At 39.9% G+C, this 144,179-nt stretch overlaps 3 protein-coding genes, 1 long non-coding RNA gene and 2 other non-coding genes across 12 annotated transcripts; 1 reads left to right on the top strand and 5 right to left on the bottom strand.

Moving 5' to 3' along the window:
* Window positions 1-5,044: 5,044 nt before the first annotated feature.
* LOC122708182 (dimethylaniline monooxygenase [N-oxide-forming] 1-like) lies at window positions 5,045-43,598 on the bottom strand. 3 transcript variants are annotated; one of them, XR_006345036.1, is made up of 10 exons: window positions 43,439-43,597; window positions 36,601-36,738; window positions 23,183-23,371; window positions 19,780-19,942; window positions 16,014-16,156; window positions 12,764-12,963; window positions 10,659-11,014; window positions 9,914-9,986; window positions 7,423-7,526; window positions 6,621-6,654 (listed from the first exon to the last, which is right to left on the bottom strand). XR_006345036.1 is itself a non-coding variant. In XM_043924359.1 (9 exons), the coding sequence occupies exons 2-9, from the start codon at window positions 36,730-36,732 to the stop codon at window positions 5,182-5,184; spliced, it is 1,293 nt and encodes a 430-aa protein (XP_043780294.1). In that variant the 5' UTR covers window positions 36,733-36,738; window positions 43,439-43,598; the 3' UTR covers window positions 5,045-5,181. The 3 variants fall into 3 exon arrangements, 2 of the variants coding, with proteins under 2 accessions (XP_043780294.1, XP_043780293.1); XM_043924359.1 differs by lacking the exons at window positions 6,621-6,654; window positions 7,423-7,526 and adding an exon at window positions 5,045-5,218 and having other exon boundaries at window positions 43,439-43,598; XM_043924358.1 differs by lacking the exon at window positions 7,423-7,526 and having other exon boundaries at window positions 6,066-6,806; window positions 43,439-43,596.
* Window positions 18,314-18,418, bottom strand: LOC122708403. Its single transcript, XR_006345183.1, has one exon. It is a non-coding gene; the product is annotated as a small nucleolar RNA U13 (small nucleolar RNA).
* Window positions 43,599-46,494: 2,896 nt separating the features above from the next.
* Window positions 46,495-48,932, top strand: LOC122707770. Its single transcript, XR_006344910.1, has 2 exons — window positions 46,495-46,561; window positions 48,635-48,932. It is a non-coding gene; the product is annotated as an uncharacterized LOC122707770 (long non-coding RNA).
* A 7,204-nt stretch (window positions 48,933-56,136) lies between these two features.
* On the bottom strand, window positions 56,137-90,716 carry LOC122708013 (dimethylaniline monooxygenase [N-oxide-forming] 2-like). 4 transcript variants are annotated; one of them, XM_043924093.1, is made up of 9 exons: window positions 90,380-90,716; window positions 86,757-86,896; window positions 71,846-72,034; window positions 69,209-69,371; window positions 65,964-66,106; window positions 61,938-62,137; window positions 60,318-60,670; window positions 57,668-57,740; window positions 56,137-56,651 (listed from the first exon to the last, which is right to left on the bottom strand). In XM_043924093.1, exons 2-9 carry the CDS (start codon window positions 86,886-86,888, stop codon window positions 56,306-56,308), a joined length of 1,599 nt encoding a protein of 532 aa, XP_043780028.1. In that variant the 5' UTR covers window positions 86,889-86,896; window positions 90,380-90,716; the 3' UTR covers window positions 56,137-56,305. The 4 variants fall into 4 exon arrangements, with proteins under 4 accessions (XP_043780028.1, XP_043780030.1, XP_043780029.1 ...); XM_043924095.1 differs by having other exon boundaries at window positions 90,564-90,715; XM_043924094.1 differs by lacking the exon at window positions 90,380-90,716 and adding an exon at window positions 88,565-89,066.
* A 15,442-nt stretch (window positions 90,717-106,158) lies between these two features.
* On the bottom strand, window positions 106,159-139,834 carry LOC122708155 (dimethylaniline monooxygenase [N-oxide-forming] 1-like). Of its 2 annotated transcripts, XR_006345027.1 has the most exons (10): window positions 139,698-139,834; window positions 132,807-132,944; window positions 121,986-122,174; window positions 118,582-118,744; window positions 114,825-114,967; window positions 111,571-111,770; window positions 109,466-109,821; window positions 108,721-108,793; window positions 107,537-107,640; window positions 106,732-106,768 (listed from the first exon to the last, which is right to left on the bottom strand). XR_006345027.1 is itself a non-coding variant. In XM_043924310.1 (9 exons), exons 2-9 carry the CDS (start codon window positions 132,936-132,938, stop codon window positions 106,578-106,580), a joined length of 1,599 nt encoding a protein of 532 aa, XP_043780245.1. In that variant the 5' UTR covers window positions 132,939-132,944; window positions 139,698-139,834; the 3' UTR covers window positions 106,159-106,577. The 2 variants fall into 2 exon arrangements, 1 of the variants encoding a protein (XP_043780245.1); XM_043924310.1 differs by lacking the exon at window positions 107,537-107,640 and having other exon boundaries at window positions 106,159-106,920.
* Window positions 117,116-117,220, bottom strand: LOC122708407. The gene has a single exon (XR_006345187.1). It is a non-coding gene; the product is annotated as a small nucleolar RNA U13 (small nucleolar RNA).
* Window positions 139,835-144,179: the final 4,345 nt, after the last annotated feature.

Genomic DNA, 144,179 nt, shown 5'->3' with positions numbered 1-144,179 from the left:
TGAAAACAGATGTCAGAAATAAAAATATGACTATAAAAATAGTTAAATAGTATAACTTTTACTCTGTAGGAAAATGTGACCAATAGTCTTACCCTATTAATACAAGCTAATTGTCTCATTATATTTTCCATTTTGACCTAAAATTTTGATGTCTATTTTTAATTATCTATCAAGTTTTTTTTTTAAAGAGAAAGGACTAAATGTAGACTTTTTAAAAAAAATCAAAATGCTCTGAATTTAGAGAGTTTTAAAATAATGATATATCTTATGTGAGTATTTACTGTACATTAGGTACAGTATTTCTTTGCATGGATCACTGAGGAAGGCTTTCTTATCTCTCCTTGCTATTCTTTGGAACTCTGCATTCAAATGGGTATATCTTTCCTTTTCTCTTTTGCCTTTTGCTTCTCTTCTTTTCACAGCGGTTTGTAAGGCCTGCTCAGACAACCATTTTGCCTTTTTGCATTTCTTTTTCTTGGGGATGGTCTTGATCCTGCCTCCCGTACAGTGTCATGAACCTCCATCCATAGTTCATCAGGCACTGTCTATCAGATCTAATCCCTTGAATCTATTTGTCATTTCCACTGTATAATCCTACAGGATTTGATTTAGGTCATACCTGAATGGTCTAGTGGTCTTCCCTACTTTCCTCAATTTAAGTCTGAATTTGGCAATAAGGAGTTCATGATCTGAGCCATAGTCAGCTCCTGGTCTTGTTTTTGCTGACTGTATAGAGCTTTTCCATCTTTGGCTGCAAAGAATATAATCAATCTGATTTCAGTGTTGACCATCTGGTGATGCCCATGTATAGAGTCTTGTCTTGTGTTGTTGGAAGAGGGTGTTTGCTGTGATCAGTGCGTTTTCTTGGTAAAACTCTGTTAGCCTTTGCCCTGCTTCATTCTGTACTCCAAGGCCAAATTTGCCTGTTACTCCAGGTTTGCCTTGGAAACGAACAGAGATCATTCTGTTGTTTTTGAGATTGCATTCAAATACTGTATTTCGGACTCTTTTGTTGACTGTGATGGCTACTCCATTTCTTTTAAGGAATTCTTGCCCATGGTAGTAGATATAATGGTCATCTGAGTTAAATTCACCTATTCCAGTCCATTTTAGTTCGCTGATTCCTAAAATGTTGACGTTCACTCTTGCCATCTCCTGTTTGACCACTTACCGTTTGCCTTAATTCATGGACCTGACATTCCAGGTTCCTATGCAATATTGCTCTTTACAGCATCAGACTTTGCTTCTATCACCAGTCACATCCACAACTGGGTGTTGTTTTTGCTTTGATTCCATCTCTTCATTCTTTCTGGAGTGGTGGATTACACTATTTAATCCTTACGAGACTCTACGAAGTAGGATGTGTTATAACTTTCATGCAGTAGGAAAGAAAACTGTAGCTTCAGAAAAGTGCATTACTTGCTCAGGTTTACACAGCTAGTAAATGGCAGAACTTCTGCACTCATTTCAGTTCTTTAAGCAGCTCCTACAGCGGGGTGTATTGAAAGATCTGGAGTGTTGGACTGTAAAAAAAGATAGGTCCAGTAGGGGGTGCTATTTGTATACACTAAAAAGAATTTCTGACAGTGTAAAATTACCCTTGCGTTGAAATGCCTTACCAGTCTTTCTGATTTAAAGGATGTGCTGGAGGCCAAAGTGTTTAATATGTTTTCGCTTTTGCTAGGTTTCTGGGACCTAACTTGTAATGGGAATTCCTAATAATGTACTTTCACAGCCATGAGAAATTTCACAGAAATAGCACCTGGTAAAACAGCATATATTAAGAAATTATGTTAGTGATTATCTTTCATGTTTTTCTTAAGAATAATTGCCTTGTTACAAACCCCAAGGCCAGATCCAGAAGAGAGTATGACTGGGATCATGACGGCATGGACCTTGGAACACCGGGTTGGCACCAGGCGTGAATACTGCATACTTGCTAATTGTTCCTAAGACTAGCCCAGAAGGGATCGGCCTGGGGTAAACACAAGGAGATCTGGACCATGTCAGAATAGGACATTTAGGAGTAGGTGATCAACACAGCATGTGTCTTGAGAAAGATAAGATCTGAGAAAGTCCTGTAGTCAGCAATTAGGAACAAAAGCTGGACTCAGAATGGACTCTGCATGTCAGTCCAACAGAGGCTCCAGGTCCCCTGACCCATTGCACCAGATTTCGTGTTCTGTCTTCATTCTCCTTGCTCGCTCCTGGACCATTAGGACAACAGTAACTAAATTCATGTGTTCTTATGCATGGGATGTGTTTCAATCAGTAATTGAAAAAATGTATTTCAATAGGTAATTATGTAGAATTCAATTGGCAATTATGTAGAATTCTTTTGGGCTCCAAAATCACTGCAGAAATTAAAAGCCATGAAATTAAAAGACTCTTGCTCCTTGCAAGGAATGATCAACCTAGACAGCATGTTAAAAAGCAGAGACATTACTTTGCCAACAAAGGTCTGTCTGGTCAAGACTATGGTTTTTCCGGTGGTCTTGTATGGATGTGAGAGTTGGAATATAAAGAAAACTGAGTGTCGAAGAATTGATGCTATTGAACTGTGTTGGAGAAGACTCTTGAGAGTCCTTTGGACTGCAATGAGATTCAACCAGTCTATCCTGAAGGAGATCAGTCCTGAATATTCATTGGAAGGACTGATGCTGAAGCTGAAACCCCAATACTTTGGCCACCCGGTGCGAAGAGTTGACTCATTGGAAAAGACCCTGATGCTGGGAAAGACTGAAGGGGAGGAGAAGGGGACAACAGAAGATGAGATGATTGGATCACTGACTTGATGGACATGAGTTTGAGTAAGCTCCAGGAGTTGGTGATGGACAGGAAAGCCTGGTGTCCTGCAGTCCATGGGGTCACAAAGAGTTGGACACGACTGAGTGACTAAACTGAACTGATGAAGAATTGCACAGTTTAAAAATAAATAGTACTCAATAAATATTTGTTTTCTTCTTCCACAGTTAAATAAATGAATAAGCATTGTCAAGAGCACTCCTTTCAAGGTGATCTAATTTTGGTTCTGAGAGATGTTTGGAGACTCTGTAAAACTATAATTGACATACTGTTTCCCAGTATGATTTATGGCCTAATTCCAAGGTGAGGAATGAGACCCCCTCTTCCTATTGACCTTGTTCTATATTATGGCCACAGAGCAGGTCTAGAATAGTCATGGTCAGAGAAGAAGAGTGAGGGATGAACAGTGAAAAAGATGTATGTGGAGATTCAGAAGCATAGTGGTCTACATGGAGGAAATTAGCTGCAAAATTCCAGACACAGCACGGCAGATGTGCTTGGATAGAGAGGCAGGTCTATACACACACTCAGGCAGAGTGAGAAAGGGAGACATATGGATGCTTTCATGGAGCAATATCCTTGTAATATGACTTTCATGATATCACTATTTAGACTTCTGAAGTTATTTGTACTTTGGAAACCACAGGCTTAAATGCTGGCGTTAAGAAGATCCCTGGATATATGTTTTGCAGATCCATGTCTTCACTCAGCCACTTATTAGTTCTGTTACCTTGGACTAGGGGCTTCCCAGGTGACTCAGTAGTAAAAAATCCACCTGCCAATGCAGGAGGTGCGGGCTCAATCCCCGGGTCGGGAAGATCTCCTGGAGAAGGAAATGGCAACCCACTCGGGTATTCTTGCCTGGGAAATCTCACGGACAGAGGAGCCTTGCAGGCTACAGTCCAGGGGGTCACAGAAGAGTCGGACACGGCTTAGCAACTAAACCACAAACAGCAACAACCTTGGAGTAATCAGCTGATATTTCCTTGTCTGTTTCTTGTTAAATTGTGTAGCACTGACTTCCCCATGAAGACAGAGCTTGCCATGGTAAGAAACTCAGCTACCATCATTACATTTGGCAGAGATTCAAAGGCAGGAAGGGGAATTTTTTTAAAAAATTAGAAAACGGGAGGGATTCAGACATACTCTTATTGGAGATTGTTGGCGTGGGAAAGGTGGAGGTGGGCTAATGAGAAGCAAGGCATCACATGTGCCTGGTTTGGGGATTATATTTGATTTTCCTTGTTGTTTCTGAGTTGGAACCAGGGCAAGAGTTAGAGAAGCTGGCACTTATTGACCAAGTCTTGGTCCTGAGTGTTCTAATCTGATTGTTGCAGAGGCTATGGGTCAGAGTTCTACTGTAGATGACTTGGCAATAATCTGTCTGTGTATTCAGTCTCTTGGTACAATGTGTTCAGCAGATGAGATTAGATTCAGGCTCCAGCTTGTTCCCATAGTTTGCCACATGGTTGCCTGGATAGTTCACCTTGCCCTGCTTCACCCTGGGTACCCAACTTTCCCAGTCAACTTCATGAGGAATGCTCAAGTGTCAGCTCTGCTTCACGGGAGAGAAAAGCATTTCCCAAAGTCATTTCTATTATATTCAGCAGAGCAGTTTTTCCACTATGAGTTCCTATATTAAGTGCTCTGCTTCCAATTCCAATGTATGTGTGGGGGTTTTCTTCCCACACCATTGAGCAGTTTTTGGAGACCAGCTCGGTTTCCTATAGTTGAACTTGATTCTGACACTATCTACCTAGAGATAGTATCAGGTTCTACAGGTTAAGGGCTTGGTCCTACAAGATTGCTTTCTCTTCAGATGTCCATCATGAGCCCAGGTTGTCACCTGTGCTTCTGAGAACCAGCTGTAGGTAGGAAGCTTCAATGAGCCCCTAACTGGGTTCAACAATTTGCTAAAATAATTAGTGCTTTTGTGAACTAGTTTGGCTCCCAGAACTCAGAGAAGCATTCTATTTATAGATTACTAGTTTATTATAAAAGGATGATATAATTTAGGAATAGCCAGATAGAAGAGATACACAGGGCAAGGTAGGTGGGAAGGGAATGGAATTTCTATGTCCTCTCAAGGGCACCATTCTCCCTGAATCTCTATGTGTTCACCAACTTGGAAACTCTCTGAACCTCATCCTTTTTGGTTTTTACAGAGGTTTCATTACATAGACATGATTGATTAAGTCACTAAGCATTGGTTATCGATTCAACCTCCAGCCTGCCTCTCCCCTCCCCACAGATCCAAGGGGTGGAAGGAAAGTTCCAATCCTCTAATCACATGGATGGTTCTTCTGGTGATTGGCCCCCATCTTTAGGTGTTTTCCGAGAGTCACCTCATTAACAAAAGATATCTTTATGTTCTCATCACTTAGGAGATTTCAAGAGTCTTAGGAGTTCTGTGCTGGAAATGAGGAGGAAGACCAAATATACAGTTGTTATTACATATCACAATATCACATATGTTAAGAAGTGAAATAGGTTAGAAGTGTTAGAAAATGGAACAAAAAAGAGGAGCTGGAAGAGCAGACCAGAGTGGAAGAGACACAAACTGCATCTCTTCTTACCTACACGACTCAATCCTGAGTCCGTAGGTTTTGAATTTCCTCCAGTGTGCAAACCATGGGCCTCTCTGTGAGGTGAAGTGTGCCATCTAAGCCCCTCAGTGAGATAATGTGAAGGCAACACCTTTTCTGGCTGAGTCACATTCTCAAATGTGTAACTGTGAGAGAGGATCCAGGGTTGGTATAGCTTGGTCAAAAACTGCTTTAGACACGGTGTTTGCCTTTGCTCCTCTTTTCCTGTCTTTTCTTTCTCCTATTATCTCTCTGTGAAAGACTTCTCAGCTCTGTCTTTTCCAATTGGATTTGGTTGACTCTTAGAAGAGGCAGCCATTTGCCTCTTTAAGCAGAGTTGTAAAGGTGTATGTGAGTGGAAGATGTTTTTCCTTTGGGTGCTGGAGGCTGGTTCCAAGAGTGGGTGGAGGTGGTTGTTTTCTGTGGAATAGATCTGATTGGGTTTGTTCTTATGTCAGCTGAAGACCCTGTTTGGTTGAAGAGTGTATTATAGGGGGATGGGCACTTCTATGCAGGTACATTCCTTTAGAAACACTCCAACCAAGTCGTTGACACCTCCCATCCTTTTATGGTCTTTATTAATAGACTTCTCATCTCCTTCTCGCTTTTCCCCAACTCTTAAAAAGAGAATTAAAGACCACTCAAAGTAATCCTAGGCTTTTGCTTTCTTTTTTATTTTTAATCAACTGATACCATAAGAGTGCCATTTTAATACAACCAAATCTTTCATGAAATATTGAATTTTATTTGAGATATATGAAAATAGGAAAGAGGTCTAATTTCTCAAAGTGGTGTCTGAGACAACTCTCTCTTCTAAAATGAACCTGGAACCTTCCAGCAGCCTTCAAATGCACAGAAATCTTGGTTATCTTTCTCTGGCATTAGAAGCAGGTGGAGCTGGGAGACACTCAGGAATACTAGTGGGCTCTCAAGCCAGCCAGGGAAGGGGAAGGGGTGGCTTTCATTGCTCAGATATAGATTATAGTCATGAAGGCAAAGTTGTTGCAGTGGGGGAACCAGATTGCTGTCCATCTACTCTGTGCATTTGATAGTTTATTTAGGTAATTTTTTATTTATAGGAAAATCAGGAAAATGGCCACAAGCAAAGCTAGAAAGCTGAAGAGTTTAAGTAAGCTTGCGAAGAGAGATGGGGATTCTTGTACAATTCGAGTTTTGGTGGCCTTGAATGTTCGGTCCCACTGGGTCATGATAGCATTTCGGGCTCCTTCCCATTTCCCTGGACCAGTCAAACGGAATTGGTATGGTGTGCATGGGCCAAAGAAGATGGCCAAAGCCAGGCGTGGATCCGTCAGGAGCAGAGAGAACAGGTTGGGCTTTGCATTGATAGCGGTCAGGAGTTCATCTACATATGTGATATAATCAGTTTGCAAAGCTTTGCAGTAACACAAGCCAAACCTTTATAAAAGGAAGATTGGGATAAAGAAGAAAACAAAAAGATTAAATAATGGTAACCTTAGAACAAGTAAAAGTGCCAGAAGTAAACAATGAGGCCACAAAATTTGAACTGGTTTCTGTATTCTTCCCTCCACGCCCATAGTTGTCAAATGGTCTCATGGTATTGTTTAAATACAAGATAGATCCTGTGAAAAAACACTCTGTACACATCGTTTGTCAAATGCTGATAATGAATCTAGTATTACTTTAGTTCTATTGTTAAATGATTAGCAATTTCTAGCAAAAAAGGTTTTATATAATTTTACTATTCTTATATCTTCCTAAAACTCAATTATTGCTTGATTTGTATAATGTGAAAAATCACAAAACTCAGTAGGGTGAAATTCTGTGTAATGCTGGTATTAATCTTTAATTAATTAATCCCTCGACTGACCAAAGTGACAAAAGCTGTTGCTTCATGTAGTTCTAATTAGTGATTTATGTTATGCTAGAATTGCATAATGGAGATCAAATCATATCCCAGGTTGAGAATGAAGAAGAGACACTGGAAGTGCTTTTATAATTTTGGGATTTAGGACTTTGACAAGGATAGTAAAACATTTGAAGTTTGGAAATATATATGAAGGAGAAAAGTGGTGTTTCTTAAAGGCAGTGATTTTAAGTCTTTTTTCTCGGTCACAAACCCCTTCTTTTTCCCAAGTGAAAACTATATGTCAAAGTCTGAAACATAAACAGTAAAACAGAGAAAATCAGAGGTGCTTTAGGATTAGGAGCTGGGGAGAGCAAGAGTCCTTCCCAGCTGGCCATCTGCCTTCCACTGTCCCTGGCCCTTTGTGGTAGCCAAAAAGCAGAGCGCAAGTGGAGACCTCTCTCTGGAGAAGGGCCGACAAACTTGTTCTGCAAAAGGCTAGATGCTAAATATTTAAGGTCTATGAGGGCCATGTTACAGTCTCTACCTCAGCTAGTCAACTTTACTGTCCTAATGCAAAAGCAGTCTTAACCAATACTTAAATTGAGTCTGCTCAGTCGCTCAGTTGTGTCTGACTCTTTGCAACCACATGGACTGTAGCCGCCAGGCTCCTCTGTCCATGGGATTTCCCAGACAAGAATTCTGGAGTGGGTGGCCATTTCCTTCTCCAGGGGGTCTTCGCCACCCAGGGATCAAACCTGTGTCTTCTGTATCTGCAGGCAGATTCTTTACCAGTGAGCCACCAGGGAAGCCCAAACTTGAGTGGGGCTGTGTGCTAATAAAGCTTTACTTATGGCCACAGTGATGTGAATTTTACAAAATTTGCACATATCATAAAATCTTCTTCTTTCTAGTGATTTAAAATAGGAAAATAGGTGGTTGGCAGATTTGGTCCATTGGCCCTGTTTTGACTCCTGTTCTAGAGTGGCCGTCTGAATAAAAACAGGAGAGCTGAACGTGGATTTGCTGAAATGAATGAATGAGCAGACCCTTTGGTGTCAGAGTGGATAAACACAACAGTTTGCCTTCTGATTATGGATAGAAGTATAGAGTAATATCTGGTAGATAAGGATTAATTACATTTGGTTTAGGATATAAACTCCACGTCTCCATGTCATGCTAGATGACCATGGTCTAAAGTGATGGTTTAGGATGTTAAAACCTCAGTTTCCTTTTCCTTTCTTTCCTTAAACAGGTTAGCTTAGTCTTTTTTTCCCCTCCTTTTGAGTCTTAGCTGCTTCTTTTTTCTCTAGTGTAACTCACACCATTCTTTGCTCTTGCTTTACCAGTTTTATTTTTTTTTTACTCTTTTTTTTTAAATTTTTTTTATTTATATTTATTTTTATTATTATTATTATTTTTTTCCAGTGGGTTTTGTCATACATTGATATGAATCAGCCATGGATTTACATGTATTCCCAATCCCGATCCCCCCTCCCACCTCCCTCTCCACCCGATTCCTCTGGGTCTTCCCAGTGCACCAGGCCGGAGCACTTGTCTCATGCATCCCACCTGGGCTGGTGATCTGTTTCACCATAGATAGTATACATGCTGTTCTTTTGAAATATCCCACCCTCACATTCTCCCACAAAGTTCAAAAGTCTGTTCTGTATTTCTGTGTCTCTTTTTCTGTTTTGCATATAGGGTTATCGTTATCACCTTTCTAAATTCCATATATATGTGTTAGTATGCTGTAATGTTCTTTATCTTTCTGGCTTACTTCACTCTGTATAATGGGCTCCAGCTTCATCCATCTCATTAGGACTGGTTCAAATGAATTCTTTTTAATGGCTGAGTAATATTCCATGGTGTATATGTACCACAGCTTCCTTATCCATTCATCTGCTGATGGGCATCTAGGTTGCTTCCATGTCCTGGCTATTATAAACAGTGCTGCGATGAACATTGGGGTGCACGTGTCTCTTTCAGATCTGGTTTCCTCAGCGTGTATGCCCAGAAGTGGGATTGCTGGGTCATATGGCAGTTCTATTTCCAGTTTTTTAAGAAATCTCCACACTGTTTTCCATAGCGGCTGTACTAGTTTGCATTCCCACCAACAGTGTAAGAGGGTTCCCTTTTCTCCACACCCTCTCCAGCATTTATTGCTTGTAGACTTTTGGATAGCAGCCATCCTGACTGGCGTGTAATGGTACCTCATTGTGGTTTTGATTTGCATTTCTCTAATAATGAGTGATGTTGAGCATCTTTTCATGTGTTTGTTAGCCATCTGTATGTCTTCTTTGGAGAAATGTCTGTTTAGTTCTTTGGCCCATTTTTTGATTGGGTCATTTATTTTTCTGGAATTGAGCTTCAGGAGTTGCTTGTATATTTTTGAGATTAATCCTTTGTCCGTTTCTTCATTTGCTATTATTTTCTCCCAATCTGAGGGCTGTCTTTTTCACCTTACTTATAGTTTCCTTTGTAGTGCAAAAGCTTTTAAGTTTCATTAGGTCCCATTTGTTTAGTTTTGCTTTTATTTCCAATATTCTGGGAGGTGGGTCATAGAGGATCTTGCTGTGATTTATGTCGGAGAGTGTTTTGCCTATGTTCTCCTCTAGGAGTTTTATAGTTTCTGGTCTTACATTTGCTTTACCAGTTTTAGTTGTGATTCAAAAAGAATGCATAGCACTTAACTTACCCACTGGGCTTGTTTTTTTTTCTTTCATTAACTTCCTCGATCATTATGCTTGATGGTGGTAACTTAATCACACCTATAAAGCAAACAAATAAACAAAAATGCAATGTAACTTCAGTGCTTACTTAGCAGGCAAAGATGCTTTACTACTGCACATCTTTTATTTCTACTACTGAGCAAATTATCTGTTCTTTTGGCAGAAATGTTAGCAGAGTAATGTTAACTCCTGGTGATTATGCCACCAGTTGAAGAGATAAGAATCAAATCCCCTCACTACTTATTTGATATTGCAGAACCTCACAACTGGCTTGACTGAATTTGTCATTCAATTGATTGAGCTTTTAAAGTGTTCAAATGTTCATTGAACCAGTTGATTCAGTCAGACTAGCAGCTGATATTTTTTGATTCATGATTTATCTTTTGTGCTTGTACTGGCACAAATTCATTATGATATTGTAATTCAGTGAACAATAGATGAATTTGCTTTAAAAAATTCTATTATTTTAGATGGGAGGTGGGAAAAGTCTCAAAATTTCCAGTATCTAAATTGACACGGTAAACTGAACACATATATCCTGTTATTTCTTTTTTTAAAATTAATTTATTTTAATTTGGCCACACCACGTGGCTTGTGAGATGTTAGTTCCCCAACCAGGGATTGAACCTGAGCCCTCCACTGTGAAATGAGGAGTCGTAACCCCTGGACTGCCAGGGAATTCCCATGTTCTCCTATTTCTTATACACTTACCTTTCAGGACCCGAACAGCCCATCGAGCTTGTGTATCCCCTGTGGGTAGTATGGAGCCCAAGGGTTTGATGAGACCAATGACAGCCAGGGTTGGCTTTGGTAGATGTGCAGGAAAGATGTACTTGTATAGCGATGCCTGGCCATCTTCGACTTTCACTACAGTCTCGTCAAGGAAGGGGAAATCAAAAGTGTATCCAGTGGCAAAAACAATGATATCGACGGGCTCTTCCTTTGGGGTGTTGTTAAATACGACAGAGTTTTCCTTCACTTCCTTAACGCTTGTCTTGATGAGTACTTTCCCAGTGATGATACGGCCTGGGAGCTCGTCATTTAGCACAGGCTCTCTTAGTTGTACCCTAGACATTAACATGGATAAGGAAGAGATCTGCCAGGAACTGATGCAGTCAGCCCGCCCTCCTCCTCCCCTTCTCCTCTTCATTTTGCGACTTGCCCCTCAGCTAGGCAGGAGGTGACAGTACTGTGGGAAGTTACCTTTGTGGGAGTGGCTTCATGAATGACCAAGAAGGATGATGGAACCATGCTTACCATTTACAAGAATTTAGAAGCCTGGGGAGAAGGAGGTCAGAATTTTCTCTAGCTCTACTTCTCCTGCTGAATTCTAGCATTCAGTTATCCCTGTCATTTTAGAGATAGCTGAATGCTGAAGGACCACAAGGGAAACCAGGGACTTCTCTATGTGCTGAGAAATGCTAGAAACTCTTTCCTCCTCAGAAGCAATTGTATAAGGAAAGTATGCATGTGTTTAAAAGGAACAAGGGCAGAATTAGCTTTTTCTGGCTATGCCTTTGGAATCACCCTTTTCTGGCTGTGTCTTTGGAATCACAAAGCAAATGCTTTGCTGGATGATTTTAAGTAAGCTGAGTCATTTTGGGCTTATGGTGAATGCACAGAAACAGACAATGTGATCAAATGGAGGGAGCTCTGGAGCAGGAGGTAGTAAGGGTGGCTTTGTGTCCAAATGTTTATACTTAACAGAGCTTGGGAAAACCATTTCATCTTTGTAGGCTTTCCTTTATTCACCTGTAAAATAGGGATACTAATACTTGCCATCCTTGTTAGTTGATTGGGTTGGATGAAGAACATATGAAATAGTATATTTCTAAGAACTTTGGAAATGAAAAAGGATTGGCTAAATCTAACAGGGAAGATATTACAATTCCTCAGGCTTCTTTTACATTTTCTAGGCTTTGTGGGATTAAATAAAGTCTTTTGAGTGGCCATTCAGGCTAAATCAAGCTTATGGTAGGAAAGGCTCTGGTGAAAAGTTTAAAACTCCTAGGGGACCTGAAGTTAGGTAACAGAAGAGGGTAGGTAAGAAAGGAAAAAAATGGAGACAATAGCAGGACTAGAAGAGCAGGGAGAGAGGAAGGTGTATGAGAGAAGGATGAAGAGACCCAGAGGAATGAAGTACATGTAGTAGGAAGGGGGCTGTCTCCCAACCCTGGTGGCTTGGGTGCCATGTGATCAATCCTGGTCCAGAGTGGAATCTGGGGGAAGATCAGACAGGATCTCCAGGCTGTGGTGCTACCCTGGCAATGGAATATCATTGTACAGAGTCAATGAATGAGGAAGTAAAATAAAACCACTGGTACTTGTTAATGGGCTAAGTAATGGGTTGTAACTGAAAGGATAAGACTGAAATCAAGGTCATCGGAAGAAGGCACTGTTTTTTGAAAGATGGTGAAGGATTAAATTTTTCCCACACTGTGAAACAGGCAAATGTGTTGTTTTTGTTGGAAGAGTCATAGACAAATAATTCTCTTTTGATTGCTGCAACTAAGGTTTATGTAACTTGCCAAGGTCACAGAGTCTGCTTGGTACTAGATTAACTTGGGCAAGTGACTGAATTTCCCTGTCTTAGTATACCCACTCTGAAAGGGAGGTTATATGGTTTACTTTAAAGGGTTGTTGACAGTTATGTATCACATAATTCTACTTACCAAGCACTGAAAACAGTTAGCCATTATGACTAAGTAATTTATATGAAGTTTTCCTTCATACTCAGTCTTGTTGCTGTATTATGGCTGCTGGAAGGACCAATGCCCCTTCTCCCTAACAGCCTTCTGCAGCCCCTCTGCATTTACCTGTCTTCTGGTATTAAGCCATAATTTGCATGATTGAACCAGCTGTTCATCCTTTTCGCTATCAACCAATTCACAATTGGAGTTGGAAGAGAATTTCTGAATGTGTTCTGAAATCGTGTCATGAAAACCATGTCCCATGGGTACCCTGAGTCAAAGACACGGCTGATCGCCCATGCCCCTCCGGTGGTGCTGAGGAACACCTAGAAGCAATCAGAGAGGTCACTCACTTTGACACAGTGAACAGGGCTGGTTCTGTCAGAGATTATTTTCATGAGTTGAAAGGCACCAAATAGCCAGCCACCCCCAAAATACCTCCCTGACAAGATAGTTTTGGCTTCTCTAACTCCTACTTTATTCTTTTGAGATAATGGTTTGAGTATCTAGAGTATTAAAATGCCTTAGCACATATTATTGAGCACTTTTTATCTGCCAGGCTCAGTGCTAGACACCATGGTGAATTATATATTGTGGTTGGCCATAGGAACTTAGAATCTCATGTGAGAAGATAGTGAATAGGTGATAACAACTTTGTATGCTAGTGACTATAGGCAAGAGTAGGGCAAGGATGCAACTGAAAGTTGTCTGCAGGGACTTCCCTGGTGGTCCAGTGGTTAAGACTCTGCCTTCCTGGATCAAACCCATGCAGGAAGCACAAGTTTTATCCAGGGAACTAAGATTCCACACGCTGTGCAGTGCAGTTAGAAAAAATAAAAAAGATGTCTGCAAAGGGTTTCAACATAAAGCATTGTTAGAACTGATAGTAAAATTCAGTAATAAAACTAGTTTTGGTGGATTTTTAAAAAACAGATTATTTGACTAGTTGAGTTTACCAGCTGACCTAGTTCATTAAGCTAATAGTTACTTTGGAACCTATACAACAAAGAGTTGTCTGTATAACTTTTTAAAATTGAAAAATTTAGTCAACCGATCTGTTGCTTTGCAAATACAAAACAACTGGTTTAATGCCCGTTTTCTCTTCCAATAAACTGGGGCATGGTGGCCATAGCTGCAGTGTTACTGCCTTTATGATACATTTTGATTGACCTTATAATACTGGAGTAGGTAGCCACTCCCTTCTCCAGGGGATCTTCCCCACCCAGAGATAGAACCTGGATCTCCTGCATTGCAGGCAGATTCTTTAGCATCTGAGCTACCAAGGAAGCCTCATAATATGATGGAGCCTTATGGTGGCAAGAACTATAAGCACATCAGTAATTCTGACATTAGACATATTTGCACCTGCCTTTCTTCATCATGATGAAGAATCAGTTATGATATTTTGGTAGAAATGAATTATATTCTGAAACAAGGGAAGTTTCTTTGTCAATATAGAAATGGTGTGTGCCAAAGCATGTTTTCAGATTGAAGAAATTTCCAGTGGTTAGAGAAATAGAAGTAGTAATATGTGACTCACATGTGTTGGTCATTGTGAATGGGCCTATGCTGATTTTTGCTTCAGAACCTCCTTTTCCTTCCTTCGGGATAACTCTACCAAATTGCTAAGTCTCTCCAAATCAGTCGATCAATCATCAAGTTCCTTCCTTAAAGTTCCAGAAAGGAACACACTCCCAATTCTTTTTCCTCATACCTATTTTCATTCTTGCAATTATTGATCTAATTCTTTACACTTATTTACATGACATCTGTTTTCCCCATGACTATACCATCTATGACAGCAGGAATCCTGTTTGATTATTCTGTTCTCCCGTGTATCCTCCATGCCTGGCACAACATTTGGTATAGCAGAATTCAACAACTAATATTGATTGGTTACCTGAATGGCTTTCAATGAGTTCATAGCATAGTTGGAAAGAAAATACACACTATAAATAATACATACTATATATTTTGCCTGTATATAAAAGACAATTGCCCTGCCGCGCTAAGTGGCTTTAGTCATGTCCAACTCTGTGTGACCCTGTGGACTGTAGCCCGCCAGACTCCTCCATCCATGGCGATTCTCCAGGGAAGAATACTGGAGTGGGTTGCCATGCCCTCCTCCAGGGGATTTTCCCGACTCAGGGATTGAACCTGAGTTTCATAAGTCTTTTGCATTTGGCAGGCAGGTTCTTTACCTCTAGCGCCAACTGAGAAATCTCAAAAAATGAGCAATACCAAGAATTCAAAGTGCCATCCAAGGAGTGTAAATTTCAGTTATTACATCAATTCATACTGGAGAGATGATTTTGTGTTGGGTAGAGGTGTCTGGGAATGTAAATGTAAGTTGTCATAAAAGAGAAAAGGGCACTGCAGAAGGGAGGGCTATGGTGTGAGTGAAGGGGAAAATTGAGGCTTGGGGGTGGGAAAGGTCACAGAGTAGACCAGTCGGCATTCAGTTGCTGATCATGTGGGAAAGCAGTGCAGGATAAAGTTAAAATGGCAGATCTGGACCAGGTGATGGAGAGCCCTGTAATTAATGATTTTTTTCTTTTTTTAGGTAGGGAGGAGTTGTTAGTTTTTTAACGTGAGTGTCATAAGGAGAGCAGGCTTTTCAGAGGATTTGTTTCTTGGTGGTTGGGGGTCTGGATGGATTGTTGTGTGTATGGGGCTGGTCTGGGGCAGGAGTCCAGGCACTTAAGGTAGGATTAGGAGCAGGGGCTTTGAATGGAAGAGACTTGGGTTTGAGGACTGGCTCTACCAGCTGCTGGTGGTGTGCCTTTAGGCAGCTTGTTTAACTCTAGGTTTCAGTTGCTTCACTGGTGGTTAGGGAGTCTTGTACCTACTTCATGGCTTGTTTTGATGATTGGCTGAGGTCATGCAGTAAAGCCTTTAGTGCTGTTCTTGGTACAGAGTAAGCAAGCCCCAGTAATAGTAACTCTTCCCATAATTGTGAGAAGGAAAGTGTAACAGATTCCACGTGAGGTGGTATGGACCTGATGAGGATGGTGGCAATCAATAAGGAAAGGAAGGAGCAAATGGGAGATCTTAGTAAGAAAAAATTAGCCAGAATTTTCTGACTAATGGGACTGAGTAAGAAACAGATTCTTCCTGTAACTCATTTTGGCTGGGAAAATAGCAAAAATAAGAAGTCAGAGAACCCAAATTTTTGAGGAAAAATGATACAATATGACACCTGGAATTTATAGTAACATTTATGAACATTCAAGAAAAAAGTACCTAAAAAATCTGTTTGTGTGTGTGTGTTTTAGGAATTTTTTCCTTTCATTATCTATCATGGTGTCAGACACAGTTTGCTTGAGGCATGCATCTTAAGATAAAGCTCCTCATTAGGTAACACCAAGAACCATACCTTCTTTGCCAGGTGGCTGGCCTCCACAGCAATGTCTGTGCCAGAATTTCCCATTCCAATAACAAGAACGCTCTTGTCCCTAAATATATCTGGATGTTTATACTCTCGGCTGTGGAAATACTGGCCTTTAAAAGTATTTATACCTATAGAAAAAAAAAAGGAAGTCAGATAGAAAATTTACAAGATCTGTGAATGAAACACACACATTATTCAGCTAATAACATCCTTTTGATGGGTGATTTAGGTTGTTTTAATAGCATACTCAATTTTAAGAAAATCTGAAACACGGATACATAATTATGCAAGATACAGAAATTGGTGAGTGATTATTTATTTAATAGAGATACTTACTCCATCTCACTAGATGGACCTCTAGTTTTACTTATTAGATGATTACTAAGTTAAAATATCATGGCACTATAAAAAAACCCACCCCCCCCCCCAACCCACTGGGGATTTCAAAGTTTTTGAGCATGAGCCACCCATCCTTCCTTTGCCCTGCAGTAAACCATTTTCTGCTAAAAACAACAACAACAAAAAAAAAACAAAAACAAAAAAAAAAAAAAAAGAAGGAAAGAAAGAAAAAAAAAGCATGGCATTAAGACTTATTAAGCTGAAGTATAAGAAGTCCTTACTTTTTAAAATTTGATAGAAATGAATGGGACAGAAATACTCTATTTGCTAATATTTGATTATTTAGAAGTTTTCATAAGCAAGGAGAAAGAGCAGAGAAGTTAAAGTGAACTATGAGTCAGTGCTTCCACTCTATTCAGCAAACTTTTTGGACCCCTCTTATGTGCCAGACACTGTGCTAGATGATATGGGAAATAAGAAATAAAAATATGGGACTTTCCTGGTGATCCAGTGGTTAAGAATCTGGCTTCCAATGCAGGGGATGCAGGTTCACATCCCTGGTCAGGGAACTAAGATCCCACATGCTGCAGGGTCACTAAGCCTGTGTGACACAAGAGAAACTTGAGTGCCACAGCAAAGACCCAGTGCAACAAAAATTTTTTTAAAAAAGGAAATAAAAGTATGGTCCCTATTTGAAAGATCCTTGTGTGTTCGCCTTGGTGACTGATGGTAACTCAGGCTAGGTTTGCTGAGCCAGCCAGAGTTGGCTCAGAGAAAAAGGAGATATGTTAGTTATACTGGGATCAGAGCTATTTGAATTAGATAAGACATCTCAGTTGATGCCAAATCTCACTGAAACATCAAATGCTTGTGGAGGGTTTTGGAAAATACTCTTAGGTTGCATAAAACGATCAAAAGCAATCCTGTACAAAGAACATTTTTTTTTTTTTTTTAAAGAAAATATCACAGTACATCTAGATTCTCAGTGAATTCTCAGGATATGGATGCTGTGGCACATTAGTGGCACATTACTGGGCCTTAACCAAGGCCCAGTAACTCTTTATTTCACCTTAAATCTTTAGAAATCTAACACGAATCTCAGTTAAAACCCAACCACAATCTAGATCATAAAGTTTAGCAATAATGCAATCAAATTCAAATATTGACTTAGCTCAATATTTGACCCAATATGGATCCGAGAACTGCCAGGAATGGAGGGCTGGACAAGTTTAATGAGAATAATAGCATTATCTATGAATGTTAGATTATCTTAGATTATCTCTGGATCAGGCTCTTTTGGATCACAAGTGGACAAATATGAGACTCTGTGGCTTGAGTCTTCTCTCAGACTAATACTTTCCCCACTTATATTATAGGAGAACAGAGCAAGAACTTTTGTTAGGTGAAGTGGCTGTGTTAGTAAACAGCTGAATGTATATGGTTTCTGAATTAATAAAATAAGTTACTTTGGGAAGTTATATATTTATTCCAACTGTAATACCTATTATATTTACTAAGACTTTTTGGAACACTTTCTTCTTGAATTGCCTCCAGAACTCATGACATGGTTTTTTGAATAGCTTAAATGAGTTTAATTTTTGTGATGATTAACACCTACTCCAGGGTGTGTGTAAGTCTGCTATGGGGCAGAGAGAGAGATGATGAGGTTTGGAGGACTCCATTTCAAGTCTAAAGTCATGAAATTTTAGTGCTCAAAGGCTCCTTAACAATAATTCAGCCATGGATTTGAAATAACCAATTGGTAGTGGCTGGTAATATGGATATTGAGAAGGATGGCAAATACTGTAGAGTTCTGTTTGCTTGATTTGTGATATATAATGTTGGGTAAGATAGGTAAAACCCCTCAGTTTCTAGGAAGGAAAACAGAGGCTTAGAAAGGTTAAGTGTAAAGCCCAAGATTATATAGCTTTTTTTCCTTTTTTAAACATCTGATGGGTAATGGGTTGGTGTCCTAACAAGGTTTAGGAGGGAGCACATGTCATGCAACAACATGAACACCCAATCATCATGCCCATGAACTACTAAAGGATCATAGCTTCTTAATTGTATAACCGGGAATCTATACCTCCTGGGTCCCAAGCTCTTCTTATTTAAACTGAACACATTGGCTCCATTGCTTTCAAGCTATGCTTTATCCTAATCTGACCTGACTTGAGTAACATCTGCAGGGCAGGTCCAGGACCATTTCAAGTACATGAATTTGTTGTAAAGTGAGTATTGCTGTTACTACAGGCCATATGTAGACTGGGATCACTCCACTGGACCCCTATAAAACTCATTTCATTCCTTTCACGCAGGCTATGTGTTGTCTTATCCACTTCTGTATTCTTAGCAATAAACACAGTGTACTCTCTATGTCAGGAAATTCTCTGGATTCTTGGAGTGATCCAGTACCAGGCACTCCTATTGGGAGTTGGAGTAACTTGCCTACTCAGGGGTTTTCTCTGTAGGCAAGAAATGGGTAAGGTGGAAAGAATTCATAGTCGAATGCATTCAAGCAGAGGCTGTTGAGTCTTTCTCAGGGATGCTGAAGAGTTTCCTGTATCAGGAAGAAGGCTGAACTGCGTTCCAATTCAATGATTATAGTCTATGACAGTTTTCAGGGTGTGTTTTATCTTAACGTGGCCTGACTTCAGTAACCGCTGGGAGCAGACCAAGTATCATTGGAGGTAGATGAATTAATTGTGAACTGAGCCTTGTGATCACTGTGTCATATTTAGATGATTCGGATTAAAATTTGCTTAAGTTTGAACCTTTTGAATCCTGTGCTGCAGATTAAATAAACCAAGCCACTGGATTTTCTATTCCCTCTGAGTTGTAATCCAATTGAAGTTTGACATAAATGAATCATGGTTGCAAAAGCCAGATGAAGAAACTGAGGCCCAAAGATATCTTAATTTGTCTCCCAAGACTCATGCCCCTAGTGACTGTTACCCAGTGCCATAAACCTTTGATCTAGGTAACTGCTGTGACCCATAGACACAAACAAATGAAAATCAAGTTATTTTTTCCTTTATTCACAGATTGATGCTTGTGACCTCTCCTCTCACCTTTGTCAATGCACTACTGCTGTGTCTAGCAAACGGTCTAGGCCTCCCGTGTCTTAGAAGGTTTTCTGGTGCTGCCAGTCACTTAGAGATGGACATTGAACTTCAGTGAAGCATGAAACTGCTTCATAGTTATTCATTCTACTCTTTGGTACTCAAAACTTGTTTGAAACTGATGAAAGCCAGAATCTGGCCAAATAGCGCTGGTCAAGGGAAAAAACCCTCTTACCTCACTACTTTAACTATTTAATGGAGGAGATCAATAGGAATTTATTTCCAAAACAATCCAGTATCAGGGTGGCTCACATAAGACAAATTAAAGTCAGTTGTAGAAAGGGCTATACCTGGAAAGGAGTCCAGTGGTAAATACGGATTAGTAAGAAAACCAGTGCAGACCATGACAGCATCAAAGATGGCTGACTCTTGCTTCCCTTCGCGCAGAGTGACTACCTCCCACTGGCCTGTGGCAGTAAAATCTGGGCGTTTTCTTACACTGTAGACTTTTGTCTGAAAAGAGAATCATAGACATGGTTAATAGTTTTCAAGATTCCAGAAAGGGCTTGCTGGCTGACATGCCAATTATTTCAAATGTTCTTGAGCACAGACTAAATATAATAAGCATAACCCTAGACACTGAATTGGGCTCTCAGGTTAATCACAATTTTCTGGATGGAAGTATTCTAAACTTAGAGTTGTATAGGGGTATTGAAGAGAGGTGGTCAGGTCCAAAAATTTTAAGTGATTTGCTCCAAGTCTCACAATGTGTGATAGAACCAAGACTATAACACAGGTCTTTCTGTGTTTTTAAAGTTCTTTTTCTGCCGTATCTAGTTCTTACAGAAACAACTCTGTTTTTTCAACTTTAAACTTTTTATTTTGTATTGGAGTATAGCCAATTAAAAATGGCGTGTTAGTTTCAGGTGAACAGCAAAGGGACTCAAGAGACAGTTCTTTTCAACCGTTCCTTTAAGAGAGACATGGATAGTATATAATTGAAAATATAAATCTGGTCACAAGTATCTTAGCTTATGAAAGGCCTTATAGGCTATGGTACTGAAGTTTGCCCAGACTGAGGGAACTATGGAAGAGTGCTCATTTTATGGGTGAATTTCTGTGGAGTTGTCTGAATTTCAATACAGTTGATTGTTGAACAACATGGGTTTGAACTGTGCAGGTCCACTTATATGTGGATTTTTAAAAAACAGTAAATATTACAGTAAACAGGATTCATAAGTGTTTGGATCCATGGATGTGGAACTGTGGATGCAGAGACAGCACAAAAATGGAGGAAATGGGAGATTTCCATTGTGCAGAGTTGGCACCTCTAATCACCCATGTTGCTCCAGGGTCAACTGTAGTCTATTTTTGTTCTCTTCGAGTACATGTATGTCCATGGGTACTAGGTTCTGATTCAGAAAATATATAAAAGAAATTTACAAGTCAAATTTAAAAGCATAAAAGAGACTTTGCTGCCTCATTTTCCTCTTCAGGTTTCAAAGAGGACAGGCTTCTCAAGTCCCACTTAATGGTTCACTGTCTAGTTTATCATACTTGAAGTGCTTGTTGGGGTCTACATTTGTATTAGCAATCGTCTTTTTAAAGCACAAATTTTCAGCTAATTAAAAGATCATTCAAAATAAAATTTATTTTTATCTTGAAAATGCTGAATTTATCATTGAAAACTTGGAAATGTATAGAGAGGAAGGCAAAACAAAACCTCTCACAGACAGCTGCTTGCGTGTACTTTCTTAAAACTTTGGTGAACATCCAGTTTTATATGTTTTTAAGTTATTTTAAAACAGGCTTGGAAAGCATGTAGCAAAGGAAATGCTTCAGGTTCAGAAATTCTGATACATTAAAGAATATTTTTGTGGAGTATATCCATTGATTATGGTAGTTTTATTTTTACTCTATCCCATGGAAGATAAGGAAGTGGGATGAAATAGTCTTTGGACAACTTGAGTACTTTTAATTTTCTCCAGTTTTATTGAGATATAATTGACATATAACAGTGTATAAGTTTAAAGTGTACAACCTAATGATTTAGACATGTGTGCATATTATAACATGATTACCACAATAAGTTTAGTTAACATTTATCACCCCACATAGTTACAATTTTTTTCTTCTGATAAGAACTTTCATGATCTATTCTCTTAGCAACTTTCAAATATACAGTATGGAATAATTACCAATAGTGAAGTCACTCAGTCGTGTCCAACTTTTTGAGACCCCATGGACTATAGCCTACCAGGCTCCTCCATCCATGGGATTCTCCAGGCAAGAATACTGGAGTGGGTTGCCATTTCCTTCTCCAGGGGATCTTCCTGACCGAGGGATGGAACCTGGGTCTCCCGCATTGCAGGCAGACACTTTAACCTCTGAGCCACCAGGGAAGCCCTATAATTACCGATACATTTCCAGAATTGATTTACACAATATAGAATGTATCTCCAGAACGAATTTGTCTTATAACTGGAAGTTTATACCTTTTGAACACCTTCCCTTATTCCCTAGCCTACTTCTGACAGCCATCAGTACGTTCTCTATTTCTGTGAGTTTGGGTTTTTGTTTGTTTGTTTGTTTTGGCCATGCTTCAGGGGCATGAAGAATCTTTAACTTCCCAACTGAGGACTGAATGCATGCCCCCTGCATTGGGAGTTCAGAGTCTTAACTCCTGGACTGCCAGGGAAGGTCCCTTTTTATTTTTTGGATTCTACATATAAATGAGATCATACAAATTTGTCTTTCTCTGAGTTATTTCATTTAGTATAATGCCCTTAAGTTTCATCCATGTGTTTGCAAGTGACAGAATTTTTTTTTTTACCATAGCTGAACAATATTCCATTGTCTGTCTATTTGCCTATTAATCATCTATCACATTTCTTTATCCACTTATCCATCAATGGACACAAGTTATTTCTATAGTTTGGCCTTTGTAAATAATGCTGTAATGAATATGGAGATACAGATATCTCTTCAAGATAGTGATTTCATTTTGATCAGGCATACTTTAAAGGTTGTGAATGTGAATCTTACATGCTACTTGTTTTGGTCAATCTTTCCACTCATGTTAATTTTTCTGTGTAATTCTCCATGAATTCCTAACCATCCCTACCTCTTATAGGGAGGGCAATAGGAGAAGAGAATCACATGAATTTTCATGTGTTTCTTGCAGAGAAAGGAAGAAAGAAAGAGGATATATTTATTTGCTTCTGTCTTTCTACCTACCTCCTGTCTCTTCCCCTAAAATGGGAAAGGAGGTGGGTATGGTCAATGAGAAGAACAATGTCAAAGATTTTTCTAATTCCAAAGATATCTAGAAAAGTTTTCCTTCACACAGTGAGATTCTCTTGTGTATGAGCCAGTGCACACATCCATTTCTATAAACGGACAGTAAAAAGGGAGAACCTAGGAGCTGGTAGGAAGTTCTCAATGTCCCTGTGTATAGGTATTTGGCCCAAACTGAAAATGCAGTTTGATATTTTTAAGGTCCACTTGGATACTTGGATGGAAGCATTGCAAACTAAAAAAAATTCTACACATGAATCCTTAGACCAAATATTCACTTCTACCTCCAGATTTACTTAGGGTGATTGTAAGTAAAAGGGGAAAAAGAATCCAACGAGGTGTCATTGGTCTTGCCAGTTCATTCTCTCATTTATAGAGCCCCAGGTAGAGAGAGATGACACAAAATAGGTAGGAAATATTTCCTGACTGCTAACTGATGTTTTGTGCCTTTCTTACCTTGAATTGAATGCATTCCAGGAGGTTGAACCGGTTTGCATACATTTTGAGATAATCCAGGAATTGAGAATTTGGCACGTAATTTGGATAATCTTCTGGGAATGGAAAGTCCGGATAACAAGACATCTCCTTGCAGCTGTTGGAAACCACAGACTTATAGAGGCTGGCTCTGCCTTCTTCAACATGTTCCTATACAAGCAGTGCATGAAAATGAGTATGTATGCATGTGTGCATATTGCGTGCACACACATGAAATGAATACTAATTTTTAGACATTTGAAACATTGACTAAGATTAAGGTGACCGAGACAATTTATGTATGCGACCTTCTACTTCCTAATGGGATTTGGTATCCTGCACTTAACTTGAAAAATGATGAATATCATGATCAGAATTACAATTTCATCATTATGTGCTAACAAACATAGGATAAACTTACCTGTCTAGATTTACACAGTATCACTGCAAAATAAAGGAGAATATGGAAATACACCAGACTCAGAAAGTAGTTTCTAGATGATGAACGGTTGGTAGGTATGTTGATTTCATGAGGTATTGGCAAAAGGATTATGGAGAAAGGGCATTCAGATTATGAAGGATTTTGTACCTAAAATTAAGGAATTTGAATTTTGTAGAGATTGATTTGTATTAAATTTTGGAAAGATAATTCTGGTTTTACAAAAGATAAAGGGATCCGGAAAGGAAGGGAATGAGGCTAGTTGAGAACTTGAAACACAAATCCACACAATTGCCAATGAGAACCTGAGCACAAGCAATGGCAGCTGAAACTGAAAGAGGTGGGATTTGTTAGGTAGCAGAAAGCTAGAACGCACAGGATTGTGAAACTGATTAGATTTAAGGTTTGGGAGAAGAAGCAGGTCGAGGGTTTCCAGACTGGACAACTGCAAATGGTAAAATGCTAAAAAATTTCCCATCCAGGTTTGAACTTAAATAACTAGCAAATAACAACATCTCAGACAACTAATACTACAAGGCTGAATAGTGGGCAGTTTTAGTTACTCAGGTATATACATTGTCTGTTTTTTGGATGTGTTATAAAGGATTGTTCTAATTTCAGTGGGAAAGTTCTTAGCATTTTAATATTATTTGTTATCTTGGATATGTATAGTTCCTTTTTCCTGTGGAATAAAAGTTATTTTTATGAACAAGTAGAAATGTGAACATAAACCTCACATATGGAGAGGACGTACTTTGTTCTCTCAAAAGGTGTGAATCTAACAGAAAATAAAATTATAACATATCTTTGTAGTTTGAATTAATGATACAGATCTCATCAACTGATGAGTTCTCCTTATCTTGCTTATTTGTGGCTCCACATCTGATAGTCTCATTTATCGAGAACATATCTAGAAAACTAGAATCTAAATGGCTTCTGAGAAAGATGACTATTTAAATCCTGATCTTTTATTCTGTAGGAAGATCTAAAGCAGTGCTGTTCAAAGAGCCAGACTGGTATGAGCTCTTTGCTACCAGTTTATGACAATGTAAGTACAGAAGTTGAGGGTAAGCGTCTTAAAACTTTTATAGCAATAATTCGACTTTGTTCAGTATTCATGCATGTGGACTCTTTAGTGATGAACGGGATCCATCTTGGCTTTGTCTAAGTCATGTGATGAGTTGTGTGGGATTTGAACTGTGTAGTAGTCATGTGAGTAGGACTCCATTACAGTGTGTGACATTTCAAGGTTAGTTTGAAAATTGTTACCCAAAGTGCATAAAAGCTATAAGCTATTTTATTTGGAATATAATTGATATTTGATTATAACTTTATAGAATAAATGGTCAGAAATGACTACTACTGATAAAGGACTGAAGATAAGTTTTAAAAATACAGCGCCACTTGCTTCATTTTGGATAGCAGTTAAAAAAAACGAATATCCTGAGCTTGCTGAGGTTGCTTTGAATTTTCTTCTTCCATTCCATTCTTATATTCTGTGAGCCTCATTTCTCTATGTGTGCTGTTAAACAAAACTTAGAAACGGTTTAGATATATGTTATGTCTTGGGAGGAGTGTTGTCGCCCATCCAATCTAGATTAGATAAAATGACAAACAAGAAGCAAGCTTAATTACCACATTATAAGCCTTAAGTGTTAATATGTACAATGCATAGAGAAAGTGTGCCTATAAGTGTTTTATGGAGAAATGGTATTTCACACATAATGTTTTGTTCAGCAAAAGTTACACTAGTGATTCTCTACAGTAATTGCTTTGTACAGACTTTCAAAGAAATTTGAATTTATGTTTTGTTTCATTTTCACCTTATTATAGCTCTTTTTATTGTATGTCACAAATATCATTGTCTATACTTCCTTGGAAATTAAAACAAACAAACCTGATTCTTTTCCACAGCTCGAGAATCACAGCTCTCTAGATTAGTGCTTTTAAATCTTATTAAGAATTGCTTGGGGAATCTTACTAATGTGTAGATGTTGACTTAGTAGGTCTGGGTGAGCCTGAGATTCTGTGTTTCTAACAAGTTCACATGCAGATGCTACTGGTCATGGACCATGCTTTGAGTAACAAGACTTTACAGCAGTCCTACCTGATAGGAGTGAGACGTAGCCCACACATGCACTTTAAAAATTTCCAATAGCCACTTTAAAAAAGGTAAAGAGGATACTCAATGATTCCAACATTTTATAATTTCAATATGTAATCAATCAAAATTATTAGTGAAGTATGAACTTTTTTTTCTCATATTAAGTGTTTTAAGTCTAGTGTATATTTTACAAATCTGAATCCAAATGCTACATTTTCACTGGAAAAAGTGGATTTGCATGCCAAAATTGTTAACAAATGTGTAAAAAACTGAATTGGGTATTGGTTTTAAAATTAAAATTAATCAAAATGAAATGAAATAAAAAATTCAGTTCCTTAGTCAAATCGACTCCATTCCACAGTTACATATGGCTGATGGCTAGCTTACTGGACAGCACAGCTCTAGACCATCCTTAAACTTGAAACCAGGTATTAGAACTAAATTTAGTGTTGGTTTGATGTTGTTAAATATGATCAAGTTTCTTCTGGGTTATAGGAATGAAGAGAATGCGAATAGCTCTAAAGAGCTGTAATATTGAGAAGTGAGAGCAAACAGCAAGGGAAACAACTACAGTGTAAGGAGAAAAACATCAGTTATAAACATTTTGGGATCAGTTAGTGTGTGACCAAAGCTCATTCACTTTTCTCTGGCATCTGAGAGCATCATGTTGTAAATAATACTTTGTTAATACTGATGATTTCTAGTTAGCAATAATAAAAGGATAAATTTGGAATATACACTGTTAAAGGGTAGAGATGCGTATAATATCATGTTGTAAAGACTTGCATAAAAATAGTTCAAGAAACTTTAAAGCATTTAGTAATGGCATGTTTAAAAATCAAAGAGCAGTGGAGACTCACTGAAATTGGATAAGTCATGAAGCCATGGAGACCGTAAAACAATTGAACCCACAAACAAAAATAGAAAATAAAAAACCCAAAACCAACTTTGTTTTGCAAAATTTTAGAAGATAATTGAAAAGGCAGGAAGAAGAGAACTTTACAGGAAACATTGAAGCCTATTGTGAAAGAATGTATTACAGATGTCAGCCTTTAGGGTGGAATCCAACATGCTCTGTCTCTTTCCTCCTCTGCTTGTTTCTCTTGGTAAAAACACAAGGTCTGGTGTGTTTAAGGTATATACAGAGATTACAGGTCCATGGCACTTAGGAATGAGGTTTGCAAGATCTGAGCCTTCCCCTGCAGGGTTTGCCTCGGTGAAATATGTCCCAGTGATTCCCAGGCCCTGGGACCCCTGGCTGCAGCACTCTTGGCATTCTCTCCGTGTTAGTCTGCCAGTTGCCATGGTATGCTGTGTGTGGACGCATGTTTTTCCTGAGAATTGTTCAGGGCACTTAGGGGAAACATTTTTGTCTTGAAGGGGCAACTGAATGAGAGGTATGTGTATGTGAAAGTCGCTCAGTCATGTCCAACTTTTGGACATGGACATGTGACCCTGTGGACTGTAGCCTGCCAGGCTCCTCTGTCCATGGAATTCTCTAGGCCAGAATACTGGAGTGGGTAGCCAGCCGTCCCCTTTTCTAGGGGATCTTCCCAACCCAGGGATCGAACTCAGGTCTCCCGCATTGTGGGTGTATTATTTACTGTCTGAGCCACCAGAGAAGCCTGGATGAGAGGAGGGGAAAGGGGAAATAATAAGGGCAAGAATGCAGGGGTTTTTGGTTTCTTGGTTCACTTGGTGCTGCAATACAATAATAAGGACATTATATTCAGTAGAACACTTCATGGGATTTCATGAACAGTCCAGGATTTGCGTACCCTTATTCCTGAGCTATGGCATAGACTCTAGAAATGAATGGAGTATAGTTTTTGACAGCACAGGTCCTGGAGTCAGACAGCCTGGGTTCATATTCAAGCAGAACATTTTTATTTATTTATTTATTTTTTTATTATTATTATTTTTTTCCAGTGGGTTTTGTCATACATTGATATGAATCAGCCATGGATTTACATGTATTCCCAATCCCGATCCCCCCTCCCACCTCCCTCTCCACCCGATTCCTCTGGGTCTTCCCAGTGCACCAGGCCGGAGCACTTGTCTCATGCATCCCACCTGGGCTGGTGATCTGTTTCACCATAGATAGTATACATGCTGTTCTTTTGAAATATCCCACCCTCACATTCTCCCACAAAGTTCAAAAGTCTGTTCTGTATTTCTGTGTCTCTTTTTCTGTTTTGCATATAGGGTTATCATTACCATCTTTCTAAATTCCATATATATGTGTTAGTATGCTGTAATGTTCTTTATCTTTCTGGCTTACTTCACTCTGTATAATGGGCTCCAGCTTCATCCATCTCATTAGGACTGGTTCAAATGAATTCTTTTTAATGGCTGAGTAATATTCCATAGTGTATATGTACCACAGCTTCCTTATCCATTCATCTGCTGATGGGCATCTAGGTTGCTTCCATGTCCTGGCTATTATAAACAGTGCTGCGATGAACATTGGGGTGCACGTGTCTCTTTCAGATCTGGTTTCCTCAGTGTGTATGCCCAGAAGTGGGATTGCTGGGTCATATGGCAGTTCTATTTCCAGTTTTTTAAGAAATCTCCACACTGTTTTCCATAGCGGCTGTACTAGTTTGCATTCCCACCAACAGTGTAAGAGGGTTCCCTTTTCTCCACACCCTCTCCAGCATTTATTGCTTGTAGACTTTTGGATAGCAGCCATCCTGACTGGCGTGTAATGGTACCTCATTGTGGTTTTGATTTGCATTTCTCTGATAATGAGTGATGTTGAGCATCTTTTCATGTGTTTGTTAGCCATCTGTATGTCTTCTTTGGAGAAATGTCTGTTTAGTTCTTTGGCCCATTTTTTGATTGGGTCATTTATTTTTCTGGAATTGAGCTTCAGGAGTTGCTTGTATATTTTTGAGATTAATCCTTTGTCTGTTTCTTCATTTGCTATTATTTTCTCCCAATCTGAGGGCTGTCTTTTCACCTTGCTTATAGTTTCCTTTGTAGTGCAAAAGCTTTTAAGTTTCATTAGGTCCCATTTGTTTAGTTTTGCTTTTATTTCCAATATTCTGGGAGGAGGGTCATAGAGGATCTTGCTGTGATTTATGTCGGAGAGTGTTTTGCCTATGTTCTCCTCTAGGAGTTTTATAGTTTCTGGTCTTACATTTAGATCTTTAATCCATTTTGAGTTTATTTTTGTGTATGGTGTTAGAAAGTGTTCTAGTTTCATTGTTTTACAAGTGGTTGACCAGTTTTCCCAGCACCACTTGTGAAAGAGGTTGTCTTTTTTCCATTGTATATCCTTGCCTCCTTTGTCAAAGATAAGGTGTCCATAGGTTCATGGATTTATCTCTGGGCTTTCTATTCTGTTCCACTGATCTATATTTCTGTCTTTGTGCCAGTACCATACTGTCTTGATGACTGTGGCTTTGTAGTAGAGTCTGAAGTCAGGCAGGTTGATTCCTCCAGTTCCATTCTTCTTTCTCAAGATTATTTTGGCTATTCGAGGTTTTTTGTATTTCCATACAAATTGTGAAATTCTTTGGTCTAGTTCTGTGAAAAATACCGTTGGTAGCTTGATAGGGATTGCATTGAATCTATAGACTGCTTTGGGTAGAATAGCCATTTTGACAATATTGATTCTTCCAATCCATGAACATGGTATGTTTCTCCATCTGTTTGTGTCCTCTTTGATTTCTTTCATCAGTGTTTTATCATTTTCTATGTATAGGTCCTTTGTTTCTTTAGGTAGATATACTCCTAAGTATTTTATTCTTTTTGTTGCAATGGTGAATGGTATTGTTTCCTTAATTTCTCTTTCTGTTTTTTCATTGTTAGTATATAGGAATGCAAGGGATTTCTGTGTGTTAATTTTATATCCTGCAACTTTACTATATTCACTGATTAGCTCTAGTAATTTTCTGGTAGAGTCTTTAGGGTTTTCTATGTAGAGGATCATGTCATCTGCAAACAGTGAGAGTTTCACTTCTTCTTTTCCTATCTGGATTCCTTTTACTTCTTTTTCTGCTCTGATTGCTGTGGCCAGAACTTCCAACACTATGTTGAATAGTAGTGGTGAGAGTGGGCACCCTTGTCTTGTTCCTGATTTCAGGGGAAATGCCTTCAATTTTTCACCATTGAGGGTGATGCTTGCTGTGGGTTTGTCATATATAGCTTTTATTATGTTGAGGTATGTTCCTTCTATTCCTGCTTTTTGGAGAGTTTTAATCATAAATGAGTGTTGAATTTTGTCAAAGGCTTTCTCTGCATCTATTGAGATAATCATATGGTTTTTATCTTTCAATTTGTTAATGTGGTGTATTACATTGATTGATTTGCGGATATTAAAGAATCCTTGCATTCCTGGGATAAAGCCCACTTGGTCATGGTGTATGATTTTTTTAATATGTTGTTGGATTCTGTTTGCTAGAATTTTGTTAAGGATTTTTGCATCTATGTTCATCAGTGATATTGGCCTGTAGTTTTCTTTTTTTGTGGCATCTTTGTCTGGTTTTGGAATTAGGGTGATGGTGGCCTCATAGAATGAGTTTGGAAGCTTACCTTCATCTGCAATTTTCAAGCAGAACATTTTTAGCTGGGTGGCCTTGGGAATTTTCTTAAGTTCTCTGTGTCTCAGTTTTCTCCTCTCGAAATAGGAATAACAATAGTATACATAACCCTAGGATAAAATGAAATGATAGCTCTAATGCATTTAGAACAGTGCCTGGTAAGCTCTGAAAAAATATTAACTGTTTTGCATTATTTTTCTACAATTACCATGGAGATTTACTTTCTCAAGTTCTGTTTCCTCCAGAGAAGCTTGTTGGCAATGGGAAGAAAGCTTTGTCAGGTCAGAGGTCTCTCCTTTCTCACTTAAAAAATGGATATAAAATGATAATTAAAGTGACTACTATACAGACACATAGAGACTTTCTCTCAACGCCGAGTGTGGGGAACCCTGAGCTAGGTTGTTCACAGCTCTTGTTCTCAAGAACAATTACTTCCTTCTTTTCCTCTCCTTTGAACAGTCAGAGCCCATTTTACTTTGTCACTTCTTTTCCCTATAGTCAGACAGCCTATAGTCTATCCACAGTCTATAGATCTGTCTTCAGATCTACAGCACAGGCAGACTGTGGAAACCTCAGAGAAGGCTTGAGGAATCCCATGAGAGGGTAGGGGCCTATCAGGTGGATCTCTTCCAAGATGATATGAATTCAATACATGTTTGTTTAATATATGAATAAAATGAAATCTACTAAGATTATTGAACTTAAAGTTTTTAAGAAGAAGTAAAAAGGTACCCATTTAACAAATCATTTCAGCCCCTGTAAGAGTTAGGCTGAATACACATAAAGAAACCTTCAATGATTTAAGGGGTGAAGTATTATACTTAATCATTGCCCTCACTGAATCCAAAAATATGTGGTACATAAGGTGCCTCATGGGTTTGCTGGGTTGCTCAGCTGGTAAAGAATCCGCCTGCAATGCAGGAGATCTCAGTTCAATTCCTGGGTCGGGAAGTTCTCCTGGAGAAGGGATGGGCTACCCACTCCAGTATTCGTGGGCTTTGCTGCTGGCTCAGCTGGTAAAGAATCTGCCTGCAATGCAGGAGACCTGGATTTGATCCCTGGGTTGGGAAAATCCCCTGGAGGAAGGCATGGCAACTCACTCCAGTGTTCTTGCTTGGAGAATCCCCATGAACAGAGGAGCCTGGTGGACTACAGTCCATGGGTTGCAAAGGGTCTGATACAACTGAGTGACTAAATACAGCACAGCACAAGGCACATAGTGGGTGCTCAATAACTGGAATAAGCAAAAGGATACATGTGTGGAGGGAAAGACCTTGATGCACAGAAGGAAGAATGTCTTTCCAGGGGAGGATTATTGTTACAGAGATGTGAAGGGTGAAGCAGAATGTGTTTCTGTCAGTCAGTCAGTCAGTTCAGTCGTTCAGTCATGTCCAACTCTTTGCGACCCCATGAATCGCAGCACGCCAGGCCTCCCTGTCCATCACAAACTCCCAGAGTTTACTCAAACTCATGCCCATCAAGTCGGCGACGCCATCCAGCCATCTCATCCTCTGTCGTCCCCTTCTCCTCCTGCCCCCAATCCCTCCCAGCATCAGGGTCTTTTCCAATGAGTCAGCTCTTTGCGTGAGGTGGCCAAAGTATTGGAGTTTCAGCTTCAGCATCGGTCCTTCCAATGAACACCCAGGACTGATCTCCTTTAGGGTGGACTGGTTGGATCTTCTTGCAGTCCAAGGGACTCTCAAGAGTCTTCTGCAACACAGCAGTTCAAAAGCATCTATTTTTCCATGCTCAGCTTTCCTCACAGTCCAACTCTCACATCCATACATGACCACTGGAAAAACCATAGGCTTGACCAGACGGACCTTTGTTGGCAAAGTAATGTCTCTGTTTTTTAATATGCTATCTAGGTTGGTCATAACTTTCCTTCCAAGGAGTAAGCGTCTTTTAATTTCATGGCTGCCGTCACCATCTGCAGTGATTTTGGAGCCCCAAAATATAAAGTCTGACACTCTTTCCACTGTCTCCCCATCTATTTGCCATGAAGTGATGGGACCAGATGCCATGATCTTAGTTTTCTGAATGTTGAGCTTTAAGCCAACTTTTTCACTCTCCTCTTTCACTTTCATTAAGAGGCTTTTTAGCTCCTCTTCACTTTCTGCCATAAGGGTGGTGTCATCTGCATATCTGAGGTTATTGATATTTCACCCGGCAATCTTGATTCCAGCTTGTGCTTCTTCCAGCCCAGCGTTTCTCATGATGTACTCTGCGTATAAGTTAAACAAGCAGGGTGACAACATACAGCGTTGATGTACTCCTTTTCCTATTTGGAACCAGTCTGTTGTTCCATGTCCTGTTCTAACTATTGCTTCTTGACCTGCATACAAGTTTCTCAAGAGGCAGGTCAGGTGGTCTGGTATTCCCATCTCTTTCTGTCAGCATAGTATAATTACCTCTAGATGATGTCAGTGTGGTTCTACAGGAAGGCTATTTCTCAAGGCTCCTTCCTAACCTAAAACACTCTAAGAGTGTTATGAGCGACAGGATAATTCCTGGCATGTTTTTCTTCAATTATTCCTCTGCAGTTGAATAATCAGCCTTTAGCATTACTGTTCTGAGCCTCCTTTCCCTCTCAAGAGTCTGAGAGAGTTGGTTGTAGAACAGATGTTCCACACTTACCTCTTGCTGCCACTGGAGTTGGTGCTCACAAGTAGGTTCTTTTCTTTTGAAACATTGCCAACCCCTCCCCCGCCCCAATGAATGATGGGCTTTCTTCTCCGTTGCAACCTTTGTCTGCTTCCTCTTTAAGACTGTGGTCTAGAAGAGGCCAGAGTTATGCCCACATGAATATTGAGTTAAACTGCAGTAGTTCATAATCTCTGTCATGTTGAGGGCATTTCTCCATTTGTAAATGGAAACCGTCTCCATATTTGTTTTCTTAGGTTTCTGCAGTTTGCCTGTTTATTTTTGCTTTGTGGCCCCTTCCATCCAGAACAGGTCCTAAAGATAACCCTTGTACATTTTGTGGCAAGGACAGCCCTTACCTGGGCAGACTCTCTAATTCTACAGGTTTTGAATGTGCCACTTGCTTTGATTGCAAAGACACTTCTAACCATCTTGTGTGTGTGTGTGTGTGTGTGTGTATCTGCTGGGGTAGGAGCTGGAAGGGATGTCTCTAGAAAGACTCAGGAGACTATAGCATGCTGAAAGTTCCCTTTAAGGTCACTTAGTTTAGAGGCTTTAGAGGAATCTCCAGGTAGTACAGAGGTGCCTTAAAGAGGCTTCTGTATCAAGAGAGGGCTGCTGAATGAAGATGGAGGTGATTTTTCCTGCCTCCCAAGATCCTAGTAATTTAGCTTTTATCTATGTTTTAAACTGACTCCATGTTCTCATTTTACAGATGAGGTAATGGGGACTGAAAAGAGTTGTTAGTAGGATACTGTTTTACTTAGGCTACTGCTGGGTTGCCCTCTTTATCATCCTTTTGATGTGCTATCACTTGCCTCACAGTGACCTCTTTTTTCCTTCATTCTCCACCCTGACTTCTTCAGCCTCCACAGATGCCGTGTTTTCCTGAAAGAATTGAGGCCTCCATTGTGTTTGCTCCTGTGTCTTCTTTCCCCCACCTTAGCATCTCTTGTCCATGTCCATTTTTCCTTCCTGTCCTGTCTCCGAGGAAAGTATGCCTCTGCACTTTCCCAAGGCAAATCCTTCCACTTGGGTCTGCAATTCTACTTCTTCCTTTTTCTGCTAGGATTTTGTCTCAATTTGAACTAATGTATTCAATCATTTCCTGTCATCCAAGTACCTGTAAACACATATGGGTCTTCCTATCATGCAAACAAAACAAACACAACAGCCACAAAGAAAGACATATTAATTCTGCTTATTATCCATTGCTTTCTAAATGGAGTCCATGTGTGTGTGCTTCGTTGCTTCAGTTGTGTCTGACTCTTTGTGACTCTAAGGACTGTAGCCCACCAGGCTCCTCTCTCCATGGGATTCTCTAGGTAAGAATACTGGAGTGGGTTGCCATGCCCTCCACCAGGGGATCTTCCCCACCCAGGGATCGAACCGGCATCTCCTTCATCTCCTGCATTGCAGGTGGATTCTTTACCAGCTGAGCCACCAGGGAAGCTCCTTCTAAATGGAGTGTGGTTCCTCAAACATTCCACTACTGTCCTCTTCTTCCATGTTTTCTCTTACACATAGCCCACATACCAATAAGCTATTTTTATTTTCCAACAAGCACAGTACTTTTTCTTTACAATCTCCTCCCTGGTATTTCCCACTCAATCTCATTTGCCTGTTGAAATCTTCCAGAGTCCATCACACACTATCTCCTCCATGTCCTTCCTTGGCTTCCCGCAAGTGGATGTAATCCTGACCTCATTTAAATGCCCAGAGTACTGCTCCCAACTTGTAAGATCCTGCCCTTATTCTATCAGTCTCGTAGTAGCTCCTCAGGGCAGGATGACTGTTTCTTATTTTTGTGTCCATCACAGTGCTTTGTGCATAGGTATTTGACCTGCCCAATCACATAGCCAGTTGGGCAGAGATGGATCTAAGACACATTTCTCTTGATTCTTCATCAACGGTTTTTTAGTGTGTTAATAATTGGATATATATGATTGACATAAGGGGCATTTTTCTCTGGTATCCCAAGGTCTCTGGGCTTACATTTTGCTATGACTGAGATTACTTTAACCAAACAACTCTACTAATTGTCCCTCTATTCTGGCAGTTTTATTCTGCAAGCCAGCTCTCAACTCTGATGGATTAATGCTAATCCATCAGATTAATTAGTGCTAATCTGGGGTATTGTGTTAAGAAGGATTCTGAGGTTCATTAGGGGGAGGGCATAGTGTTTGATTGGGTTTCCCTGATGTCTCAGAGGTAAAGAATCTCCTGCAATGCAGGAGACATGGGAGACATGGACTTGATCCCTGAGTTGGGAAGATCCCCTAGAGGAGGAAATAGCAACCCACTCCAATATTTTTGCCTGGAAAATCCCATGAACAGAGGAGCTTGGCAGGCTACAGTCTAAAGAGTCGCAAACATCCGAGTATGAGTCCCTGAGTCCTAATAGTGTTTGATTAGCAATGTCTTCAATGGCCATGAGAGGCTAGAATTATGGCATACATGTCAGGTTCTGCTTGTCTATTGGAATGTATGTGGTTTGAATCCTAGGAACAGAAGTTCTCTTTTCCCTAGGCCCCTTAGGGAGGTCTCTGTGCATCGATGGTCACATTTGGTGGTTGGACACATTTCAAGATATGCAGTTTTTCTTTATGTGAGCCAAGCTGGTTTATGCTGGGACTAAACTAGCACCCTTGGCCTCTCTGGAGCTTTGCTCACTGAATTAGAAAATGAGTGCTTTATTCCTGTTCTGAGTTCTACCCTTCTATAATAAGAGAATGCTAGGTCTTTCTCTTAGTCTCTTAGGGGCTGTGAGCCCAGAATATCTGACACCTTGCTCCTTTTCATTCTTCCTGACATCGTTCTTCTTAGCACATTTAAAGCTCATGGGAAATGTTCTTGTTCTCCTGAGAAAAAGGAAAAATAGGAGGTTTGGGGAAATCTGATGCAAAAAACTCTCTGGCTGAGCCATGGAGTTCACAGGGTTTCAGTGACCTCCAGCAGGGCCCCTGTGATTCTCCTGGGTCCCAGGCCAGTCAAGGGTGGGCTTTATAGTTCCCTCTCCTCCATCCTCCCTCCTCCCTTCTCCAATCCATACTGTAGTCCTGAGAATATTACTTTTATTTTCCTCCAGCAATAAAAAATTCTCCAAACTCACTTCCTTTACTTGTGATTGTTCTTGGCATGGATTGGAACTGCCGGACCACAAGACCTTGAGCACAGAACTCCCCCTACACTGAGTCTTACGCTGCTTTACTTCAGATAGAGCAGGGCTGGAAAAAGAAGTTGGTATAAGCAGCTCAGTCTTGCAGGCAGAGGCAGAAATCCCTGCACTGTGTTCAAACCGTTGCCCCCACACTGCAGTTTCTTGCTTCAGACCCCCAGAGTTCTGCTCTTATCCGCCCTTGTGCTGAGCTTTCCTGGCTTGTCTCAGCCACTTCATCCTCTTCTACCCTTCGTGGGCAACTTTCTTTATCTTGGTTTTGGGTGTAGTTTATAAGGCAGCTGATACACTTCCCACCGAAATTCAGGCTGTGCCCTGCTTCTTTTTATAAAAAATCATTTTCAGTGGCCTTTTCTGTCCCCCTGTTCAGCAGATGTTTCTAGCTCCTTCTCATGGGCGCCAGCCCTTGTGGAAGAAATTCAATCTCTTTTTGCACCAGTCAACCCTTTTCCAACAGACACACAACAAAGTCACTGAAACCCTACTTACGGTGAATCTCCACAGCCCCCCAAGGTCTTCACTCCTCTCGAAGCAGGTGGGCTTTAGCCCTTCCTCCAGACAGCACTTGATGGAAGCGAGGCCAGAGACCCCAGCGCCCACAATCGCAACTCGTTTGGCCATGTTGTCCTGTGTGGGGCAATGAAGCAGAACCATTTATTCGCAAGTGAAAACCCCACCCCATCCTTGGCTGCTCTGGCGAACCAGGAAAAAGAATTGGAAAGATTAAGGGATTTGATCCTTTTGAATCCTCGGTAGCTGGTTTCTGGTGTTGTGAATGCGAGGAGGGAAATGTTTAACCCTGTGCTTCGTATGTTCCCACCCCCTCACGCAGAACTGGTTCTAAATAACAGTACAGTTGTCAAGTCTGTGGCTTTTGGCAGAACGGCTGAAATTGGATTCTTTAGTACATGGAGTTTTGCGTTCTGCACTGTGCTGCTGCCCCCAGCCTTCCTCCACAAACCCTCGAGTGAAATAATAGAGCAGGAGACCGGGGAAGGATCACCTTGGCAAACTCAGTTTTTTATGAACACATGAAATCGAATCTCAGATTGGTGAGATGTGATACAAGGTCACCTAGAAGCTGGTGGAGTGGGGTTGAGATGCAGAGCCAAGACACTGTGGCCACCACGGGTGCTGTTACAACACTGCCCTGGGCAGCTCTCTGACTCTGGCAAACTGCCAGCATCCCAGCTGCGCTGTCGTCCTTCTCCTCCCTGCTGCCAGTGGATGGTCACCAGTGGGAGAGAGAAGGCGTGGGCTGGAAAGGTAGGCATGGAGAATTCTCCTCTTGTCTCCACAGAGTCCTGATTCACCTCTAGGAAACCATCGTGTCACTGTTGGCACTGATGGAAGGGTATCTGACTTTGGCCATGAGTTAACATGAACTTGTACGAATGATGAGAGGCAATATAATGTACTGGTTAAGCCAGTGGCCTCCAACTTTTATGGCACCAGGGAATGATTTCATGGAAGACAGTTTTTCCAGGGATTAGGGTGGAGGTATGGATGGTTCAGGCGGTAATGCAAGCAATGGGGAGCAATGGCCAGGGCCAGATGAAAAGTCACCATCCTTGCTTGCCCACTCACCCTCCACTCACCTCCTGCTGTGTGGCCGGGTTCTTAACAGGCCACAGGGGGCTGGGAACCCCTGGGTTAAGCAACCAGACTCTGGACCACATTGTCTGTGACCTTGGCAAATTATTCTACTCCTCTGTGTATCATAAAAAGGGAAGAAAGTAGTAGTGTTTTCCTTGCAGGGTTTTGTTAGAATCAAGTGAGTCAACAACACATGGCAGTTGGCTTAGAAGTGCTCCTGGGACACTCAATAAAAACACACAATAGAAAGTGCTCAATAAATAGAAGCTATTGTAAGTATAAAAACATTTCCCTAAATCAGCTTCCGGTTTGCCTTTCCCATCACTGAGCCTCTGTTCTTTAAATTCTTATAGCATTTTGGTCAATACGCACAAGCTTAACTCTTTATCATGTGATTTTAGGTGTTGTGCCCCCAAATTTTTTTGTGACATTTTCCTCTCCCTAAGTTAGTAAAATTTTAAACCAGATGGATCAAAGAGTAGATGCAAAATTACCTCAAAGATACTATCTTCCTGGACATTTGCATTTCCTTGTCTCACAGATGAGCTTGTTCCACAAAACTGAATATACATCTTTTGTTTTTCAGGATTGAGACCCAGAGTAGTAGTTCAAGTACAGAGACTTCATCTGGTTGGTACTCTGCTGTGACCCCAGGGTCTAGGGCTGCACTTGGAACATAATGTAATTGATGCTTAGCTCCCCCAAATATTTCTTTTTTAAAATATATATGTGTTTTTAAAATTTTTATTTTTTTGGCTACTCCTTGTGCATGTGGGATCTTAGTTCTCCAACCAGGGATTGAATCCTTGCCCGCCTGCAGTGGACGTGCAGTCTTCACCACTGGACTGCCAAGGAAGTCCCCACAAATATTTCTTGAGTGAAATGAAAAGGCTCATTTGTTTAGGTATCATGTGAAAGTGTTATAGAGCCAATTTGCTCCAACTGGATTTGATTTACTGGGGAAAGTTAGTGGGTTCCCTTTGGGGGAAGTCATGCTCTAGCTGCTGATGGAATTGCCTTGAGCTCACTTTATAAAAGAGAGTATCTGTACTGACTCTTATTCCAAGGGCCTGACACAGTACTTTAAACATCTGCCTTTAAACATTTGAAGAATCATCATGGACGGATAAGAATTATGGCCAATTATGGATTCGAAGATGTTATAGGGAGGCAAATTTTAGGTCAATATAAGCACTTTCCAACATTTCAAGCTCTGTTATTTATTTTGTTCAGACAGTCTGTATGATGGTTTTTGGGGGAGATTTTGTAAGTAGGAAATTTGTAGGTAATGTGGAGGGTGGCATCTAATGCCCTATAGGGTCTTCTCAAGCCAGATTTTATGATTCATCTTCTGATTAATTACCCTTCAAACACTCAATGAGGGGCTTCTATGCTGCTAAGCCCTAGGCAAGGTATTCAGGGGTACAAAAGAATCAATAAGGCATAATGCCTTCTTTAGCTATCATTCAGTGGGAAAGTAAGATTTGAAAATAAATACCACAATCTGTGTCAAGTGCTAACACAGAGATATGTTTCATGTGTGCTTTGCAACAAGAGCATGATGAAAGAGGTGTTAATATTGACTTTGGGGAGTTGGGAAAGCAAGACAGAAGTGTACTGTTTGCTCCAGGCTTTGAATGATGAAAAGAATTCCAGTGGGCAGAGGAGTGGAGGAAGTGCCCTCCAGAGAGAGGTAGCAGTGAGAGTAAGGGCCAGAGATTGGCCATAGAGGCATCATGACCACTTGACTTTACGGAGGCTTGACTCTCAGGAGGGCTTTTCTTTTGACTCCTGTAAGAAATAGCCTGTTCCCCACATGAGGGGACTACATTACTCTGTTGATTCACTGAATTGTATGTGTTTAGTCTTCTTTCTGCATAAGCTTATATGTTTCTTCACAGAAGGCCATTTTCTTTGACTTGTCTCTTAATTTTCTCATAGCATCTAGCTGCATGCTTGGCTTGGACTAGTAGTTGCATAAATGGCAATGGGTTGATTTCCTGACAGGTAAAATGAATTAATTCATCACCTTATATCTTTTTAATTAAAAAAATAATTGAGTAAATACCTTCTGGGAGCTAATATCCTGGGTCAGACAGTCTGTCCTCAAAATGACTTTCTATCAAATGTACAATCCATAGAAATTCCCTCCCCAGGTCATCACTGCTACTCGGTGTGGGCCAGATGCAGCCAGCCTTTTTGGAGAAGTAAACACCTCTGTGGATTTTTTGTGGGAAAGTAGGGTAGTTGGGAGTCAGACCTGAGCTGGAAGTTTCGTGTTGGCTAATTGCCAGCAGTGTGATGTCATACAAGTAATTTGTTTCTGTGTCTCAGTTTCCTTCTCTCTAAAATGAAGCTAGTTGTGGTTGACATATATACACTTGGTTGGCGTGTTGCTGTGTATGTGTGTGATTTTTTCTGACTCTTTATGACCCCATGGACTGTAGCCTGCCAGGCTCCTCTGTCCATGGGATTTTCCTGGCAAGAACATATTTACAGTAAATATGTTAAAATACACTGGATACATGTGAAATAGATAACTAGTGAAAACTTGCTGTAGAGTGCAGGGAACTCAACTGGGTGCTTTGTGGTGACCTAGATGGGTGGGATGTGGGGGAGGGCAGGGAGGGAGGCCCTAGAGGGAAGTGATGTATGTATACATATGGCTGATTCATTTCATTGTACAGCAGAGGCTAACACAACATTGTAAAGCAATTATATTTCAATAAAAATAAATAAAAAGTAAAGCTAGAAGTTGAACCTGTTGTAGGAATGAATCAACAGATGTGTAAAACACTTTACCATAGTACTTGGGACATTCTTATCTCAGAATAGAAGTTGCTATGTTATTTTTACATATTCAGGAACATTTTCTTGAATCTGATATTTTTGTAGATATCTGCCTTGATAATTTTGGGTTTATTTATTTGGAATAAGAGAGAATTGAGGCAACTATAGCTAAAGATTGTGTTCTAGCAAGTGAAGGAAATGAGTAGGGAAATAAAAGAATTGATGATGAGAGAAAGGGAAAGAGAGAAAAAGATAAAAGGAGAAAAAGTAGGTTTCAAATCACCCTTCAGGACTTTTCTTTTTATTTCTTTAAGTTTTCATTTCAGATCTACTAGGTGTGTTTCCATAGTCTCACATGAATTGTTCTCATGCTTGGAAAAGCAAACATGAGAATACATGAGCACATATGCACTCAAGGTAAATACTGCATTCACATGCTAATGAAAATTAATGCTTCCAATCATTCCTTCAAGTATTGATACTTCTATGAAACCAAAGTGATTAAAAAATTAATAAGTGCTTTTTAGAAAAAGTATTATCTGCTTTTATTATTTCTTTTAACTAAAAATAATTTCTAGTCAGTGACTGCTGTAGGTTAGACAAAGATTGATAACAGAGTAGGAAATTTTATTAAGGTGAAAAATACTCTAATGCCACTGATTAGTGTTATTTCACATGCTAATACAAAAGGACTATTAAAAATACTATTATTTCTAATGTGAATATACAATAAAAATTTGGCCATTCCTTTACCAGAGGTTTTAGAAGCAGTGCATCATCACCATCATCATTATTATTTCAATGAAGAAAGCCTCCTCAAAGCTGACTAAATATGAAAAAAGTAATAAAAATAAAAAGTATGACCAAATTGGTGAAGTGTCCACTGGATGAAAGTGAGTTTATAAAAACCATCAAACAAAATAACTTAAGCAACACAAAATTGCTAAATGAGTTGAGAAATTACTGTCGGTTGCATCCAAGTCACTGATTTTTAACCATGGGGGTTACAAACAAACCACTAGTCTTTTCCTAAGCATTTTACATCACTGCCTCTACTTCAAAGAAGTAAGATGCAAAAATATAATGTACTGTAGTCAGATTGAGTGCCTCTGTTGGTTTATTAGGATGATATAGGGGGTTAAAACATGAAGCTAGGGCTGTCATTCCCAGAATTGTGTGCAGAGGTACTGAGTTATTTTAAAAATTTGAGGAAAGCATAGTAATACTCCATGTCTGTTGAATACCGAAGTATTAGCTGGAGGTAGTTCACAATTTTTATATCAGATAGGGATGTGTTCTATTTCATGATGTAACATCTTTGCAAAGCTAGGTTTCTGACTCTTGCAATGTTAAAAAGTGAACAGTTGAGGGAGAACAGGAAATGAATATTTGATCTGATTCCAAGAGTTGAGCAGTGCTGTGTGCACCTCATTATTAAGTAATTGCGATTATTCAAGTATAAAATAAAAATACCATTTTCCTTTAAGTTTGTGTATTATTATTTCGAACAACTACAAGGTTGATTGAAAAATAACAAAAGTATAAATACAGAGAACAGAATAAAAATACAAATACAAAGAACAGAAATACACAAGTTGTTTGGATGTGACTATTTAATAAGAGGAACTATAGCTTGGGGGCCCCATGACAAAATTACTTGCACACTAAAGAGCCCCTTGAACCTAGGAGGTTTGGGAATCTCTGGGTTATAGTCTTTCCTCTGAATATATTTTAATTGATCAGGATACCTTATCTACTGGTGTCAAGAAATGCAAACTATCTTATACCTAGTCCAGCAGTTAACCAGTGTTAAAGGTTTCTGGTGTGACTCATCTATGTATTTCAAAGGAAGCCATCTTCACTGGTGCTGATAGGCTTCTTGTTTAGTGGCTAAGTTGTGTTCAGTCGCTAAGTCATGTTTAGTCACTAAGTCGTGACTCTTTTGCAACCCCATGGACTGTAGCCCACCAGGCTCCTCTGTCCACGGGATTTCCCAGGCAAGAATACTGGAGAGGGTTGCTATTGCCTTCTCCAGGGGCTCTTCCCAACTCAGGGATCAAACTCTCATCTCTTGCATTGGCAGGCAGATTCTTTACCTCTGAGCTGCCAGGGAAGCCAGACAGGCTTGTATCCAGTCTTTTATTTGTACATTACCCACCCGCCCCTTCCCATTTCTCTCTTTCTGTCTCTCTGTCCCATGTTGTGTCTCTCGTCCTCTCTCTCACACATGGGCGTATACACACATATACATCCTCTTAGCAATGAATATTGGCACAGACTCTACAATGGTACAATATCCTTAGGGGGCTGTTCATTTCAGGAGTAATCAGAGATAGTAGATTTAGTTGAACGGCAGTTGGGGGGTGAGTGAGGGGGTACACTTAGCTCTTGGGAACAACCAAACACAAACTTGTGAGAAACTTGGCTTAGAGCAGGGCCATCCTCTGGGATTTCTAACCCCCAGCAGCTGTTCCCCCCTCCTTCAGCCTCTTCCGAAACACAACCACCTGATAAAAAAATTTCTGCCAGGTTCTAAATTCGCCATACCAGTTACAAGGCCACAGATACTCCCTTGACTGGAGAGGAAGCTAGCAAATAACAAAGGACAGACAGTCTCTCCATCTGTAAATCAGATGGCATTCAACTGGATATTTACAAGAGAGTTTTGAAACTCTTAAAATTTACACTCCTGTGAATTTAACTGAGTGAAAAAAAGACAACATGCAACATAAATTGGTCAGATTCAAAAGAGAGGGGTCATTGCCTCCGTCTCCGAGCTCATGCCAACATTTGGTAGACAAACCCCCAAAGCATTGTCTGACACCAAGTTAGAAGCTATTAATGGAAGCTCTTAAGAAAAAGTACTGATTTCCCTTTGCATTAGGAATACACGTTTTCCCCTTGATTAACCACTTAGTAGTCTACCCAGCAATGTACTTACCAGTGTACACAGAAGACTTGATACTATCTGACTTTACCGTCCCATTACAAGTACTCAAGCATTTACCCCTCTTTGTCCTTTGGGAGGGGGAGTGACTTTATAGCTCTCCACAGACCAAGGGAGTGGCATTCTGGTGAGGTGACTCTGTCCTGAAGCACAATAACAAAACAGGAAAAATCTGGGCCCCACCTCCCTAAATCAAAAGAATCAGAGGTTATATCTGGTTATTTACTTTATGTACTTGAAATTCCTGATGCCAAGTCCCAGCCTCAGTTAAGAGTTTGCAGAAATTGAACTGTATGATCCAGAGCCAATGTTGTCCTAGGCATCCCGCGTACACTGGATGAACCCTGTTCTAGGAGATAAGGAATGTTATGCAGAATTTGCAGTCTAAATTTAGCCATTATTTATATTTTAACTTGATTAATTGCAACAGTGAAATGCTAAGATAAATACTGGTGATATGTACTTTAGACTTACTCTTTTCCCTGCAAAAGAGAAATTATTTTAGGGAGTCATAGCAGCATATTCATTGTTCCTAGATTTCATTCTTAAAAGAGGACGGAGTAAATAAAATAAGGCAATCATGGCAACAGCTGCTTCACTGAAGAGTCACGTTTTAACATTTTGATGCATTTCTCATTTAGAGAAAATGCTTATTGTTTCCAAATAATACATCACCCATATTAGTATTCAGTTTTTCTGTGTTAATTAATTTATTTATATACTTTTATTATTTTTTAAAAATCAATTTCTATGGAGTACAGTTGATATACAATGTTGTGTCCGTTTCAGGCATACAGCAAAGGGAATCAGTTATACGTTTACATATATCCACTCTTTTTTAGATTCTTTTTCCATATAGGTCAGTACAGAGTATTGAGTAGAGTTCCCTTTGTTATAGAGTAATCCCCATTAGTTATCTGTTTTATATGTAGTAGTATGTAAATGTCCATCCCATCTTCCCATCTTTAAAGACTTGAATGCAGATGATTGCCAAGGCACTTGGGAAATATAACAAATATATGGAAGGAGCACAATCTTTGGCATCAGAAGTCCTGGGTTTAAGTAACGTTTCACCAGGCACTATTAGAGTAATCTTGGGGAAGTTATTTAACTTTATAAACCTTTAATTTCCTCAGTTTAAGATAAGCATACTAATACTTGCCTCATAGTTGTGGTGGGGACTGGATGAAGCAATCTGTATAGAGTCTTGTACATAGTACACACGTTGCAGATGGCTGTGATGGGGATGATGATGATGCTATTGCTAGACCAGATAAGGTGTCTTGATTTTTGATTTACAATATTGAAATGACTTCCACAGGTACAGAGACTAAACTCCAAGACAGATTGGTATGACTGAAACATGGAGAAGGTTCTGGAAAGACAAATCTTTTTTTTTTTTCCCCCCTTGATTTTCAACACAGTTTCACTACAGCCTTTAGCCCTACATTCAGAGGGCCTTCGGTATTGTTGGGTCTGTTGCTGGCTCACAATACTCACCCTTTGCCTTGTTTCTGGCTTATTGAAGTCTTGGCACCGAAACAGCATTGTTGGCTTTTGAGCTCAGCTGCCTTCCTGTAGCTATGAAGATGATAGTATCTGGATGATTTCAAAGCTTTAAATTTTACCCCGAAATTAAGGCTTCAAGACTACTACTAGTTCAAGTGTGTTTTTAAAAATCAAAATATGTTTGATATTGAGTCATGGATACCTTGAGAACCAGGGACACGATCAGTGTCCCAAACCCCAGTACTTAAGCACTTACCTTGATTATACATCCCCCTTGGTTCCCACCAAGGAGGTCTCAGGGCCTTACCAGGCAAGCTGCTAACATAAGTGGAAACAAAAACTTTATAGTGTTTGTTGTGTATAAACCTAGCCATTGATCATAACATCTTATTTTCTGTAATTATCAAGAAACTTAAAGTAATTAAAAATGAAAACACTGGCCTTCAACAGCACCTTCAATTTTTTTTTTCTTCTAATTTTAGGGTTTATTGTCAATTAGTTGTACTTGAGGCCTTGGAATGGTGAAATCTATCTGGGCCCCTTTTTGAAACAAACCTAGGCCCTAAGAAACTGAACTGGTGGATGATGGTGCTCTTTAGGGAGTAACTTGGAATTTCTGCCCTTTGGGTACATGGTAGGATTGAACTTCTTGGCCCCTTACTGGTTGGTTGGGAACATGTGACTAGTTCTGGTCAGTGAACTGTGAACCAAAGTAGCAAGTGTCTTTTCTGGGCTCAGAGGATTTAATTGCAATGGCACCCCACTCCAGTACTCTTGCCTGGAAAATCCCATGGACGGAGGAGCCTGGTAGGCTGCAGCCCATGGGGTCGCGAAGAGTCAGACATGACTGAGCGACTTCACTTTCAGTTTTCACTTTTATGCATTGGAGAAGGAAATGGCAACCCACTCCAGTGTCCTTGCCTGGAGAATCCCAGGGATGGGGTCGCACAGAGTCGGACAGGACTGTAGTGACTTAGCAGTAGCATGAGATCCCATAGAACTTTCACTTCCTTCTGTGTGGTGAGGAGAAACTTTAACATGGCTGTTCCGTTAGCCTGGATGCCTTGAGTAACGGTGATGAGCAGAGCTTAACTCCCAAAGGATATATAGCACGAAAGAGAAACAGTCTTTGTCTTATTTCAAAGTTTTGAGATTTAAGGATTTGTTCTTAATGCATCACACCTTGCTTGTAATGACTGATGCACTAGAGGGATGTTTGTTTGCTCCTTCATTGCATTTTTAAATAATCTTCTGAAGTCTCACTTCCCTTCCTTTCTTCCCCTGCTCTATTCATATTTAAAGCCATAGAATTTCAATGTTAAAAGAGAGCATAGAATTTACTCAGTTTTAGTCCTGGTTGTAAATTGGACCTACCCATTGCAATTTTTTTCTTTCTCCCTCTAAAAAAGTTAAAACAGTCACAAGTCCTTACTCTTCAACTCCCCCACACTAAAAGCATCAAGAAGCTCCCTGTGCCATTTTCAATAGTTTTCTTTTTTTTTTTTAAATACACGTGTTCTTTTTTTTTTTTTTAATTTCTCTTAGGGAGACAACTATTTGAAACAGATCATAATCTTGACACATCTGATATCCAGTTCTTGGAAGATGGTAAGATAATACTGGAATTCCATATGTACATAATGTGCTGTTTTTAATATTAAACCATGAAAATCATAGTGATAACTTAATGTAAATTTGTCCTCCCAAGGCTCTAAAGAAACACACTTTGAAGAATAAATTCTAATGTTTGATCAGGTTATGCATTGAACTATGGCAGTGTATTTTTTAAAAGTTTTGTGATAAGGAAAATCAAAGATAGCAATAGGTAAACAATATGGTCACTTTTGCCTGTAACACTTGGTAAAGCAGGTCACTGTGACTCAGATCACCTGTTTTCCTCAAAGTTACAGTATCACAAATCTACAAGAACTGTAATCCATGGTCTGTCACGGAGCTTTATAAAAACTGCAAACCTGGAACTAACCAAAAGTCTTATATTTCATACCAGTCTTCCTGTCTTTGGAACATCTAGTCCCTTGTGCTTTCCTTCTCTTTTTTATCCTAACCCTTATCCTCTTGCTGTCTTCATCTACTCATTTCCATCCATCCACAAATATTTATTGCATCCCTGCTATGAGCTTGGCACTGTCCTGGGCACTGAGGATACAGCAGAGAACACTTCAGATAAGTCCCTTGCCCTCACGGAGCTTGAGGCCACTGAGTGTCTCTTAAATGTAGAGCTCCTTACTCAGTCACCCTCTGGTAGCTCCCCGAGGTCTGTACTCCATCATCCTTCTGTCATGCCCATCGTGCCTGCTGGGATCCTCTAGTATCTGGCCTTTTGACCGTATTCCTGGACTACCTTTTGGAGAAGGGAAGAAGGTTAAGTATCAAAGGTCTTTTTAAAAGTTTTACTGTCTTTACTCCTTTTTGACTCTTTTTCCTGTTTGGTGGATCAAGTATCTCTTTATAGCCAAAAACTTAACAAAAGTGCTCTGTTGATTCTGCCTCTGAAATGTCTTTTCGACTCTTTCCTCGTGATTTGAAAATTTGTTATTTTTCAGCTGGACTTTAGTGGTAGCTTCATTGTTTCCCTGCCTCAGTCTCTTCCTCCTACTGCCCTTCCCTACCTTGTAGCTACCACCTCTGAGGCAGAATTTCTAAAACCCATGTTTAATCATGCTGTTTCTTCCCTTAAAATCCTCTGGTGGTTCTCTGCTGCTTAGAGGAAGGGGTTGACCTACTTTGGTCCTTTTATTTGGCCTTCATCTGTGTTACTTTTGGATGTTTTTCTTCATGAATCTTGTGTTCCAATTAGAAGGATTCAAGGTCTTAATTTTTTTCTCTGCTTTTGCATAATGTTCTACCTAGAATCACTTCATCCTGGCTCCTTTTCTTCTGGGTAGTTTCAAATTAATCATGAAGATATTTCAGATGTCACTGCTCTGTGAAGGCTTCACTACTTCCTCTCCCAGGCCTAGTCAAGTACCCTTTGGCCTGAGCATACCAAATTGTATTTTATTATTGAACTGCCCTTAGTCTTCATGAAGCAGGCTTTCTTCTCACTAAGTTGAATGTCAGTGGACTAGAGTCTGAGAGGGAAGGAAGGTGAACAACATTTGGTGATTTAAGAGTACTGTAAATCCTACTTCTGTGTACTACAGACAGACTGAAGAATGAAGTTATTTCATGCAAAGCCTGGGTATTGCTTCCAGTAGGGCTTAGACATTTGGAATCTTGGAAAGGCATGCCACTGGTTACAGGCGAGCTGGATGAGAGTGAAGAGCGAAATAAATTTGTCAGCTGATTATGAGTATAGTTGAGCTTTAATGATGTACATACATATCTCCAGTACGGAAAGAGATGAACTCTTGGTCAAGTCTCCTGGTCAGTGATAATCAACTTTGTATCATTGTCGTCTCTAGCTTACAACATGCCGGATCATAAATAATTCATTCTAAAGGCCTATTTGGTAGTTGGATCTTTTTAGACTATGAACTGGAAGCCTGAAGATGTTCTCTGTTGACCACTGCAGATCATCGCTGGTGTGATTTGCAGTAGTAGTTCAGGATTTTGTCACGTGCACTACAGATGCATGTTTAAGAAATCTGGTCCTGCCAGTGGGTTGTATCTTTTATTTCTGAGTATAGGACTGAAGGGGACATCTTCTGTCTTTTACAGCTGGAAACAACGTGGAGGTAGATGAGTCTTTGTTCCAGGAAATGGATGACTTGGAGCTGGAGGACGATGAAGATGATCCAGACTACAATCCTGCTGACCGGGAGAGTGACTTGACCGACTGATGGACTATTCCCGTCTGCAGAGAGGCCTGACTGCCACAGCATCTGTGGCTATGCTGAGAGGGTGTTGATTTTCCTTTCTTTTTTCTAAGAAAAAAATAATTTTCAGGAGAATATTCTTCTGATGGGTTTCATCATTGAACTTAATAAATTGATCTTAAAAATTTCAAATATTAAAATGTTCACTTCCTCTTATTGGTGGGAAGAAGGTCACATGTTTATAAAGCCATTTCGAATACACGTGTTCTTAAGTGGAGTTAATTCCCTAAGTTCCTTTCATGTTGAGGTTGTTTTTCTTTTTGTGAGAATACACCTGCAGAACAGTAGCATTGAAAGGGGAGGTGGAAATACTACCATGCCTACTTAAGGCCAGTTATTTTGCTTGAAATGTGTCTTTTCTCTGTCAACAGTGGTGAATCAGTGATTCACACCTCTGCCATCTAAGGATTAGAGCAAATAGCAGCCACTTTAAGTTTCCTTAGACGTCTTTGTAGCTTGATGAGAATTTTGTGGGGAAGTCTGCAACAGTGAGTTAGAAACTGGTATAACACTTAAGGTGCTATTATATTTTGTAACTGCCTAAGAAGTTTGTAATTAATGGGAAATGTTTATATGGTGACATCTGTGGGAACCTTCAAGTTGTGAGCTTTCAAAGACACAAGTGTGCATTTGTGTGTCCAATTATGTAAGTTAGTTCATGTGTCTGGTGTACACTGTCATAACTCTACAAGTGGTTGTGTTTTGTGTACATTACTGTACAAAGTACAGAGCACAGTATCTTTACTTCAAGCTCAGGATATCTGGAAGCAAGCATAGAAGCAGTGGTGATATAACTGGTTCTACTGTGCTTTTCAAGGTATTGTACCATAAGATTGAAATTTTTTTATTTTTTGTGTTTATTTTTTAATGTATTATTTGTGTGAAAAGTATAATAAACCTATTATAGTATGGTACCATATAGCCAATTGTGTTGGTGGGTTCCTAAGCTAACTTGGTTGGACTTACAAACAAACTGAACTCACTAATGCACTCTGGTAATGGAACTCATTTGTACCTAGTGGACTGACGGTATTAAGAATAGCATCAAGGGGTGAAGCAGAAAGAACACTGGTGAGAAATCAGGGTTTGTTAGTATCCTGTGCAGAGTAGAACAGTCATCCTTGTTTTGCCTAACACATGAGGCTGTAGTGAGGATTAGGTTAGATAATAATTGTGGAAGTGCTTTGTAAGAACTACAGAACTCAAATATCTAAATCTTTAAAGTGTGCATCTGGCTTTTCTTGCTCATCATGGTATTCCCAGCCACAGCACAGTCTTCTCTATGTCTGCATTGGACTCTGTGCTATTACTTTTTTGTCCCAGACCAGTGTAAGAGCAGGGCTTAGCTCCTTCTCTATTCCACAAAATGTCTAGCTCCACTCAGTATTTGTGTGTGTGTGTGTGTGTGTGTGTGTGTGTGTGTATTTAATAGCTTTACTGACTAGCTGAAGAATCACAAGGAGAGGTTGCATGGCCTCCTACCCAACATTCTGCTATCCTGCTGGTTCTTTCCTTTCTTTTTGTTCTTATTTTCTTTCCTTCCATCCTCTTTTAAAAAACCTAAACCTTTTTCTCTTCTCCTGAAGAATCTTGTTTTGCTCCAAACTCAGGTCTCTCTTTCTTGACCCCAGGCACTTGTAAGAATATTTTTTTCAAACAAATGTTGTCCCCATTCTTATTTAGATACCTTAATACTTAAGTTAACATACTTATTACTGTAGATATTCATACAAGTTTATGTTATTGTATTAGACACACAAATATATTAAAACTATTTTTGAACCTTCTTTGACAACTTGCATTTCATCAACTTCTTAGTTCTCTTGTGGATCAGCCCCATTCTTGGTGTGTAGAGAGGGGATAAATTGATTAACATGATATTTTACCTTGGATATAAGATGAACATTGGAAAATGAAGAAATAATAAATGATTTTTTTGTTGATTCATCATCCTTCAAATCATCATTTAGCACAGGCTGCAGAGTCAGACAGTTCTGGCAGTAAAACCCAGATGGGCTTGCTTATAACCCATATAACTTGGAAAAGCCTTTTTGCCACTATGTCTCAATTTCCTGGTATATAAAATAGGTTATGAGGATTAAATATGATGAAATTAAATTGAATTCTTTGTAATATTTAGAACATAATAAATGATCAGTAAATGACTTTTTCTTATTTTCTCCAGTTTCTTTAGGTTGCTAAAGTTGAAATAGTTCCACAAAAAGAGAAATTAATGATCCTATAGAATCAATTACTTTCTACTGGCTAGTAGCCCAAAATATAGGAATGTCTAACAATTAAAGCTCTGTTTAATAGTTATAATTAAAATTCCCCTCCCAGAATATGTGACAGGTATAGATGGATATCTGGGTGTGAAAACACAAGCTTTAGGTGTATACTTCTCACCCACAAGATAAAGCAGCCAGTCTTTATTGCAGTTTGTTTGAACTGAGAGAGGAAGCAATAACAGCTGGTATTCAGGAGACATGACTATTCATGTGGCCCTGGATGGTGATCTGAGTTCTTTGAATCTCTGTTTTCATATCTGAGAGCATTCTCTTTAGTCTCTTCCATCCTTAAAATGACCCAGTGACTTGCAGTGATCCTTTGGTTCCTATTATGGTTCCATCATATCATATTTGGTTCCAAAATATGATTCCTATTACTGCTTTACCCTGAGGAGTGCCAAAGCAGCCTTTCTGTGTATTTTCTGGAAGTTGGGTTTGGTAGCTTCTTGGCACAAAATTGTCACCTTTGCTGTTAGTGCTAGTGAACTACAAAAGCCATTCTATTTAACCATTATTAAAAAATTGACAGTTAACAAATTATGATAAAACCATAGAATATTATATTTAATGGGAATTAGTGATCATCTGACCTCTTTTCTATGCTCATTTGAGAAAACTCAGTCTCAGAAAACTGAGGTGACTTCTTTAGGAACTACAGAAATAACCTAATAGAAGGCAGGAGTGTAAACACTATTGCAAGATTGAAACAAAGTAGTTTGGTATACAGAGGGGGAGGAGATACATTTTGGCTGGAGGGACTGGGGAAAGCGTTTGGCCTGGCACTGAAGGAAGGATGGGATCTTACTAGAGTATTGGGGAGGCAAGAACAGATAGCATGAAGTAAGGGCAGCTAGTGAGGCAGTGTGGAGAGCGTTGGAGAGAAGGTGTGAAGGCATCACAGTGGGAGGAATGCTGGGGAGGGAGGTGACAGCTGGTGTGGGGAGTTTTGAATAATAAATGATGGAGAGCTACTGAAGGTTTCTGAGGAAAGGTGTAAGGTGTCTGCAGGAGAGGACTCCATAGCATATCCTTGTTGGTACTCTCACAAACACTGTTGAGTCTGGGCTTTTAGGGACTGGAAGTTTTGGGGCAAGGGGAAGGGACACTAATATCTCAGAATTGGTTGTGGGAGAAACTGATGAGTAACTAGGTAAATTAATCTAAAAATGATGATTAAACTAAGTAAAGAATATAAAAATGGTATTATGAACCTATGGTAACCATGAGAATGTGTTTTATAGATATTTCACTATAGGGAGTGTAATTAACCAAGGGCGTTAGCTGCTGTACTTGAGATGCCTTGCTGCATTCACGCTCAGGTTACTTTTCCCATGAGCTGCATTTAGTCAGTGATGACATATCACAGAGACTGATGCGTTTCATTCACAGGAGAGTCAGGGCTTCTCTGATGACTTGAGGTGTGCCCAGTGGCTCTGCTGATTCTTCTTTAAACCGCACAACAGTCTATGATGTTTCTATCCACCCATCTTCCCTCTCTCCTTCATTCAGGGTCAGACTTGCATTGCTGTTCAGTGACTCTTTCAGCCTTTTCTTGCACAGCGCTCTCTCTTTCCTCTCATGCAGTCTTTTTCCTTAATAAAACACTTGCATATTTAATCTCATTCTAGCAACCAATCTGAATTAAGTAGAATCTAATCTCAGGATTAGAGATTAGAATCTTAAAGTCAATCTTAAAGGAAATCAACCCTGAGTATTTGTTGGAAGGACTGATGCTGAAGCTGAAGCTCCAATACTTTGGCCACCTGATGCAAACAGCTGACCCATTGGAAAAGACCCTGATGCTGGGAAAGACTGAAGGCAGAAGGAGAAGTGGGCAATGGAGGATGAGATGGCTGGAAGGCATCAACGATGCAATGGACAAGAACTTGGGCACACTTTGGGAGAAGGTGAGGGACAGGGAAGCCTGGCATGCTGCAGTCCATGGGGTCTTGAAGAATTGGACATGACTTGGTGACTGAACAATAACAATCTCAGGAGCCTTTGTTTTAGCCTCATTGATCCATGATCTGGTCATAAGGCAGACTGGACCAGAAAGTGAGGTATGTTGTATATAAAAATATCTCCCTCTCGGGAAATAGCCAAAAACTCTGTACAAGGTGTTGCAGGCCAGTAGCAACATCTTGCAGGATGAAAGACCAGTTATGAAGAAGAATCTTCTTTTGCCATCCTTATTATAATGTGACTGCTGGATTATATTTCAATTAAGCTTTGAAAATCTTTATTACTTGGAATTTTGTTACATATGATGGTCCAATAGTTTTATTTTTTAAATATCTTTATTTTTCTGCAAATATGACACATTTGGCTTTGAGGGTGGAAAATCAAGGACCAATCATCTGGAGAAGAATAGTTAAAATCAGAAGTTAGTAAAAGGGAACCATCACAGGGAGAGATTTTGCAAGAAGATGGTAGCTAGCTCATATCTCTGAGATATTCTGATGCAGAGAATGTCTCTGTGGATCATAGTTTGGAACAAACTATCCTAGATGGTTAGTTTATCTAGGATACTTTCATGTTTCTGGATGTATGGAGGCAAAGGAATAGACTTGAATGAGTCTTCCTTAATCAATCTCAGGCTCTGGAGATGAACTATTTATGTTTAAAAAATCTACCAGAATACTTGAAATGATTTCAAGTGATCATCTTCTTTCTAAGCATTTTCAAGAATGTAAATTGAATAACAATTTTGTCCTAATGGCATTATTCCCCTTGACCCTACTGATTCAGCATTGACCTGACAATGGATTCTCAATCTTCCACTATAGAAATAGAATAATAACCATAGTCATTTCACTGGGTAGTGGTGATGATGAGTGAGTTATGAAAAAACAATTAGGGCAAAGCTTTGCACATTACAAAGCAGGGACTGGCAAGCTTTCTGTATTTACAAACTTTCTGTAAATATTTTAGGCTTGTGAGCCATACTGTTTTTGTTAGCAACTACTCAGCGCTGTCATTACAGCTTCAAAGCAGCCACAGACAATCAGTGAAAAGGAATGGCTATGTTCTGGTGAAACTTCATTTACAGATATAAGTAGTGGGCTGGTTTTGACCTACAGGCAGTAGTTTGCCTACTCTTGCTATAAAGCCTTGATAAATTCTATTCTGTTATTATTAATAATATAGTTGCTTATAAATGATTTTTAATAATTAGCAAGGTAATTGGTTTTTAATTGATAGCTAAGTATATATACCACACACACTTTTTCAAAGGAATCTGCTTGTAGGAGCAATGAAAAAAAAACAACACCTGTATTTAAAGGCTGGTATCATTTCAATAGCCTTTAAAGAGTTTCCACTGACAGGATTGCCATCACATTGTTCTGGGCACTTGAGAGAGAAATCTAGGCCAAGTGAAAAGTGACGACCCCAGTGGCTTTGGAGGAATAAAAGGAGAAATTTGTCTAAATCTTGAATCTCTGACCTTTCCCCTCTCTTTGAAGGTCTTGTTCTGGGCTTGTGGCATGGTTTAATCTCCCAAAACACAATTTGTAGAAATAACGGCTGTGATGAATGTTTTATAACCAGATGTTTATCTATTATGTTGCTCAATATCTGTTGACATTGAATTGCTTGTGACATTTTTAAAGTTCAGTTCTAAGCAAATGTCTGTCTCTCCTAACAAGCTGGTATGCTTGCTTTTATCAGATGACAAAGGTTACATACCGTTTTGCTTTTTGCCTTGGTTATTTGTTGGTTAGAGCTAAATACAAGGCCCAGTTATTACAATACTTTTCATCTACTTGGGAAATATACTTTTTTTCCCTTAACACTTGTTTTTTGAAAATGTCAATGATTATCTTTAACGTCATTATATAAGCATTTATTTTGTTGTAAATTCCTTCAAACAAATTTTAGACCTAGCTAAAATATAATCCAAATATTATAAATAAAATTAATCAGATCTTATTTATGAGAAGAGTATTGTTTTCTATGTAAAGGACCTACAAAAGCCATACATATGTGATTATAAATAGAACTTTAGTAAGTATTTTTTTAATAGTAGAGGTTTTTGTAAATAAATATTATGGGGCAAGGTTATGATATTCAGTTCTGGAGTCAGGCAAACCTGAGTTCCAATCCCACCTCTATCTCAAGATGGATGGCCCTGGGCATGTTACCTAACTTGAGTCTCAGTTTCATAGCCTGTAAAATGGGTACAAGAGCTGTACCCATCTCACAGAATTGTCATGAGAATTAAATGAAATAATACACACAATGTGCACATTGGTGTATGACAAGTACTCTCTCTCTCAATATATATATGGTAAATACATATTATATGTATAGTAATATTGTAAATACATTTATCCATCTATTATGGTATGCTTATTTTTAATTTTACAGCAGTGTCTCTATCAGAATATAGTGAAGTGAAAGTGTTAGTCGCTCACTTGTGTCCAACTCTTTGCGACTCCATGGACTGTAGCCCGCCAGGCTCCTCTGTCCATGGAATTCTCCAGGCAAGAATACAGGGGTGGGTAGCCATTCCCTTCAGGAGATCTGCTTGCCCAGGGATCAAACCCAGGTCTCCTGCATTGCAGGCAAATTCTTTACTGCCTGAGCCACCAGGGAAGCCCTTCAAAAATGTAAGACAAATATAAGAGAAGTGGCTATTTGCTCAGCTTTTAATGTGAGGCCCTAAAAACCTGTCTGAATGTTGCTGTTTTCTAAGTCTATCTTCTCATTTTTCTTTTTCTCCAATATTTTTGAGTGATTCTTCATGAAGCAAATGGAGCCTGACTTAACATTTGAGAACACTGTGACCAAATAAAGTTTGGCTAAGAGGACTATCAAGAACAACATGCAGAAATTTAAATATTTACCCACAATTTAAATTTTCCAATAATTTAAACCATGGGTGCTTTTCATTCTGTGTAACTCTACTGTTTTCCTATATGGCTGTCCTTTATTCAGGCTTGGCAGCACTATTCAGCCAGTGTTACTATATTGATTTTTATTATTATTATTATTTTTTTGGAGAGTCTGGTGAGTTTGAGGGAAGGATGGATGGCAAAGAAATTTCATGACACAATTTTGGTTTTATACATTTTATACCTAATTCTTCTAACTCTTTCTCTCTCTCTGTTCTTTCCAACTCTAAAATTTAGACTTTAGATTTAATATTTTTTCTTTTAGTTTTTTTTTCTTTAAGAGGTACTGACTGCCATTAAAACTTAAAGCATTATGCTGACAGATTAGAATCACTGAAGTTGGGAAAAAAAGGCCACCACAACAGCAAGAAGCCCCAGGATTTTCAACAGGAAGGAAACTGGGAAAGTAGATGAGGTTTTGATAGCCCGTGTCTTTAAAGGCTTCAGTGTCCTTTGTTTCTGGGTGAAGATGGCATTCCTGGCTCCATCCCACTGCCCAGGCCCAACCAGACGATACTGATAGGAGTTGCACGGCCCAAAATAGAGTTTCACAGCCAGTTTAGGATCTTTTAGCAAGAGAGAAAGGATGTCTGGCTTCACACCTATCTCTACAGCGAGCTCGTCCACGTAGCTGATGTAACTGGTCTGCAGTAGCTGGCTTTTGCTCTCTCCAAACCTTAACGTAGAAAAAAGGACAGAGTCACAAAATATTCTAAGTTACATAAGAACATTAGGTATTCAATAAGTGCTGAAAGAATGGAGAGATGAATGAATGAATAAATGAGCTTTGAATGACTCTGGTGGCAAGTGTTAGTTTATTTCATCAGGAGACCCACATCTCAGATTGAGAGTAGGATATAAAATAAATAAGTCTGATTTCATGGAAGTTCTAGGAATGTGATAGGGTTTATAACCATTATTATTATTTGGTATTTAGCAAGCAGCTATAAATCTTCTGGCAAGTAAAACTAGTCAAGATTGTTGCAAAGATTCACCAGATTACAGATGCAAGTGTAGCTTGGTGTCTTGCACAGAAGAGATGCTTAATATTTTCTAGTTAAATTGTTAAAGTATCTGGCACTCTGGTTGGAATGTAATAGATGAATTAGAGCTTTAAAGTGAGATAATCCCTACATGTGATGTAAGGCCCCAGAGTAAACCTTCCAATGTACTTAATCACTTATGGAATTTAGTGGATACCTTATGGAATGGATTCTTAATGGATCCTTAAGATCACTTATGGATTCTACTGTGTCACAAAGTATAAATCCTTGACTTTCATTCTATGCCAACTCCTTTCTAATTTGCTTTGATGGGAGTTCCCCCAGCTAACTTTCCAGAGATACTCGGGGCTACTGTCACCACCATTGCCCCATCCCATTTTCTCTTCACCACAGAGTGTGAGAAGATATAGAATCTAACACAGGCATCATACAAAACAAATGAAAATATGTCAAGGAAAAATGTTCTCGTTTGGTGAAATGACTATTTTTAAGTAGTTGGATCTTAAACTAGCATATATAAGAATCATCTTGGAAGAACACAAAAATATGAATTTCCAGTCTCATCCAGAAATTTTGATTCAGTTGGTCTGGGTTATGTCCCAGGACTCTGCATTTTTAAGAAGCAGCTAGGTGATTCTTGTGAGCAGTTCAATACTGTTCTATGTAAAGAATTAAAAAAAATTCTTACCAGTCAATTCTTTTTTTATTCCTCTTGATAATGTCTTCCATCATAGTTCTCTCTGAGGGCAAGGTACATAAGCCTAGAAAATAAAAGGCTGGTTGAGCGGTAGGTTTGGATCAGTATCATTACTTTATCTAGTAATTGATTCTTACATGTAAATTTTGGCCACTGACCCATGTTAAGCCAGTCAGGGAGGCTGTGCTGTTGAACTCCAGGGTGTGCCACTCACATTGAGTTCTGTGTGATGTTGCCCAGGATTCACCAGACTACACCATGGACTCTGAGGTGGGGTGGTGGCGGTAAGAGAGGAAGCTGGAGTGGGAAAGTGAGCCTACTAAGCCAGGGAGCTCTGCCAGGTGGCGTGAGCTCCATTCTGAGGGTGGTGGGAAGCCTTGGGAAGTGACCTGATCAGGTTTGCCTTTTGGAAAGATTTTCCTAGGTGTTGAATTTTGGAAAATGGGTTCCAGGGAGGTGAGTGTAGAGGCAGGAAGACCAGTTAAGAGGCTGTGAAGTAAACCAGGTGAGGGAGAGTGGCACAAACTAGGTGGGGCAGTGGGGATGGAGAAAGATTGATGTGAGTCATCACTGTGTTCTTGGGAGGCCATCTGTGTCACAAGTGTCCCTGGAGCGTCAGACATGCTGGAAAATGGTCAGTTTCTCTGACAGGCTACAGTCCATGTGGTTGCATATAATTGCACATGACTGAGCAACTAACACTTTTTTCACTTTTTTTGGCTCCCTAGGGGCTCAGATAGTCAAGAATCTGCCTGCAGTGCAGGAGATCCAGGTTTGATCCATGGGTCAGGAAGATCCCTTGGAGAAGGGAATGGCTCCCCACTCCAGTATTCTTGCCTGGAGGATTCCATGGACAGAGAAAGCTGGTGGCCTAGAGTCCATGGGGTCGCAAAGAGTCAGACATGACTGAAGAAGTAACACTCCTTGGATATGGCTAGTCATCAGACATCTCAGATTCAATGAGTCCAAAATTGAGTTTATCACTGAAGTCCTCCTGCTCAGGCTTGCATTCTTCCACACGCCTCCCCTCGTCCCAGCACTGCTCTCAATCCAGTTTCCACTGCCTGAGATCTGCAAGTCACCTGTGATTCTGCTCTCTTCCTTCAATTATTCTTGGAGCCGATCATTATGTCCTGCTGGTTTCACTCTTAACTATTTCTCTTCTCCACATTGTCTGTTTGCCTGGCTGAGGTTGTATCATGTTTTAGTATAGACAATTACATAGCCTTCTCACTGGTCTCTGGGACTGTATTTCTTTCACCTTTCAAATCTATCTTTCACACTAATGCTGAAATAATCTACCAAAAATGTAAATCTGATAATGTCTGGTCTTTGCTTAGAACCTTTCACTGGGTCCTCTGGCAGAAGGGCTTTCTTAAGTGGAGACTCTAGGTCCTCAAGCCAGACTTAATCAGGGCTCCTAAGGGTCCACTGGATGGTTTTGGGTCTACCAGCTAAATTTGGGAAGGGGCTTCAGGTGGCTCAGTAACAAAGAATTTTCCCACAATGCAGGAGACGCAGATTTGATCCCTGGATTGGGAAGATCTTTTGGAGAAGGAACTGGCAACCCACTCCAGTATTCTTGCCTGGGAAATCCCATGGACAGAGAAGCCTGGCAGCGTACAGTCCATAGAGGCGCAAAAGAGTTGAACATGACTTAGAGACTAAACCACAACAAGAAATTAGAAAGAGCTGATCTATATTTTATATTCAAACTCGTTAGTGTGCCTCAAAAGGTTCCTCTGTTCTGGTCCCTTGCTCTCTAAGAAGACTCTTTCACCCCTCCCTGCCTCACACCCCACGTTCTAGGAATATCAGATAACGTGTAACTCTCCATCTATATCACACCTCTGTGCTCTCACTCAAGGGTTCCTTTTTCTGCACCTGGGAAACCCAGCTATCTAGCAGTCTTCCTTGACCACATGCCCTTCCTCAACCCCACTCTGTTGTTGCTAGCACTCTTTCTCTTCTTTCTATACACTCCATGCATTCCTCTGACAAAGCATTTGTCTTATTATCTTGAAATGATCCATTTAAATTTGTCTCTATGCCACCAAGTTCCAGCACAGGGCTGAATATTCAATAAATTTTTGTTTAGCTGAATTGAACCCTGGGATCAGGGAGATAGTAACAGTCTTCTGAGAAGTGCAAAGTGCTACACAATGCTCAGAGAGAAGTATTTCAATCATTTTATAGCTTTGTAGGGATCTGTGAGGTTGAGGTGCTTAGATATTAAGAGTTAATTTGGAATTAAGTATGGAGTAGGCCCTAGGTCTCTTGATTTGCACATATCCCAAGGAACTTATAAACATTTTATAGGTAAAACTTGGAGTCATAGATGTCTTCCTTCTTCACTGTTCTTTCATTAGTCCAACAAAAAGTAATATGTACTTAACACTATGCCAATTGAAATTCTCTGAATTTTCTAATATTTTAAAGGAATGATTATGGATATTTATTCTTGTATCCCAGTATTTGTTATTTTTTGAATTCTCTGCTAACTTTTTAGGATGCCAGTTTTGTGAGAGCAGCCAAGGTTGGAAACTTTTTTGGCAACTTCCTTTTCTAAACTTGTTTTTAGCAAAGTCCACCAAGTGTGAAACCCTCAGCCACTCACCTGCCTGCTCACTCACTCACTTACCTTTGAAAACTCTGGTTACCCAACGAGCTTGAAGTTCAATAGCTGGGAAAATGGGACCTAGGGGCTGGATTAAACCGATGCATGCAAGAGTTGACTTCTCCAGTTGAGGAGGGAAGATGAATTTGTACAGTGAGACCATATTATTCTCTACTTTAACAAGATCTTCAAGGAAGGGAAAAGAGACAGTATATCCTGTTGCAAAGACAATGATGTCAATGTTCTCTTCCACTGTTCCATCTTCAAAGATGGCAGATGTTTCTGTGAGCTCTTTCACTCTTGATTTCACCTTGATGGCTCCATAGAGTATACGACTTGGAAGGTCATCATTTATGACAGGCTCTTTTGAAAGGTATCTGAAACACGCAGAAGAAAACACTCAGAAAGGAGCATTTAATGAGGCGTTTTGAACTCTGTTAATATTTTATGGGGTTGGATTTGAGAAAAAAGTAGTTTCTAAAATATCTGTAAAACTTTCTAACTTGACTAGTTGGCCTACCCCAAACTTTACTCTCAGACTTTATTCTCATGTCACATGAGACTTTATTCACATGTCACATATCTCTTCCTTCAACAAATAAGGAAAACATGCATGTAGGTGATGTGGGCAAAACACATTGCAAAAAAAGAGACATCCTAAGGGTTTAGGCAAAATGCCAACGTCTGTGATCACTTCCTAAGTACTCCAACTGTCATTATCCTGCTGATATCTCCACTGTTGCTTTATGTTATCTACCTTTAATTATCTTGCTGTTTTATTTAATCTCTATCTGGTCATAAGTAAGGAAGAAAAAATTTGTTAAAAAAATTTGTTAAATTCCCATCAGTTTTGAAACTAATTAAGAGATTAGTATGAAAATTAATGCATAGAATTAAGTTTGGGGATATCTCTTTATCTCAAATATCCACAGATAGCATGATAGCATGAATAGTGGAGCAATGTCTGGTTATATGTCTGGAATTTCCTTTTTCTTTTAGATCTGAGAACCTCTTAAAAAAAAAAGACTGCATGGCATATGTATCAGATCTCAGAATACAGCAGCCATATTGCATTTGTGGAAAGACTGCAAAGCTCTCCTGTTCTTTTTTGGGGGGGGGGGGGGGGGAAGGAGCCTGTTATACTTTGCTAACTCTACACCATAAGAGTTCTTCTCACGGGGGGCTTTTGAGAAATATTCATTGCCTGTTAATCTCCAAGTTATACATCTCTGATCTTATGAACACAAGCAAACAATATGGATGTTTATTTTTCTTTATTTGATAATGGGCTCCTGTAGAATTTGGATCAGTTTTCCCATCCCACCCTCTGAAAGGAAGGTCACAATCTCTTGAAACAGCCTTTTCCAATGTTGGATAGCTCTGGGTATTAGGAAGTCCTCCCCCAATCCTAGTTATACTCTCTGGAGCAACTTCTAATATTTATACTTCATCTTCTCAAATATTTACTTTTTAAAAGGCATATAGAATGGATCTGGGATTCAAAATCTGGGAGCTGTACGATACCCACACTGTTAGGCTGTAGTTTGAACTATCATGTTAGCAATCTGGCTCTTTTCAAAGAGAAACCCTTCTGACAACCCTGATTATCAATGAGTATACCATAAAAAAGTAAAGTAATTTTACTTGTTTTGAGGGACAAGGCCATAATTTTCATGGTTGAACCATTGACTCCTCACTTTTTCCATTGCCCATTTTACAACAATTCGTGGCACGATATTGTAGAGCATGGCTCTAAAGCGGGTGAGGAATGTCAAGTCCCAGGGATAGCCATCTTCAGAGATACGACTCAGGACCCAGGAACCATGTCTGGTGCTGATAAACACCTAGTGAGCAAAAAGGAATGCAGTTCATATTAGGGCATCATCTTTTTTTGGGAGGAACCCACTGTGTAGATAATATATCACATGTATGGCCCCAGAACTGGCTGAAATGCTTTGTCTTAAAGATGATTGACTTCAAAGTGAAGGATCTTCTGGTTTTCACTGTTCTAGGTCAGCTTTATCATACAAGTGGTGCCCCGGGGTATTTACACTGATAGAGGAAGACTACCATAATCTTGAGGACTTCATGCAGACCCGAGAAAATCTTTGGGCTAAACCAACCATAAAATCCACAAATCTACGTTTGCATTGTGGTTCAATACTTCTTCCCTCCTCTTACTTTTCTATCCAACCCAGGTTGTTTTTATAACAAAGGTATACAATTATAATCCAGAAAATATGTATGATTGCAGCCTAAAAGCCAGATTTTTAACTTTGAATTTATTTCAAAAACTCAGAGTTTAAAAATATAACCTTTGCTATTCATAGATATTACTTTATATGGAAGTTAATATAGGAGGTAATCAGTTATATTATTATATATATACATATATTTATTCTTTTCAGATTCTTTTCCCATATAGGTTATTAGAGAGTACAGAGTATATTTCCCTGTACTACACAGTAGTTCCTTGTTGATTATATATTTTACACATGGGCTTTTATTTTATATCTAGTAGTGTGTTTGTGTATATATCAGATGTATTCTTTACCTTGTATACTCATATTGCCCTAGTTTTCAAGATGTACATTTAAATCTCTTTTCAAATGTGTATTTTACCTTGTTTACTGTTACTTCTCCATTGACCGAATGCATATTTGATTTGCTTCTTAAAATTTTGCATGTCAGTACTTTTACATGCCAGAACTCTGTGAGTTCTATTGTACAAGGACTTGATAAACATGTTAATACTCCCTTGTAAGGAACTGATTGACTTAAGAGTTGAAGATTGTGAATTCTAGACTGAGGACTCTGGATTCAGACTACCTGGGTTTGACTCCCAGCCTCACTACTTACAAGCTGTGTTGCCTTGAGTGAGTTACTTCAGCCTCTCTGTGTCTCTCTCCATAAAATAGGGGTGGTAGCAGTACCTGCTTCATAGAATTATTGTACCAATTAAAGGAGATGATACATGTAAAGGACTGAAACTGTTGGTTGGCCAATGACAGGTATTGCTAACTATTATTATTTTGTAAATTTAGGCTGGAGGAGTTTCATGTAGTGCCACATATCTGGAGTGAGCCAGAATTTGGAGACACGTTTTTCTGGGTCTCAACGCCTTAACTTGTGAAGTAGCACTGATATAAAATGGTGTTGAATTGTTGGTCTGTGTGTAGTAATATACTTAACATCCTGACTGTTTCTGCTGCTATCCTTTTGTTAGCTTGGCAATACTTTGGCTAGGCATTAGGTAATGTACTTAAATGTTTCTATGCAGTCTCTTTCCATTACTTATCCTCTGCCCTTCTTCTTCAGGGCTTCTATGGTGGCTCAGTGGGTAAAGAACCTGCCTGTAATGGCCTGTAATGCAGGAGACTTAGGTTTGATCCCTGGATTTGGAAGATCCATTGGAGAAGAGAATGGCTATCCACTTCAGTATTCTTGCCTGGAGAATTCCATGGACAGAGGAGCCTGGTAGGCTACAGTCCATAGGGTCGCAAAGACCTGGACATGACTGAGTGACTAACACACTTAGGATCAATCCATGTTCACACTGGAAGCTCTGCCTATTTTATTCCCTATCTTTCTCTGTCACCATACCTGCAGCAGGGGAGTCTAATCTGGCTAGCTCCACTAGCTGTAGCAGTGTGATAGGTCTGAGGATTTAGGATCAGATGCATACTTCAGGCAAAGGATCAGAGATTTGGGTTTTGGTGGAAAAGTGTGTGGATGACTCAGCACCATCACACAGTATTTTGAGTGGGTGGTTGGACTGTGGTAGAACAAGTCATATCATTATGAACATGAACTTGCTCTAAGAAGCAGGGCACACTCAGGACTAAGGTGAGTTTAGACTGTAATTTTAAGCTTCGCAGGTGCACTTGGTTCTAACTCTTACCTACATAGCTCCTAGAAAATCTCTGGTAAGCCTTGTCAAAGAAGGATTGAGAGTGCATTGCTCTGTGTAAGATATTTTATCATAATGATCAATTATGTTATTAATCTAATAAATGTTGGAAAGACATTATTTAAAAATTAATGAGCTGGAAGGCACACAAATATAGCCAAGGTGCTTACTTATTATTGAATCTAGCATGATAGACAGGCTTTTACATGGCAAAGCCCATATGAGGAAATAGACTCTTGCAATCTAAGATCTTTGGATCAACTGTTCTAAGTCCAAATCACTGACCTGCAACATGTAGTGGTCTAGTATGGAGCTTCACTTAGTTGATGGCTAGGTCAGCTCTTTTCATCATACTCCCTTCCTCAAGCTTGTCACATTTTCCAAACAGTAAGGGGACTGAACTTGGTACCTTCCCCACCTGAGCTGGCTCTTCTCCGAGCCTTTACAGTTACTGCCTCTTTATTTGTTCTTCATATGAAGGCCTTAAAACTTTGAAAAATGAAAAGTGGTTTCTTTTCATAAATAAGGTGAGGACCTCCTGTGTCTAGTACAACTCTTTCTGGTGTTAATGACCTGCTCTGTCCTCAGGGTGGTAACTCTGACAGGTCCCAGTGGAACCCCGTCATCAACCTGCTGGGGAAGCACCACGTATGTTTATCACATTTGCTACTGGGCATCTGAGCCCTGGGGCTTCTTTGGTGGCTCAGTGGTATGAACCAGTGCCTGCCAGTGCAGGAAATACATGTTAGATTCCTGGTCCAGTAAGATCCCCTGAATAAGGAAATGGCAATCCACTCTAGTATTTTTGCCTGGGAAATCCCATGGACAGAGGAGCCTGGAGGACTATAGTCCATGGGGTCACAGAGTCAAATACGACCAAATACGGTCTGAGCGACCCAAAAACGACAACAACATCTAAGTCCTGACAGTGTGAGTCTCAGGACAGGGCACTTTTGGCAATGGTAGACATGGCCACAGTAAGTCCTGAGGAGCCAGAAGATGCCAGGCTAAGGAGGCCAGTGTAAGAGTGATAGAACCCCTGGAATCCAGACCATGTTGAAAGGGCTTGCTGTGGGGAGAGGAACCCAAGCTATTTTCCCATCTTTGCCTAGGCCTGTCCTTCCAAAAGGGATTTAGTTACTGCCATTCTCAGCCATCTCTGTCAGCATCATCTGCATCTTGTAATGTTTGACGCTGGCAGCTAGGCTGTGTCATTCCTGAACAGGTGCAAAGATAACAGTGGTCGGAAGACCTCAGGAAGCACCTAAATATTTATGATCTTGTTTGGGAGTCTTACTGTCTATTTAATCTCTCTCATTTTTTAAATGATTCTTGGGAACTATGGATTATTTACATTTCAAGTAGAATTCAAATATGTATTAAATTTCTAAAAGGCACTCTTCCAAAGATGAGCAGGTCAACTCATAGAGGCCCCTGGGTAGAAACAAGGCCTCCTGTGCTGAATGTTGTCTGATCCAAATTTAAGTGAGGAGACATCCAGAGAAGTAAAATGACTTGCTCTAGTTTACACAGCTGATTAATGGCAAAGCTGGGAGATTGACTGGCTTCCTGATTTCTAGATTTCCTATGATACCACACTGGGCAACCAACCAACTAATCAACCAATTATTAAGTAATGGAGCCTTGGTTATATGGCTGTGATTTTCTACTATGCCCTTCCCTTTTCCTCTCCTCCCCAACCCCTACCACCCCCCCGCCTCCGCCCCTCCAGCAGACAAGGTAATCGGGGAGCATCTTACCTGAGCAGCCTTCTTACACAACTCAACTGCAATATCTGAGGCTGAGTTTCCTATTCCAATCACCAAAATGCGTTTCTTTTCAAATCCCTCTGGGTGCTTGTATTGGCGGCTATGGAAATACTGGCCTTTGAACTTCTGGATACCTTTGGGGTGAAGAAAAGAGAAATCCATGAACTATGTCAACTTAATTTCAATAAAACTGCCCTGTCAGCTTTTCCTTTCTGGGACCAATTATTTGTTTTGTTATTTCCCCTCTTAGGGAAGTTACAATATTAAGGCCAACTGGCAAACTCAAAGTATGAAGCATGTAAGAAATGTTAGGTTAAGCACGTGGTGAAGTGAAGTGGAAGGTACTCAGTCGTGTCTGACTTTTTGTGACCTCTGGACTATATAGTCCATGGATTCTCCAGGCCAGAATACTGGAGTAGGTAGCCATTTCCTTCTCCAAGGGATCTTCCCAACCCAGGGATTGAACCCAGGTCTCTTGCATTATAGGTGGATTGTTTATCATCTGAACCATCAGGGAAGCCCAAGCCGATAGTTCAGCACCAAAAAAGTTGATTTCAGAGGTTGCAGCTTAGGTGTTTACTAGAGGACAGGTGGTTTTGATGGATAGAGTAGAGTCAGGTATTGATTTCCAGCCATCCATCATCCTATTTTGTAATATACAATGATACTTCAATATCACATAGCATATATTCTTTTGAAGGTTTCTTAAACATATTATTAAGTGCTAATGATTGTAATGAAATGAATTCTTCAAAACCATTTTTCTAGATTCCGTATATGTGTGTTAAAATATGATATTTATCTTTCTCTTTCTGACTCACTTCACTCTGTATAATAGGTTCTAGGTTCATCCACCTCATCAGAACAGATTCAAATGCATTCCTTTTTGTGGCCGAGTAATATTCCATTGTGTATATGTACCATAGCTTCTTTGTCCATTCATCTGTCAATGAACCTAGACAAGCAATCTAGGTTGCTTCCATGTTCTAGCTATTGTAAATAGTGCTGCAGTGAACAATGGGATACATGTGTCTTTTTCAACCCTGGTTTCCTCAGGGTATATGCCTAGGAGTGGGATTGCTGGGTCATACGGTGATTTTATTCCTAATTTTTTAAGGAATCTCCATACCGTCTTCCATACTGGCTGTATCAATTTACACTTCCTCCAGCAGTGCAAGACCATTTCCTTTTCTTCATACCCTCTCCAGCATTTATTGTTGTAGACTTTTTGATGATGGCCATTCTGACCAGTGTGAGGTGATATCTCATTGTGGTTTTGATTTACATTTCTCTAATAATGAGCAATGTTGAGCACCTTTTCATGTGTTTGTTAGCCATCTGTATGTCTTCTTTGGAGAGCCTTTTTAAAAAAATTTATTTGTTTTTAATTGAAGGATACTTCGGAGAAGGCAATGGCAACCCGCTTCAGTACTCTTGCCTGGAGAATCCCAGGGATGGGGTGGCACAGAGTTGGACACGACTGAAGCGACTTAGCAGCAGCAGCAGCAGCAGCAGAAAGATAATTGCTTTGCAATATTGTGTTGATTTCTTCCATACATCAATATGAATCAGCCATAGGTATACATTTATCCTCTCCCTCTTGAACCTCCCTCCCATCTCCCACCCCATTTTACCCCTCTAGGTTGTCACAGAGTCCCAGTTTGAGTTCCCTGAGTCACAGAGTAAATTCCCACTGGCTATCTATTTTACAGATGGTAGCATATATGCTTCCATGTTCCTCTCTCCATTCGTTCCACCCTCTCCTTCCCCCACCCCAACCCATATCAACAAGTCTGTTCTCTATGTCTATGTCTCCATTGCTGCCCTGAAAATAGAGTTCATCAGTATCATCTTTCTAGATTCCATGTATATGTATTAATATATTATATATTTGTTTTTCTCTTTCTGACTTCACTCTGTATAATAGGCTCTAAGTTCATCCACCTCATTAGAACTGACTCAAATGTGTTCACTTTAATGGCTGAGAAATATGCCCTTGTATGAATGTGCCACAGCTTCTTTATCCATTCATCTGTCGATGGACATCTAGATTGCTTCCATGGACAGGCCTTTCTGAAGATAAACATCTGTGTCTTTTCCCAGGAAAACATGGCCTTATTAAAGTATTTGTCTTTGATGATGGGCTGCTTGAAAGAGCCTTTAGATCATGTGCTCAGTTGCATAAGACTCTTTGCAGCTCCATGGACTGTAGTCTGCCAGGCTCCTCTGTCCATGGAATTTTCCAGGTAAGAACACTGGAGTGGTTGCTATTTCCTTCTCCTTTAGATCATATGAGTTCTCAAAGTGTTGGTCCCTTGGCCAGCAGTATTGGCATCCCCAGAGAACTTGTTAAAGATGCAAATTCTCAGCCTAGATCTACAGAGCTGGAAATGCTAGGGGTGGAGCCTAGAAAGTTGTGGTTTTAAAAGTCCTCTAGGTGATTCTGTTGGAAAGTTTCATTGCTTTAGATCAGGAAGCCTCAGTCCAGCTTGCATATTGAAATCACTTGAACAAGTAATTGACCTAGGCCTACCCTAGACCGATTGAATCTTTGAAGGTCATTTGAACTTTAAAAACTCCTCAGGCGGTTTGAATAATGTGGGGCTTGGACTGAACCACCCTATTAAATGTTTTCCTAAAGGCCTTGGGAAGGAAGTGTGCTGTCTTACGGAGGGGCCTGGGAGGAGCCATCCTCCCCTGCACTTCCGGCATCCATCACTATCCTATTGGAGTACTGATGTCCAGAAACTACCCCCAGTAACCCTGGCTGTGGGCATGGCTCTGTGGAAGTCCCCAAAATGAAACAAAGTCACAGGTGTTTGGCAGGATAGAAAAAGGTCAGGGTAAGCTTTTGTTATTGTTCAGCCCTTCAGTCCTGTCCGACTCTTTGCAACCCCATGGACTGCAGCACCCCAGGCTTCCCTGTCGTAAGGTAAGGTACATGGCTGAAAGGATCTCTCCAACAGAAAACCAAGATGGGTGAAAATTCTCTGAAATTCTGAGTAACATTTAGTCACTTTGGGGAAGGCTGAACTTTGGCTGCACTCTGATGATGAAGACCCGGAGGGCTCAAAAGAAACAAAGATGGTATTTGGAATCTTTCATCTTTCTGGCTCTATCCTGATTTTAATATTATGCTGAGTTGCAGTAGCTAGCCAGTTTTGCTGTCAATCTAGCCTGAACATTAAGTAGCTGGACACCTACTCCCAAAAGCCGGGGCTCTGCACAGGCCTCACCTGGAAATGACTCCAGTGGGAGATGAGGGAAGACGTGATGGCCGCTGCAGATCATGACTCCGTCAAAGACAGTGCTTTGCTCCTTACCGTTGTTCTCAGTAACAACCACCCACTGGCCAGAGGTTGCAAAATCCGGGTGTTTTTTCACACTGAGGACGGTTGTCTGGAATCAAACACAGAGAAGGCATCATTGAGAATTACTCTGGCATAAAAGGGGCCTTGTCCAGTGCCTGGGAGTGGGTAAGGGTAGAGTGCAATGTCTGGCTCCATTGAGATTCCATTTGAAGCCATTTCAAGCCACTTAAGGCAAAGACTGCTAAGTGCGCCCTGCTGCTTCTTCCTTGGCACATGCTCCCAAGGATGTACTGCTTTGTGTGAGAGGCCTGACTCAGCAGTGGGAACCAGCGTTAAGTCTCTCTGAATAAGGAGAGAGACTTAGAAAATCATGGCAAAAGTCTGGGCAAGATACAAAATACGTGTTCATCGTTCAAGTGATCACACAATCAGCATTTATCACAAAACTTTTGTGTTGACCTCTGTGCAGACTCTGTGTTAGAGAATATATTCCATGCATAGCGCCTGGCACAATGACAGCACTCCATGAATGGTGAGTTATTCTTATTTATTTATTTTATTAAAGGCATCATGTGCTTTTTTTAAAAAAAATTAATTTAAAGTTTGGTTGTGCTGGGTCTTCATTGCTACTTGTGGGCTTTCCCTCATTGCAGAGTGGGGGCTACTCTTTATTGTGGTGCATGGGCTTCATGTTGAGGTGGCTTCTCTTGTTGCTGAAGATGGTCTCTAGGACTTGAGAGCTTCAGTAGTTACGGCACACAGGCTCAGTATTTGCAACACACAGGCTCAATAATTGTGGTGGATGGGCTTAGGTGCTCCGTGGCATATGGAATCATCTCGGACCAGGGATCAAACCTGTGTCCCCTGCATTGGCAGAGGGATTCTTATCCACTGTGCCACCAAAGAAGTCTGCATCATATCCTTTATTTTGCATATTGTTGTTTACTAGTGAGTGCGAATTTTTTTGGTAACATTCATTGTTACGTTTGCACAACATTTCTTCCTTTGTGAATTGTCTATTCATATCCACTCATTTTTTTTTTTAAAGATGTAGTGTGTGGGCTTCTCCGCAGAGCAGAGGCTCTAGAAGCGTGGGCTTCAGTAGTTACAGCATGTGGGCTCAGTATTTGTGGCTTGTCATATTTATTATTTTTAAAATGTCTTGCTAGCAATACATTTCATACTCTCATTTGGATTAAACAATTTACTGGTTTATTGATTTTTTGTAAATGTTGTTTGCTGTGTGGAGGTTTATGGATTTTTAAAAAGGTACATAAATGTTGTGTTTGATGTATTTAAGAAGCAATGTCAAAGGAAGTGAAGCTTTTCAGGTGAATGGTATGCTTCCTTCTTGCTGGTAAGTGTTTGAGCCCCTTATACATGCTTTTGAAAATTTCAGATATTTTTCAAAATGCTGTGTTGGCAATTTTGAAGCTTTTACAGTTTTAAAAAATGTATGTGGAATGTTGTGAAAAGGCTACAAAATGTCTGGGTATTTTCAGTTGAAAGATTTCAAATTTGAAGTTAAGCATGGTATATTCACTAAAGTACTCTGGATTCTTGACTATTCAAAATGTAGTTCGAGGACCAATCTTCACTGTCACTGGGGAGGTTATTAGAAATGTAACTGCCCTGAACCAGTTCACTCCTTCTCAGGCAACCTGGCGGTTTCCCATTCCTGGGAGGTCACTGTATTGATACTGAACTTAGTCTGGACATGTCCTTTTATAGTTTGAATTGAGTTCTTGCATCTTATGGCTTATACCAATTCAGAGATCAATAAATGGGAGTGAGTTTTCTTAAGCCCTCTCCAATCTCCAGAAAACAACATCAGTAAAATGATAAACAAAAGAAGAAGAAACTGGAGGAACTCTACATTAGATAGACTGAAATAGTTTCATGGTATTTGCATATGTTTATGTCCACTAAATCAATTATTCCAAATTAATGTAATACAAATCTATAGTAAAACTAAAATTACTGAGAAAATGAAATGTATTAAAAAATAAGTTCTACTAATATTTATTCAGTGCTATAATTTATTTCCTAGACACAGTTACTGGTTTTCAGAGTGTAGGTTATTGATACAAATTTAGGATGTTTAATGAGGATATTGGTTTTTTCTTGTTGATTATTTTTTTTGAGAAAACAAGGGAAAGGTAGTTATAATTGCATTTCAGAATTATCTGGCCATTCTTATGTTGCTAAAGAATGCATCAAAAATGAACAAGAGTGGTCTCTATAGTGTTCTGAGATGAATGGGGAGCTGTGGGTTTATCTAATCCATTTTCTAAGATAATCCATTTCTATGGAGAAGGTAAGAAAATAAAACAACATAACTTTTGTTTTCATATACCCTTTCAAAGGAAATGAGGCTAGTCGTCTTCAGTGGTTACAGATACTAATTTAAATGCAGTTTCACTGTCAATATCATTCAAGCCTTAATTTTGACAAATGTCTTTCTTCTGTTTATGCATATAGCCTATAATATCACGGGTAATGACATTACTTTTCGAGTTTTCTATCGTGCTGTTTCCCTCCCCCCTACCCCAAATACAATACCTGGAACTGAATATACTTTAGTAGATCAAACTTCTTGGCAAAGATTCTGAAATATTCCAGGACTTTAGAATTGTGCAGGAAGTTTGGAAAATCGTCAGGCATTGGAAAGTCACTGAAACAGGACATTTCTTTGCTGGTGTTGGTGACGACGGATTGATAGATGCTTGCTCGGCCATCGTCAACATTTTCCTAATGAAATAAAGGAGTGGTAATAAGGTATTAAAGAAATCCCTTGATTTCCTACTCACCTTCCACATCTAACCCCTGCATGATGTGAAGCTCTTTCATTGCTGTTGTTGTTTAGTCATGTTCAACTCTCTTGTGACCCCATGGACTGTAACTGGCCAGGCTCCTCTGTCTATGGGATTTCCCAGGTGAGAATACTAGAGTGGGTCGCCATTTTCTTCTTCAGGGGATCTTCCCAACCCAGGGATTGAACCTACCTCTCCTACTTGGCAGGTGGATTCTTTACCACGGAGCCAACTGGGAAGCCCCTCTCATTGCTGCAGTATGACTGAAATGTCTGGTGGATGAGGAGCTGTGTATGTGCCATTCTTATGTTGCTAAAGAATGCATCACTAATTAGCTTCCTATTACCTGTTTAGTGTCAGTCATTGTGACAACTGATGCTGAAGCTGAAACTCCCAATACTTTGGCCACCTGATGTGAAGAAATGACTCACTGGAAAAGAACCTGATGCTGGGAGAGATTGAAGGCAGGAGGAGAAGAGGATGGCAGAGGATGAGATGGTTGGATGGCATCACTGACTCAATGACATAAATTTGAGTAAACTCCGGGAGTTGGCGATGGACAGGGAGGCCTGGTGTGCTGCAGTCCATGGGGTCGCAGAGTCAGACATGACTGAGTGACTGAACTGAACTGATTGTGACAATCAGCCCCCTTCCAAAATTTCCCCTGGGGAGACTACACCGGTCTTCCACATCTTTAGGAACCAATAAACTCTGCGTCACTGGTCAGAGACTATAATGGAGAATTTCAGTTAAAATGAGTACTTTGGGGAGCAGGAAGTTTTCACATCTTAATTTGAATCCCCTCACCTTTATCTTATGCTTTATGTGAGTCAACCTTCCTCAAGTGATAATAGTAAGTAGTATTTTTTTGTTTCTGGGTGCACTGGGTTTTTGTTGTAGTGCGTGGGCTTTCTCTAGTTGTGTCGGGGGCTTAGTTGCCCTGTAGCATGTGGGATCTTAGTTCCCCCACTGGGATCGAACCTACATCCCCTGCATTGGAAGGTGGATTCTTAACCCCTAGACCACCAGGGAAGTCCCAAGTAAGTAGATTTAATGCTAATCAAGTATATTTTTTTCCTTTTGAACTTTTTATTTTGTATTGGGGTATAGCTGATTAATCATGTTGTAATAGTTTGAGGTGAACAGCGCAGGGGCTCAGTCATACATACAAAGATATCCATTCTCCCTCAAACCCCCCTCCCACCCAGGCTGCCACATACCATTGAGTTCCATGTGCTACACTATAGATCCTTGTTGGTTATTCATTTTAAATATAGCAGTGTGTACATGACCGTCCCAAACTCCCTAACTATCCTTTCCCCACCTGCCCCTGGCAACCATAAGTTCGTTCTCTAAGTCTGTGAGTCTCTTTCTGTTTTGTAAGTAAGTTCATTTGTGTCATTTTTTTTTTAGATTCCCCAATCAAACCTTAAGTTTGATTTTGAGTGTTGTTGAGTATGCTTTTATAATTCAGGAGACAGCACATGCTATGGCTGAGTTTATAATTTCCTCTACAAGAAGTGCTCTGCGTAATGATTTAATGTTAAATCATGCAAGAGCCAAGTATGGTGATTCAATGTCTGTGAAGTCAGCATGTTATCAAACAGGCTTTATAAGAAAATGTAAATAATGCCACCCAAGAACTCCTCAACAGATGCTTATGCACAGGCAGAGACTAAGTATAATCCAGCATATTATGACTCAGCACCAGGGGGGTATAAAAATAAAAATGGAAAGATTATAAGAACTCATGAATTAATTGTAATGAATTATCTAATCTTACATAAATGGCATTAAAATCTCCTCTGCAGAATAGTAAAGAACAGTAAATATCCAACTCTAATTCCACCATTGTAATAAATCAGTTGTATACATTGCTTTCTTACCATTACTCATAGAAAATCATTACTTTCCTGCCAGATCTTTAGATCAAGCCTCCTTAGATTTCTGTAACACAGAAAGAGGCAACCTGGACTAGCAGAAGGAGCCTGGGCTTTGAGTTAGACACAGGTTTGAATTCATCTCTTTCAGGCTATGTGAGCCTGGACCAGTCAGTGCCTCTGAGCTTCGGTCCTGTCATTTGTAAACTAGGGATGTGCTAGGTGCTCAATAGTATTGTTATTGTCCGTAGTTACAGAGGAAGCTATAAGCTTCAGCAAAGTTGTCAGTGACACCTCACTGTTCACCACAGGATAAAGGTATCCAGGCAGCTGCTCTGACACCACAGCAACTGATACAAATACTCGCTATCATCTATCACATCTGAATTTTCTGATAGTTCCTTTACAAGAGGCTATACTTTATTTCAAAGAGTTAAAGATTAAACTGTGGGATCTTTCCTCTTTTATCAGCAAAGCTCTTTATATGTTTTGGGCTTCACTGTGTCCAAATTTCAGAGATTATCGGTACTAACATGACTTTCTAAGTTTAAAATGATGTTTGCTCTCAGAACACGTTTAAGACCAATAAAAAGCCCGAGTTTGTAAAGATCCTTCTCCCTCATACATTGCACTCTCTTCCTCATTCATTCATTCACTCATGCCTACCATAGGCCAAGAGTCAGATGCCTTTTTTCCCACGAGCAGATTGTTTATCTTTCCTAGTCTGTAATTGAGGTGCAGATGATAGCTTTGTTAGAGTTTTAAGTGGCTTGATAAAAACTAGTCATGTTAGGGTATACTAGCTTTCTAGGTGATTAATTTGGTGTGGTCTTATTATTAACTGTATGTATGTACAGAAGGCAAAGGAAGTTTGTATTCAAATATGAAGTGCTTTCTGTCTCATATACAAGGATATAATCTGAACTTTGGATGAATAAATCATGGTATTTTTGTTTTCAAACACTAACTTCAAATTGCTTAATACAGTCATCCCTTAGTATTCGTAGGGGATTAGTTCCAGGACCATCTGTGGATACCCACATCCAAGGATACTCAAGTCCATTATATAAAATGGTGTAGTATATGCACAGAGCATACACAAGTTACATAAGTCAGATTCCTCCTTTTCTCCTGTAAAATGAAGTTCATCAATTGTTCCATTAGTCAGTTGTCATGAGGCTTTGATGAGATTAGATAAAATGCTTAGCACAATGCCTGACTTTAAATAAATGCTCCATTCACGTTTGCCTCTCTTGCGTTACTACTGGCCATTAGAGCCAGTCTTACTGAACCAGTCATAGTTTTGAGACAGTATTCTGTCCATTTTATTAAATGGACTGTTACAGTAGAGCTAACATATTAGTTTTTACAAGTGCTTTAAATTGGCTTTAACATGTGGTTGGCTCCTCTGTCAGGTCATTTTAAGGGAATTTTGAGTGATGAGAACTGGTTCTGATGTCTGAGCCCCTATAGTAGTTCCAGAGCCAGGGCAAGACTCTCCTTTGGGGGTTTTACTTGTGTAATTTGACACAACTGATGATGACATCAAAATTCTTTTACTGAACATCAAGTAATGATCTTTATACTTAGGTTGATTGGTAGACAACTATTAAAAAATGCTTTCTGTCCATGTGCGCTTCTTCCTATACTGGCTGAAGTAGATGGCTATACGTTTAGATAAATCTGGGTAAAATTGAGTTTTCCTGGGGTTATAAAGGGAAGATGATTCTTATTAATAAATAAGTAAATAAATAAATGTCTATCAACTATATCTCCTGTTTAGGCCCTGAGCTTGGAGTTAGGGGTAAAGTGTAACCAGGACACACAGTTTTCTATCTTCATGGAGCTTATTATCACATTGAATTAAAATCAGTTTGGGCTTTGGGGATGGAAAGTCGAGAAATAAGATGAGAGGCTTTGCTCTCACTAAGGCAAGGACAGGAGACATGACTTTCAAAACAGATAAATTTAACTCATATATTTACTTAAAATACAAGTACTGCCTAAAAATGAGCTAAGCACAAATACAGATTAATAGCCTGAATTTCCTAACAAATAGAATTAGTGACAATTTACTTGTTTAAGGTAACTGATCATATGGTAAGCATTTTTCTTAATATAAATTTTTTGCAAGTCAGAAGATTATGTAGCAAAACCAAGTTAGTTCAGACAACACTTATTTAGAATTTATGATCTTAAAAAAAAAAGAATTTATGATCTTTTATTATAGGCTGGATTGAAGTTTATCTTTTATTCCTTAGAGATGAAAAGGATATAAAAACTAAATTAAGATTAAGAAAGATTATAAAGCTAATATTTAATCTACTAGAAGGAGCAAGCTTGCAAAGCAAAAATAGATTCACTTATTAAAAATGTAAATACAAAATCTTGTAAATTGTTTTTTGTTATGAAATGTAATTATATTGACTTCTAGCAATCCGTAGTTTATTCTCATCGCTAGTTATTCTAAGCAGTTTGGAAATAAAATTTATTTTTTTGAAAATATCCTAACATTCCCTATTTTCAGTCTTTTAGAAGTGGATTTTATCTGCTCTTGTAATATACTTGTAATAAGTATAATTGAAACTTTAAATTATTACCATTAAGAATATTTTTATTTTAATTATTTTAACATTTTATTTTAATTATTTTAGAATCTTATTTTTATTTTAAAAATTTTAATTTTTTATTGGCTTATAGTTGATTTACAATGTTGTTACTTTCTGCAGTACAGCAAAGTGAATCAGTTATACTTACATATCCACTCTTTTTTAGAGTCTTTTCTCATGTGGGTCCTTGTCCTACAGATAGAGGCAAAACTGTCTTTCTCAAATGCTAATCTATGGACTGATTTCAGTAGAAGAATTCAGGGGATCGTTGAAAAGTATTAAAAGGGTGAATAGGTCTGGTTTGGGCCCAGACATCTGTATTTTAGAAGTGCTCCCCAGACATCTGTATTTTAGAAGTGCTCCCCAGCTGACTCTTATGCACAATGAACACTGGGAGACACACCCTTTATTAGCGTGTCATTGCATTCTGCCCTCTCTCCTTTGGGCCTCTCTCCTTTCTGCCCTTGATCACTGAAAGAGCCCCCTGGTTAAACTAGTTGACTCAGATACTGCCCACTGTCTTGACTGATTTCAGGGTAAATGGTACACTCATGGGCATGGGACACAAGGTGCTCATGGTGAGACCCTGGCTCTTCTCTCCAGCCTCATCAGTTATTGCTCAGCCACCTGCATCCTTCTTTCCAGCCACATTACGTGACTTTCTATTCTCTAAGTATATCAAGTTTCACAAACCTCCACACCTTTGCACATGCCATTTGCTTAGCCTAGATGGATTTTCACATATCTGATCTCTGCTTATTGTCAAGACAAATAAAAGTATCATACCCTTCTGCTGAGTGAGAGTCTGTGCTTTCCATAACACTCAGTGTTTCAGCTCTTATAAATCTGCACTCTGAATTTTCTTTAGTTCCCGCCACACCCCCCTTCCGAAAACTGAGCCCTTTGATGGCAGGGACTGTACACTTGTGTCTTTTTAGTACCTAGTATATGCCTGGTACATATTATGCAACCAGGTAATATGTTTGTTGAATGAGTGAAAGAAGTCATGTTAACCAGAGCATTTTTCCCTCATTGTAAATAGGGCTTAATGATACTAAGATACTGCTAAATGATACATTAAAATAGTAGTGTAATGGGAACAAGTAAATGGTTTTGCTGATAGTATGCTATAAATTTTGTTTTGTTTCATGCATGCAAATGTTATGATTTTGCTAATATTATGTTACAAACTTTATTCTATACATTTGAACTGTGGTGTTGGAGAAGACTCTTGAGAGTCCCTTGGACTGCAAGGAGATCCAACCAGTCCATCCTAAAGGAGATCAGTCCTGGGTGTTCACTGGAAGGACTGATGCTGAAGCTGAAACTCCAGTACTTTGGCGACCTCACCTGAAGAGTTGACTCATTGAAAAAGACCCTGATGCTGGGAGGGATTGGGGGCAGGAGGAGAAGGGGACAACAGAGGATGAGATGGCTGGATGGCATCACCAACTCGATGGGCATGAGTTTGAGTAAACTCTGGGAGTTGGTGATGGACAGGGAGGCCTGGCGTGTTACAATTCATGGGGTCGCAAAGAGTCAGACACGACTGAGCAACTGAACTGAACTGAACTGATACATGTAAACATTACTTCTTTAAAAAAAAATTATGGAAAACTAATCAAAATTAGGGCTTTCCTCTGTAGCTCAGTTGGTAAAGAATCTACCTGCAGTGCAGGAGACCCAGGTTCGATTCCTGGGTCGGGAAGATCCCTTGGAGAAGGAAATGGCAACCCACTCCAATGTTCTTGCCTGGAGAATCCCACAGACAGAGGAGCCTGGCAGGCTACAGTCCATGACGTCACAGGAGTCAGACACGACTGAGCGACTAAACCACCAATCAAAATATATCTTAAACAGCTGGTAAAGAGGCTTAAGAATCATAGTACTTCATATTTGCTTTCCTGGAGAGTTACAAATATCTAACATGTTAAATTTGGTTCTATTAAATGGACAACAGTGTACAAAAACACATATTGGATAATGCTGTGATACATTTATCACAGAGAACTTCCGAAAGTAAAACAAGGGTAAGGCGGTTATCTTTTCAGGGAAGGAAATGGCTCTTTGTTCTAAGCTAGTTCTGTCTAATGTTAAAATGAACATAATGTGCTGTTAAAAAAAAAAAAAAACATGCCAATTGAAACAGAAGAGAGGCTGTGAGGCATAGAATAAAGAAAGTACATGTTTTGGTCAGTGTGAAAATAGCACCATATGGGAAATTCCATTTGGTGATTTCCCAGGTGTCTACTTCACAGTCTCATCTATTATCAACATTTAAATCAGTAAATTTGATGGAGACAAATACAGATGATCAAATTTGTATATACCCGAAGTATGGAGGCATAGAAACTAGACACAGGATTGAAGCTTCAAATAAACACTTAAGAAAGTGAGGTATCGGTGATTGACAATATGATATTGCTTTCAGGTGTACAGAGAGTGATTCAGTGTTTTTATAGACTGTACTCCATTAGAACTTATTACAAAATAATGGCTATATTTCCCTGTGCTGTACAATATATCCTTGTTGCTTAGCTTATTTATTTTATACACGGTAGCTCTTAGTCCCATACTCCTAACTTGCCCCTCCTCTCTTGCCTCTCCCCGCTGGTAACCATTAGTTTGTTCTCTGTATCTGTGTCTGTTTCTGTTTTGTTATATACATTCCTTTGTCTTATTTTTCAGGTTACACACACTCTGACTTGTTTCACTAAGTATAATACTATCTAGTCCTTCCAGGTTGTTGCAAGTGCCAGAATTTCATTATTTTCTATGGCTGAGTAGTATTCCATTATGTATACTGCCATATCTTTATCCATTCATCTGTTGATGGACATTTCATTTGCTTCCATATTTTGGCAGTTATAAACATTGGGGTGCATGTATCTTTTTGAATTTGTGCTTTTGGATATATACCCAGCAGTGAAATTGCTGCTTTGCATAGTAATTCTATTTTTAATTTTTTGAGGAAATTCCATACTGTTTTCCACAGTGACTGTACTAATACACATTCCGGCCAACAGTATACAAGGGTTAGCTTTGTTCTACATTCTTGCCAACATTTCTTATTTGTGGTCTTTTTGATAATAGCCACCCTGGTATGAGGTAATATCTCATTATGGTTTTAATTTGCATTTCTCTGATTAGCAGCGTTAAACATCTTTTCATATGCCTGTAGGCCATCTGTGTGTCTTCTTTAGAGAAATATTTATTCAAGTCTTATGCCCATTTTTAAATTGTGTTGCTTCTTTTTTTGATACTGAGTTGTGTGAGCTGTTTATATATATTGAATATTAACCCCTTATCAGCCATATCATTTGCAATTATTTTCTCCCATTCAGTAGATCATCTTTTCATTTTGTGCAAAAGCCTTGAAGTTTTATTAGGTCTCATTTGTTTATTTTTGCTTTTGTTTTCTTTGCCTTAGACAAATAAAAAAATATGCTATAATTTATATCAAAGAGTGTTCTGCCTATGTTCTTTTTTGGGAGTTTTATGGTTTCAGGTCTTATATTTAGGTCTTTAATCCATTTTGAGTTTAATTTTTTATATGGTGTGAGTAAATATTCTAATATTATTCAACATAGAAAACTTAACAGAAGATTGAAACTTCATATAAACACTCTTTGACTAAGAATAAAACCAACTAAATAATGTCTAACATGCACAAATGTGAAATCCTGTAATTAAGATTAAAAAATTGAAGTGAATAAAAAAAAAGATTAAAAAATTAGTTTTTACAAAGATAGGATAATAGTGACCCAAGTCATCAATAATTCAGATGAAAAACACACAGGGGTTTTAATTGATCCCAAGTTTAGTATTCATCTTTAGAATTATGTGAGATGAAGCATGAGGGTAAGCATATATAATATTGTGGCTGGTTCTAAGACATCTTATTATGTCACCTTATTATCATCTACCACTTATTAGTTACTATAGGCAAATCACTTACTTTGGCTTTCTCACTTTTAAGTTAGAATTAATAAAAACTAATGTATTGGGAGTATAGAAAGAGATAATTCATATGCAAATAATTATATAAATGATAGCATTAGCTTTGCAAATACTGAAAAAGCTGCTGCTGCTGCTGCTGCTAAGTCACTTCAGTCGTGTCCGACTCCATGCGACCCCATAGACAGCAGCCCACCAGGCTCCCCCATCCCTGGGATTCTCCAGGCAAGAACGCTGGAGTGGGTTGCCATTTCCTTCTCCAATGCATGAAAATGAAAAGTGAAAGCGAAGTCACTTAGTCGCGTCTGACTCCTAGCAAGCCCATGGACTGCAGCCTACCAGGCTCCTCCGTCCATGGGATTTTCTAGGCAAGAGTACTGGAGTGGGGTGCCATTGCCTTCTCCACTGAAAAAGCTAGTGCACATTAAACCTTTAGTAGAGAGGTGCAGCATTCAAACCTAGTGAGCACAAGCTATAGTGGGAAAGTGTAAACTGAATTGACCATAAATTTTTTGAGGGGAGTGATTTTTATGTGATTGATTCAGACTTTCATTTTTATTATTTTCCCACTACCTATATTCCCTTGGGCAAGTTATTTATCCTAAACTCTTCATATGTTAAGTGAGGATAATTGTGTGTAACTATAGAAGTTAAAGAGTAACATATTTTAACATTGATTCTGATTGGTAGAGTTGTGGAGAGGCAAATTTTGCGGGAAGTGGGTGTGGAGGCTCCAGCAGCATTTTCAGCAGCTCCTTCCTTGAAACTACTGTCTCCTGGAAATCCAGACCCTCACGTGATCCCATTGGAGGCCTGTGAAATTTTGCTTATTGTATGTTTCACTCTTCAGTGAAGACTGTTTTCTTTGGGTAGAGAAATTGTTTATATTTATCTCTTGAGTATAGTTTTAAGGGAGGTTTGAAATGTGATATTGTTGCAAGTGCCAGGGAGCTATATACTTAAACATTTTATATCTAATAAGGCTTGGACTATAAAGCTGAGTGCCGAAGAATTGATGCTTTTGAACTGTGGTGTTGGAGAAGACTCTTGAGAGTCCCTTGGACAGCAAGGAGATCCAGTCAGTCCATCCTAAAGGAAATCGGTCCTGAATATTCATTGGAAGGACTGATGCTGAAGCCGAAACTCCAGTACTTTGGCCACCTGATGCGAAGAACTGACTTGTTTGAAAAGACCCTAATGCTGGAAGAGATTGAAGGTGGAGGAGAAGGGGACAACAGAAGATGAGATGGTTGGATGGCATCACCGACTCGATGGACATGAGTTTGAGTAAACTCCGGGAGTTGGTGATGGACAGGGAAGCTTGGCATACTGCAGTCCATGGGGTTGGCAAAGAGTTGGATACAACTGAGTGACTGAACTGAACTGAATTAATTCAAATTTTAACCTAACTCTTCTATCCCACAGGATGATATCTCTAATTCTGAAATTTTAGACATCAGGAATGTGATAGCAGGAGAAATATTTTGGGGCAGAAGGCATCTTCCTGGAATTAATCAAATCATATATATATATATATATATATATATTAATTGAAGCATAATTGGCATACAAAATTGTATTAATTTCAGATGTAGGACATAATGGTTGACATTTGTATGCATTGTGAAATGATCACCACGGTAAGTCTTATTTCTCATTTGTCATGATAAAAAGTTATGAAGTTTTTTTTCTTGAGATGAGAACTTTTAAGATTTACTTTCTTAGCAATCTTTATTTATTTTTGGCCACATCTCATGGCATGTGAGATCTTAGTTCTCCCACCAGGGATTGAACCCATGCCACGTACCAGGGAAGTCCTCTTAGTAACTTTTAAACTTGTAATACAATATTTTGAACTATAGTTCCAAACTATATATGCATGACATTTATATGCATGACATTTAGTCATCCCATCTTCAGAAGTTTCCTGTGTAAAAGCACAGTTAACTTGATGGGGTGGGCTGAGGGGGATAGGAGGAAGAGACCAGAGATCACCAGCAGCTAGCATTCCATGTGTAATTCCAAACAGTTTCTGGAAAATTTAGCATTGGATCCCCTTGCTATAGATATCAAAAATCACTGGTGGGGTTGGAATTGTTAAATATAATATCTTCGTCAAACTACAAAGAAGCTAACAAAATTTAACAGGGCTCTGCAGGACTAACACTGTCTTTAAACAGTTCCATGAACGTGGGCCCATGGTCCATCTTGCTTATCTTCTTCTTCCCTTGCCATGATTACTCCCTCCTCTTGGGCTCTGGGCCTCTTCTTCTTGCCTTTGCTTAAGGAATTCCTCACAAAGTTTTCTAGTTATTGTTTATGTATATGTTCAATCACTCTCTCTTTATTGAGTCCTTCCCATCCACACTTAAAATATTGAAGACTCAAAATTTCAAAACAATCCCCCCCTTTCAACTTATATTGAAGGAGGAAACAGAACAGGCTCCATCTTGAAAGCAGGACTCCATCTTGGGCCGGACTGTGGACTCTGAGCTCTATGCCCAGTATCTATGGAAACGACATACCAGCTGGAAAACCAGACCCCCAGATGGAAGAGCCCCAGGGCTCATACCTAGACTCTCCATGCCTAAAAGAATACCCTAATTATCTGTGAAACTGAATAGAATCATAAATTCTATTATGCTTATTGGGGTATGACCACAGGCCTATTGATAATTGTCTACTGTTAACTACCTAGGCTTAAGGCATATGGATGATGGGTTAACTTTGTATCTTTCTTTTCCTTTGTTCAGACTAGTTTCAGGGAATTTGGGGAGGTGGGTTTGGGCACATATACTTAGGGTATATAAGGTTTTCACAAAAACTGGTCAGGGTCCTTGGCTAAGAGAAGACTCTGCCTCGGGCCCACCAGTGTAATAAACTGCACTCCACTATTGTGTTGTCCTTCTGAGTGAATTTGTTTCCTGGAATGTGTGGCTACAACAATATCCTCTTACAACCATGTCTCTCTCTGTCTCATTTCAATCTTCATGAAGGGGTCATCACACACTGACAGCCTCTGTTTTCTCCTGGACTCCTCAACTCCTTGTCTAATCTTGGTCTTTGCCACCCAAAAACAAAACAAAAAGACCTATATTAAAGACACTAATGAACTTGTTCAAAGCTAATCTCCATTTCTTCTTCAAGTCTCTTTCTTTGCCATAACATTCTCTAAGAAGCTTTCCATAACCCTATAGATCTTCACAAGGTAGCTGTTGTACCTGCTGCCCCAACCTAGTACCCTGTACTTTGGGCACAGAATTGATTACACTGCATTGCAAAGATCTGTTTACAGTTTCTGTTCCCCACTAGATTCTAAGGAGGGTTGGGGCCTTGTCTATCTTGTTCCCTGTGTGTCCTGGGAGAGGGACATCACAAATACTTGAATGAATGAAAATGAATATTACCATTGCGTTTTTGGAAAAAAAATATGTGTATGACTAAAAGAAATTACATCAAAATTTAAATAGTGGTAATTTATTTAGTGCTCATGAGTATTGATATTATATTTAATTTATATTTTTCCTTTTCTTTTTTTTGGCCATGCCTCATGGCATATGGGATCTTAGTTTCCCAACCAGGGAATGAAACCATGCCCCTTGCAGTGGAAGTGTGAAGTCTGAATCACTGGACTGCCAGGGAAGTCCTGTATTTTTCTTTTAACGAATATTATTTTTTATTTTTACTTTTTTTTTATTGGAGTATAGTTGCTTTACAATGTTGTGTCAGTTTCTGCTGCACAACAAACCGAATCAGTCATATATACACTCACACCCATTCTTCTCTTGATTTCCTTCCCATTTAGGTCATTACAGAACATTGAGTAGAGTTCTCTGTGCTATACAGTAGCAATATTATTTTCTAAAATTAGTTTATATCACTGTATAATAGGAGAAGGAAACCAAGCCAACCATAGGGTCAAATAGCAGAAGGTACACAAACCAGACCGAATATTTTTTTCCATACTGACATTTGGTGGCTTGATGAGGCCCACAGTACACCAGAAAAAAATTTTTTTTTCCCCTAGTACACTATGGGCTTCCCTGGTGGCAAAGAATCTGCCTGCAATGTGGGAGAACTGAGTTCGGTCCCTGGGTTGGAAAGATCCCCTGGAGGAGGGCATGGTAACCCACTCCAGTATTCTTGACTGGAGAATCCCCATGGACAGAGGAGCCTGGCCGGCTACAGTCCATAGGGTCACAAAGAGTCGCACATGACTGAGTGACTAAGCACAGCACAGTACACTATAATCCTAGAGGTGTGGTCATTTACATACATTTGCTTATTCTGTTTTCTTCATCATCCATCCAAGACTGGCAAATGCCACTTCCTCCATGCAGTCTTCCCTCATTCATACCAGTGTGAAGTACCTCCCCAGCCCTGAGCTCCTGCTAAATGCTGCTCTTCTCTTCCCCCTGAAGCATTTACTATTTGGGCCTCCATCTTTTGACACCTTATACCCTACCAGGGGCAGATCCCTTTATTCCCACTGAAGACCCTGATATTCCCAGTAACCAGGACCAATTCTGGCCAGAGGCATGTGTGAGAGGGTAGCAGGCAGGAAGGCTAGGGGTCTCCAAATGGAGGAAATAGGCTGTAAATGTCAGACGTCTTTTATCTCTCTCTTAAGCGGCAGGAGGAAACAAACTACATGTGACAGATTTTTTCCCTTTCTCTATACAAAATTGAAAGGAGATTTCCTTTAAAATTCTGTGTTGCCATGACAACACCTGGTTCCACCTGAACTTAACTTTTTTCAAACCTTGAGCTAACCAATGCAGTTTTTCTTACGGAAATATTTTTCTTAAGTTATGTTAATGAACTATATTTACCCTAGACTCTGTCTTTCTTCAAGTCAGTTTGCCTAAGGCTCAGAACCTACGTGAACAAGCCAGTATGTTTTATTCATGCAAATGTTCTCTTAAGCTATGTTAATGAGACTATGTATTTGCCTGGAAACCTGCCTTTCTTCAAGATTCACGCCAATCATTTTATGGCCTGGGACAACTCACCTTGTGCCAATGTTATCTCAAAATGCATGTTGTGGGTGAGGGGCCTGGTGCCAGTCTCTGAGTTTTGAGACATTTCCTTTCTCTAACTAGCAACGTGCTAGTAGCTATATAACTTCCTGCTAACGACTAGCAGGGGGACACGCTTTCTTCCCCCTTCTGATGTCTATGTCAGAAGCTTTCTCTCTTTCTTTTATACTTTAATAAAACTTTATCACACAAAAGCTCTGAGCAATCAAGCCTCGTCGCTGGCCACGGATTGAATTCCTCTCCTCTGAAGGCCAGGAATCTCAGCGTCTTTCACGGCTCAGCAACAACCTTTCATATGGCATTTAGCCATTTCCAGCCCTACTTCCTGATGCTCAAGTCACCTACTGGCTGGCGGAACCTCGAGCATATGCCTTAGGCTGCACATTCCACTCTTAAGAAGAGAAATAGTGCCTGGGTTCTTCTTCTTCTGATAATGTAAAAACCACCCCCTAGACCTAACAAGGTCTGGATTCTAGCCTTTTCCCTTGCCAATTCTCTTCCAAAAGACATGAACAATGCCTTGGGGCTGGGGCTCCACCCCCTGATGCCAACTTCTGTCCTTCTTAAGGTGCCATCTGCTTCACATTCACCAATGAGATTCAGCTTACCTAACGTGACACTCTGCTACTTTGTCTTAGAATGTTCATGGTCCAGAAATCATCATAACTTCCAATCCTATGTTTGTGTATCAGACTTAACTCTTTCTTCCTCTTTCCTCCAAATTCTCTTGTCCCTACCCTGCCAGTTCTCCAAGTGCATCACCTATCAGGCTGCATCCTGCATGGGGTCAGCAGGACACCATACACAAAGTTGTGATGCTGCAATGAGCTGCTCCCTTAATGATCACCATGTGTGGGTGCTCAGTCATGTCCATCTCTTTTGAGACCCCATGGACTCCACTGTCCACCAGGCTCCAGCCCATCAGGCTCCTCTGTCCATGGGATTTCCCAGGCAGATACTGGCATGGGTTGCCATTTCCTTCTCTGGGGGATCTTCCCTGACCCAGGGATCGAACCCTCATCTCTTTCTTTGGTAAGCGGATTCTTTACTACTGAGCAACCAGGGAAGCACTTTATGATCGATCACCAGATAGACTACAGCCACCGTGCGTGGGCAGGGACAAGGCAAATGACCAGATTATGGTTGGTGGAGGTGGGAGGGTATGAACTACGCACAGTAAACTTCCACAGTCCGCCGATGTCACTACTTCTTTCAAAGCAGATGGGCTCCAGGTCTTCATCTAAGCAGCATTTGATGGAGGACAGGCCACTCACACCAGCTCCGATCACTGCAACTCGCTTGGCCATGCTGTGTTCTGTATGATACAGATTAAGCAGAGCTTCTTTATATAAGGAGCCCTTGTCACAGAATTCAACTTTCACAATGATATAGATACCCTCCTTTTGTCTCTGAGCTGAGGCAGAATCATATTTTGGCTAAATATGAAGGCTCTGAAATCAGACTGTTTCAGTTTAGATGCTGGATTCATTTATTTACAGTATGATCTTGGGCTAGTTGTTTATTCTTTCTGTGCCTCAGTTTTCTCATCAGTATAATGAGAGTGGAAATAATAATGCCTATCTAAAATAGGCATTGTCCTGAAATTAAATGACTGAGATATGTTGGAAAGGTTGTAGAAGTGTGTCTGCTACATAGTAAGTACTCAGTTAAATTTTGCTCTTATTACTATCTAGTTTAGCCAAGACCTAGCACCAAATATTTAATTAGCATTCATTTCCCACTTCTCTAACGACTCCTTCCTTTCCTCTCTTCTTTCTGGAAAAGGCAGCTCACACAGATAAAATTTATCAACATTTGGGAACACACAGATAGACACACCTGGTGCTTCCTTTGGATTGAGGAGTAAAAGGTCTTCATCCCCTTAAGATTTTATATTCCCTCAGTATTAAAAACACTTTGCTATCACCTAACCCTTCTAAAATCCTAGGAACTGCAACCAGCAAAAATGTTCATTTTTATTCAAAGCATCTAAAGTCCTAAAGAGTAGCTAGTCATGGGTCATGTCCAGTAGCAAAAAAGATACTACATGAATTGAGGGGAAGTTCTTAACTTTGAACAATGAAAGCTTAACTGACCGTAATACAGAACTAAGTCCCCAAGGAAATCCATATGGCATATTCTAGAGACCAAGATGAGATCACATGGAAATGGGGATGTTACCCTTGTCAGGAAAGATTGGAGGAAGCATGAAGGTGTTATGACAGTTTGTATCAGGTTTTAAAATTGTAGTTTTGGGCTTATGCAGGTATCAACATACTGTTTTTTTTTTTTTTTTTTTTTTATCAGATGGGTTAATACTAAGTTAATTCCAGCGAATCAGGTTTGTCACATGGAGGGCTTTGAAGTGTCAGGTGGACTCAGGTGTAACTGCTGAGTTTTTGAACATGACTTAAAGCCAGTCTGCTAGTAAGACGCTGAGTCGAGAGAGACTCTAGATATCTGAGTATGAGTCTGGATGTGCACATCTCACTGGGGTGAGAGTCTGAAGTGTCCCGAGATTCCTGCTACTGAGCCTCTTCCCTCATTTGAGCTCAGGTTTGCTGCCATGCTTTCTGGGTGGGTTTGCGGTGGGGGGTTTATCCTCAGGGCTTTGCAGTTTCTCTCTAGCCAAATCAGAGCCCCCAGGCACAAGAAGAGTGTCAGTAAAGGAGATGGTTGGGGGAAATGGGCTCTGGATTGGTTGGTTTGGATTCAAAAAGTCACCCTCCCAGGAGGGAAGTTTACTACCTCAAGGAGCTGGCTAAGCCAGGGAGCAGCAGTCCCTAAGGCATCAGCAAAGCCTTAACTGTCAAAGCATCAAAATATAGAAAATAAAGAGGTATGGTTAATACAAGTGAGAAAGGGGAAAGCGCTGGGAAGAAAATAAAAAATAAAAGGACCCCTAGGCACAAAGACAAAGGGAGTTAGTGACTTTACAGAGGGCAGAAGAAGACTTCTGAGCCCTTGGACCTCTCAGACTTACCTGGTTCCAGAGGGACTTGCAGGAAGGATCAGAGGGCTTTTCCAGGCTTGCCTGTTTCAAAATCTTACTTGCCGTCCTTCCCTTTGCAAGGTTGAGAACTTCCTGCCTGGCTTCATTATTTACAACAAAATTTACACTCTTCCCTCCCTGAGACTTTTGGTTTATTTAGGAGTCTCTTTTTGATTTTGGAAGAGTTGGGTAGTCTGCAGTAAGAATGGACCCTGGAGGCAGCAAAACTGGGTTTGAACTCTGTCTCTGCAACTGATGGGCCATGTGCCCCCCAAACAACCCACTTACACACTTCAAGATGTACTGTTTGCAAATAAGAAACACAGTCACATGGAAGGATTGTTTGAGTCTGAAACTGTGATAATAATTACACAAAACTGCCTAGCACCAAATATTTACTCAGAATTCATTTCCCACCTCCCTAACTATTCCCTCCTTTCCTCTCTTCTTTCTGGAGAAGACATCTCACACAGATAAAATTCATCAGCAAGTTTGGAAACACATAGGCAAACACACCCATGGCTTCCTTTGGTCTAGATAGCTAGTAAAAGGTCTAGATAGCTTTTAATCAGAAACGAATGGCCTCCCCCGATAAGAACACATACATTTCCAGGGCACGAGGGAGAAGTCTGGAATTGGCAGATCTCACTGTGCTCTGTTTTTGCAATAATAATAAGAAAGAAATAGTTGTTAAGTGATCTGGTTAAAATGCAAAATGTGCTGCAGTGAATAGACTGGTAGCAAATTAATTCACTCCACACGTGTACTCTATGTAACTCTAAGGGCAGATACTGAGCCAAGTTTTGGGGCCCCCAGAATGATTAAGAATCAGTGAGTAAAAAACAGTAATAAATACAGACCCAGTGACTATCCACAAGAAGATGCCACTATATAGACAGAGGCTGACACGCATGATATCAGGCAATATGTCTTGTAATAGCAGCATGCTCTGGGTACAAATGCTTGAAGACACTCTTGGGCTGCTTAGCTATGCCTGGAGACCTAGCTAGAGATACATACTGGGCTGTGTTTTTCCTGAGCAAAAACACCCAAGTGCCAAATAATTGATGCCCCAAATAGATGTAAATTGAAAGGCAGGGGAGACTACTGCAGGCCTGATGGGTCAGGAGGACAGGTGTGCTAAGCTCTTTGCAAACTGTAAGAATGTGCTATAAACGTAAGGTCCATTGCTGATATTTCGTTGCTGATATTTCGTTCCTTAATAGAAAAAGCCCTAATCTACTGAGTTGGAATTTTGAACAACAAGAAGACCCTATCCCATATCTGACACACCATAAAATGTAGCAGTCATTTTTGAGACATGGAGAGACTTGGATGATTAGCAAATCATACAGTTGATTATGATTTATATGAGTTTGGACTTCAATCTGTTTATATTTCTTATTATATCACTCTAACAGTGTTCTTCCTTTGCTACCGTATTTCCAAATGTGACACTTGTGGAATATTTTGTGTTTCTCAATGACAGGCAATTCCATCTCATCCAAAAGATGAAATCAGAAAGGAGCCTGGAATCACAGACAGTCCCACAGTTCTGTTATTCTCACCACATCTTCCTTCCGGGTGGCTTCTCCCTTTCATAACTTTGTTTCTTTAAGAAGTTCCTTTGCTTCCTGGTTTTCGCCCTAATTCTGCTGCCTTAACCCTAATCAAGAGACTCTCCAAAGACAGGATCACGCTTATCTCTAAGGAGTGCACTCACTTACCAAGGGGAATATTTACCCTCTGTGAAAGCAGCTTCTGGAAACATTTCCCCATTAAAAGAAAAAAATCCAGGAAACTTACCTTGCTGGCACAGAGCAGGTACTTTTACAAATTATTTCTCAAAGCCAATAGCCAATGACAGTGTTTGTCTTTAAAACACAACAAAACAAAATTCCAAACGCAAACTCTTTGCTCTAAAAGAAAATAAAAAATAAAGGAATGCTGACTTTAATCAAAGTGCTCTTGGTTTAAAACAAAAACCTGCCGTTTTTCCTGTCATGCTGATGACAGCTGAAAATATACTCGCTGAGGGAAAAGAAAGTTGTGTAGGGCACCAGTTGAAACTTCCGTGATCTCGAGGGAGGGCTCAATGACGAATTAGAAGAGAGTTGTCGGATTGGAAAGCCACAAGCGACTTCTGCCCCTTTCCCCCACCCTCCTAAACGTCCCAGTTCCGATGGAGCTCTAAACTTAAAGGGGAGCACGTGGTGAGCGACTGCTCTTCTCACGGTAGCCTTTAGAGGGCGCCAAATCAGCCCAAACCACAATCGCCAGTGAATCGGGCGTTCTGCTTAACTAAATTCTGACTCTTGAATTAGTCTCTTGAACTATTATAGGAGCTGTCCATAGGAGAAGGCCAATTATGTGACTATTGTGTCATCAAGTTCTCCCAAGTAGGGTTAGTTCCCTAACCCCAAAAGTGTGATTTCAAAATTCAGGACTTATAAGGAATTTAAGCAGCTTCGTCTTTTCAGAAAAGGTCAGCAGAGGGAGCTGGCAACACATATTTGAAAAAGCTTAAAACTGGTTTTGTATGTTAGCCTAGGGCACAAGAAGAGAAATAATTACAGAAGCACTGGCAATAATAGAATAATAGAATCCTAAACACCTTCCACTGAGAGCCTGGAATTCAGTGTCAAAGACCATCTTAGCCTCACTTAACATTTTCTAGCCCAGTGGCGCAAATGAGCCAGGAATCCTGATTCCAGGAATCAGGAAGGTAACCTAAATGAGGGAGGAGGGCCTGGACAAGATCTGACTGGAAAGCACTTCCCCCATGTATTAGGTTTAACTAAATGGCATTATTTGAGAGCATAAGCCCCAAATTGCAAGGTTTTTAGATTCCTTTTAATAGAAACTACAAACTCAAATTTTTGTATAAAATCTTCTGTTGGCAACAAACTAATTTTTATTTTGAAAAATCTTAAGCCCAGAGGAAAGTTGAAAAAACAGTTTGATTAATGTGCATCAACATATCCCTCACCCGTTTCATCAACTAGCAACCTCTTGACACATTGGCATTTTCTTCATCTCTCTTTCTCTTTCTCTACACACATGTACCCAAGAGACACACACACATACACCTAAACACACACATCTGAAAGTCATCTTCAAACATCAGGATGCCATCAGAATATTTCAGCATATATTTCACAAAAGTAAGGGCATTTTCCCACAGAGTCATTATCATTACCACATCTAAGTCAATATAACTTCAGTATCATCCAATATACAGTCCACTTTCAAATTTCTCCAGTTATTCCCCAAAATGTTCTCATCCAGTGGTGTACTGGAGCTGGTATGCACAAAGGGAATATGTATGTCTTCCAAGTTCAGTGATTGCTTGGCATTACGCATAGTAATGCTTGACAAAATAGCTTGACATTGTTCACAGTGGGGATGTTTACATCATGGAAACTGGCAAACAGTACAAATTTGGGATGTCCCCCACCCCCAGCCATTTGTTAAATATTTACCCTCTCATTTTTGGCAAATGGTTTTATTGAGGCCTAGGATATACAAAAAAACCCTGTATATATTTAATGTATATAATTTGATGAATTTGGACATATGCGTGCATCTGTGAAACCATCATAGCTCAAGGTAAAAAACACATTCATCCTCCAGAAGTTTCCTCATGGACCTTTGTTTGTTTTTGGTTAAGAATATTTGACATGAGATATACCCACTTGCTGCTGTGCTGTGTTCAGGCACAAAGTAGTGTCCAACTCTTTGTAACCCCATGGACTGTAGCCTACTAGGCTTCTTTGTCTATGGGATTTTCCAGGCAAGAATACTTAAGTGGGTTGTCATTTCTTCCTAGAGGGGATCTTCCCAACCCAGGGATTGAAACCGAGTCTCCTGCACTGGCAGGCAGATTCTTTACTACTGAGCCAGCTGGGAAGCCATACACCCTCTTAACAAATCTTTAACAAATTTTTGAAATGCACAATACACTATTGTTAACTCTTGGCATTACATTGAACAGCAGATCTCCAGAATTTATTCATCTTGCATAACTGAAAGTTTATATCCATTGAACAACAACTCTCCATTTCCCTCTCCCTCTAGTCTCTGGCAAGCACCATTCCACTGTTTCCTTCTATAAATTTAACTATTTTGAGTACCTCATATAAATAGAATAATACAGATTTGTATTTTTGTGACTGGCTTATTTCACTTACAGTAATGTCTCCAGGTTCATTAATGCTGTCCCATATCACACAATTTCTTTTCTTTTTTAAGAGCTGAATAATATTATACTGTATGTATATACCACATCTCTTTATTCATTCATCTGTCCATGGACATTTAGGTTGTTCCCATATCTTGACTATTGTCAATAATGCTGCAGTGAACCTGGTAATGCAAATATCTTTTTGAGATCCTGATTTCAATTCTTTTGTACAAATACCCAGAGGTAGGATTGCTGGATCATACGGTACTTCTCGTTTTAAACTTTTTGAGGAACCTCCATACTATTTTCCATAGCAGCTGCACTATTTTACATCCCCACCTACTGTGTAGAAGGGTTCTGATTTCTTCACATCCTAACACTTGTTATCTTTTATTTTGCTTTTGATAACCACAATCTTACCAGGTGTGATGTGATATCTCACTGTGGTTTTGATTCACATTCCCTTGATAATTAGTGAAACTGAATACTTTTTAATGTACCCATTGGTTATTTGTATATCTTCTTTAGAGAAATGTCCATTCAAGCTCTTTGCCCACTTTTGAATTGGGTTATTTGTATTTTTATTGAGTTGTAGAAGTCCCTTGTGTATTTTGGATGTTAACCCCTTATCAGACGTACGGGCAATGTTTTCTCATTCTGTAGGTTCTCTTTTCATTCTGTTGTTTCTTTTGCTGCTCAGAGACTTTTAGTTTGATGAAATCTTGCTTGTCTATTTTGTTTTTGTGCCTTTGAGCCTTTGTGTCATATTCATCGTTAAGAACAACGTCAAAAAAACAAACAAACAAATAAAAAGAACAACATCAAGAAGCTTTTTCAATATGTTATCTCTTAAGAGTTTTATAGTTTCAGTTCTTACATGTAAGTATTTAATACATTTTGAATTGATTTTTTAGCATGGTGTAAGAGAATGGTCCAGTTTTATTAGCATGTGAATATCCGATTTTCCCAACACCATCTGTTGAAGAGACTGTCCTTTACCCTTTCTGTGATCTTGGCAGCTTTATAAAAGATCTACTAACTATATATGTGTGGGTTTATTTCTGGGCTGTCTATTCTGCTAGATTGCTCTGTATGTCTGTCTTTATGCTAGTATCATACTGTTCTAATCACTATAGCTCTGTTTATTATTAATAGTTTTAACTTTTTTTGTGGAGTATTTAAAGGTTTTCTATATGCAAATTGTGTCATTTGCAAACAGAGATAATTTACTTCTTCCTTTATGATTTGAATACTTTATTTTTGTTGTCTAATTACTCCAGCTAGAACATTCAGTACGATGTTGAATCTAAGTGGCAAGAGTGAACATTCTTGTCTTGTTTTTCCCAATTGAGTATGATGTTAGCTGTGGACTTGTCATATATGACCTTTACTATGTTGAAGTAAATTCCTTTTACATCTAGTTTGTTGAGAGTTTTAATCATGAAACTGTTGAATTTTGTCAAATGATTTTTCTTTATCTATTAAGATGATCATGTGATTTTTATCCTTCTTTTTGTTAGTGTGGTATATCACATTAATTGACTTGCATACATTGAACCACATACCACTCTTTATGGTTATATTTCTCCTGATTAAAAGAGTCAGTCAAAGTTTATAAGTTACATTTAGCTATAAATCTCTTTAGTTTGTCCTATTTCATAACAGTTTTCCATCCTCCAAAGGGTCTAGTTTAAGAATGATCAACATTATCGAGTTTGCTACTACTGAAACTAATCTCCTAAAATAGACTTTTACTTAGTTTTCTTGCTTCCAATTGCTCACCTATAAACTGTTCTTCAGAACTATCTTTCTAAATCATAAATCAGATCTTTTTTTTTTTTTTTTTTCTGTTAGTCACTCAGTTGTTTCTGACTCTTTGTGACACCATGGACTGTAGCCTGCCAGACTCCTCTGTCCATGGGATTCTCCAGGCAAGAATATTGGAGTGGGTCGCCATTCTCTTCTCCAAGGGATCTTCCTGACCCAGGGAAAGAACCTGGGTCTTGCGCATTCCATGCAGATTCTTTACCATAGTTTGAGCCACCGCAGAAGCCCTCTGATGTATAACAGTGTTTGCTGGAAGAGTTGTGTGGTTTAGGAGGGTTTTTAAAATCAGGAATTGTAAGGCATATTTATGTACTGTGGCAAATAACCAAGTAGAGAGGAAAACTCAACAATTTGGAAGAGAAGTTGGTGGAAATCTGTCAAAGTTATCTGATAATTGCTACTATTTTTTTTCCCTCTGAGAGTGAGGTGAGAAGGAAGTGGCAGAGATTTGTGGTAAGAGGAGATGATATAAAATAGTCAATTAAGAAATGAGATTGGGAAGTGAAGGAATTAAAGAAATCTACCAGGGTTTGGGGGGCAAGTAGGATAGGCATGGGAGAAGACAATGGCATCCCACTCCAGTACTCTTGCCTGGAAAATGCCATGGATGGAGGAGCCTGGTAGGCTGCAGTCTGTGGGATCAGGAAGAGTCTGACAAGACTGAGCGACTTCACTTTCACTTTTCACTTCCATGCATTGGAGAAGAAAATGGCAACCCACTCCAGTGTTCTTGCCTGGAGAATCCCAGGGATGGCAGAGCCTGGTCGGCTGCCGTCTATGGGGTCGCAAGGAGTCGGACACGACTGAAGCGACTTAGGAGCAGCAGCAGCAGCAGCAGGATAGGCATGAGTTGAAGAGTGATCAGTTAGGAAGCTGAATGTTTCTCCTCTATCTAAGATGAAGTGCTCAGGTGGGGTTTGAAGTCAGAGAAGAGTTGGATTTTGGCCAGAGTTCGAGTCCTACTATGCGAGTGTGAATGAATGAGAGAGAGAAGACAGTGGAGCTGAGAGTATGCAAATGTGATGTTACAGAATTATGAGCTCTAAACTGGGTAATGAAGGAGATGAGAAAACAAAGGGAGCCGGGACGGTGAAAGATGGTGGAATGTTTGGATTGGAAGTCCAAGGAGTTTGAAGGGAATATCACATTAGAAGAGTTAACTGGAAGAATACGATGATTTTGGTGGAGAGTGGGATGTTTGTAATTCAGATAGTGGAGAATTACACTTGTTGAGAGTAGTATAGCCAAGACCTTCACTGTTTAATACAATAGCCACTAGCCACATATAACTTTCTAACGTGTTCTTAATTTCTGCAAGTGTTAATCACGTAGTTGTGTCCAACTCTTTGCGACTCCATGGACGATAGCCCACTTGGTTCCACTGTCCGTGGAATTCTCCAGGCAAGAATACTGGAGTGGGCTGCCATTCCCTTTACCAGGGAATCTTCCTGACCCAGGGATCGAACCCAGGTCTCCTGCATTGCAGGCAGATTCTTTACTGTTTGAGCCACCAAGGAAGCCTATAGCTTTCTAAATTTATATATAAATCAACATTAAGTTAAAATTTCATTTTTCTTTGGCTCTAGCCACATTTCAATTGCTTAACAGGCACACGTGGCTAGTGGCTACTGCACTAGAGAGTGAAGATTGAATTTTTCCATAACGGCAGAAAAGTCAAGTGGACAGCACTGGTTTTGCATATGAACGTAGTACTAGGCGGGCTTCCCTGGTGGCTGAGTGGCAAAGAATCTGCGTGCAGTGCAAGAGCTGCAGCTGAACCAGCAGGTCTGATCCCTGGGTCGCGAAGATCCCCTGGAGAAGGAAATGGCAACCCACTCCAGTATTCTTGCCTGGAGAATCCCACGGACAGAGTAGCCTAGAGCACTACAGTCCATGGGGTCGCAAAGACTGAAGTGACTTAGCAGGCACGCAGGTATAGTAGTAGCTGACTGAGACAGGTGGAGGATAAGATCGTTAGAGGGAGCTAGGTTAAGGAGCTGATTGGACATGGTGTGGAAGGACGGTATATCTGATTTTGAAATCACTGAGAATTATGACAGGAGTCATGGGAAAGAGAGAGAAATTGAGTCAGAGGTTGATTCACAGCTTCTCCATGCTGCTCTGAGTCTCTTGGAGACAGCTGACCTCACCCCCAGCTCTGTGTGTGGGTCTTTTAATCAAAGGAGAATCCCATCCCCCTAGCACATGATGAGAAGGAGGCTTTGATGCAGTTTATGTGTGAGGACTTGAAACATGAGGAGGGATGCACTGGAGATTTTCATTTGTTTCTACAGTGCAAAGGGAAGCTGATGTAGCAGAGACTCTTAAATACAGTGGAACGAATAAGAGAAAATTTTATTTCTCTGCCATGCAACCATTTGCCCACTCTAGGCTGGTAAGGCGGCTTTCTTGCCTGAGTCACTTGGAGAAACTTTTGCCTTCTATCTTGTTATTCTGTCCTCTCTGAGGACTTTGTATGGTTGAAACTGGGTTGCTGCCACAACCATGATACAGCTCTCAGAAAGGAGAAAGTGAGGAAGTGCACAGTAAGCAATTCCCTTTTAAGTAATTGAAGGAGAAACCACACACATAATTTCCATTCACAAGAAAATGATCACATAGCCACACTGGCTGCAAGAAAGACAGGGAAAGATTGCCCCTAGTTAGGCAGCCATGTGGCCAGGAAGAAGGGGTAAACAGACTTTTAAAGTACAAGTTGCTGTCTGCCTCATTCTGCTTCTGAAGGAAATCTGAAGGCAATTCTCTCTTATTGTACAGGTTGTAGTCTGGAATTGCAGCAGCTGTTCTCTTAGTGTGCTGAGGATGAGCTGAGTCAAGGCAGAAGGGCAGAGCCAAGGAAACTGGAGAAATAGCACTGGAGCCTCTGGATTGGGCAATCCCGAAGCCCACGTTACCTCTGGACTCCAGGTAGATGAGCCACTGTTTTCTTGTTATGCCGGCTGGAGTTGAGTTTCTGTTTCTTGCAGTTAGGATGCACCCCAGTTTATTTAACCATTCCACTGCTGACACTATTTCTCCTTGTCATTGTTACAAGCAATGCAATAAACATCTTTGTACACATGACCATTTCTATAGGATAGAGTCTAAGATGTGTCATTGCTGTGACAAAGAATATGTGCATTTAACATTTTGGTGAACACTACCAAGTTGCCCCAACCTATGTTTAATGACATTTACATTTCACAATCACCACCCTCCTCTAATGTTCTGAGATGTCTCCTTTTGACTAGATTTTGTAGGATAGCTTTTACAGAAGAGAATTTTGGTGATGTGTTCTCCTCTGCTGATGTTGAGGCTTAGATTCTTTAAAAAATTTTTTTAAAAATTGTATTCTTTTATTTCTGGCTGTGTGGGTCTTTGTAGCTTTTTTTGTGTGGCTTTCTCTGGTTGTGATGAGCAGGGGCTACTCTTTATTGTGGTACACAGGGGTTAATAGCTGCCTGTTGCTCTGGCTAAGCCATGAGATAACCACTATGGGAAAAGAATAAAAGCAATATTTAGAAATAGAGCATAATTCAAATAAAAGCACATCAGGTTGATGTGTTGGGATTGTCATGCCCTGCTAAGCTAAGGAAAAACATAGTGTGGACCTTGGAATGCCAGGTCAGCACAAGTCCAGAACACTGCTTGTGCACACACTAAGATGTTTTCCCGAGGCATATGTGGATCTATGACCTCCAGCTAGGTGATAGCCCTTGTATGAGAAAATAACAAAGATAGTTTAAAGTAATCAATAAAATGGGAGTCGTGAGCAGGGACACAGGAGGCTGACTTCATCGTAACACAACAGATACTTTCTGCTTGCCAAGACACTAAATAAAAGTGATGTGGCTCTGAGGAACAGGGCTCTTGACCCAAGAGGTCTTGAGATGCCCGGTCCCATCTTTAAAACTTTAATTCTGTCTCCAGTTTCTTTTTCCCAAACTGCGCGTCAACCACTTTTGATCCCTAGCTGCTGTGCTGGCCGCAGCAAGTGGTGCCCAACGTGGGGCTCGAAAGTGAAGGATCTCGAACGTGAAGTGAAGGAGAACCTGAAGTGAAGGAGAGCGAAACTGAAGCTGAAATTTCGGCGCACGATCCTGGAGAAGAGTGGAGTGAGGCCTCTGAAAATCCCCCTTTGCAGTAAATAGCACTCTCTCGTTGAAACCGGGGTTAAATATGGGAAATTCAGAAAGCTCGGAACAATACCGGCCGTATATATGCCTCTTAAGGCAGCTTTTGAAAGCAGGGGGAACAAAAATAAGTAGGGCCGGCTATTGGAGCTTTTACAAACCATTGAGAATCATTGCTATGGTTCCCTTCTCTGGGTACTTTAGATTTAGGAACATGGGAGAAGGTAGGTAGTAAATTAGAGAAACTTCTTTGCAAAGGAGTGCCCTTGCCTGTATCTATCTGGTCAATTTGGACATTGATAAAATCTAGTTTAGAACCTCTTCAGACACCAGAAAGCTCAGAAGGGAGTAAGGATGAAGGTGCTGCTGCTGCTGCTAAGTCACTTCAGTCGTGTCCGACTCTGCGACCCCACAGACAGCAGCCCACCAGGCTCCCCCATCCCTGGGATTCTCAAGGCAAGAACACTGGAGTGGGTTGCCATTTCTTTCTCCAATGCAAGAAAGTGAAAAGTGAAAGTGAAGTCTCTCAGTCGTGTCTGACTCTAAGTGACCCCATGGACTGCAGCCCACCAGGCTCCTCCGTCCATGGGATTTTCCAGGCAAGAGTACTGGAGTGTGTTGCCATTGCCTTCTCCAAGGATGAAGGTGAAACCCCATCAAAGGCAGAACCTGAATATGGAAAGCCTGAGGGGATAGAACAAAAAACACAGGAGACTCTCAAAGCTACAGTTCCTTCTGCACCTTTGGGGAGGAAGAATTTCCTTTACCTCCTCTTCCTACCCCTCCTGTCTTAACCGCTGGAGTGGCTTAAGCTTTTCCTTCCTTGCAACAGACAGCAGTTCTGTCACCCCTCCAGAAAGATATTTGTCAGACTTGACAGGAGGGTGACTTGGAGGCTGTGACTATGACATTTCCAATGACAATACGTGAATGAATAGCTCCTGGGAAAGATCCTAATAATCCTAACGGAGTGTATGAGGCTGTACACAAACAGATTCCATTCACAATACCAAAGGAACTTAAGCAAGCTATTCAAAATTATAGAGTAAATTCTCCTTTTACCTTGGAAATTGTGCAGGGACTAGCTGAGGGTTCCCATTTGATTATGGTGGTTCATGACCAAGCCAGACAGATCCCCATTTCTTTAGGTCAATTGATAGGGAGTGGAAATTGGGGGAGAACTCAAGATCAAGTGCTTATGGAAGATCAGGCTATAGAACAGGTGAGGCGATACTGCATGAGAGCCTGGGAGAAAATAGAGGTTAAAGGACAGGCTTTCTTTAAGAGAAGACCTCACCTCCCTGGAGAGACTATCCCTGCTGGGACAACACCTTATCAGACAGGCTACCCCTGTCATCAGAGCCAATTTGAATACTCTCTGGTTTAAATTTTAGCTATGAAACTATGACTATGAAAAGGAGAGATGACATTTTTGATACTGAATGGCCATGATATTCTTTAGACTCTGGAGAAAACTGGTTAAAACGAAGTCTTTCTGAAATTGCAAAACTGGTTCTTCTTGCATGTGCAATTAAGAAAAAGCTGGCTTGTTAAAATACTTTTTTGGAGCTCCAGTTCTGCCTGAGAAACAAAAACAGGCCTGGGAAAAAACCTAAAGTTAACTCTTATCTTGTCCTTGGGATACACAGCCCATTCTATCTGGAACTCCAGCCATGAACAAATTGGTAGAACTCAAACCAAGATAAAAAGAAGGGGCAAAAAGACATTTTAAGTATCAAACAAAAAAAGAGAGACATTTTAAATATCAAGCAGAAAACTATGAAATCTCTGTCTATATGTCTGTCTAAATTTATGTGTGTCTCAGTGTGTGTCTTCGTCCTTGGACAAAATTGCTAAAGGCTGATTGGTCAATGAACTCTATTTAATTGGCCTAAAGTGAAGTAAGTGCTTATGAATCAAACCATTCTAAATTCAAAAATAATTAAACTAAAATGAATTTCAGGGTTGTGTGAACTGGGAAATATTCACTATTGAATTGATACCTGGTATTAATGTTTATTTATTGACTTTGTGAAGATACTTTTGCAAATGACATAGCTTTGGGTGATTTACATTTACCAGTCTACAGGATGATGATACAAAGTACAGTTCATGGTTGCTAAAGGAAAGTAAGATGTGTTTTTTCAATCAAAAGTTATAAGGAATGGAATTACATTCTATTAAGGAAAAAGGAAGTACATTTGAACTTACAGGTGGCTGTTCTCTGAATGGACAAATAGAGTGATGAATACAGAAGTGTAAAAAAGGTTTGTGGCAAGTGGAAGAGAGTTTTGTGCATGATACAAGTTTCTTAAGACATTAAACTGCCCTTGAAATCTTTTATTGTTACTTTGACTAGGTGAATAACTATTGTTTCACAATGAATATACTGCTGCTGCTACTGCTAAGTCACTTTAGTCATGTCGGACTCTGTGTGACCCCATAGACGGCAGCCCACTAGGCTCCTCTGTCCCTGGGATTCTCCAGGCAAGAATACTGGAGTGGGCTGCCATTTCCTTCTTCAGTGCAAGAAAGTGAAAAGTGAAAGTGAATTTGCTCAGTTGTGCCCCACTCTTAGTGACCCCATGGACTGAAGCCTACCAGGCTCCTCCGTCCATGGGATTTTCCAGGCAAGAGTACTGGAGTGGGGTGCCATTGCCTTCTCTGACAATGACTATAAGCTGGTACCAATCTGAAATTTGATTTTCTCTCCCTGTTAAAAAAAACAAAGTCTATTTTTGTGTATGGTGTTAGAAAGTGTTCTAGTTTCATTCTTTTACAAGTGGTTGACCAGTTTTCCCAGCACCACTTGTGAAAGAGGTTGTCTTTTTTCCATTGTATATCCTTGCCTCCTTTGTCAAAGATAAGGTGTCCATAGGTTCGTGGGTTTATCTCTGGGCTTGCTATTCTGTTCCATTGATCTGTATTTCTGTCTTTGTGCCAGTACCATACTGTCTTGATGACTGTGGCTTTGTAGTAGAGTCTGAAGTCAGGCAGGTTGATTCCTCTAGTTCCATTCTTCTTTGTCAAGATTACTTTGGCTATTCGAGGTTTTTTGTATTTCCATACAAATTGTGAAATTATTTGTTCTAGTTCTGTGACCCACCTCCCAGAATATTGGAAATAAAAGCAAAACTAAACAAATGGGACCTAATGAAACTTAAAAGCTTTTGCACTACAAAGGAAACTATAAGCAAGGTGAAAAAGACAGCCCTCAGATTGCGAGAAAATAACAGCAAATGAAGCAACAGACAAAGCATTAATATCAAAAATATACAAGCAACTCCTGCAGCTCAATTCCAGAAAAATAAATGAATGGCGTGAATACTGCATACTTGCTAATTGTTCCTAAGACTAGCCTAGAAGGGATCGGCCTGGGGTAAACACAAGGAGATCTGGACTATGTCAGAATAGGACATTTAGGAGTAGGTGATCAACACAGCATGTGTCTTGAGAAAGATAAGATCTGAGAAAGTCCTGTAGTCAGCAATTAGGAACAAAAGCTGGACTCAGAATGGACTCTGCATGTCAGTCCAACAGAGGCTCCAGGTCCCCTGACCCATTGCACCAGATTTCGTGTTCTGTCTTCATTCTCCTTGCTCGCTCCTGGACCATTAGGACAACAGTAACTAAATTCATGTGTTCTTATGCATGGGATGTGTTTCAATCAGTAATTGAAAAAATGTATTTCAATAGGTAATTATGTAGAATTCAATTGGCAATTATGTAGAATTCTTTTGGGCTCCAAAATCACTGCAGAAATTAAAAGCCATGAAATTAAAAGACTCTTGCTCCTTGCAAGGAATGATCAACCTAGACAGCATGTTAAAAAGCAGAGACATTACTTTGCCAACAAAGGTCTGTCTGGTCAAGACTATGGTTTTTCCGGTGGTCTTGTATGGATGTGAGAGTTGGAATATAAAGAAAACTGAGTGTCGAAGAATTGATGCTATTGAACTGTGTTGGAGAAGACTCTTGAGAGTCCTTTGGACTGCAATGAGATTCAACCAGTCTATCCTGAAGGAAATCAGTCCTGAATATTCATTGGAAGGACTGATGCTGAAGCTGAAACTCCAATACTTTGGCCACCCGGTGTGAAGAGTTGACTCATTGGAAAAGACCCTGATGCTGGGAAAGACTGAAGGGGAGGAGAAGGGGACAACAGAAGATGAGATGATTGGATCACTGACTTGATGGACATGAGTTTGAGTAAGCTCCAGGAGTTGGTGATGGACAGGAAAGCCTGGTGTCCTGCAGTCCATGGGGTCACAAAGAGTTGGACACGACTGAGTGACTAAACTGAACTGATGAAGAATTGCACAGTTTAAAAATAAATAGTACTCAATAAATATTTGTTTTCTTCTTCCACAGTTAAATAAATGAATAAGCATTGTCAAGAGCACTCCTTTCAAGGTGATCTAATTTTGGTTCTGAGAGATGTTTGGAGACTCTGTAAAACTATAATTGACATACTGTTTCCCAGTATGATTTATGGCCTAATTCCAAGGTGAGGAATGAGACCCCCTCTTCCTATTGACCTTGTTCTACATTATGGCCACAGAGCAGGTCTAGAATAGTCATGGTCAGAGAAGAAGAGGGAGGGATGAACAGTGAAAAAGATGTATGTGGAGATTCAGAAGCATAGTGGTCTACATGGAGGAAATTAGCTGCAAAATCCCAGACACAGCACGGCAGATGTGCTTGGATAGAGAGGCAGGTCTATACACACACTCAGGCAGAGTGAGAAAGGGAGACATATGGATGCTTTCATGGGGCAATATCCTTGTAATATGACTTTCATGATATCACTATTAAGACTTCTGAAGTTATTTGTACTTTGGAAACCACAGGCTTAAATGCTGGCGTTAAGAAGATCCCTGGATATATGTTTTGCAGATCCATGTCTTCACTCAGCCACTTATTAGTTCTGTTACCTTGGACTAGGGGCTTCCCAGGTGACTCAGTGGTAAAAAATCCACCTGCCAATGCAGGAGGTGCGGGCTCAATCCCCGGGTCGGGAAGATCTCCTGGAGAAGGAAATGGCAACCCACTCGGGTATTCTTGCCTGGGAAATCTCACGGACAGAGGAGCCTTGCAGGCTACAGTCCAGGGGGTCACAGAAGAGTCGGACACGGCTTAGCAACTAAACCACAAACAGCAACAACCTTGGAGTAATCAGCTGATATTTCCTTGTCTGTTTCTTGTTAAATTGTGTAGCACTGACTTCCCCATGAAGACAGAGCTTGCCATGGTAAGAAACTCAGCTACCATCATTACATTTGGCAGAGATTCAAAGGCAGGAAGGGGAATTTTTTTAAAAAATTAGAAAACGGGAGGGATTCAGACATACTCTTATTGGAGATTGTTGGTGTGGGAAAGGTGGAGGTGGGCTAATGAGAAGCAAGGCATCACATGTGCCTGGTTTGGGGCTTATATTTGATTTTCCTTGTTGTTTCTGAGTTGGAACCAGGGCAAGAGTTAGAGAAGCTGGCACTTATTGACCAAGTCTTGGTCCTGAGTGTTCTAATCTGATTGTTGCAGAGGCTATGGGTCAGAGTTCTACTGTAGATGACTTGGCAATAATCTGTCTGTGTATTCAGTCTCTTGGTACAATGTGTTCAGCAGATGAGATTAGATTCAGGCTCCAGCTTGTTCCCATAGTTTGCCACATGGTTGCCTGGATAGTTCACCTTGCCCTGCTTCACCCTGGGTACCCAACTTTCCCAGTCAACTTCATGAGGAATGCTCAAGTGTCAGCTCTGCTTCACGGGAGAGAAAAGCATTTCCCAAAGTCATTTCTATTATATTCAGCAGAGCAGTTTTTCCACTATGAGTTCCTATATTAAGTGCTCTGCTTCCAATTCCAATGTATGTGTGGGGGTTTTCTTCCCACACCATTGAGCAGTTTTTGGAGACCAGCTCGGTTTCCTATAGTTGAACTTGATTCTGACACTATCTACCTAGAGATAGTATCAGGTTCTACAGGTTAAGGGCTTGGTCCTACAAGATTGCTTTCTCTTCAGATGTCCATCATGAGCCCAGGTTGTCACCTGTGCTTCTGAGAACCAGCTGTAGGTAGGAAGCTTCAATGAGCCCCTAACTGGGTTCAACAATTTGCTAAAATAATTAGTGCTTTTGTGAACTAGTTTGGCTCCCAGAACTCAGAGAAGCATTCTATTTATAGATTACTAGTTTATTATAAAAGGATGATATAATTTAGGAATAGCCAGATAGAAGAGATACACAGGGCAAGGTAGGTGGGAAGGGAATGGAATTTCTATGTCCTCTCAAGGGCACCATTCTCCCTGAATCTCTATGTGTTCACCAACTTGGAAACTCTCTGAACCTCATCCTTTTTGGTTTTTACAGAGGTTTCATTACACAGACATGATTGATTAAGTCACTAACCATTGGTTATCGATTCAACCTCCAGCCTGCCTCTCCCCTCCCCACAGATCCAAGGGGTGGAAGGAAAGTTCCAATCCTCTAATCACATGGATGGTTCTTCTGGTGATTGGCCCCCATCTTTAGGTGTTTTCCGAGAGTCACCTCATTAACAAAAGATATCTTTATGTTCTCATCACTTAGGAGATTTCAAGAGTCTTAGGAGTTCTGTGCTGGAAATGAGGAGGAAGACCAAATATACAGTTGTTATTACATATCACAATATCACATATGTTAAGAAGTGAAATAGGTTAGAAGTGTTAGAAAATGGAACAAAAAAGAGGAGCTGGAAGAGCAGACCAGAGTGGAAGAGACACAAACTGCATCTCTTCTTACCTACACGACTCAATCCTGAGTCCGTAGGTTTTGAATTTCCTCCAGTGTGCAAACCATGGGCCTCTCTGTGAGGTGAAGTGTGCCATCTAAGCCCCTCAGTGAGATAATGTGAAGGCAACACCTTTTCTGGCTGAGTCACATTCTCAAATGTGTAACTGTGAGAGAGGATCCAGGGTTGGTATAGCTTGGTCAAAAACTGCTTTAGACACGGTGTTTGCCTTTGCTCTTCTTTTCCTGTCTTTTCTTTCTCCTATTATCTCTCTGTGAAAGACTTCTCAGCTCTGTCTTTTCCAATTGGATTTGGTTGACTCTTAGAAGAGGCAGCCATTTGCCTCTTTAAGCAGAGTTGTAAAGGTGTATGTGAGTGGAAGATGTTTTTCCTTTGGGTGCTGGAGGCTGGTTCCAAGAGTGGGTGGAGGTGGTTGTTTTCTGTGGAATAGATCTGATTGGGTTTGTTCTTATGTCAGCTGAAGACCCTGTTTGGTTGAAGAGTGTATTATAGGGGGATGGGCACTTCTATGCAGGTACATTCCTTTAGAAACACTCCAACCAAGTCGTTGACACCTCCCATCCTTTTATGGTCTTTATTAATAGACTTCTCATCCCCGTCTCGCTTTTCCCCAACTCTTAAAAAGAGAATTAAAGACCACTCAAAGTAATCCTAGGCTTTTGCTTTCTTTTTATTTTTAATCAACTGATACCATAAGAGTGCCATTTTAATACAACCAAATCTTTCATGAAATATTGAATTTTATTTGAGATATATGAAAATAGGAAAGAGGTCTAATTTCTCAAAGTGGTGTCTGAGACAACTCTCTCTTCTAAAATGAACCTGGAACCTTCCAGCAGCCTTCAAATGCACAGAAATCTTGGTTATCTTTCTCTAGCATTAGAAGCAGGTGGAGCTGGGAGACACTCAGGAATACTAGTGGGCTCTCAAGCCAGCCAGGGAAGGGGAAGGGGTGGCTTTCATTGCTCAGATATAGATTATAGTCATGAAGGCAAAGTTGTTGCAGTGGGGGAACCAGATTGCTGTCCATCTACTCTGTGCATTTGATAGTTTATTTAGGTAATTTTTTATTTATAGGAAAATCAGGAAAATGGCCACAAGCAAAGCTAGAAAGCTGAAGAGTTTAAGTAAGCTTGCGAAGAGAGATGGGGATTCTTGTACAATTCGAGTTTTGGTGGCCTTGAATGTTCGGTCCCACTGGGTCATGATAGCATTTCGGGCTCCTTCCCATTTCCCTGGACCAGTCAAACGGAATTGGTATGGTGTGCATGGGCCAAAGAAGATGGCCAAAGCCAGGCGTGGATCCGTCAGGAGCAGAGAGAACAGGTTGGGCTTTGCATTGATAGCGGTCAGGAGTTCATCTACATATGTGATATAATCGGTTTGCAAAGCTTTGCAGTAACACAAGCCAAACCTTTATAAAAGGAAGATTGGGATAAAGAAGAAAACAAAAAGATTAAATAATGGTAACCTTAGAACAAGTAAAAGTGCCAGAAGTAAACAATGAGGCCACAAAATTTGAACTGGTTTCTGTATTCTTCCCTCCACGCCCATAGTTGTCAAATGGTCTCATGGTATTGTTTAAATACAAGATAGATCCTGTGAAAAAACACTCTGTACACATCGTTTGTCAAATGCTGATAATGAATCTAGTATTACTTTAGTTCTATTGTTAAATGATTAGCAATTTCTAGCAAAAAAGGTTTTATATAATTTTACTATTCTTATATCTTCCTAAAACTCAATTATTGCTTGATTTGTATAATGTGAAAAATCACAAAACTCAGTAGGGTGAAATTCTGTGTAATGCTGGTATTAATCTTTAATTAATTAATCCCTCGACTGACCAAAGTGACAAAAGCTGTTGCTTCATGTAGTTCTAATTAGTGATTTATGTTATACTAGAATTGCATAATGGAGATCAAATCATATCCCAGGTTGAGAATGAAGAAGAGACACTGGAAGTGCTTTTATAATTTTGGGATTTAGGACTTTGACAAGGATAGTAAAACATTTGAAGTTTGGAAATATATATGAAGGAGAAAAGTGGTGTTTCTTAAAGGCAGTGATTTTAAGTCTTTTTTCTCGGTCACAAACCCCTTCTTTTTCCCAAGTGAAAACTATATGTCAAAGTCTGAAACATAAACAGTAAAACAGAGAAAATCAGAGGTGCTTTAGGATTAGGAGCTGGGGAGAGCAAGAGTCCTTCCCAGCTGGCCATCTGCCTTCCACTGTCCCTGGCCCTTTGTGGTAGCCAAAAAGCAGAGCGCAAGTGGAGACCTCTCTCTGGAGAAGGGCCGACAAACTTGTTCTGCAAAAGGCTAGATGCTAAATATTTAAGGTCTATGAGGGCCATGTTACAGTCTCTACCTCAGCTAGTCAACTTTACTGTCCTAATGCAAAAGCAGTCTTAACCAATACTTAAATTGAGTCTGCTCAGTCGCTCAGTTGTGTCTGACTCTTTGCAACCACATGGACTGTAGCCGCCAGGCTCCTCTGTCCATGGGATTTCCCAGACAAGAATTCTGGAGTGGGTGGCCATTTCCTTCTCCAGGGGGTCTTCGCCACCCAGGGATCAAACCTGTGTCTTCTGTATCTGCAGGCAGATTCTTTACCAGTGAGCCACCAGGGAAGCCCAAACTTGAGTGGGGCTGTGTGCTAATAAAGCTTTACTTATGGCCACAGTGATGTGAATTTTACAAAATTTGCACATATCATAAAATCTTCTTCTTTCTAGTGATTTAAAATAGGAAAATAGGTGGTTGGCAGATTTGGTCCATTGGCCCTGTTTTGACTCCTGTTCTAGAGTGGCCGTCTGAATAAAAACAGGAGAGCTGAACGTGGATTTGCTGAAATGAATGAATGAGCAGACCCTTTGGTGTCAGAGTGGATAAACACAACAGTTTGCCTTCTGATTATGGATAGAAGTATAGAGCAATATCTGGTAGATAAGGATTAATTACATTTGGTTTAGGATATAAACTCCACGTCTCCATGTCATGCTAGATGACCATGGTCTAAAGTGATGGTTTAGGATGTTAAAACCTCAGTTTCCTTTTCCTTTCTTTCCTTAAACAGGTTAGCTTAGTCTTTTTTTCCCCTCCTTTTGAGTCTTAGCTGCTTCTTTTTTCTCCAGTGTAACTCACACCATTCTTTGCTCTTGCTTTACCAGTTATAGTTGTGATTCAAAAAGAATGCATAGCACTTAACTTACCCACTGGGCTTGTTTTTTTTCCTTTCATTAACTTCCTTGATCATTATGCTTGATGGTGGTAACTTAATCACACCTATAAAGCAAACAAATAAACAAAAATGCAATGTAACTTCAGTGCTTACTTAGCAGGCAAAGATGCTTTACTACTGCACATCTTTTATTTCTACTACTGAGCAAATTATCTGTTCTTTTGGCAGAAATGTTAGCAGAGTAATGTTAACTCCTGGTGATTATGCCACCAGTTGAAGAGATAAGAATCAAATCCCCTCACTACTTATTTGCTATTGCAGAACCTCACAACTGGCTTGACTGAATTTCTCATTCAATTGATTGAGCTTTTAAAGTGTTCAAATGTTCATTGAACCAGTTGATTCAGTCAGACTAGCAGCTGATATTTTTTGATTCATGATTTATCTTTTGTGCTTGTACTGGCACAAATTCATTATGATATTGTAATTCAGTGAACAATAGATGAATTTGCTTTAAAAAATTCTATTATTTTAGATGGGAGGTGGGAAAAATCTCAAAATTTCCAGTATCTAAAATGACATGGTAAACTGAACACATATATCCTGTTATTTCTTTTTTTAAAATTAATTTATTTTAATTTGGCCACACCACGTGGCTTGTGAGATGTTAGTTCCCCAACCAGGGATTGAACCTGAGCCCTCCACTGTGAAATGAGGAGTCGTAACCCCTGGACTGCCAGGGAATTCCCATGTTCTCCTATTTCTTATACACTTACCTTTCAGGACCCGAACAGCCCATCGAGCTTGTGTATCCCCTGTGGATAGTAAGGAGCCCAAGGGTTTGATGAGACCAATGACAGCCAGGGTTGGCTTTGGTAGATGTGCAGGAAAGATGTACTTGTATAGCGATGCCTGGCCATCTTCGACTTTCACTACAGTCTCGTCAAGGAAGGGGAAATCAAAAGTGTATCCAGTGGCAAAAACAATGATATCGATGGGCTCTTCCTTTGGGGTGTTGTTAAATACGACAGAGTTTTCCTTCACTTCCTTAACGCTTGTCTTGATGAGTACTTTCCCAGTGATGATACGGCCTGGGAGCTCGTCATTTAGCACAGGCTCTCTTAGTTGTACCCTAGACATTAACATGGATAAGGAAGAGATCTGCCAGGAACTGATGCAGTCAGCCCGCCCTCCTCCTCCCCTTCTCCTCTTCATTTTGCGACTTGCCCCTCAGCTAGGCAGGAGGTGACAGTACTGTGGGAAGTTACCTTTGTGGGAGTGGCTTCATGAATGACCAAGAAGGATGATGGAACCATGCTTACCATTTACAAGAATTTAGAAGCCTGGGGAGAAGGAGGTCAGAATTTTCTCTAGCTCTACTTCTCCTGCTGAATTCTAGCATTCAGTTATCCCTGTCATTTTAGAGATAGCTGAATGCTGAAGGACCACAAGGGAAACCAGGGACTTCTCTATGTGCTGAGAAGTGCTAGAAACTCTTTCCTCCTCAGAAGCAATTGTATAAGGAAAGTATGCATGTGTTTAAAAGGAACAAGGGCAGAATTAGCTTTTTCTGGCTATGCCTTTGGAATCACCCTTTTCTGGCTGTGTCCTTGGAATCACAAAGCAAATGCTTTGCTAGATGGTTTTAAGTAAGCTGAGTCATTTTGGGCTTATGGTGAATGCACAGAAACAGACAATGTGATCAAATGGAGGGAGCTCTGGAGCAGGAGGTAGTAAGGGTGGCTTTGTGTCCAAATGTTTATACTTAACAGAGCTTGGGAAAACCATTTCATCTTTGTAGGCTTTCCTTTATTCACCTGTAAAATAGGGATGCTAATACTTGCCATCCTTGTTAGTTGATTGGGTAGGATGAAGAACATATGAAATAGTATATTTCTAAGAACTTTGGAAATGAAAAAGGATTGGCTAAATCTAACAGGGAAGATATTACAATTCCTCAGGCTTCTTTTACATTTTCTAGGCTTTGTGGGATTAAATAAAGTCTTTTGAGTGGCCATTCAGGCTAAATCAAGCTTATGGTAGGAAAGGCTCTGGTGAAAAGTTTAAAACTCCTAGGGGACCTGAAGTTAGGTAACAGAAGAGGGTAGGTAAGAAAGGAAAAAAATGGAGACAATAGCAGGACTAGAAGAGCAGGGAGAGAGGAAGGTGTATGAGAGAAGGATGAAGAGACCCAGAGGAATGAAGTACATGTAGTAGGAAGGGGGCTGTCTCCCAACCCTGGTGGCTTGGGTGCCACGTGATCAATCCTGGTCCAGAGTGGAATCTGGGGGAAGATCAGACAGGATCTCCAGGCTGTGGTGCTACCCTGGCAATGGAATATCATTGTACAGAGTCAATGAATGAGGAAGTAAAATAAAACCACTGGTACTTGTTAATGGGCTAAGTAATGGGTTGTAACTGAAAGGATAAGACTGAAATCAAGGTCATCTGAAGAAGGCACTGTTTTTTGAAAGATGGTGAAGGATTAAATTTTTCCCACACTGTGAAACAGGCAAATGTGTTGTTTTTGTTGGAAGAGTCATAGACAAATAATTCTCTTTTGATTGCTGCAACTAAGGTTTATGTAACTTGCCAAGGTCACAGAGTCTGCTTGGTACTAGATTAACTTGGGCAAGTGACTGAATTTCCCTGTCTTAGTATACCCACTCTGAAAGGGAGGTTATATGGTTTACTTTAAAGGGTTGTTGACAGTTATGTATCACATAATTCTACTTACCAAGTGCTGAAAACAGTTAGCCATTATGACTAAGTAATTTATATGAAGTTTTCCTTCATACTCAGTCTTGTTGCTGTATTATGGCTGCTGGAAGGACCAATGCCCCTTCTCCCTAACAGCCTTCTGCAGCCCCTCTGCATTTACCTGTCTTCTGGTATTAAGCCATAATTTGCATGATTGAACCAGCTGTTCATCCTTTTCGCTATCAACCAATTCACAATTGGAGTTGGAAGAGAATTTCTGAATGTGTTCTGAAATCGTGTCATGAAAACCATGTCCCATGGGTACCCTGAGTCAAAGACACGGCTGATCGCCCATGCCCCTCCGGTGGTGCTGAGGAACACCTAGAAGCAATCAAAGAGGTCACTCAGTTTGACACAGTGAACAGGGCTGGTTCTGTCAGAGATTATTTTCATGAGTTGAAAGGCACCAAATAGCCAGCCACCCCCAAAATACCTCCCTGACAAGATAGTTTTGGCTTCTCTAACTCCCACTTTATTCTTTTGAGATAATGGTTTGAGTATCTAGAGTATTAAAATGCCTTAGCACATATTATTGAGCACTTTTTATCTGCCAGGCTCAGTGCTAGACACCATGGTGAATTATATATTGTGGTTGGCCATAGGAACTTAGAATCTCATGTGAGAAGATAGTGAATAGGTGATAACAACTTTGTATGCTAGTGACTATAAGCAAGAGCAGGGCAAGGATGCAACTGAAAGTTGTCTGCAGGGACTTCCCTGGTGGTCCAGTGGTTAAGACTCTGTCTTCCTAGATCAAACCCATGCAGGAAGCACGGGTTTTATCCAGGGAATTAAGATTCCACATGCTGCGCAGTGCAGTTAGAAAAAAAAAAAAAAAAAGATGTCTGCAAAGGGTTTCAACATAAAGCATTGTTAGAACTGATAGTAAAATTCAGTAATACAACTAGTTTTGGTGGATTTTTAAAAAACAGATTATTTGACTAGTTGAGTTTACCAGCTGACCTAGTTCATTAAGCTAATAGTTGCTTTGGAACCTATACAACAAAGAGTTGTCTGTATAACTTTTTAAAATTGAAAAATTTAGTCAACTGATCTGTTGCTTTGCAAATACAAAACAACTGGTTTAATGCCTGTTTTCTCTTCCAATAAACTGGGGCATGGTGGCCATAGCTGCAGTGTTAGTGCTTTAATGATACATTTTGACTGACCTTATAATACTGGAGTAGGTAGCCACTCCCTTCTCCAGGGGATCTTCCCCACCCAGAGATAGAACCTGGATCTCCGGCATTGCAGGCAGATTCTTTAGCATCTGAGCTACCAAGGAAGCCTCATAATATGATGGAGCCTTATGGTGGCAAGAACTACAAGCCCATCAGTAATTCTGACATTAGACATATTTGCACCTGCCTTTCTTCATCATGATGAAGAATCAGTTATGATATTTTGGTAGAAATGAATTATATTCTGAAACAAGGGAAGTTTCTTTGTCAATATAGAAATGGTGTGTGCCAAAGCATGTTTTCAGATTGAAGAAATTTCCAGTGGTTAGAGAAATAGAAGTAGTAATATGTGACTCAGATGTGTTGGTCATTGTGAATGGGCCTATGCTGATTTTTGCTTCAGAACCTCCTTTTCCTTCCTTCGGGATAATTCTACCAAATTGCTAAGTCTCTCCAAATCAGTCAATCAATCATCGAGTTCCTTCCTTAAAGTTCCAGAACGGAACACACTCCCAATTCTTTTTCCTCATACCTATTTTCATTCTTGCAATTATTGATCTAATTCTTTACACTTATTTACATGACATCTGTTTTCCCCATGACTATACCATCTATGACAGCAGGAATCCTGTTTGATTATTCTGTTCTCCCGTGTATCCTCCATGCCTGGCACAACATTTGGTATAGCAGAATTCAACAACTAATATTGATTTGTTACCTGAATGGCTTTCAATGAGTTCATAGCATAGTTGGAAAGAAAATACACACTATAAATAATACATACTATATATTTTGCCTGTATATAAAAGGCAATTGCCCTGCCGCGCTAAGTGGCTTTAGTCATGTCCAACTCTGTGTGACCCTGTGGACTGTAGCCCGCCAGACTCCTCCATCCATGGCGATTCTCCAGGGAAGAATACTGGAGTGGGTTGCCATGCCCTCCTCCAGGGGATTTTCCCGACTCAGGGATTGAACCTGAGTTTCATAAGTCTTTTGCATTTGGCAGGCAGGTTCTTTACCTCTAGTGCCAACTGAGAAATCTCAAAAAATGAGCAATACCAAGAATTCAAAGTGCCATCTGAGGAGTGTAAATTTCAGTTATTACATCAATTCATACTGGAGAGATGATTTTGTGTTGGGTAGAGGTGTCTGGGAATGTAAATGTAAGTTGTCATAAAAGAGAAAAGGGCACTGCAGAAGGGAGGGCTATGGTGTGAGTGAAGGGGAAAATTGAGGCTTGGGGGTGGGAAAGGTCACAGAGTAGACCAGTCGGCGTTCAGTTGATGATCATGTGGGAAAGCAGTACAGGATAAAGTTAAAATGGCAGATCTGGACCAGGTGATGGAGAGCCCTGTAATTAATGATTTTTTTTTTTTTTGGGTAGGGAGGAGTTGTTAGTTTTTTAACGTTGAGTGTCATAAGGAGAGCAGGCTTTTCAGAGGATTTGTTTCTTGGTGGTTGGGGGTCTGGATGGATTGTTGTGTGTATGGGGCTGGTCTGGGGCAGGAGTCCAGGCACTTAAGGTAGAATTAGGAGCAGGGGCTTTGAATGGAAGAGACTTGGGTTTGAGGACTGGCTCTACCAGCTGCTGGTGGTGTGCCTTTAGGCAGCTTGTTTAACTCTAGGTTTCAGTTGCTTCACTGGTGGTTAGGGAGTCTTGTACCTACTTCATGGCTTGTTTTGATGATTGGCTGAGGTCATGCAGTAAAGCCTTTAGTGCTGTTCTTGGTACAGAGTAAGCAAGCCCCAGTAATAGTAACTCTTCCCATAATTGTGAGAAGGAAAGTGTAACAGATTCCACGTGAGGTGGTATGGACCTGATGAGGATGGTGGCAATCAATAAGGAAAGGAAGGAGCAAATGGGAGATCTTAGTAAGAAAAAATTAGCCAGAATTTTCTGACTAATGGGACTGAGTAAGAAACAGATTCTTCCTGTAACTCATTTTGGCTGGGAAAATAGCAAAAATAAGAAGTCAGAGAACCCAAATTTTTGAGGAAAAATGATACAATATGACACCTGGAATTTATAGTAACATTTATGAACATTCAAGAAAAAAGTACCTAAAAAATCTGTTTGTGTGTGTGTGTTTTAGGAATTTTTTCCTTTCATTATCTATCATGGTGTCAGACACAGTTTGCTTGAGGCATGCATCTTAAGATAAAGCTCCTCATTAGGTAACACCAAGAACCATACCTTCTTTGCCAGGTGGCTGGCCTCCACAGCAATGTCTGTGCCAGAATTTCCCATTCCAATAACAAGAACGCTCTTGTCCCTAAATATATCTGGATGTTTATACTCTCGGCTGTGGAAATACTGGCCTTTAAAAGTATTTATACCTATAGAAAAAAAAAAGGAAGTCAGATAGAAAATTTACAAGATCTGTGAATGAAACACACACATTATTCAGCTAATAACATCCTTTTGATGGGTGATTTAGGTTGTTTTAATAGCATACTCAATTTTAAGAAAATCTGAAACACGGATACATAATTATGCAAGATACAGAAATTGGTGAGTGATTATTTATTGAATAGAGATACTTACTCCATCTCACTAGATGGACCTCTAGTTTTACTTATTAGATGATTACTAAGTTAAAATATCATGGCACTATAAAAAAACCAACCCCCCCCAACCCACTGGGGATTTCAAAGTTTTTGAGCATGAGCCACCCATCCTTCCTTTGCCCTGCAGTAAACCATTTTCTGCTAAAAACAACAACAACAACAAAAAAACAAAAACAAAAAAAAAAAAGAAGGAAAGAAAGAAAAAAAAAGCATGGCATTAAGACTTATTAAGCTGAAGTATAAGAAGTCATTACTTTTTAAAATTTGATAGAAATGAATGGGACAGAAATACTCTATTTGCTAATATTTGATTATTTAGAAGTTTTCATAAGCAAGGAGAAAGAGCAGAGAAGTTAAAGTGAACTATGAGTCAGTGCTTCCACTCTATTCAGCAAACTTTTTGGACCCCTCTTATGTGCCGGACACTGTGCTAGACGATATGGGAAATAAGAAATAAAAATATGGGACTTTCCTGGTGATCCAGTGGTTAAGAATCTGGCTTCCAATGCAGGGGATGCAGGTTCACATCCCTGGTCAGGGAACTAAGATCCCACATGCTGCAGGGTCACTAAGCCTGTGTGACACAAGAGAAACTTGAGTGCCACAGCAAAGACCCAGTGCAACAAAAATTTTTTTAAAAAAGGAAATAAAAGTATGGTCCCTATTTGAAAGATCCTTGTGTGTTCGCCTTGGTGACTGATGGTAACTCAGGCTAGGTTTGCTGAGCCAGCCAGAGTTGGCTCAGAGAAAAAGGAGATATGTTAGTTATACTGGGATCAGAGCTATTTGAATTAGATAAGACATCTCAGTTGATGCCAAATCTCACTGAAACATCAAATGCTTGTGGAGGGTTTTGGAAAATACTCTTAGGTTGCATAAAACGATCAAAAGCAATCCTGTACAAAGAACATTTTTTTTTTTTTTAAAGAAAATATCACAGTACATCTAGATTCTCAGTGAATTCTCAGGATATGGATGCTGTGGCACATTAGTGGCACATTACTGGGCCTTAACCAAGGCCCAGTAACTCTTTATTTCACCTTAAATCTTTAGAAATCTAACACGAATCTCAGTTAAAACCCAACCACAATCTAGATCATGAAGTTTAGCAATAATGCAATCAAATTCAAATATTGACTTAGCTCAATATTTGACCCAATATGGATCCGAGAACTGCCAGGAATGGAGAGCTGGACAAGTTTAATGAGAATAATAGCATTATCTATGAATGTTAGATTATCTTAGATTATCTCTGGATCAGGCTCTTTTGGATCACAAGTGGACAAATATGAGACTCTGTGGCTTGAGTCTTCTCTCAGACTAATACTTTCCCCACTTATATTACAGGAGAACAGAGCAAGAACTTTTGTTAGGTGAAGTGGCTGTGTTAGTAAACAGCTGAATGTATATGGTTTCTGAATTAATAAAATAAGTTACTTTGGGAAGTTATATATTTATTCCAACTGTAATACCTATTATATTTACTAAGACTTTTTGGAACACTTTCTTCTTGAATTGCCTCCAGAACTCATGACATGGTTTTTTGAATAGCTTAAATGAGTTTAATTTTTGTGATGATTAACACCTACTCCAGGGTGTGTGTAAGTCTGCTATGGGGCAGAGAGAGAGATGATGAGGTTTGGAGGACTCCATTTCAAGTCTAAAGTCATGAAATTTTAGTGCTCAAAGGCTCCTTAACAATAATTCAGCCATGGATTTGAAATAACCAATTGGTAGTGGCTGGTAATATGGATATTGAGAAGGATGGCAAATACTGTAGAGTTCTGTTTGCTTGATTTGTGATATATAATGTTGGGTAAGATAGGTAAAACCCCTCAGTTTCTAGGAAGGAAAACAGAGGCTTAGAAAGGTTAAGTGTAAAGCCCAAGATTATATAGCTTTTTTTCCTTTTTTAAACATGTGATGGGTAATGGGTTGGTGTCCTAACAAGGTTTAGGAGGGAGCACATGTCATGCAACAACATGAACACCCAATCATCATGCCCATGAACTACTAAAGGATCATAGCTTCTTAATTGTATAACCGGGAATCTATACCTCCTGGGTCCCAAGCTCATCTTATTTAAACTGAACACATTGGCTCCATTGCTTTCAAGCTATGCTTTATCCTAATCTGACCTGACTTGAGTAACATCTGCAGGGCAGGTCCAGGACCATTTCAAGTACATGAATTTGTTGTAAAGTGAGTATTGCTGTTACTACAGGCCATATGTAGACTGGGATCACTCCACTGGACCCCTATAAAACTCATTTCATTCCTTTCACGCAGGCTATGTGTTGTCTTATCCACTTCTGTATTCTTAGCAATAAACACAGTGTACTCTCTATGTCAGGAAATTCTCTGGATTCTTGGAGTGATCCAGTACCAGGCACTCCTATTGGGAGTTAGAGTAACTTGCCTACTCAGGGGTTTTCTCTGTAGGCAAGAAATGGGTAAGGTGGAAAGAATTCATAGTCGAATGCATTCAAGCAGAGGCTGTTGAGTCTTTCTCAGGGATGCTGAAGAGTTTCCTGTATCAGGAAGAAGGCTGAACTGCGTTCCAATTCAATGATTATAGTCTATGACAGTTTTCAGGGTGTGTTTTATCTTAACGTGGCCTGACTTCAGTAACCGCTGGGAGCAGACCAAGTATCATTGGAGGTAGATGAATTAATTGTGAACTGAGCCTTGTGATCACTGTGTCATATTTAGATGATTCGGATTAAAATTTGCTTAAGTTTGAACCTTTTGAATCCTGTGCTGCAGATTAAATAAACCAAGCCACTGGATTTTCTATTCCCTCTGAGTTGTAATCCAATTGAAGTTTGACATAAATGAATCATGGTTGCAAAAGCCAGATGAAGAAACTGAGGCCCAAAGATATCTTAATTTGTCTCCCAAGACTCATGCCCCTGGTGACTATTACCCAGTGCCATAAACCTTTGATCTAGGTAACTGCTGTGACCCATAGACACAAACAAATGAAAATCAAGTTATTTTTTCCTTTATTCACAGATTGATGCTTGTGACCTCTCCTCTCACCTTTGTCAATGCACTACTGCTGTGTCTAGCAAACGGTCTAGGCCTCCCGTGTCTTAGAAGGTTTTCTGGTGCTGCCAGTCACTTAGAGATGGACATTGAACTTCAGTGAAGCATGAAACTGCTTCACAGTTATTCATTCTACTCTTTGGTACTCAAAACTTGTTTGAAACTGATGAAAGCCAGAATCTGGCCAAATAGCGCTGGTCAAGGGAAAAAACCCTCTTACCTCACTACTTTAACTATTTAATGGAGGAGATCAATAGGAATTTATTTCCAAAACAATCCAGTATCAGGGTGGCTCACATAAGACAAATTAAAGTCAGTTGTAGAAAGGGCTATACCTGGAAAGGAGTCCAGTGGTAAATACGGATTAGTAAGAAAACCAGTGCAGACCATGACAGCATCAAAGATGGCTGACTCTTGCTTCCCTTCGCGCAGAGTGACTACCTCCCACTGGCCTGTGGCAGTAAAATCTGGGCGTTTTCTTACACTGTAGACTTTTGTCTGAAAAGAGAATCATAGACATGGTTAATAGTTTTCAAGATTCCAGAAAGGGCTTGCTGGCTGACATGCCAATTATTTCAAATGTTCTTGAGCACAGACTAAATATAATAAGCATAACCCTAGACACTGAATTGGGCTCTCAGGTTAATCACAATTTTCTGGATGGAAGTATTCTAAACTTAGTGTTGTATAGGGGTATTGAAGAGAGGTGGTCAGGTCCAAAAATTTTAAGTGATTTGCTCCAAGTCTCACAATGTGTGATAGAACCAAGACTATAACACAGGTCTTTCTGTGTTTTTAAAGTTCTTTTTCTGCCGTATCTAGTTCTTACAGAAACAACTCTGTTTTTTCAACTTTAAACTTTTTATTTTGTATTGGAGTATAGCCAATTAAAAATGGTGTGGTAGTTTCAGGTGAACAGCAAAGGGACTCAAGAGACAGTTCTTTTCAACCGTTCCTTTAAGATAGGCATGGATAGTATATAATTGAAAATATAAATCTGGTCACAAGTATCTTAGCTTATGAAAGGCCTTATAGGCTATGGTACTGAAGTTTGCCCAGACTGAGGGAACTATGGAAGAGTGCTCATTTTATGGGTGAATTTCTGTGGAGTTGTCTGAATTTCAATACAGTTGATTGCTGAACAACATGGGTTTGAACCGTGCAGGTCCACTTATATGTGGATTTTTAAAAAACAGTAAATATTACAGTAAACAGGATTCATAAGTGTTTGGATCCATGGATGTGGAACTGTGGATGCAGAGACAGCACAAAAATGGAGGAAATGGGAGATTTCCATTGTGCAGAGTTGGCACCTCTAATCACCCATGTTGCTCCAGGGTCAACTGTAGTCTATTTTTGTTCTCTTCGAGTACATGTATGTCCATGGGTACTAGGTTCTGATTCAGAAAATATATAAAAGAAATTTACAAGTCAAATTTAAAAGCATAAAAGAGACTTTGCTGCCTCATTTTCCTCTTCAGGTTTCAAAGAGGACAGGCTTCTCAAGTCCCACTTAATGGTTCACTGTCTAGTTTATCATACTTGAAGTGCTTGTTGGGGTCTACATTTGTATTAGCAATCGTCTTTTTAAAGCACAAATTTTCAGCTAATTAAAAGATCATTCAAAATAAAATTTATTTTTATCTTGAAAATGCTGAATTTATCATTGAAAACTTGGAAATGTATAGAGAGGAAGGCAAAACAAAACCTCTCACAGACAGCTGCTTGCGTGTACTTTCTTAAAACTTTGGTGAACATCCAGTTTTATATGTTTTTAAGTTATTTTAAAACAGGCTTGGAAAGCATGTAGCAAAGGAAATGCTTCAGGTTCAGAAATTCTGATACATTAAAGAATATTTTTGTGGAGTATATCCATTGATTATGGTAGTTTTATTTTTACTCTATCCCATGGAAGATAAGGAAGTGGGATGAAATAGTCTTTGGACAACTTGAGTACTTTTAATTTTCTCCAGTTTTATTGAGATATAATTGACATATAACAGTGTATAAGTTTAAAGTGTACAACCTAATGATTTAGACATGTGTGCATATTATAACATGATTACCACAATAAGTTTAGTTAACATTTATCACCCCACATAGTTACAATTTTTTTCTTCTGATAAGAACTTTCATGATCTATTCTCTTAGCAACTTTCAAATATACAGTATGGAATAATTACCAATAGTGAAGTCACTCAGTCGTGTCCAACTTTTTGAGACCCCATGGACTATAGCCTACCAGGCTCCTCCATCCATGGGATTCTCCAGGCAAGAATACTGGAGTGGGTTGCCATTTCCTTCTCCAGGGGATCTTCCTGACCGAGGGATGGAACCTGGGTCTCCCGCATTGCAGGCAGACACTTTAACCTCTGAGCCACCAGGGAAGCCCTATAATTACCGATACATTTCCAGAATTGATTTACACAATATAGAATGTATCTCCAGAACGAATTTGTCTTATAACTGGAAGTTTATACCTTTTGAACACCTTCCCTTATTCCCTAGCCTACTTCTGACAGCCATCAGTACGTTCTCTATTTCTGTGAGTTTGGGTTTTTGTTTGTTTGTTTGTTTTGGCCATGCTTCAGGGGCATGAAGAATCTTTAACTTCCCAACTGAGGATTGAATGCATGCCCCCTGCATTGGGAGTTCAGAGTCTTAACTCCTGGACTGCCAGGGAAGGTCCCTTTTTATTTTTTGGATTCTACATATAAATGAGATCATACAAATTTGTCTTTCTCTGAGTTATTTCATTTAGTATAATGCCCTTAAGTTTCATCCATGTGTTTGCAAGTGACAGAATTTTTTTTTTTTACCATAGCTGAACAATATTCCATTGTCTGTCTATTTGCCTATTAATCATCTATCACATTTCTTTATCCACTTATCCATCAATGGACACAAGTTATTTCTATAGTTTGGCCTTTGTAAATAATGCTGTAATGAATATGGAGATACAGATATCTCTTCAAGATAGTGATTTCATTTTGATCAGGCATACTTTAAAGGTTGTGAATGTGAATCTTACATGCTACTTGTTTTGGTCAATCTTTCCACTCATGTTAATTTTTCTGTGTAATTCTCCATGAATTCCTAACCATCCCTACCTCTTATAGGGAGGGCAATAGGAGAAGAGAATCACATGAATTTTCATGTGTTTCTTGCAGAGAAAGGAAGAAAGAAAGAGGATATATTTATTTGCTTCTGTCTTTCTACCTACCTCCTGTCTCTTCCCCTAAAATGGGAAAGGAGGTGGGTATGGTCAATGAGAAGAACAATGTCAAAGATTTTTCTAATTCCAAAGATATCTAGAAAAGTTTTCCTTCAAACAGTGAGAGTCTCTTGTGTATGAGCCAGTGCACACATCCATTTCTATAAATGGACAGTAAAAAGGGAGAACCTAGGAGCTGGTAGGAAGTTCTCAATGTCCCTGTGTATAGGTATTTGGCCCAAACTGAAAATGCAGTTTGATATTTTTAAGGTCCACTTGGATACTTGGATGGAAGCATTGCAAACTAAAAAAAATTCTACACATGAATCCTTAGACCAACTATTCATTTCTACCTCCAGATTTACTTAGGGTGATTTTAAGTAAAAGGGGAAAAAGAATCCAACGAGGTGTCATTGGTCTTGCCAGTTCATTCTCTCATTTATAGAGCCCCAGGTAGAGAGAGATGACACAAAATAGGTAGGAAATATTTCCTGACTGCTAACTGATGTTTTGTGCCTTTCTTACCTTGAATTGAATGCATTCCAGGAGGTTGAACCGGTTTGCATACATTTTGAGATAATCCAGGAATTGAGAATTTGGCACGTAATTTGGATAATCTTCTGGGAATGGAAAGTCCGGGTAACAAGACATCTCCTTGCAGGTGTTGGAAACCACAGACTTGTAGAGGCTGGCTCTGCCTTCTTCAACATGTTCCTATACAAGCAGTGCATGAAAATGAGTATGTATGCATGTGTGCATATTGCGTGCACACACATGAAATGAATACTAATTTTTAGACATTTGAAACATTGACTAAGATTAAGGTGACCGAGACAATTTATGTATGCGACCTTCTACTTCCTAATGGGATTTGGTATCCTGCACTTAACTTGAAAAATGATGAATATCATGATCAGAATTACAATTTCATCATTATGTGCTAACAAACATAGGATAAACTTACCTGTCTAGATTTACACAGTATCACTGCAAAATAAAGGAGAATATGGAAATACACCAGACTCAGAAAGTAGTTTCTAGATGATGAACGGTTGGTAGGTATGTTGATTTCGTGAGGTATTGGCAAAAGGATTATGGAGAAAGGGCATTCAGATTATGAAGGATTTTGTATCTAAAATTAAGGAATTTGAATTTTGTAGAGATTGATTTGTATTAAATTTTGAAAAGATAATTCTGGTTTTACAAAAGATAAAGGGATCCGGAAAGGAAGGGAATGAGGCTAGTTGAGAACCTGAAACACAAATCCACACAATTGCCAATGAGAACCTGAGCACAAGCAATGGCAGCTGAAACTGAAAGAGGTGGGATTTGTTAGGTAGCAGAAAGCTAGAACGCATAGGATTGTGAAACTGATTAGATTTAAGGTTTGGGAGAAGAAGCAGGTCGAGGGTTTCCAGACTGGACAACTGCAAATGGTAAAATGCTAAAAAATTTCCCATCCAGGTTTGAACTTAAATAACTAGCAAATAACAACATCTCAGACAACTAATACTACAAGGCTGAATAGTGGGCAGTTTTAGTTACTCAGTTAGGTATATACATTGTCTGTTTTTTGGATGTATTATAAAGGATTGTTCTAATTTCAGTGGGAAAGTTCTTGGCATTTTAATATTATTTGTTATCTTGGATATGTATAGTTCCTTTTTCCTGTGGAATAAAAGTTATTTTTATGAACAAGTAGAAACGTGAACATAAACCTCACATATGGAGAGGACGTACTTTGTTCCCTCAAAAGGTGTGAATCTAACAGAAAATAAAATTATAACATATCTTTGTAGTTTGAATTAATGATACAGATCTCATCAACTGATGAGTTCACCTTATCTTGCTTATTTGTGGCTCCACATCTGATAGTCTCATTTATCGAGAACATATCTAGAAAACTAGAATCTAAATGGCTTCTGAGAAAGATGACTATTTAAATCCTGACCTTTTATTCTGTAGGAAGAGCCAGACTGGTTCAAAGAGCCAGACTGGTATGAGCTCTTTGCTACCAGTTTATGACAATGTAAATACAGAAGTTGAGGGTAAGCATCTCAAAACTTTTATAGCAATAATTCGACTTTGTTCAGTATTCATGCATGTGGACTCTTTAGTGATGAACGGGATCCATCTTGGCTTTGTCTAAGTCATGTGATGAGTTGTGTGGGATTTGAACTGTGTAGTAGTCATGTGAGTAGGACTCCATTACAGTGTGTGACATTTCAAGGTTAGTTTGAAAATTGCTACCCAAAAGTGCATAAAAGCTAGAAGCTATTTTATTTGGAATATAATTGATATTTGATTATAACTTTATAGAATAAATGGTCAGAAATGACTACTACTGATAAAGGACTGAAGATAAGTTTTAAAAATACAGCGCCACTTGCTTCATTTTGGATAGCAGTTAAAAAAATGAATATCCTGAGCTTGCTGAGGTTGCTTTGAATTTTTTTCTTCTATTTCATTCCTATATTCTGTGAGCCTCATTTCTCTACGTGTGCTGTTAAACAAAACTTAGAAACGGTTTAGATATATGTTATGTCTTGGGAGGAGTGTTGTCCCCCATCCAATCCAGATTATAGATAAAATGACAAACAAGAAGCAAGCTTAATTACCACATTATAAGCCTTAAGTGTTAATATGTACAATGCATAGAGAAAGTGTGCCTATAAGTGTTTAATGGAGAACTGGTATTTCACACATAATGTTTTGTTAGGCAAAAGTTACAAGTACAATAGTGATTCTCTACAGTAATTGCTTTGTACATACTTTCAAAGAAATTTGAATTTATGTTTTGTTTCATTTTCACCTTATTATAGCTCTTTTTATTGTATGTCACAAATATCATTGTCTATACTTCCTTGGAAATTAAAACAAACAAACCTGATTCTTTTCCACAGCTCGAGAATCACAGCTACTGGTCATGGACCATGCTTTGAGTAACAAGACTTTACAGCAGTCCTACCTGATAGGAGTGGGACGTAGCCCTCACATGTACTTTAAAAATTTCCAATAGCCACATTAAAAAAGGTAGAGAGGATACTCAATGATTTCAAAATTTTATAATTTCAATATGTAATCAATCAAAATTTTTAATGAAGTATGAACTTTTTTTTCTCATATTGTTTTAAGTCTAGTGTATATTTTACAAATCTGAATCCAAATGCTACATTTTCACTGGAAAAAGTGGATTTGCATACCAAAATTGTTAACAAATGCGTAAAAATTTTCCAATAACTGAATTAGGTATTGGTTTTAAAATTAAAATTAATCAAAATGAAATGAAATAAAAAATTCAGTTCGTTAGTCAAATCGACTACATTCCACAGTTACATATGGCTGATGGCTATCTTACTGGACAGCACAGCTTTAGACCATCCTTAAACTTGAAGCCAGGTATTAGAACTAAATTTAGTGTTGGTTTGATGTTGTTAAACATGATCAAGTTTCTTCTTGGTTATAGGAATGAAGAGAATGCGAATAGCTCTAAAGAGCTGTAATATCAAGAAGTAAGAGCAAACAGCAAGGGAAACAACTATAGTGTAAGGAGAGAAACATCAGTTATAAACATTTTGGGATCAGTTAGTGTGTGACCAAAGCTCATTCACTTTTCTCTGGCATCTGAGAGCATCATATTGTAAATAATACTTTGTTAATACTGATGATTTCTAGTTAGCAATAATAAAAGGATAAATTTGGAATATACACTGTTAAAGAAGGGTAGAGATGCGTATAATATCATGTTGTAAAGACTTGCATAAAAATAGTTCAAGAAACTTTAAAGCATTTGGTAATGGCATGTTTAAAAATCAAAGAGCAGTGGAAACTCACTGAAATTGGATAAGTCATGAAACCATGGAGACCTTAAAACAATTGAACCCACAAACAAAAATAGAAAATAAAAAACAAAAACCAACTTTGTTTTGCAAAATTTTGGAAGATAATTGTAAAAGCAGGAAGAAGAGAACTTTACAGGAAACAATGAAGCCTAATGTCAAAGAATGTATCACAGATGTCAAGAGCAGTGGAGATGCACTGAAATTGGATAAGTCATGAAGCCATGGAGACCTTAAAACAATTGAACCCACAAACAAAAATAGAAAATAAAAAAACCAAAACCAACTTTGTTTTGCAAAATTTTGGAAGATAATTGAAAAGGCAGGAAGAAGAGAACTTTACAGGTAACACTGAAGCCTATTGTGAAAGAATGTATTACAGATGTCAGCCTTTAGGGTGGAATCCAACATGCTCTGTCTCTTTCCTCCTCTGCTTGTTTCTCTTGGTAAAAACACAAGGTCTGGTGTGTTTAAGGTATATTCAGAGATTACAGGTCCATGGCACTTAGGAATGAGGTTTGCAAGATCTGAGCCTTCCCCTGCAGGGTTTGCCTCGGTGAAATATGTCCCAGTGATTCCCAGGCCCTGGGACCCCTGGCTGCAGCACTCTTGGCATTCTCTCCGTGTTAGTCTGCCAGTTGCCATGGTATGCTGTGTGTGGACGCATGTTTTTCCTGAGAATTGTTCAGGGCACTTAGGGGAAACATTTTTGTCTTGAAGGGGCAACTGAATGAGAGGTATGTGTATGTGAAAGTCGCTCAGTCATGTCCAACTTTTGGACATGGACATGTGACCCTGTGGACTGTAGCCTGCCAGGCTCCTCTGTCCATGGAATTCTCTAGGCCAGAATACTGGAGTGGGTAGCCAGCCGTCCCCTTTTCTAGGGGATCTTCCCAACCCAGGGATCGAACTCAGGTCTCCCGCATTGTGGGTGTATTATTTACTGTCTGAGCCACCAGAGAAGCCTGGATGAGAGGAGGGGGAAGGGGAAATAATAAGGGCAAGAATGCAGGGGTTTTTGGTTTCTTGGTTCACTTGGTGCTGCAATACAATAATAAGGACATTATATTCAGTAGAACACTTCATGGGATTTCATGAACAGTCCAGGATTTGCATACCCTTATTCCTGAGCTATGGCATAGACTCTAGAAATGAATGGAGTATAGTTTTTGACAGCACAGGTCCTGGAGTCAGACAGCCTGGGTTCATATTCAAGCAGAACATTTTTAGCTGGGTGGCCTTGGGAATTTTCTTAAATTCTCTGTGTCTCAGTTTTCTCCTCTCGAAATAGGAATAACAATAGTACATATAACCCTAGGATAAAATGAAATGATAGCTCTAATGCATTTAGAACAGTGCCTGGTAAGCTCTGAAAAAATATTAACTGTTTTGCATTATTTTTCTACAATTACCATGGAGATTTACTTTCTCAAGTTCTGTTTCCTCCAGAGAAGCTTGTTGGCAATGGGAAGAAAGCTTTGTCAGGTCAGAGGTCTCTCCTTTCTCACTTAAAAAATGGATATAAAATGATAATTAAAGTGACTACTATACAGACACATAGAGACTTTCTCTCAGCGCCGAGTGTGGGGAACCCTGAGCTAGGTTGTTCACAGCTCTTGTTCTCAAGAACAATTACTTCCTTCTTTTCCTCTCCTTTGAACAGTCAGAGCCCATTTTACTTTGTCACTTCTTTTCCCTATAGTCAGACAGCCTATAGTCTGTCCACAGTCTATAGATCTGTCTTCAGATCTACAGCACAGGCAGACTGTGGAAACCTCAGAGAAGGCTTGAGGAATCCCATGAGAGGGTAGGGGCCTATCAGGTGGATCTCTTCCAAGATGATATGAATTCAATACATGTTTGTTTAATATATGAATAAAATGAAATCTACTAAGATTACTGAACTTAAAATTTTTAAGAAGAAGTAAAAAGGTACCCATTTAACAGATCATTTCAGCCCCTGTAAGAGTTAGGCTGAATACACCTAAAGAAACCTTCAATGATTTAAGGGGTGAAGTATTATACTTAATCATTGCCCTCACTGAATCCAAAAATATGTGGTACATAAGGTGCCTCATGGGTTTGCTGGGTTGCTCAGCTGGTAAAGAATCCGCCTGCAATGCAGGAGATCTCAGTTCAATTCCTGGGTCGGGAAGTTCTCCTGGAGAAGGGATGGGTTACCCACTCCAGTATTCTTGGGCTTTGCTGCTGGCTCAGCTGGTAAAGAATCTGCCTGCAATGCAGGAGACCTGGATTTGATCCCTGGGTTGGGAAGATCTCCTGGAGGAAGGCATGGCAACTCACTCCAGTGTTCTTGCTTGGAGAATCCCCATGAACAGAGGAGCCTGGTGGACTATAGTCCATGGATTGCAAAGAGTCTGATACAACTGAGTGACTAAGTACAGCACAGCACAAGGCACGTAGTGGGTGCTCAATAACTGGAATAAGCAAAAGGATACATGTGTGGAGGGAAAGACCTTGATGCACAGAAGGAAGAATGTCTTTCCAGGGGAGGATTATTGTTACAGAGATGTGAAGGGTGAAGCAGAATGTGTTTTTGTCAGTCAGTCAGTCAGTCAGTTCAGTCGTTCAGTCGTGTCCAACTCTTTGCGACCCCATGAATTGCAGCACGCCAGGCCTCCCTGTCCATCACCAACTCCCAGAGTTTACTCAAACTCATGCCCATCGAGTTGGTGATGCCATCCAGCCATCTCATCCTCTGTCGTCCCCTTCTCCTCCTGCCCCCAATCCCTCCAAGCATCAGGGTCTTTTCCAACGAGTCAACTCTTCACATGAGGTGGCCAAAGTATTGGAGTTTCAGCTTCAGCATCGGTCCTTCCAATGAACACCCAGGACTGATCTCCTTCAGAATGGACTGGTTGGATCTCCTTGCAGTCCAAGGGACTCTCAAGAGTCTTCTCCAACACTATAGTTCAAAAGCATCTATTTTTCGGCGCTCAGCTTTCCTCACAGTCTGACTCTCATATCCATACATGACCACTGGAAAAACCATAGCCTTGACCAGATGGACCTTTGTTGGCAAAGTAATGTCTCTGCTTTTTAATATGCTATCTAGGTTGGTCATAACTTTCCTTCCAAGGAGTTAGCGTCTTTTAATTTCATGGTTGCTGTCACCATCTGCAGTGATTTTGGAGCCCCCAAAAATAAAGTCTGACACTGTTTCCACTGTCTCCCATATATTTCCCATGAAGTGATGGGACCAGATGCCATGATTTTAGTTTTCTGAATGTTGAGCTTTAAGCCAACTTTTTCACTCTCCTCTTTCACTTTCATCAAGAAGCTTTTTAGCTCCTCTTCACTTTCTGCCATAAGGTTGGTGTCATCTGCATATCTGAGGTTATTGATATTTCTCCCAGCAATCTTGATTCCAGCTTGTGCTTCATCCAGCCCAGGGTTTCTCATGATGTACTCCGCATATAAGTTAAATAAGCAGGGTGACAATATACAGCGTTGACGTACTCCTTTTCCTATTTGGAACCAGTCTGTTGTTCCATGTCCAGTTCTAACTGTTGCTTCCTGACCTATATACAGGTCTCTCAAGAGGCAGGTCAGGTGGTGTGGCATTCCCATCTCTTTCTGTCAGCATGGTATAATTACCTCTAGATGATGTCAGTGTGGTTCTACAGGAAGGCTATTTCTCAAGGCTTCTTCCTAACCTAAAACACTCTAAGAGTAATATTAGTTATGAGCGACAGGATAATTCCTGGCACGTTTTTCTTCAATTATTCCTCTACAGTTGAATAATCAGCCTTTAGCGTTACTGTTCTGAGCCTCCTTTCCCTTTCAAGAGTCTGAGAGAGTTGGCTGTAGAACAGATGTTCCACACTTACCTCCTGCTGCCACTGGAGTTGGTGCTCACAAGTGGGTTCTTTTCTTTTGAAACATTGCCAACCCCTCCCCCGCCCCAATGAATGATGGGCTTTCTTCTCCGTTGCAACCTTTGTCTGCTTCCTCTTTAAGACTGTGGTCTAGAAAAGGCCAGAGTTATGCCCACAAGAATACTGGGTTAAACTGCAGTAGTTCATAATCTCTGTAATGTTGAAGGCATTTCTCCATTTGTAAATGGAAACCGTCTCCATATTTGTTTTATTAGGTTTCTGCAGTTTGCCTGTTTGTTTTTGCTTTGTGGCCCCTTCCACCCAGAACAGGTCCTAAAGATAACCCTTGTACATTTTGTGGCAAGGACAGCCCTTGCCTGGACAGACTCTCTAATTCTACAGGTTTTGAATGTGCCACTTGCTTTGATTGCAAAGACATTTCTAACCATCTTGTGTGTGTGTGTGTGTGTATCTGCTGGGGTAGGAGCTGGAAGGGATGTCTCTAGAAAGACTCAGGAGACTCATAGCATGCTGAAAGTTCCCTTTAAGGTCACTTAGTTTAGAGGCTTTAGAGGAATCTCCAGGTAGTACAGAGGTGCCTTAAAGAGGCTTCTGTATCAAGAGAGGGCTGCTGAATGAAGATGGAGGTGATTTTCCCTGCCTCCCAAGATCCTAGTAATTTAGCTTTTATCTATGTTTTAAACTGACTCCATGTTCTCATTTTACAGATGAGGTAGTGGGGACTGAAAAGAGTTGTTAGTAGGGTACCGTTTTACTTAGGCTACTGCTGGGTTGCCCTCTTTATCATCCTTTTGATGTGCTATCACTTGCCTCACAGTGACCTCTTTTTTCCTTCATTCTCCACCCTGACTTCTTCAGCCTCCACAGATGCCGTGTTTTCCTGAAAGAATTGAGGCCTCCATTGTGTTTGCTCCTGTGTCTTCTTTCCCCCACCTTAGCATCTCTTGTCCATGTCCATTTTTCCTTCCTTTCCTGTCTCCGAGGAAAGTATGCCTCTGCAATTTCCCAAGGCAAATCCTTCCACTTGGGTCTGCAATTCTACTTCTTCCTTTTTCTGCTAGGATTTTGTCTCAATTTGGACTAATGTATTCAATCATTTCCTGTCATCCAAGTACCTGTAAACACATATGGGTCTTCCTATCATGCAAACAAAACAAACACAACAGCCGCAAAGAAAGACATATTAATTCTGCTTATTATCCATTGTTTTCTAAATGGAGTCCGTGTGTGTGTGCATCGTTGCTTCAGTTGTCTCTGACTCTTTTTGACCCTAAGGACTGTAGCCCACCAGGCTCCTCTCTCCATGGGATTCTCTAGGTAAGAATACTGGAGTGGGTTGCCATGCCCTCCACCAGGGCATCTTCCCCACCCAGGGATCGAACCGGCATCTCCTTCATCTCCTGCATTGCAGGTGGATTCTTTACCAGCTGAGCCACCAGGGAAGCTCCTTCTAAATGGAGTGTGGTTCCTCAAACATTCCACCACTGTCCTCTTCTTCCATGTTTTCTTATACCAATAAGCTATTTTTATTTTCCAACAAGCACAGTACTTTTTCTTTACAATCTCCTCCCTGGTATTTCCCACTCAATATCATTTGCCTGTTGAAATCTTCCAGAGTCCATCACACACTATCTCCTCCATGAAGCTTTCCTTGGCTTCCCGCAAGTGGATGTAATCCTGACCTCATTTAAATGCCCAGAGTACTGCTCCCGACTTGTAAGATCCTGCCCTTATTCTATCAGTCTCGTAGTAGCTCCTCAGGGCAGGATGACTGTTTCTCATTTTTGTGTCCCTCACAGTGCTTTGTGCATAGGTATTTGACCTGCCCAATCACATAGCCAGTTGGGCAGAGATGGATCTAAGACATATTTCTCTTGATTCTTCCTCAACGGTTTTTTAGTGTGTTAATAATTGGATATATGTGATTGACATAAGGGGCATTTTTCTCTGGTATCCCAAGGTCTCTGTGCTTACATTTTGCTATGACTGAGATTACTTTAACCAAACAACTCTACTAATTGTCCCTCTATTCTGGCAGTTTTATCTGCAAGCCAGCTCTCAACTCTGATGGATTAATGCTAATCCATCAGAATAATTAGTGCTAATCTGGGGTATTGTGTTAAGAAGGATTCTGAGGTTCATTAGGGGGAGGGCATAGTGTTTGATTGGGTTTCCCTGATGTCTCAGAGGTAAAGAATCTCCTGCAATGCAGGAGACATGGGAGACATGGATTTGATCCCTGAGTTGGGAAGATCCCCTAGAGGAGGAAATAGCAACCCACTCCAATATTTTTGCCTGGAAAATCCCATGAACAGAGGAGCTTGGCAGGCTACAGTCTAAAGAGTCGCAAACATCTGAGTATGAGTCCCTGAGTCCTAATAGTGTTTGATTAGCAATGTCTTCAATGGCCATGAGAGGCTAGAATTATGGCATACATGTCAGGTTCTGCTTGTCTATTGGAATGTATGTGGTTTGAATCCTAGGAACAGAAGTTCTCTTTTCCCTAGGCCCCTTAGGGAGGTCTCTGTGCATCGATGGTCACATTTGGTGGTTGGACACATTTCAAGATATGCAGTTTTTCTTTATGTGAGCCAAGCTGGTTTATGCTGGGACTAAACTAGCACCCTTGGCCTCTCTGGAGCTTTGCTCACTGAATTAGAAAATGAGTGCTTTATTCTTGTTCTGAGTTCTACCCTTCTATAATAAGAGAATGCTAGGTCTTTCTCTTAGTCTCTTAGGGGCTCTGAGGCAAGAATATCTGACACCTTGCTCCTTTTCATTCTTCCTGACATCGTTCTTCTTAGCACATTTAAAGCTCATGGGAAATGTTCTCGTTCTCCTGAGAAAAAGGAAAAATAGGAGGTTTGGGGAAATCTGACGCAAAAAAACTCTCTGGCTGAGCCGTGGAGTTCACAGGGTTTCAGTGACCTCCAGCAGGGCCCCTGTGATTCTCCTGGGTCCCAGGCCAGTCAAGGGTGGGCTTTATAGTTCCCGCTCCTCCATCCTCCCTCCTCCCTTCTCCAATCCATACTGTAGTCCTGAGAATATTACTTTTATTTTCCTCCAGCAATAAAAAATTCTCCAAACTCACTTCCTTTACTTGTGATTGTTCTTGGCATGGATTGGAACTGCCCGGACCACAAGACCTTGAGCACAGAACTCCCCCTACACTGAGTCTTATGCTGCTTTACTTCAGATAGAGCAGGGCTGGAAAAAGAAGTTGGTATAAGCAGCTCAGTCTTGCAGGCAGAGGCAGAAATCCCTGCACTGTATTCATACCGTTGCCCCCACACTGCAGTTTCTTGCTTCAGACCCCCAGAGTTCTGCTCTTATCCTCCCTTGTGCTGAGCTTTCCTGGCTTGTCTCAGCCACTTCATCCTCTTCTACCCTTCGTGGGCAACTTTCTTTATCTTAGTTTTGGGTGTAGTTTATAAGGCAGCTGATACACTTCCCACCCAAATTCAGTCTGTGCCCTGCTTCTTTTTATAAAAAATCATTTTCAGTGGCCTTTTCTGTCCCCCTGTTCAGCAGATGTTTCTAGCTCCTTCTCATGGGTGCCAGCCCTTGTGGAAGAAATTCAATCTCTTTTTGCACCAGTCAACCCTTTTCCAACAGACACACAACAAAGTCACTGAAACCCTACTTACGGTGAATCTCCACAGCCCCCCAAGGTCTTCACTCCTCTCGAAGCAGGTGGGCTTTAGCCCTTCCTCCAGACAGCACTTGATGGAAGCGAGGCCAGAGACCCCAGCGCCCACAATCGCAACTCGTTTGGCCATGTTGTCCTGTGTGGGGCAATGAAGCAGAACCATTTATTTGCAAGTGAAAGCCCCACCCCATCCTTGGCTGCTCTAGCGAACCAGGAAAAAGAATTGGAAAGATTAAGGGATTTGATCGGAACCCTCTTACACTGTTGGTGGGAATGCAAACTAGTACAGCCGCTATGATCCTTTTGAATCCTTGGTAGCTGGTTTCTGGTGTTGTGAATGCGAGGAGGGAAATGTTTAACCCTGTGCTTCGTATGTTCCCACCCCCTCACGCAGAACTGGTTCTAAATAACAGTACAGTTGTCAAGTCTGTGGCTTTTGGCAGAACGGCTGAAATTGGATTCTTTAGTACATGGAGTTTTGTGTTCTGCACTGTGCTGCTGCCCCCAGCCTTCCTCCACAAACCCTCGAGTGAAATAATAGAGCAGGAGACCGGGGAAGGATCACCTTGGCAAACTCAGTTTTTTATGAACACATGAAATCGAATCTCAGATTGGTGAGATGTGATACAAGGTCACCTAGAAGCTGGTGGAGTGGGGTTGAGATGCAGAGCCAAGACACTGTGGCCACCACGGGTGCTGTTACAACACTGCCCTGGCAGCTCCCTGACTCTGGCAAACTGCCAGCATCCCAGCTGCGCTGTCGTCCTTCTCCTCCCTGCTGCCAGTGGATGGTCACCAGTGGGAGAGAGAAGGCGTGGGCTGGAAAGGTAGGCATGGAGAATTCTCCTCTTGTCTCCACAGAGTCCTGATTCACCTCTAGGAAACCATCGTGTCACTGTTGGCACTGATGGAAGGGTATCTGACTTTGGCCATGAGTTAACATGAACTTGTACGAATGATGAGAGGCAATATAATGTACTGGTTAAGCCAGTGGCCTCCAACTTTTATGGCACCAGGGAATGATTTCATGGAAGACAGTTTTTCCAGGGATTAGGGTGGAGGTATGGATGGTTCAGGCGGTAATGCAAGCAATGGGGAGCAATGGCCAGGGCCAGATGAAAAGTCACCATCCTTGCTTGCCCACTCACCCTCCACTCACCTCCTGCTGTGTGGCCGGGTTCTTAACAGGCCACAGGGGGCTGGGAACCCCTGGGTTAAGCAACCAGACTCTGGACCACATTGTCTGTGACCTTGGCAAATTATTCTACTCCTCTGTGTATCATAAAAAGGGAAGAAAGTAGTAGTGTTTTCCTTGCAGGGTTTTGTTAGAATCAAGTGAGTCAACAACACATGGCAGTTGGCTTAGAAGTGCTCCTGGGACACTCAATAAAAACACACAATAGAAAGTGCTCAATAAATAGAAGCTATTGTAAGTATAAAAACATTTCCCTAAATCAGCTTCCGGTTTGCCTTTCCCATCACTGAGCCTCTGTTCTTTAAATTCTTATAGCATTTTGGTCAATACGCACAAGCTTAACTCTTTATCATGTGATTTTAGGTGTTGTGCCCCCAAATTTTTTTGTGACATTTTCCTCTCCCTAAGTTAGTAAAATTTTAAACCAGATGGATCAAAGAGTAGATGCAAAATTACCTCAAAGATACTATCTTCCTGGACATTTGCATTTCCTTGTCTCAGAGATGAGCTTGTTCCACAAAACTGAATATACATCTTTTGTTTTTCAGGATTGAGACCCAGAGTAGTAGTTCAAGTACAGAGACTTCATCTGGTTGGTACTCTGCTGTGACCCCAGGGTCTAGGGCTGCACTTGGAACATAATGTAATTGATGCTTAGCTCCCCCAAATATTTCTTTTTTAAAATATATATGTGTTTTTAAAATTTTTATTTTTTTGGCTACTCCTTGTGCATGTGGGATCTTAGTTCTCCAACCAGGGATTGAATCCTTGCCCGCCTGCAGTGGACGTGCAGTCTTCACCACTGGACTGCCAAGGAAGTCCCCACAAATATTTCTTGAGTGAAATGAAAAGGCTCATTTGTTTAGGTATCATGTGAAAGTGTTATAGAGCCAATTTGCTCCAACTGGATTTGATTTACTGGGGAAAGTTAGTGGGTTCCCTTTGGGGGAAGTCATGCTCTAGCTGCTGATGGAATTGCCTTGAGCTCACTTTATAAAAGAGAGTATCTGTACTGACTCTTATTCCAAGGGCCTGACACAGTACTTTAAACATCTGCCTTTAAACATTTGAAGAATCATCATGGACGGATAAGAATTATGGCCAATTATGGATTCGAAGATGTTATAGGGAGGCAAATTTTAGGTCAATATAAGCACTTTCCAACATTTCAAGCTCTGTTATTTATTTTGTTCAGACAGTCTGTATGATGGTTTTTGGGGGAGATTTTGTAAGTAGGAAATTTGTAGGTAATGTGGAGGGTGGCATCTAATGCCCTATAGGGTCTTCTCAAGCCAGATTTTATGATTCATCTTCTGATTAATTACCCTTCAAACACTCAATGAGGGGCTTCTATGCTGCTAAGCCCTAGGCAAGGTATTCAGGGGTACAAAAGAATCAATAAGGCATAATGCCTTCTTTAGCTATCATTCAGTGGGAAAGTAAGATTTGAAAATAAATACCACAATCTGTGTCAAGTGCTAACACAGAGATATGTTTCATGTGTGCTTTGCAACAAGAGCATGATGAAAGAGGTGTTAATATTGACTTTGGGGAGTTGGGAAAGCAAGACAGAAGTGTACTGTTTGCTCCAGGCTTTGAATGATGAAAAGAATTCCAGTGGGCAGAGGAGTGGAGGAAGTGCCCTCCAGAGAGAGGTAGCAGTGAGAGTAAGGGCCAGAGATTGGCCATAGAGGCATCATGACCACTTGACTTTACGGAGGCTTGACTCTCAGGAGGGCTTTTCTTTTGACTCCTGTAAGAAATAGCCTGTTCCCCACATGAGGGGACTACATTACTCTGTTGATTCACTGAATTGTATGTGTTTAGTCTTCTTTCTGCATAAGCTTATATGTTTCTTCACAGAAGGCCATTTTCTTTGACTTGTCTCTTAATTTTCTCATAGCATCTAGCTGCATGCTTGGCTTGGACTAGTAGTTGCATAAATGGCAATGGGTTGATTTCCTGACAGGTAAAATGAATTAATTCATCACCTTATATCTTTTTAATTAAAAAAATAATTGAGTAAATACCTTCTGGGAGCTAATATCCTGGGTCAGACAGTCTGTCCTCAAAATGACTTTCTATCAAATGTACAATCCATAGAAATTCCCTCCCCAGGTCATCACTGCTACTCGGTGTGGGCCAGATGCAGCCAGCCTTTTTGGAGAAGTAAACACCTCTGTGGATTTTTTGTGGGAAAGTAGGGTAGTTGGGAGTCAGACCTGAGCTGGCAGTTTCGTGTTGGCTAATTGCCAGCAGTGTGATGTCATACAAGTAATTTGTTTCTGTGTCTCAGTTTCCTTCTCTCTAAAATGAAGCTAGTTGTGGTTGACATATATACACTTGGTTGGCGTGTTGCTGTGTATGTGTGTGATTTTTTCTGACTCTTTATGACCCCATGGACTGTAGCCTGCCAGGCTCCTCTGTCCATGGGATTTTCCTGGCAAGAACATATTTACAGTAAATATGTTAAAATACACTGGATACATGTGAAATAGATAACTAGTGAGAACTTGCTGTAGAGTGCAGGGAACTCAACTGGGTGCTTTGTGGTGACCTAGATGGGTGGGATGTGGGGGAGGGCAGGGAGGGAGGCCCTAGAGGGAAGTGATGTATGTATACATATGGCTGATTCATTTCATTGTACAGCAGAGGCTAACACAACATTGTAAAGCAATTATATTTCAATAAAAATAAATAAAAAGTAAAGCTAGAAGTTGAACCTGTTGTAGGAATGTATCAACAGATGTGTAAAACACTTTACCATAGTACTTGGGACATTCTTATCTCAGAATAGAAGTTGCTATGTTATTTTTACATATTCAGGAACATTTTCTTGAATCTGATATTTTTGTAGATATCTGCCTTGATAATTTTGGGTTTATTTATTTGGAATAAGAGAGAATTGAGGCAACTATAGCTAAAGATTGTGTTCTAGCAAGTGAAGGAAATGAGTAGGGAAATAAAAGAATTGATGATGAGAGAAAGGGAAAGAGAGAAAAAGATAAAAGGAGAAAAAGTAGGTTTCAAATCACCCTTCAGGACTTTTCTTTTTATTTCTTTAAGTTTTCATTTCAGATCTACTAGGTGTGTTTCCATAGTCTCACATGAATTGTTCTCATGCTTGGAAAAGCAAATATGAGAATACATGAGCACATATGCACTCAAGGTAAATACTGCATTCACATGCTAATGAAAATTAATGCTTCCAATCATTCCTTCAAGTATTGATACTTCTATGAAACCAAAGTGATTAAAAAATTAATAAGTGCTTTTTAGAAAAAGTATTATCTGCTTTTATTATTTCTTTTAACTAAAAATAATTTCTAGTCAGTGACTGCTGTAGGTTAGACAAAGATTGATAACAGAGTAGGAAACTTTATTAAGGTGAAAAATACTCTAATGCCACTGATTAGTGTTATTTCACATGCTAATACAAAAGGACTATTAAAAATACTATTATTTCTAATGTGAATATACAATAAAAATTTGGCCATTCCTTTACCAGAGGTTTTAGAAGCAGTGCATCATCACCATCATCATTATTATTTCAATGAAGAAAGCCTCCTCAAAGCTGACTAAATATGAAAAAAGTAATAAAAATAAAAAGTATGACCAAATTGGTGAAGTGTCCACTGGATGAAAGTGAGTTTATAAAAACCATCAAACAAAATAACTTAAGCAACACAAAATTGCTAAGTGAGTTGAGAAATTACTGTCGGTTGCATCCAAGTCACTGATTTTTAACCATGGGGGTTACAAACAAACCACTAGTCTTTTCCTAAGCATTTTACATCACTGCCTCTACTTCAAAGAAGTAAGATGCAAAAATATAATGTACCGTAGTCAGATTGAGTGCCTCTGTTGGTTTATTAGGATGATATAGGGGGTTAAAACATGAAGCTAGGGCTGTCATTCCCAGAATTGTGTGCAGAGGTACTGAGTTATTTTAAAAATTTGAGGAAAGCATAGTAATACTCCATGTCTGTTGAATACCGAAGTATTAGCTGGAGGTAGTTCACAATTTTTATATCAGATAGGGATGTGTTCTATTTCATGATGTAACATCTTTGCAAAGCTAGGTTTCTGACTCTTGCAATGTTAAAAAGTGAACAGTTGAGGGAGAACAGGAAATGAATATTTGATCTGATTCCAAGAGTTGAGCAGTGCTGTGTGCACCTCATTATTAAGTAATTGCGATTATTCAAGTATAAAATAAAAATACCATTTTCCTTTAAGTTTGTGTATTATTATTTCAAACAACTACAAGGTTGATTGAAAAATAACAAAAGCATAAATACAGAGAACAGAATAAAAATACAAATACAAAGAACAGAAATACACAAGTTGTTTGGATGTGACTATTTAATAAGAGGAGCTATAGCTTGGGGGCCCCATGACAAAATTACTTGCACACTAAAGAGCCCCTTGAACCTAGGAGGTTTGGGAATCTCTGGGTTATAGCCTTTCCTCTGAATATATTTTAATTGATCAGGATACCTTATCTACTGGTGTCAAGAAATGCAAACTATCTTATACCTAGTCCAGCAGTTAACCAGTGTTAAAAGTTTCTGGTGTGACTCATCTATGTATTTCAAAGGAAGCCATCTTCACTGGTGCTGATAGGCTTCTTGTTTAGTGGCTAAGTTGTGTTTAGTCACTAAGTCATGTTTAGTCACTAAGTCGTGACTCTTTTGCAACCCCATGGACTGTAGCCCACCAGGCTCCTCTGTCCATGGGATTTCCCAGGCAAGAATACTGGAGAGGGTTGCTATTGCCTTCTCCAGGGGATCTTCCCAACCCAGGGATCAAACTCTCATCTTTTGCATTGGCAGGCAGATTCTTTACCTCTGAGCTGCCAGGGAAGCCAGACAGGCTTGTATCCAGTCTTTTATTTGTACATTACCCACCCACCCCTTCCCATTTCTCTCTTTCTGTCTCTCTGTCCCATGTTGTGTCTCTCGTCCTCTCTCTCACACATGGGCGTATACACACATATACATCCTCTTAGCAATGGATATTGGCACAGACTGTACAATGGTACAATATCCTTAGGGGGCTGTTCATTTCAGGAGTAATCAGAGATAGTAGATTTAGTTGAACGGCAGTTGGGGGGGTGAGTGAGGGGGTACACTTAGCTCTTGGGAACAACCAAACACAAACTTGTGAGAAACTTGGCTTAGAGCAGGGCCATCCTCTGGGATTTCTAACCCCCAGCAGCTGTTCCCCCCTCCTTCAGCCTCTTCCGAAACACAACCACCTGATAAAAAAATTTCTGCCAGGTTCTAAATTCGCCATACCAGTTACAAGGCCACAGATATTCCCTTGACTGGAGAGGAAGCTAGCAAATAACAAAGGACAGACAGTCTCTCCATCTGTAAATCAGATGGCATTCAACTGGATATTTACAAGAGAGTTTTGAAACTCTTAAAATTTACACTCCTGTGAATTTAACTGAGTGAAAAAAAGACAACATGCAACATAAATTGGTCAGATTCAAAAGAGAGGGGTCATTGCCCCTGTCTCCGAGCTCATGCCAACATTTGGTAGACAAACCTCCAAAGCATTGTCTGACACCAAGTTAGAAGCTATTAATGGAAGCTCTTAAGAAAAAGTACTGATTTCCCTTTGCATTAGGAATACACGTTTTCCCCTTGATTAACCACTTAGTAGTCTACCCAGCAATGTACTTACCAGTGTACACAGAAGACTTGATACTATCTGACTTTACCGTCCCGTTACAAGTACTCAAGCATTTACCCCTCTTTGTCCTTTGGGAGGGGGAGTGACTTTATAGCTCTCCACAGACCAAGGGAGTGGCATTCTGGTGAGGTGACTCTGTCCTGAAGCACAATAACAAAACAGGAAAAATCTGGGCCCCACCTCCCTAAATCAAAAGAATCAGAGGTTATATCTGGTTATTTACTTTATGTACTTGAAATTCCTGATGCCAAGTCCCAGCCTCAGTTAAGAGTTTGCAGAAATTGAACTATATGATCCAGAGCCAGTGTTGTCCTAGGCATCCTGGGTACACCGGATGAACCCTGTTCTAGGAGATAAGGAATGTTATGCAGAATTTGCAATCTAAGTTTAGCCATTATTTATATTTTAACTTGATTAATTGCAACAGTGAAATGCTAAGATAAATACTGGTGATATGTACTTTAGGCTTACTCTTTTCCCTGCAAAAGAGAAATTATTTTAGGGAGTCACAGCAGCATATTCATTGTTCCTAGATTTCATTCTTAAAAGAGGACGGAGTAAATAAAATAAGGCAATCATGGCAACAGCTGCTACACCGAAGAGTCACGTTTTAACATTTTGATGCATTTCTCATTTAGAGAAAATGCTTATTGTTTCCAAATCATACATCACCCATATTAGTATTCAGTTTTTCTGTGTTAATTAATTTATTTATATACTTTTATTATTTTTTAAAAATCAATTTCTATGGAGTACAGTTGATATACAATGCTGTGTTCGTTTCAGGCATACAGCAAAGGGAATCAGTTATACGTTTACATATACCCACCCTTTTTAAGATTCTTTTTCCATATTGGTCAGTACAGAGTATTGAGTAGAGTTCCCTTTGTTATAGAGTAAATCCCCATTAGTTATCTGTTTTATATGTAGTAGTATGTAAATGTCCATCCCATCTTCCCATCTTTAAAGACATGAATGCAGATGATTGCCAAGGCACTTGGGAAATATAACAAATATATGGAAGGAGCACAATCTTTGGCATCAGAAGTCCTGGGTTTAAGTAACATTTCACCAGGCACTATTAGAGTAATCTTGGGGAAGTTATTTAACTTTATAAACCTTTAATTTCCTCAGTTTAAGATAAGCATACTAATACTTGCCTCATAGTTGTGGTGGGGACTGGATGAAGCAATCTGTATAGAGTCTTGTACATAGTACACACGTTGCAGATGGCTGTGATGGGGATGATGATGATGCTATTGCTAGACCAGATAAGGTGTCTTGATTTTTGATTTACAATATTGAAATGACTTCCACAGGTACAGAGACTAAACTCCAAGACAGATTGGTATGACTGAAACATGGAGAAGGTTCTGGAAAGACAAATCTTTTTTTTTTTCCCCCTTGATTTTCAACACAGTTTCACTACAGCCTTTAGCCCTACATTCAGAGGGCCTTCTGTATTGTTGGGTCTGTTGCTGGCTCACAATACTCACCCTTTGCCTTGTTTCTGGCTTATTGAAGTCTTGGCACCGAAACAGCATTGTTGGCTTTTGAGCTCAGCTGCCTTCCTGTAGCTATGAAGATGATAGTATCTGGATGATTTCAAAGCTTTAATTTTTACCCCGAAATTAAGGCTTCAAGACTACTACTAGTTCAAGTGTGTTTTTAAAAATCAAAATATGTTTGATATTGAGTCATGGATACCTTGAGAACCAGGGACACGATCAGTGTCCCAAACCCCAGTACTTAAGCACTTACCTTGATTATACATCCCCCTTGGTTCCCACCAAGGAGGTCTCAGGGCCTTACCAGGCAAGCTGCTAACATAAGTGGAAACAAAAATTTTATAGTGTTTGTTGTGTATAAACCTAGCCATTGATCATAACATCTTATTTTCCATAATTATCAAGAAACTTAAAGTAATTAAAAATGAAAACACTGGCCTTCAACAGCACCTTCAATTTTTTTTTCTTCTAATTTTAGGGTTTATTGTCAATTAGTTGTACTTGAGGCCTTGGAATGGTGAAATCTATCTGGGCCCCTTTTTGAAACAAACCTAGGCCCTAAGAAACTGAACTGGTGGATGATGGTGCTCTTTAGGGAGTAACTTGGAATTTCTGCCCTTTGGGTACATGGCAGGATTGAACTTCTTGGCCCCTTACTGGTTGGTTGGGAACATGTGACTAGTTCTGGTCAGTGAACTGTGAACCAAAGTAGCAAGTGTCTTTTCTGGGCTCAGAGGATTTAATTGCAATGGCACCCCACTCCAGTACTCTTGCCTGGAAAATCCCATGGATGGAGGAGCCTGGCAGGCTGCAGCCCATGGGGTCGCGAAGAGTCAGACATGACTGAGCGACTTCACTTTCAGTTTTCACTTTTATGCATTGGAGAAGGAAATGGCAACCCACTCCAGTGTCCTTGCCTGGAGAATCCCAGGGATGGGGTCGCACAGAGTCGGACAGGACTGTAGTGACTTAGCAGTAGCATGAGATCCCGTAGAACTTTCACTTCCTTCTGTGTGGTGAGGAGAAACTTTAACATGGCTGTTCCATTAGCCTGGATGCCTTGAGTAACGGTGATGAGCAGAGCTTAACTCCCAAAGGATATATAGCACGAAAGAGGAACAGTGTTTGTCTTATTTCAAAGTTTTGAGATTTAAGGATTTGTTGTTAATGCATCACATCTTGGTTGTAATGACTGATGCACTAGAGGGATGTTTGTTTGCTCCTTCGTTGCATTTTTAAGCAATCTTCTGAAGTCTCACTTCCCTTCCTTTCTTCCCCTGCTCTATTCATATTTAAAGCCATAGAATTTCAATGTTAAAAGAGAGCATAGAATTTACTCAGTTTTAGTCCTGGTTGTAAATTGGACCTACCCATTGCAATTTTTTTCTTTCTCCCTCTAAAAAAGTTAAAACAGTCACAAGTCCTTACTCTTCAACTCCCCCACACTAAAAGCATCAAGAAGCTCCCTGTGCCATTTTCAATAGTTTTCTTTTTTTTTTTTAAATACACGTGTTCTTAAGTGGAGTTAATTCCCTAAGTTCCTTTCATGTTGAGGTTGTTTTTCTTTTTGTGAGAATACACCTGCAGAACAGTAACATTGGAAATACTACCATGCCTACTTAAGGCCAGTTATTTTGCTTGAAATGTGTCTTTTCTCTGTCAACAGTGGTGAATCAGTGATTCACACCTCTGCCATCTAAGGATTAGAGCAAATAGCAGCCACTTTAAGTTTCCTTAGACGTCTTTGTAGCTTGATGAGAATTTTGTGGGGAAGTCTGCAACAGTGAGTTAGAAACTGGTATAACACTTAAGGTGCTATTATATTTTGTAACTGCCTAAGAAGTTTGTAATGGGAAATGTTTACATGGTGACATCTGTGGGAACCTTCAAGTTGTGAGCTTTCAAAGACACAAGTGTGCATTTGTGTGTCCAATTATGTAAGTTAGTTCATGTGTCTGGTGTACACTTTCATAACTCTACAAGTGGTTGTGTTTTGTGTACATTACTGTACAAAGTACAGAGCACAGTATCTTTACTTCAAGCTCAGGATATCTGGAAGCAAGCATAGAAGCAGTGGTGATATAACTGGTTCTACTGTGCTTTTCAAGGTGTTGTACCATAAGATTAAAATTTTTTTTATTTTTTGTGTTTATTTTTTAATGTATTATTTGTGTGAAAAGTATAATAAACCTATTATAGTATGGTACCATATAGCCAATTGTGTTGGTGGGTTCCTAAGCTAACTTGGTTGGACTTACAAACAAATTGAACTTACTAATGCACTCTGGTAATGGAACTCATTTGTACCTAGTGGACTTACTGTATTTAGAATAGCATCAAGGGGTGAAGCAGAAAGAACACTGGTGAGAAATCAGGGTTTGTTAGTATCCTGTGCAGAGTAGAACAGTCATCCTTGTTTTGCCTAACACATGAGGCTGTAGTGAGGATTAGGTTAGATAATAATTGTGGAAGTGCTTTGTAAGAACTACAGAACTCAAATATCTAAATCTTTAAAGTGTGCATCTGGCTTTTCTTGCTCATCATGGTATTCCCAGCCACAGCACAGTCTTCTCTATGTCTGCATTGGACTCTGTGCTATTACTTTTTTGTCCCAGACCAGTGTAAGAGCAGGGCTTAGCTCCTTCTCTATTCCACAAAATGTCTAGCTCCACTCAGTATTTGTGTGTGTGTGTGTGTGTGTGTGTGTGTGTATTTAATAGCTTTACTGACTAGCTGAAGAATCACAAGGAGAGGTTGCATGGCCTCCTACCCAACATTCTGCTATCCTGCTGGTTCTTTCCTTTCTTTTTGTTCTTATTTTCTTTCCTTCCATCCTCTTTTAAAAAACCTAAACCTTTTTCTCTTCTCCTGAAGAATCTTGTTTTGCTCCAAACTCAGATCTCTCTTTCTTGACCCCAGGCACTTGTAAGAATATTTTTTTCAAACAAATGTTGTCCCCATTCTT

The sequence above is a fragment of the Cervus elaphus genome, chromosome 14 (genome assembly GCF_910594005.1).
Source record: "Cervus elaphus chromosome 14, mCerEla1.1, whole genome shotgun sequence".
NCBI classification, from domain to species: domain Eukaryota; kingdom Metazoa; phylum Chordata; class Mammalia; order Artiodactyla; family Cervidae; genus Cervus; species Cervus elaphus.
This window is presented reverse-complemented; position numbering and strand designations above follow the sequence as displayed.

What these genes read in the sequence shown, in the direction of transcription:
- LOC122708182 (XM_043924358.1), bottom strand. Translation starts at nt 36,732, where the DNA reads ATGGCCAAACGAGTTGCGATTGTGGGCGCTGGGGTCTCTGGCCTCGCT. An exon ending in GGCTTAATACCAGAAGACAG is followed by an intron (nt 11,015 to 12,763) that starts GTAAATGCAGAG and finishes GTTAATGTCTAG; the next exon opens with GGTACAACTAAGAGAGCCTG. An exon ending in AAAAAAAACAAGCCCAGTGG is followed by an intron (nt 6,807 to 9,913) that starts GTAAGTTAAGTG and finishes CCTTTTATAAAG; the next exon opens with GTTTGGCTTGTGTTACTGCA.
- LOC122708013 (XM_043924093.1), bottom strand. Translation starts at nt 86,888, where the DNA reads ATGGCCAAGCGAGTTGCAGTGATCGGAGCTGGTGTGAGTGGCCTGTCC. An exon ending in GCGGACTGTGGAAGTTTACT is followed by an intron (nt 72,035 to 86,756) that starts GTGCGTAGTTCA and finishes TTATTTCATTAG; the next exon opens with GAAAATGTTGACGATGGCCG. An exon ending in TAAAGTATATTCAGTTCCAG is followed by an intron (nt 69,372 to 71,845) that starts GTATTGTATTTG and finishes GTTTGATTCCAG; the next exon opens with ACAACCGTCCTCAGTGTGAA.
- LOC122708155 (XM_043924310.1), bottom strand. Translation starts at nt 132,938, where the DNA reads ATGGCCAAACGAGTTGCGATTGTGGGCGCTGGGGTCTCTGGCCTCGCT. An exon ending in TGGAATGCATTCAATTCAAG is followed by an intron (nt 118,745 to 121,985) that starts GTAAGAAAGGCA and finishes TTCTCTTTTCAG; the next exon opens with ACAAAAGTCTACAGTGTAAG. An exon ending in AAAAAAAACAAGCCCAGTGG is followed by an intron (nt 106,921 to 108,720) that starts GTAAGTTAAGTG and finishes CCTTTTATAAAG; the next exon opens with GTTTGGCTTGTGTTACTGCA.